This window comes from Papaver somniferum, chromosome 1, assembly GCF_003573695.1.
Source record: "Papaver somniferum cultivar HN1 chromosome 1, ASM357369v1, whole genome shotgun sequence".
Classification (NCBI taxonomy): Eukaryota; Viridiplantae; Streptophyta; class Magnoliopsida; order Ranunculales; family Papaveraceae; genus Papaver; species Papaver somniferum.
In genome coordinates, this window is record NC_039358.1 from 32,569,658 (window position 1) to 32,713,836 (window position 144,179).

General features: G+C 38.3%; 4 protein-coding genes and 1 long non-coding RNA gene across 9 annotated transcripts; 2 read left to right on the forward strand and 3 right to left on the reverse strand.

Moving 5' to 3' along the window:
• Positions 1 to 10,114: 10,114 nt before the first annotated feature.
• Positions 10,115 to 12,061, forward strand: LOC113327236 (cytochrome P450 78A7-like). The gene is made up of 2 exons (XM_026574674.1): positions 10,115 to 11,190; positions 11,288 to 12,061. Exons 1-2 carry the CDS (start codon positions 10,195 to 10,197, stop codon positions 11,903 to 11,905), a joined length of 1,614 nt encoding a protein of 537 aa, XP_026430459.1. The 5' UTR covers positions 10,115 to 10,194; the 3' UTR covers positions 11,906 to 12,061.
• Positions 12,062 to 34,311: 22,250 nt separating this feature from the next.
• Positions 34,312 to 72,935, reverse strand: LOC113279442. The gene is made up of 3 exons (XM_026528154.1): positions 72,784 to 72,935; positions 37,010 to 37,045; positions 34,312 to 35,353 (listed from the first exon to the last, which is right to left on the reverse strand). The coding sequence occupies exons 1-3, from the start codon at positions 72,933 to 72,935 to the stop codon at positions 34,312 to 34,314; spliced, it is 1,230 nt and encodes a 409-aa protein (XP_026383939.1).
• Positions 72,936 to 73,744: 809 nt separating this feature from the next.
• On the forward strand, positions 73,745 to 76,107 carry LOC113282548. Of its 5 annotated transcripts, none has more exons than XR_003327020.1 (5): positions 73,745 to 73,960; positions 74,145 to 74,388; positions 74,534 to 74,625; positions 74,837 to 75,052; positions 75,257 to 76,107. It is a non-coding gene; the product is annotated as an uncharacterized LOC113282548 (long non-coding RNA). The 5 variants fall into 5 exon arrangements; XR_003327017.1 differs by having other exon boundaries at positions 73,746 to 73,960; positions 75,169 to 76,107; XR_003327015.1 differs by having other exon boundaries at positions 73,746 to 73,960; positions 74,837 to 75,020; positions 75,137 to 76,107.
• A 31,910-nt stretch (positions 76,108 to 108,017) lies between these two features.
• On the reverse strand, positions 108,018 to 108,974 carry LOC113279572. The gene has a single exon (XM_026528275.1). The coding sequence runs from the start codon at positions 108,972 to 108,974 to the stop codon at positions 108,018 to 108,020; it is 957 nt and encodes a 318-aa protein (XP_026384060.1).
• Positions 108,975 to 135,671: 26,697 nt separating this feature from the next.
• On the reverse strand, positions 135,672 to 137,486 carry LOC113327252. The gene is made up of 7 exons (XM_026574675.1): positions 137,353 to 137,486; positions 137,197 to 137,283; positions 136,883 to 137,056; positions 136,629 to 136,793; positions 136,476 to 136,532; positions 136,246 to 136,392; positions 135,672 to 136,149 (listed from the first exon to the last, which is right to left on the reverse strand). Exons 1-7 carry the CDS (start codon positions 137,467 to 137,469, stop codon positions 135,775 to 135,777), a joined length of 1,122 nt encoding a protein of 373 aa, XP_026430460.1. The 5' UTR covers positions 137,470 to 137,486; the 3' UTR covers positions 135,672 to 135,774.
• Positions 137,487 to 144,179: the final 6,693 nt, after the last annotated feature.

The following is a 144,179-nucleotide window of genomic DNA, read 5'->3' on the forward strand; positions in this document are numbered from 1 at the left end:
ATAAATGGTGGAGCTATACATTCCGGAATCAGCTCACATTTTGTGGGTATGTGGATCTTTATAAGACGAACATATTTCCAAAATATTGGCTTCAAATACGTTACTATTTAATTTTAATTAAGAGAAATATCTCTCAACATGCGAAATAGTATGAAAATAAGAGTGTGAGGGAATCCTTCCTCGAAGATGATTGGTAATTTAAGTGCATAATGTTATCTTTTCATCCATAAGATGAGATCATACACATCATAAGTTGGATGGATGAGATCATGTGCAAGTTACATATAAAACCAGTATATTATTTTAAAACGAAGGGAGTGTACAGTATGTTGCTTGAGATGGATGGATGACAGATATCTATAATAGTAGCGGCGCCGTCTTCGGATCCCATGATTACCATCAAAAGGCAACTAGTAATGTGATTAGGTGTGAACACTTCACTTAGTTCTTCTAGTTTACTAGTATTAGTTTAAGGTTAAGCCAAAGTATAATATGAAAATCTCGGGATGATCCCAATTTTCCTCACATAACAACTAGGGATTTGAATTTATAACATTCTCCTAGGAGAAAGGAATTCCTTCCATTCTGGGTTTGACTATAAAACCAACTACTATTCACGCTACAATTATACGCTACCGCAAGTGTGAGCAAGACCAAGAAATATTCAACCATAAACTTAACAACTACCTAGTGGCTATAAGATATCACTAAATCACCACTAACGCAAGAAAGCTGATTAAGCTTTAATCAAATTTTGTTCCAAATAAAATTTTAACAGTAACTTATGGCATAATATAAGTTCACAAAGATGAATAACTTGGAATAAATTCGTGCAGTCTCACGTGAATATTTAGAAATTCTCGATTTCGATCACGCCGTTTAGTTGATTTTATCATTTTAATCCCCCGTGAAGTATGTTTGTCAAATATTCGTATCCCGCTGCCTTTTTTGCTTTCTAAATTTCAACTACAACGCTACTCTAATTTTTTTTTTTACCAATTGGATAATAAGTTTGTACTATGCGCTTATGCTTTTGTATCGTAAATTATGCAATTATAGAACCAATTCGGGATAATCTAAACAAGTACTATATGCAGTAATATGAACATAAGTAAAACTATTAAACTAAAAATTTAATGATTAGACTGGATAAGAACTTATTTGGTAAATCAAGAAAATGGATTAAGACAAATGTAAGACACTTAGCCACTTAAATAACTGATTAGTACTGTGATCAAGTTTAAATAATTCATCAAAGATTGAAAAAGTATATGTGAACTGACTCCAGTCCCAAATAGAGGACTCATATCTTCATCCCAGGATAAAAATTAGTACTTGAATTGAAATTGTACTAATAATAATCTGTCTTGTTAATTACGATAACGACCGCTAATTATATCGAAATGAACAAAAAAAAAAAAAAAATCTCTAATTCTTGGTCACTTTTCGCTTTCGTCTTGACTAAACTTATCTGGCGCATACATCAAAACGGCCACCTTTTGCTATTAAACACTTTAAGAATCGAAATCGGAGAGGTAATTCGGGAATGACTCCCCCATACTAGTCGGCTTACTGCAGGGGACTGCACACGAACACAACCCTATAGCCACATAAAAATATAGGTGGTGAGTCGTATGAGATAAATAAACGCTCGCAATTGATGCACTAAAATCCGTCTTTTTATGTTTCTAAAGTCCCCTCTTGACCCACGGCTTAATATATGCGGCCACGCCCACAACCCGCATGACACCACGGTTTTCCAAAATAATAGCCTACCTAAGCATAGGGATGCAAAAATCCATCGGAAAGTTGGTTCATGGGGTGTGGTGCAAAAGATGTACTTGAGTGGAGAAGAATCAGGGCAACTACATTTTACCGGTTTATCTCGGTTTCACCATGGTTTTAACTATTACCGCCATATAATTTGTAAACCTAGTTACTAGTAGAGTAGTAGTGTATCTACTTTCTACTGCCCTCTAGGATCAAAGTAACTACTATACAAATGTAAGGGTGTCGATGCAAACTAGAAAACAGTCTTGTTACACTCGCAGCATGAAATTTCGAGAGGGGTCGTGTGAATTCTTCCGGAAATATCATGGGACTATGAGCCTGGCTAGTTTGGGATATCAATTGTTTGGAGCCCATGACCAAGAAGATAAAATAGGATCATTTTTACATAAAGTCGAAAAAATTTCAACCAACTATTTTAAAAAAATGACTAATTTATCACTGATTAATTAATATTAATTCGGCCGATTAATAAGTATTTAGTCTTGTTAAATCAGCTGAGATTAATTTTTGCTGGTGAAACGAGAAACATTGATCGATTGGATCACTAAAATATGACTTTCCTTTTGAATTTTTTGTAAAACATCAGTCAAGAATCAGTGGATGTTCTTACCCACGTAGACCGGTTATGAGTTGTTTTCTTTTATTCGGGAAAGACACGAGGAATATGCATATACGGGTGTGCATATGAACCGACTTTTATAAAGTATCATTCTAGAATTGGTTGATATGAAGATTTTATCGTCCGATTGTAGCTCAAAAAACAAATAAAAAAAGAAATAAAAGTTTGTTTTTACCAGAATCGATTAACAACAATATGAACCTCCATGTAGACCCATTATTTGTTAATGTTACAAAACATCAAATACAATTAAATGCATACTCGAATTAAGAATGAGTAAGATATCATACTTATTCTACTTATTCTCGGATCGAGTACGAAATCATACTTAATATATGAACTCATTTTCAGTTCGGGTATAAAAACATACTCGTTTTCAATTTGGGTATAAAATAATAATATGCATAATCATTTCAATTCAGGTAAATAAAAAATTTGTATTAATTTCAGTTTAACTATACATCACCCGGCTTTATAATGAGTGTGAATCCGTAGTCATTCGATGATTGAGTATCTCATAAGAACGTCAACAATCGGCGGATGTTTATAATCACACCCACCAATTGTAGCTTATAAAATTAACATAAAAAATTGGTATTTTCTTTAATCAGATCCGATCTATATGAATGTCCACATTAGTTAATTTTGGATTTATATCCTTCAACCACGAAGAACATCAAGAACAATAGGCCGATGTGTATGTGAATATCATCCGATTGTTCAGAATCTGCTAATATGAACATACACGTCAACCGATTCTGGATAAATTTAGAAAAACAAAATATATGAAAAGTTTTAATATTAAATGTATGAATCAATGAAAAACCTAATTAAGATAAATTGGTTGATAAAAAAGTATCTGAGAATGTGGAATTTAATAGATTTGAGTTTTTGAGTTTCGATAGTGAGGATAACTTAGCACTTTTATCTTTGTTAGACACTTGTTATCTTTTTCATCTAAGTGGGTGAAAAAAACGACAGTCCCAAACTAGCCAGGATTATGAGGCCCACTTTAAATCTTTTTATTCTTGAATTTTGTTCTGGGTTTTTTTTATGGATAATTCCCGGTCAATCTAGAATTATCGGATTCAAAATCAGATAAACAATATTCGAAAGCGGTCAACCTTGTATGTATCTTTGTTATCCGGAAATATATGTATTTGAATACGAATTTGGATATCATAGTATCCGTCGAAAATATCTGTGCATATGGGATTTTATATTTAAATACATGTAATTTATATTTTGAACAGTGTTATTAACATTAAATTTCATATCTCTCATCTATTTTCAAAATCGAATTAGGATTTTCCTTTTTGTTGGAAAATACATACGCAAATATTATTTCCTTTTAATATCGTTTTGGATCAGCTGAAAGTTTTGGATATAAATTCATAAGAGGAAAATTGTATATGTTTGAATTTCGAATGTTGTAAGATACTATTGAGTTAGAATCTGAATAATGATATAGCTACATTTGAATACATCCGTCTACACTCTAATGCAATGGATAAACATGCATTCAGTTGTAGTCAATGAAAAATAACTGCTAAAAACAATGGTTACCGAAGAGCGGAGATACATATATTGTTATGCAGTGTAAAAATAAATCAAAATTGCGCCTACTAATTAGACATCACAGTCTTAAAACGTTGTTAGAGCAAGCACTATGTTGAGCATAATTGTTCAAACTTATATAGAGTCTAGCAATGAGAAACCACAATGAAATTTGTTAGATTGTAATAGTTATCTAAGGCATGACCGATGGGAACTACACACCTATAATGTTGGTAACCCATGGCTTAGCTCGTAGCACCGCGGAACCTAGTTTTCTCTAAATATTATTTTATTTTGTTATTTTTTTTGACCTGTTACATCTTAAGCCACACGCTCCCCATCAAATCTGAGTCCAACCATATAATTCAGTTTTGGTGTATGGAGATTCAGTTTTCGCCAAACTTATTAACACAAAGACCAATTCCTGCATCCGGTTAGCTAAGGATGATAACGGTTGCGATCTTTTCCTTTGTTGATTTTATAAAATGTTTGCACGCGCACCACTCGAGCATTTTTTTTATCCAACAAATGTAATGACTAGCGCTGGCGCTGGAATGACCAACGAGCGATATTTTGACCATCTAGCGATGGACACTTTATCGCTCGCTGGAAAGTCTGTCGTGTATTCCCATATGTTATAATTGACATATATGCATATACATTGGCACTTTGGCACACCCATAGTGGGTGTATATATGGCAAAATTTGATGTTTGGCTTGTGCATAGGAATATGCCTAAGGTTCTCCAGTTGGTTGTTGTCCGCTGCCAGATTGTCCAGTCCGTCCGCTGCCCGATTGCCTTCTTTGTATTTGTGGTTGACTGTGGATTGGGGGATCTGTCTCATGATTTGTTTGGTTTCATAGATCATTCCTGAGATGTACCAAGGAGGATTGGCGTCTGAGGTTAGGAATCGAAGAAGGTTTTCTGAGTTGGTTTCAAATCGAACCTTTGGCCAGCTTCGTTCTTTTGTCGTCCTGGCCGCCATGAGCATCTCCCAGGACTCATATGTGAGGGCGGTGGTAATTCCTAGTGGTTGTGCTACGGCTACCAAGGTGTTGGAAGAAGCGTCCTTGCAAATGAAACCTGCTCCAGCTAATCCGGGGTGTCCTCGCGATGCTCCGTCTGTGTTGATCTTGATCCAGTCTAGATTAGGTTTGACCCAGCATACTAAGATTGTTAATGTTCGTGTTCCAATTCTTGGGTTTGCTGGAGCTGGTATACCAGGTAGCACAGGAGGGAGGTGCTCCTGTGCCCAAGAGAACTCTTGTTGAAGACTGAGAGCCATGTTGCTAATACTATCAGGATTTGGTTGTTTTTGTCGATTAATATAATCATTCCTAGCTATCCATAAGGACCATAAAAGGAAATAGAAGATTGTTTTGACGGAGCGGTGAATTTTCAATTATAGAATTTTTGTGATTGTCATTTGGGGGTTTGGAAAGTTTGGAAAATTAAAGGTTGTGGTCGAATGATTAGGGGGTCTTGTAAGGAGAATGCTCAATGCGGCCACAACCACTTAACAATGGAGGAGTATGTGACCAACAGATTCCGAATCAGAGTTGCATTGCGGACAAATGTAAGTATCGATGAGGTGGATATTGTTTAAAATGGTGAAGGTCGGGAGGCCTTCGTTGATTGCTTTCCACAAGAAAAACTGTCATTTTGGAGGACATGAGAGTGTCAAGAGAAACTTAGTTGGTGGCAAGGAGGTTTGCAGGAAATGATCCGATGAACTGGCTAAGCAGTGATACCCGATGTGATGTATTTTCAAGATTTGGTGAAAGGCCAAATAATTCAGTCAGAGGAATTGTTTAGGTGGATATTTACAATTCGTTGGGTCAATCTGGTCAGCTACTGTCTGGGTCGGGTAACAGCTCGCTGGGTATTAGATATATGATATAATGTCCATCATAATCGTCTGGGTCACCTCGGCTCCCTTTTTTGATCACCTTGGAGTCTGCCATGATTCCAATAGAATTATTGTTCTCCATAGTTCTCACTTTTGGGAATAGTCCAAGCACAGTGGAAAATAGACACAGGTACTGTCATATTCCGAGAAGATTCTTTGAATTTTGAGTGTACACTGTACACATCATTGATTGATATATAGTGTACGCTGCCCACATTGGATACTACTAAAACTGAATGGGCACAGTTGCCTGTAATTAACCAAAATTAATTAAATCTTAGGATTAATAATTATAATTATAATCATGACGAAATTAACCAAATTGGAACCGTTACACTAAACTTCATCGGAGAAGAGAATTTTTTTTTTTGAAACTCCAGGGATAATAATAACCTGATCATACACATGCAAAGATGGTGGGTAACTGAAAAGCCCACTGTCAATAATTAACTTACCTATCCCAGTCTCGGCTGGAAAAAGAAGAAATATTTATGGGAATTTAGAGCATCCACAGTGGGCGAGTATAACCAAAAATTTAGGATGAGATCGTAACACAGTGGGACGGAGTAAAGATCAAATCCCAACCAAAGATCAAATTCCAGACCAAATATGGTCGCGACCAAATCCCAAATTCTAATATAGTCGGGCGTAAATTTAAAGTACGCTTGTTGCTGGGCGTAAATTTAAAGTACGCTTGTTAACGGGCGGAGATTTAAATTACGCCCGATGAAAATTCAAATTAAATAAAAAAGAAAAAGAATGAGGCGGACTTTTAAAGTCCGCCTGATGAAAGTTACCAAAAATGGGGCGGACTTTTAAAGTCCGCCTGATGAAATTTTAATGGGACGGACTTTTAAAGTCCGCCTGATGAAAGTTACAAAAAATGGGGCGGACTTTTAAAGTTCGCCTGATGAAATTTTACGAAAAAAAAATGGGGCGGACTTTACCGTTGCGTCACAACACGGACTAAACCCAAAATTTGGTCTTTTTTTTTATCTTTGATCTTTGGTTTTGATCGCACCACTGCAGTTGCTCTTAACAGCACTGACCAATCAACGGTTCATAAACGCCGCCGCAGTAAATTAAAGTTCCCTTTCCATACGGTGGTGGGATATGGATTGCATATTGTAACGTTCTGCAAAAAGTGTTTTAACTAGCTTTGACCACCACTTTCGCTTCCCATCTTCCCCTGACCACTACATTGATGACAGAAAACAAACAAAACCCGCAGGCCTAGAGCAGCTTTTTTGCACAATACAAAAAAGTGTAGCTTGTTCTAATCCAAACTAGGTAAATTACAAAGCAACCGAGGAAACTTCCCAGGCTTTATTTTAACAATTTCAGTCGTTTGTAGGTTTATTTGTGTAATTACCTAGCTAGTGTAATTTGGATTAAACTGCATCACATTAGTAACACCGACCAAGTAATTTTTTCTTCTTTGAATAATAGAATTGTTAGAGGGAGAGCAATAGCTTAAGAGGGAGAGCAGTCCTAAAAGAGTTCTCTCGAAAAATAATCACACTGCTCGTCCACAAAAAAGGAAAAACTTGGAGAAATTTATTTTCTAAAGGTTTAAAATAATCACACTGCTCGTCCACTAAAATTCTTTTCCAGAATTTTTTTTCCTAAATGTTTATTTAGCTATAAGATAGGTTGGTTTTTTAGCTGGAAATGGCAAAATGCTGCTTTTGGCAGTTTGATTTCTAGTTAACAAATTCACGACATTTTGGTGAACAACTAGTGTTGAATTGCGAGTTTCCGCTTATAAACGAAGCCTTTTTTAACCCTGAGTCTTGAAACGTGCATTTTATTTCCGAAACGCACTGAACACGATTTTTACGAATTTGTTAATAACGCATCGCAAGATTCAGGCTGTAATATTTATCTCTCCTGTAGAGTAAAATTACCATCTTATTCTTGTTATCAAATAACGTAGAAGACAGTAAGAAAACGAAAAGTAAATCTATTTCTGTTTCACTTAAGCCTTGCCGAACTCGCTACACATTTGTACTTAACCAACGTTAAAGCTCCAGATTTTCCTGCTTAGAGCAACCACAGTCATGAACGAGACTAAATGCTAAAAACCAGACTAAAAGCTAAAAATAATTGGCTTTAGTGGAGGTGAAGCACAACGGTGAAAGATTAAAATTTGGTCTGGCGGACGATATAACAACGCATGAAGTTAAACGGGTATATAAAGTGCGTATGGTAGTGAGGCGTGGGTATTATGTACGTACACATGGGGCACAAGTATTACTCTCGCCTGGCATGGGGCGAAAGTATTACTCTCGCCTGGCTTGGGGCGCACATATTACTCTCGCCTGGCATGACTCTTTCTATTTTCATTAAGTATTATATAATTGGGGCTTGAGACTATAACAACGCCTGGTGTGAAGCGCACATATCGCAACCGTTTTCCTGACGGTGTTTATAACCGCGCCCCATTCAGACGCTAATTATATTAACGTTCCACACTCAGACGCTCACTATACTAACTAGGGCTGCACAAGACCCGCCCACGATACCCAAACCCACCCGTACCCGTTAAATCCGTGGGTTTTTAATCCATACCCGCCCGTTGTGGGTGCGGGGTTGGTTATGAAAAAAAAAAACCCGCTGTCTGTGGGTGCGAGGTTGGTTTAAGCTAATACCCGCCCATACCCGCCCAAAAAACCCGCAGATTATATATCATTAGATAAAACTAATCATAGTCGTCCATTATGAAACCCTAATACTAGTAGATAGGATAACTGATAACCCTCATTCACTTTCTACACTCTTCTCTCTGTTCGGCCTCTTCTCTTCTTCCTCCTCAGTTCTTCTTCTTCACCTACGAACGACAATTACCAGAAATCTTCACCAGAAATCGACAACAACAACTTCGAATCTTCACCAGAAATCGACAACAATCGAAAAATCACTAGATTCAACACTTAATCTTCATCTGTGAACTTCCTAGATATGAATATTTTGGGGGTTTTGGTTTTTTTTTCTCACTTAATCAAGGAGAATAGAAGTTACTCTAAATACTTGAATATAAAGCGGGTTTAAACCCGTTTAAACCCATACCCGCCCAACCCGTAGCGGGCGGGTAACAAAACCCGCCCGTTGTTTGTGGGTGCGGGGTTGGTTATGAAAAAAAAAACCCGCAGTCTGTGGGTGCGAGGTTGGTTTTAGCTTATACCCGCCCATACCCGCCCATGTGCAGCCCTAATACTAACGTCTAATCCCAGACGCTCATCATACTCACGCCTAACTTCACACGCTCGTTATACCTACACCTCACTATGTTTGATTTGGTCTGGATTGACGACTACATTTAGTCTCAAACCCTAGTTTTCCAGACTAAATATAATTATAGTCATTTCCATTACGCTTCACTTTCGGACCAAATTTGGGTATAGTCCCCAAATTTGGTCGTGACCGTTGTTGCTGTAGGTATTTAAAAGATTTTTTTTTGCAATATACGAGATTAATATATATTTAACTAAAAAATATTCCCAAAATATGGGCATTATTATTTACATGCCTAATATTATGTGCCGCATTTATATATGCAAAATGCACTGAGTACACGGATTTACACATTTTTTCCGCATCCCCCATAATTAATTGGAAGTGTGACCATTTTGCATAGCCGGTTAGTGCGCCCGTTTTTGTCGACTCCCATTTTTGGTGCTCGCAGAATTGCTAACTAGGGTTTTGTAACTTTTTAGCCAAATATTTTCAAATCAGCAGTTGAAAATTGAAATCCAAATGTGGAATGGAATACAAGCAGCAGTAAAAATTTCTCTCTCTCTGTCAACTTGCCTTCGAAGTTGTTTGCATTAATAATAATACCCCTATATGCCTATAACACCTAATGATCACATCTTTCGATATAATAGAAATACGTTACTTGATTCAACCACAAGCCTTCTCCTCCTCTCCTCTTTAATTCATTCCCACTCACACCGCTCTCACCGCCTTTCACTCTCCCTCTCTCTCCCCTTCATAAAACCATGTCTCGCATCGAAAACTGCCTTTTCATCTCACTTCCGGCGTTTACTACTAAGTTTTAAATAACGTATCATCCACCCACGTGATCGTATACACACATGACTCCATCAGAATCCCTCTCTCTCTCTTCTCGTATTTATTTTATCATTTTTACACTCTTTCTTTTTTGTGCCTTTTTACCATCTTATTTAAACACCCCAACCCTCACTATCTCATCACAACTTCTCCTCTCCCTCTCTTTATCAAGCAACTTTCTCTGCTCTATCTCTCTCTCTCACAGAAGAACTTGAAAAGTTTTCCATATTCAAAAAAAACAAAATGGAAATGGGTATGATTTCAAAAGACTCGACTTGGTGGGTATTCACAATCCCAGCCTTTCTAGGAACTGAGAATCTCTTCGACAGTTTCATCATCTTCTCACTTATTCTCACTGTCATTTCTGTTTCTCTGCTCACTTGGTATTTCTCTGTTGGTGGTATCGCTTGGAAAAATGGTAGAAACCAGCTTGGTACTAAACCTATCCCTGGTCCTCGTGGGCTTCCTATCTTTGGAAGCTTGTTTACTCTGAGTCACAACTCTTTAGCTCATAGAACACTAGCTAAACTGTCTTCATCTTTCAAAGCTAATCAGTTGATGGCTTTCAGTCTTGGCTCTACACCTGTAGTTGTTGCTTCTGATCCAACAATTGCTCGTGAGATTTTAACTTCTGCAAGCTTTGCTGATCGTCCTGTCAAACAATCTGCTAGAAACCTTATGTTCACTAGAGCCATTGGTTTTGCTCCTAATGGTACCTACTGGAGACTTTTACGTCGTATTGCTTCATCTCATTTGTTTGCTCCTAAGAGAATCTCAGCTCATGAACAAGGTCGTCAGCAAGACTGTGAAGCAATGTTGAACTCTATTACTAACGAACAATCATCACTAGGGTTTGTTACTTTGAGAAAACATCTTCAAAATGCTGCTTTGAATAATATCATGGGAAGTGTGTTTGGCAAAAGGTATAATATCATGGATGAAGAGAATACAGAAAGCCAAGAGCTTAAAGAAATGGTTCAAGAAGGATTCGAGCTGTTGGGTGCTTTCAACTGGTCTGATTATCTTCCTTGGTTGAGCTACTTCTATGATCCCTTCCACATCAGTGAACGCTGCTCAGCTCTAGTCCCTCGTGTTCGCGCACTTGTTCGTGGAATTATTGATGAGCACAGAGCTAGAAACAATGACAAGTTGTCCGATAACGCTGATTTCGTTGATGTCTTGCTCTCCTTGGATGGTGATGAGAAGCTTAACGAAGATGACATGGTTGCTGTTCTTTGGGTACGTTAAATCACTTAACTCACATAGATTCTTTTCATGCTTTCATCTTTTTGGGATGCATTAGTTCTTATATTTTCATGGCTATTGCAATTTTCAGGAAATGATCTTCAGAGGAACTGATACAACAGCATTGCTAACTGAATGGGTCATGGCGGAGTTGGTATTGAACCCTGAAATCCAGTCAAAGTTACAGTCTGAGTTAGAAAGAGTCGTTGGTAACAACAGCGTTACGGATTCTGACGTTACAAAGCTTCCCTACCTCCAAGCTGTAGTCAAAGAAACGCTTAGGGTTCACCCACCTGGTCCACTTTTGTCATGGGCAAGGTTGTCCACCTCAGATGTGCATCTCAGCAATGGAATGCTAATCCCATGTAACACCACAGCTATGGTTAACATGTGGGCCATCACACATGACTCAACTGTCTGGGACCAGCCTCTGGTCTTCAAGCCAGAAAGATTTTTGCAAAGCGAAGGCGGTGCTCGTATTGATGTTAGAGGAAATGACTTGAGACTTGCACCATTTGGAGCTGGCCGTAGGGTTTGTCCTGGCAAAAACCTTGGCCTTGTTACTGTCAATCTCTGGGTTGCTAAGCTGGTGCAGAGTTTCAACTGGGTTCAGGATGAGAAAAATCCAGTTGATTTGACTGAGTTGCTGAAGCTTTCTTGTGAGATGAAAACACCACTTGCTGCAATTGCTGTTCCAAGAAGGCATTAGGTCTGGGTGATGTTGGGTTCTAGAGCTGTTCTTTTAATCTAGGGTATATGAAAGTGATGGAAAAGTCTCACTTGTGTCTTTTGGTCTTTTGAAGGTTTAGGACTTTGCTGTTTTTTTGTTCTTGTTTGGGAGGGGTTATATTATACTAATATAAACACTGTCTTTTAATGTTCTTTTTAATGGCTTTTGGTTAGAATGCTGCTGAGCTGGGTTAAAATTTCAAATTGTAGGATTTTGGATGGGTCATTCACAATGACCTTACTAATGACATGTCAGTCCAAATGTGTAAGGTACCAGAAGATATTTAATATACTAAAGTAGTACAACTTTTTATTTATTGTGTTTGCTCCTTTTCCTGTAAACTCTACAAACTTTATCATCTAATTGTGTTTGTGTTCTCATTGAACAAACCCTATCCGTTGATCTTGTAGTAACTAGGAATCATGTAAGCTTGATAAAAATATCGACTTTGGTCATAACTTGGAGATGAAGCGTTTTTTACTACACCCCCCAAAGCCCCACTTCTACAAGAATGTGTGTTTTTTAAACATTTTACTACGTTATGATCTGGTTGGCAATGCAACAATTATCAACAGCCACGTAACGTATAACTAACTTTTGACCGCAGTGTAAACATAGAAATTTGACTAATTTGCCACGTGGAAGCCACTTAGGTGATTTGACTAACTTCAAAATTGTGACCACTCTTTGTGATCACACTCATCAAACCTAGTGCGGGCGGTATCTTGAAACACGCAAGTGTGACCGACCCGACCCGACCACATAGATGGACTCTCCTCCAGTCAATGCAAGTACAAGTATACACCTGTAGTTTTTGCAACTTTGCCTGTAGTGAATAATAATGAGTACTATTTTGAGCTATCATTATTAGCTGGACGGAACTCAAACAGGAAACAAGTACAAAAGAAAAGATTCACAAATTCATATTTTTAGGGTTCAGGTACATCTCGCACCATAATACTACTTGCACATAGCTTTATTATGATGTGTACATCCCGTCAGTGTACAAAAGATCACGAAAAATCTCTTGCTCAAACACCTAGACAACAACTTAGCCAGAGAGAGCAGCAGCATGCGGTGAAAAATTTAAAGGAACCCTAGGTTTCCATAGGTGTTTTTGATACTTGAAAAGCGTGTCAGTAGGATGTAAACATTGCGAAACAGGTCTAGTCTTGTTTTCGTGCATAGACTACTTTATAGGAATGAACAAGACTAATGAAAGACGGGTCCTAATCAAGACGACCCAAATAGGGAAAAAATATCCCATGCCCTAAAAAGGACACTCCTCTGTTTGCATGCCACGTGAAATTGGGTAATTTTTTTGGTTTTTCTCTGTCTCTCCGCAATTAATCTCTGTGCTAGCCCTGTTATACACTTCGGCGCTGATATAAATAGTTTCAAACAAGTAACGTCTCCATCGGAGAGATGAATACACTTCTGACGCACATATTCATTACACCTAGGTCTAGCTAGTAGCTATATATATATATATATATGACACTGTTTTTGGACTGTTTTTAAAATGCCACTTGAAGCATCAAATGTTTTGATGTGATGCATCTTTTCACGTCATTTGCTAGTGAAATCTCAGCCACCGGATGCATGTGGACGTATCATAGTTACGGGTTCTACATTCACATGATAGTGTCTAGGATCAGGATCTCATGTCGTTTTAAAATGAAACTTGGCATGCATATCCACCTTTGTGAAGGGTTGGTTTTCTCTCTGGCCATATCCACCTGATGGTGTCTTAGCTAGGATCTCATTTTAAAACACTTTTCCATTGTGTCGGTGCATAGAAAACTTTGATCTTCTTCTTCCTTTGACTACTACTTGGTCTAAAAACTTTGATTAATGATCATAAGACAAAAAGGTATAGTCAAATGGCTAGCAGGAGGGAGTTGGTAAGAGTGCATTGGATTGTAGATTCACTCTTTAGAAGTCGTGAGCATGGGTGCATGGGAAAAACACAGAGAAAGTTTCTCCTATGTTTCGAATCCCCTTGTTTTCTAGCTGAGAGCAAGAAAACACAGAGAGCATGCATGGTCTGGTCAGGTTCTCCAGAAAACAAATGGGGTTAGTAGGGAAGAGTGCCACTTTTTTTTACTCTCTCTCCCACCTGTCACATTCTAAACCCCTATCTCCTCTCTACGACCCATTCCCTTCATGATCATGATACAAATATCAGAGAATCCAAAAACATTAATAGTTGACTACTACACCCAGCCAAGTAGTAGTTGTTGTTGATATTGAATTCGCAGTACACATGCAGGTACTATACATTGCACATCAATACTATACAATTGATCTTGATGTTATTTACAAGCTATAAGAGTTTTATTGAGTCAGTCACAGAGAGTACAGATTCAGAGAACAGCTATGGATAGATAATGACCATTTCAGAGACATTGTCATTGTAATTCAATATCTTGGAAGAAACTATTTTAACTTGTATCGTACGTGTTATATAAATACTGCCCACACTGATCACCCAATGGCCCATATTGGTTTGTCACAATTGAATCTGGATAGGCTGCACGCATATTTTGATATATGCCTTTACATTTACATGCTCCAGACACCTTTGAGCGGAAAGAATCCGATGAGATCACCGGAATAGATGCGGGTTATTGGAATAAAAATGAAGAGTTGAAAATGCATCAAAGGCGTGGAAGAACTGCGTTTTCTATCAGTTTTGTCGCACACATCAATGTCTCATATCTTTAGCGCTGTTGATATGGCACGCGGATTTTGCTATATTCCAAAATCGAACTCAATCAGGCTCGCATCTAATTCAACTTAGACTGGTATTCAAGTGCCTAGAAGGCTGCTATAGGCTATAGCTCTTGCAAAAAGGCAAATTAGTCGATGAGAGGCGTGGTGGAAGGTTGTAAAAGCGTTTGGTGACTAATTAAAATGCACGGCTTTTAAAATTGGACGGTAGAGAAATGAAGTTATGAGCAAGGTGTCTAAAACCAACAAAATACTCTCTGTTCATTCATCACCTGTGAGGAAAAACCAAATTCATATCTTCTGATTCTGATACTGCTTGCTTTTTAATCAGATCAATGCTTGATTTACGATCGATTAAATGATTTTTCATCAATGTCGGACTACGTGGGTCCCGGATTTAATTCTCATGTCTTTTTGGGGTAACAAAATTTGTTTGTCCATGCAAAAACGTGTTCTTGTACATACATACACTGCTAGGGTGCCCTTCCCCTGTTCAGAATTTCAGATTTCTGTCCGTTAATCAATTAGTTCGATTTTTAAGCCAATTTGAATCTTCTTGCACTTTACATCTTTCCTAGGAAGTTTCGAGTTGGCTGGCCTACAACTTTCTGACCGGTCTAGTTTTTTTGGGTCATGACCAATTTATATCTAAAAACAAATAAAGCTTTCACGTTGAATAGTGAGAAAATCATCCTTTTCTATTGGTCGAAATTAGGGATGATCATGGGACGGGTATGCCAATCCCAATCACTTCTCCGTTCGTAAAAAAAATACCCATATCCATCCCGTTACTTGAATATGAATCAAACAAAAATAATAACATAAGAATAATACATTTCAAGATTTTAGAAACCGAAATTCATCTTAAAATGGAGAGAAGAATCTTTAGATGATTTATTAGTTTTTCTATTTTTTCCTTTCTCATTTTATCTCCGTCCATGTTAACCATTTCATTACCTTTCATTATATGTATCGTTTTCCCTATTTTAACTTTTAGAGAATGTGTCTGATCACAACAAAGAAACGAAATTAATGAATATAAAAGAACGATCAAGAATATAATAAATGAAAAAAAGCCCCACTAAGTAGTGAAAGTATAAAAATTCGATACAAATTCTTGCATAAAAGTCTAAACCCTTGTAATATGAAAGCTATGGGGCGGGTATGGGGCGGGGATCTTGAATCCCGTCCCCATCCCATCCCCGTAGCTTAGGTTTCGGGTATTGCCCATACCCGACCCCATCCCCATTTGGATGGGTAAAACACTACGCAAACGGGGCGGGTACCCACGGGGATGGGTTTGGGCGGTGCATATGGCCATCCCTAGCCGAAATAAGTCTTTTTTTGAGTTTTGTGAAACAAGCGTTTTATTGAGGACATTTGGCAACGTATAATTGGTTTAAAAAGAAAAATAAAAAGATAAAAAAAAGGAAATAAAATTGAATTTGGAATTGTGAAGACATTTGGCAACGTATGATTGGTTTAAAAATTACAAACTCAAAAGAAAAACCTAACTTAATGTGTTTGAAATTTTGTGGAAGTCCAAATTCAATTTGGAAATCAAGTACCTACCATACGAGGACTCTTTTTTCTAAGTTAATATACAAAGGGGGAAAAAATCCACATGTTTCACACATATTTCTGCGAAAATAAAAGAAAAAATAAATAAAATATACACATATTCTCCACCTATTTAACGTATTTGCCCCGCCACACCAAATCAAATATACATCACCACTGGGCGGGGCAAATCCCCGCGCACACCAAATCAGAAATGCACCGTCACTGGGCGGGGGAGAATCCCGTGCACACCAAATAAAAAGTTAAAGGGGGAAAATCCACATATGTCACACATATTTTATGCGAAACTAAAAGGAAAAAATAAATAAACTATACACATATTCTCCATTTATTTACTGTTATTTACTGTATTTGCCTAGCCACACCAAATAAAAAAAATACATCGCCACGGGGCGGGACGAAGCCCCGCGCACACCAAATATGAAAGCATCGCCACGGGGCGGGACGAAGCACCACGCACACCAAATAAAAAAATGCATCGTCACATGACACCAAATAAAAAAATGCCTCCCCTCCCATATGTCAATGTCCAAAAGTGTACCCTACAGAAAGCTATTTACTAAAAATATCTAGTTTTTTAAAAATTCCGAAAAAGGTATAATGTGCACACATTATAGGTGTGGATTCATCATATTGGGTACACAATATCAAGTAATGGGTACACATTCAAACATTTTTGGTAATGCACAACATTTTTGGGAATAACTAATTAAAATTAGACACCTTTAAAAATTTCCTCCCCACGGGACGGGGCGAAACCCCGCGTTCACTAAATTAAAAGAAATAACGCACCGGGCACAAATCTAGTATTATTGAAACCTCGTTCCAATGTACTGTTTGGCTCCGAGAGAAACAAACACTGCAAAAATCCATTCGAATATATTTTTCTTTCAGGTTTCATGATTTTTGTATGAGACTCTTTTTTTTTTGAAAAAAATTCCATGCTATCTAAATACAAGTTTAGTATTTCTTGAATGTTTGGGGTGCCTCTCTAGCAACACTCGAAAGTAATACCCTCCTTACCACAACCTTTCAATCCCCTCTTTTTCGGTGTCTATACGGTTTTTGAGTGGTTCACATGGATGGTTTTTCCAGAACCACTCCTTGCAATAATTCAGAACAGTAAATTTTTGCAGCATGTCAAACTTGGCTTTCCTATAACTTTATGCAAGTACCCTAGACTGGTCAATTTGCAACCTGTAAGAGCAAGTCTTATGGTGGAAGAGTTCCATCTTCCATCTTCCATGCCACCTCAGCATTTGGAACCGTGGATGGAAGTGCAAGTGTAGTGGTGGAATAGTGAAAACGCTATTCTTGATAGCGCTAAAAAAACGCTATTAAGAATAGCGTTTTTTTCTCAGCCGTTAGATTTCAACAACTCATCCTAAATCTACGGACAAAAAAAAAACGCTATTCTTATCGGTTTTCAGATGGATTCCACGAACCCTTCCACGAAACGGTGGAACCTTGCTTGGATTTTCTATGAAAAACCCCAACTTAGAAGCCATTAGACTTGACATTCCATGGTTTTTCCACACTTGGAATCCATCATAAGACTTGATCTAAGAAGAAACTTGTGTCTCTTTGCCTACTCTGATTTTACTAACAAGCTTTTGGTTTGTCTAGAACATTATTTTACTAATTGATCACACATTTGAACTAATCCCAATATCTTTGTCCCGTGATTATTCACCTGTCATGTACAAAAAATCAACTAATCTCGAGATTACGGGAACATGGGTCTTTTCCTTGTGTTATATTTTAACATTTAAATGTCCCGCAAAGTAACAATATACTTGTTTAGCGTTGACAAACAATCCTTTGGAACTAATTAACAAACCTAATTAGGCCAAAGGACCGTCCTAGCTCCTAGGCATATGAGGTCGGTGACCGCGTCGGACTCGACCAAGTATGGTCCCCTGGTTTCCCTAGACAGACCGATATCTAACCTTTAAAAAATTTGGTTATGGGGGCAGACCAAAAGACACATAGTCAATGTGCATTTTAGTAGTTTAGGCCCTCTCATGGTATGTTTGTTGTTAAACTACCATGAAGATCTTTAGTAGCTTAAAATATTGCTAGCTTTACAAAAGTTTGGTATCAAAAAGAATTTCACTGACTGTGAAGAAATAAAAAAATGTGTTAAATATTATTAAGTCTTAGAAAAACAAAGTTAAGATTTCACAAAAAAGATCCAAAAGTCTGGAAGAAATCCAAAAAGTCTAGAGCTAGCCTTCAAGCATGTGCAGGAGTAGTGCTGGACTATTCATTTCGAAATAGGATAACTTAAAGCCCATAATGCATTTTTTTTGGAACAATTTTTTAGGGACCATGATTTTTTTGAGGGGACCATGATTTTATTAGGCTACCTTTCCTATAATAATAAGGGGTGTCCTAAAACGTTGAAATAACTAACCTACCCTTAACCTAATTTAATTTAAAATCAACCTAATAACCACATATATATATATATATATACATATATATAACCACCACCTCCTCCCATCACCACCGCCCACCATCGCCGATTAACACCACCACCACCTCCGATTATCACCACCACCAACCACCTCCTCCCACCACCATCGCTCACCACCGCCGATTACCACCACCACCATCTCTGATTATCACCACCACCAACCATCGATTACCACCACCACCAACCACCACCACCTCTATATATAGCTTAATTTAAATCATTAACAAAGATATTCTCACAAACCCATTACTTGTAATTTGTTTTGGTTGAAAAAATGAGAAGTAATCATCAAAATGAGTTGAAAATGGAAGTTGCAGAGAGGTTTAATGGAGGTTTTTTTTCAGAGAAAGGTTCGATTACGTCGCAAAAAACAAGTCTCAGCGAACTTTTTAGTTCGGTTACGTCGCAAAACGTTCGGTTTCGTCGCAAAAAGTTCGGTTATCACGAATTAATTTTTTCTTAACCGAACTCACAGTTCGGTTGATTCGCAAAAAATACTTTTTACCGAACTCCTTGTATTAGAACAACACAAGTCCATAAGTTCGGTTCCTTCGCAAAATAAGGATATCACCGAACTTTAGTTTACGAAAATAATGAAAAGTCCAAAAGTTCGTTTCGTTCGCAAAAATGTTAAGTTTTCTTTGTAACCGAACTATGGTCTAATTGTATATAGGCATTTGCAAGTTCAGTTCGGTTGGATCATAAAATTGTTAAGTTTTTACTTTAACCGAACTTTACTCTGATATTGAGTTCGGTTAGATATGTTGTTGGGTAAAAATTTGCGAACCAACCGAACTTCTTACACTTGGTATAATTTTTTTCTTACGTAAAGTTCGGTTAGATGGTTGGTATGAAGTTTGCGAACCAACCGAACTATGTACACTTAGTAAAATCTCATGTTCACGTAAAGTTCGGTTAGATATTGTTTGCGAACCAACCGAACTTCTAGACCCTAAAGTTCGGTAACATTGCGGGAAAACCGAACATTACTCTGTAAATTCTATAAACAAAGTTCGGTAACATGTCTGTTAACTGAACGACTAAAAACCTCCATTAACGAGCGAGTTCGGTAACCCGCGTGTTTGGAAAAAGTAACCGAACTACACTTTCAGATGTGTTCGGTTACATGTTCTTCACATAAGGTAACCGAACAAGGCCAAATCTACTTCAAAAATTTACATTTTTTTGAAAATTTGGAGCAATTCAACCAACATTATCTAAGTTTGAAGCATATCTGGGTACCCAAATACGCTTCCTCCGGTTTTGTTCGATTACATGATTCAGATGAATCATCAATTGAATCATTACTTGAATACTCAAGCTTAGTGAACTCAATTTTTTTTTTTTATTTTCCATGTTTTTCTTCTTCATCTTCTCTAACTTTACTCAATAATTCTACTTCTTTTTTAGAAAACCCATCTGATTTTTTAATCTCACTAATTATCTTTAACTTAATCATTTCACTAACTAATATTAACACTAACTAATCATTATCCAAAATTAATCAGGAGGGTAGTTTAGGTATTAATATAAATATCTAGATAAGGAGTGACCTAGATTTACTTCTAAATGTCTTACTAAAAATAGAATCATGGTCCCTCAAAAAAACCTTGGTCCCCAAAAAATCGTTCTTTTCTTGACATCGGACGAGACCTGTAAAAGAAAGCCCATTTATAATTAGATCCAAGTACATAAATTGGGACCACAAAATTCTTTTTAAAAGAAGACCATGATTTTACTTTTAATAAGACGTTTAGAAGTAATTTAAGTCATCCGTTATCCAAATATTTATATTAATACCAAAACTTTCCTTTGATTAATTTTGTGTAATGATTAATTAATGTGATGATTAGTTGAATGATTAAGTTAACACTGCTAAGTTTTTGACAATGATGAAGATAAACTGGAAATATGTTGAAGCTAAAAGTTATAATGTTACTCCACTGGAAATTCATTAGTTCCCAGATTATTTGAAAAGATCTTGCCAAAGGTTAATAGTAAAGACTGAAAAAACGGGGGTCTAACAACCACACCCAGTATTTAGCTTAGCAATATGTATGGACTAACTCCAATATACTTTCATGAGAATCAACTAGACAGTCAGACTCAATCTTAAGAAAAATATATCAAAAAGTTATATCTCAATTTCTCAATTTAATCTGCAACCAAACAAATAAGAATTTGCGAGCCCGATTGAATATAAGAAATAACTTGGACGGTATCAAAAACCATTATCTGAGTGTCAATCAAATTGATCAACAACCAAAGGTTAGATTCACAATTTGTTGAACTTACGCACAACCTGTGATAAACAAATATAATGCGGAAAAGAAATAACACAGTCCAGATTTGAACACCAAATGCGAAAAAACCGCAAATGATATTTCAACCAGAAGTTTTGTTGACGAGGAAACCGCAAATGCAGAAAAAACCCCGGACCTAGTCCAGATTTGAACACCACACTGTGTTAAGCCGCTACAGACACTAGCTTAATCCAAGTTAACTTCAGACTGGAATGTAGTTGAGCCCTAACCAATATCACACTAATCAAGGTACAGTGCGCTCCTTACGTCTCTGAATCCCAACAGGACTCTACACACTTGATTCCCTTAGCTGATATCACCCACAACTAAGAGTGGCTACGACCCAAAGTCGAAGACTTGATAAACCAATATGTCTCACACAGAAAAGTCTATTTTATAGATAAATATGTCTCCCACATATAAACCAATGAGTTTTGTTCCGAATTTTGATAAATCAAGGTGAACAGGAACCAATTGATATACCGGACTTATATTCCCGAAGAACAGCCTAGAATAATCAATCACCTCACAATAATCTTAATCGTATGGTAGCGAAACAAGATATTGTGGAATCACAAACGATGAGACGAAGATGTTTGTGACTATTTATTATCTTGCCTATCGGAGATTAAATCTCGAGCAAATCTTAGACAAGATAGTACTCAATCACGATAGAAAACATTAAGATCAGAACACGCAACTACAGAGAAAATAGTTGGGTCTGGCTTCACAATCCCAATGAAGTCTTCAAGTCGTTAACCTACAGGGTTTTGGAAAAACCTAAGGTTAAAGGAGAACCGACTCTAGTTGCAAAGTATCACACAAGAGGTGTGGGAATTAGGTTTCCCAGTTGCTAGAGTTCTCCTTTATATAGTATTGAAATCAGGGTTTTCAATCAATGTTACCTTGGTAACAAAGCATTCAATATTCACCGTTAGATGAAAAATGATTAGACTCAAGCTAATATCTTTCAACCGTTAGATCGAACTTAGCTTGTTACACACAAATGAAAAGTGACTTCATTTAGATTTGATTAACCGTACCTAAACGTGTACACCTTTGTTGGATCAACAATAGTTAACCGAAGTTATCCATATGAACACTTTCATATCAGCCTTATTCATCTTAACCATAACTAGTTCAAATGACTCAAATGAAACTAGTTCTAGAGTTGTTCAATGGTTTATACTTTCATAGAAATATACAAGACACAATTGAAGCAAAATCGATTTTGATTCATTCGAATCAAGTCATGAACATTATATCCACGGTTTGCAAAAGATTGCATACCTTATTATATAAATATATTAGTTCATGAACAAACCGATTTTAGAACATAACCCACTCAAGTATGCAAACGAGTACGCATACCTTAGTGGACGGACTAAGTTTGGGTTCGCCAGTATGCGAACGGGTACGCATACCACCAAACTCAGTAAAGTCCCGGAACTTGAACCTCACGCCAGTACGCGTACTTAGTTCACGGACCTCGATTAAACCAATCAGTACGCATACGAGTATGCATACCATGGTTCCCGGACTTGGATTACACATATGCAAGTACACATACTGTGCTTATATCCAATTGTTGTAAACTCTAATTTCAATCATTGAAACATTCTCGGAAGACGACAATAGCTGTCTCACGCAAACTATTAGCTTCAAAGCAATTTTCAAGTGATCGAATGATCAATACGAAACATTATGAGTCTACATCAAATGACTGTCTCACACAAATCATGTAAGATGTTACCAGGTGATTTTCACATGATCATCTTTGGACTTTCGTCAAGAATATAAGATGAACTTGGTTAAAGAGAAAACTTACCAACACATATTTCGAGAAATATGTAAGCGAGTTATACTCAGCTCGAGATATCAAATATGTATAATTGAAGTCTATATAGCTATACGACTTTTGTCTCAAATAGGAGATAGAGTAGATAGACTTTTGAGTGATAGATGAGTTCAAGTCTGCACATACCTTTTGTTGATGAAGTTCCACAAGCTCCCATTAGTAGTTATTCGTCTTCAATCAATGAACGACGTGAAGTCTAATGCCCAACTACACATTCTATCCTAATCCGAGACTTAGCTATAAGTAGACTAGAAATCAAGACTTATAGTTTTGGCAACTAAACTTGACAAAAAAGCTTGAGATAGCAACGCTTGCGAGTTCGACCGAGCAGTGCTCTAACAATATCCCCCTTTGTCAATTTTGGTGACAAAACTATCAATACACAGGGAATACAAAATAAATAAACTTTGTAGCTCTCAATCCAAATGCTTGATTTATTTGGTTCTTCAACATTACTCGAAATCTTCGTGACTTTCAAGTACTCCAGTGATTCTGAATGTGTTCAACTCAGCATCATAGTTGTTGAAGATCCGTAACTATAACAATGAGAAAACAGAATCCCTCAATCATTGTTATACAGTGTCATAGTATTATTACACATCATCAAAGTCTAATTATATCACAACTTTGACAACAATACTATGGTGATATGCATCACTCCCCCTTAGTCAATACTTCATCTCACATGAAAACCACTCCCCCTTACATAATGATCCGTAAACCATATGTATTTGTAGTGTGAACTACACATTAATTCTCCCCCTTTTTATCAATATAAATTGGCAAAGGTACGAAAACTAGTGGGATTCTAATGAAATTTCCATACAGATACTTCATGACCAAAAGAGAACATATCAACTTTTTTTCGATGATTTCACATAGCTGAAACTAGTGTATTCATCAAGGAGTTTATAAAGATACAAGTAAACTCCTATAATATTCCACATCCGCACTCCCCACAAAGATTTGGCAATTAATCACAAGTTCAAATAAGAACTTTCCCCCATAAAATGTCATTCCCGAAAGAACAACAAGAGCGACCTTACTTTCACAAGAAAAGAAGGATTTCTTTGGACATTAACAAATCACATGAACCATGAATTTGTATCCAAAATACTCAATTAAATTAACCACAAGAGAACCCATGATTAATTTAATCGGAAATTCTCAACATAAGAGAACTTATGGAGCCGCAGAGTACTTACACAAAGATGTGGATCAGGGAAAAACCAATACTATGGAATATTCAAAGATTCATTATATTTTTCATTATTTGCATATAGACATATAATAGACTTAATCTTTGTAGACAAAAGTTCATCCTATCCTCCATCAATATTTGCATAATGACATAATAGGATTAACTTTTGTTGTCAAAAGTTCATTATATATTTTATCAATATTTGCATAAAGACTTAACTTTTGAGCCAATATGGGACAATCATAGTTCACGGACGCAAACACACATATCTCATAACAAGTTGCAATATATAAAACCATAAAAATTAATACTGCAAAATCATCTTCCAAATAAACTTTAGAATTTAAATAAATAAATCTAAAAACATTGCAAGATGAAAATCGTTGGAAATAGCAATGTGTACTTACAATAATTGCTATTCCAAACCCAATTATCCTTCTTAAAACACAAGAATAAATTCTCATAAGAAATTTCCTAGACAAAATAAAGACAATCATGCAAAAATCAAAAGACTCCTAAACCAACAAAACCGATCACGAAGGGAAATCAAGGATCACATCCGGAACCCCCACGAGTCTTGAGACCTTCGAGCTTGTGATTAATAACATTCACTGCTTCTTCAGAGAAGATATACTCATTGAGAAGATCCTTAACATGTGTCTTCATGAGAACAAGGTCTGAATTAACCTTTTTCAACTCAGTTCTTAACACATCAAGAACCTTCATAGTATCAACGAGTTGCAGTTTTGCTTCCTCAAAGTATTTAAGAAAATCATGAACCACTTCAGCAGAGACCATATCCTCATTCTCAACACCCTTATGAGTATAGGCATAGTCGCATGAGGCAATAGGATTTTGATCAATATCTTCTACTAGTGTTCTTTTCTTCCTCTCCTTGGACTCGAAACCAATACCTTTATCAAGAAAACCTCTTGAAGTTGAGACCGACGCTTCTAACTATACAATGGGAAGAGTGTTGTTACAAGATGGTAAACCAGTAGAGTACCATTCAGAATTGTTTTCAGGTGCTATTAAGAACTATGCACCTTATGACAATGAATTTTATGCTTTATATCAATGTATCGAGCATTGGCGAGTGTATCTCTTAGGTAAAGAAGTAGTGGTACAATCAGATCACAAACCATTAGAGAATCTACATGCACAGACGAAACTACAACAAGCCCGACACATGAAGTGGATGTCTTACTTGATGACTTTCAATATTCTCATTAGGTACAATAAGGGAGTAACAAACAAATTCTCATATATTTTGTCTCTTCCACCAGTCCGAGCATTAATGGTGGCCATGAGAATTCAACCAATTGTTCCTCAAGAGTATGCAGAGTCATACGCATCTACCAAAGACTTCAAGAAGGTGTTTGAAGGTATAAAAAATGGTTTAAAAGGCGAGTACGAACTCCGGGATGGGTTGTTATACAAAGGTCAGTCACTTTGCATACCATAAGATGGAGATCGTTTACAATGGTTGAGAGAGACACACACTTCCCGAGTTGCTGGACACTTTGGGATGAATAAAACTACTTAACCTTCGACGTTGTGTATTTTGGCCAAAGATGCAAGATGATGTGGCTAAGTTAGTTAGAGGATGTAAGTTGTGTAGCACATCTAAACCTTCTAATATGAAATGTGGGTTATATATATATCTACCATTACCAGTACTATCAAGACCTTGGGATAATATTTCTATGGATTTTCTTGGTGGGTTACCAAGGACAAAGTCTGGTTATGATTATTTGTTAGTTGTAGTCGACCGATTCAGCAAGATGATCGCATTAATTCCATGTACAAAGACGTTAACGGGAGCCGGTACAAAAAATCTCTTCTTTGAGCATGTGTGGAAGCATTGTGGGTTACCTACTTCGATTATTTCTGATAGGTATAGTCGGTTCCTTTGTAATTTTTGGGATTCTTTATGGAAGATGATGGACACTAGGTTGAAGAAGAATACGACTTTTCATCTACAGACTGACTGACAGACAGAAGTGGTTAATAGGACTATGGTTCACATGTTAAGGGGTTATAATTCTAAGAATCCTAAAACTTAGGATGATAGTTTTCCATATCTACAGTTTGCTTTCAATAGAGCAGTTCACAGTTCTTCGGGAAAATCTCCTTTTGAGACATGTTATGGTTACTTACCACCTAGACCTTTGGATCTAGTATTTTCTAGTGATACCTCAATGGGGGGAAAAGAAGGTAATGAAAGATAAAAGGCACAAAAGTTTTTGGAGAAGATAACTCAGATTCATGCAACTGTTGAAGCACAATTAAAGAAGTCCCAAGCCAAATACAAAGCAAAACATGACAAGCATCTTGTGCCTTGTAATTTAGGTGTAGGGCACTTGGTATGGTTAAAATTAGGTAAGGAACGACTGAAGGAGGAAGGTAAGAAGTGGAAACCATTGAGGTATGAACCATTTCGTATTCTCGATCAGATTGGTGACAATTCCTTTCGTCTGGATTTACCACCTTATCTAGGAATGTACTCGATTATAAATGCCGAATACTTGAAGTTGTTTGAACCACCATTACTAGATGATGACGGCGATGACACTATGATATTGCCACGAGTAGAAGACTTATGGTTTGATGGAGATGAACCACTCAAGGAAGACTCCTTATTGGAGTGAAGAGTTATTAAAACACGACAAGGACAGAAAGAATCTTTTTTAATTGGAAGTAAAGATCAAGTTCCTAGCAAGGCCAAGTGGTTAAACAAGGAAAAAGGGACTCTCGAGTTCCCTAACCTTCATTTTTAACTTTCACAGGAGTGCAAGTTCTTCAAGGGGGAACCCATGATACATGTATATCCGTACTCCTTTAGAGAACATAGTTAACCTCAAACTAGGTTGAGGGAAGAATCCTATTCTAAGCAGGGATCCTTATTTAGGCAGAATTCCTAGTTAGGAAAGAGTTTTGTTTTAAGCAGTACTCTTAGTTTAGGAAATATATTCCTAATAGAAGTCTTTGATCGGCTGAGTACTGTTAGTGTTTTTACAGGTGGTAAGTAGAAGGTTCGATTCTTGGACTATTTACAAAGGTTTGGTTCAAGACAAATAAAAGAAAATATGTTAAATAAAAATAAACTAATTAAATTTTTGTTGGTAAAAGAGATGGAGAACTAGGGTTGGGATTCCACTATTTTGATTTTGCAAATTCACTAATTATAACTTCTACGCAATACTCCAAATTACTCAAGGCAGTTTCGAACTCAATCTCATGCTTTGGAGGATAAAACGTTACAAGCTCTAGTTTTATGACTTTGTCATTAATCTTAGGCCTAATTCTCCTTCGCCTATAAAAATAAATAGTATAAACTATTCAAAACAATTTAAATGAGGCATGCAAAGAAGAGAGAATTTTTAAGGAATTATTAGCACAAAAGGGGAGTAAATGTGATAAAGAAAATAATTATTTAAATAAACTCATCAAGAAAATAGCTTTCTCCCAACCCTAGAAAAGAAACTTCGCTACTCATGAATCGAAAAATGGAGAAAATTGGATTAAACATTGTATTCAAATAATCAAAAATTGCTTACAAATGTTCTGCAGTCGCTAAGGTCTTTAGCGACTGAATCCCAACAGTTAAGCTGCTTAAAGGAATAGTAGCTGAAGGTTTCTCGCAAATGAATGATAAACGATATATGACTTTTGTGGTTAAACTGCGACTTTCTTGAGCAGGTGTTTGTTCTTCGTGTTCTTGGGTTTGCAGCAGCAGAAAAGGTTTCACTAACTTTCACAATCTCGATTCTTAGCCTCTATTCTCTCCTCCGGGCTCTCTGTAACCCTTCTCTGATATCCCGACGCCTCTTTTATGCCCAACATGGTCATCAAATCCCTGTAATAACTTCGATAAATCTTTTTTCCTTCTCCAGAATATCTTTTCTCTTTACGGAAATTACTTTCCTTATATTTCCTCTCCACGCGTTTGCTTGTGTCAATAACGTTTCCAAAACCTTTTGAATTGTGCTTAACTTCTTCTTTCCACACAAAAACATCAGCTGCACTCGGGAAAGAGAAAAAAGACCCGTGAAATACCTTCTCCTATGTTTTGCTTTGACTCGATGATTCAACCCTATTTTTCTCGAATCTGAAACACCTATCAGTCCTGTTTTAGTCAAATAGGATATCCCAAACAGTATCTAGCGATTAAGTCTGGCCGAAACTACTCCAGAATCTAACAGAATTTTCCGGGAATAAACCCAAGAATGACATTCTCTGCAAATCCATGATTCCATCCAATTATGATCGAGAAAAAGGGCATTACCATCCCTGTTTAGCTTAAACGAACAACCCCAACAGATTTCAGCCATTGAGTCTCACTTAATCCTGCTCAAAACTCGAACCCTAATTTTGAACCTTTCTGCCACTTTTCCCCCGCCAAAAACAGTATTCTAAAGGTAGAAGAAGGTTGCCCCTTGACCAACTGCTGGGGTGGCGATAGTAACTGGGGTGCCCCTTAGTAATTTCCGGGGTGTATTTAGCAAATTCCTTGGGTGCTTTTAACAAGTTTTCTCAGGCGTTTTCAACACAATTATGGGGGTGCCCTTATCCAAAGTTCGGGTGCCTTTAACATTTTTCTGGATGCCTTTAGCAATTTTTCGAGTCGAATTCTCCAAAAATGTTTATTTCCCAAAAATACCTACACACATAAAACACCATAATAAGTACAAAAATGAGCACTTCAAATACCCCCAAACTTATTAATTGTTAGTCCTCGAGCAAATCTAATGTAGAAAATAAAATTCTAACTCACTGTCGCAGGCATCGCGGTTGCACTTAGCGTGTGCAACAAGCCTTTAAACCCCTAGGTGACCCTAGTGGCCGAGTTATAGTCTCGGGAGGGTTTACAAGAGGTGTACCCACAAAATCTTAACTCCTAATTGGTCACAAATATCCAAAGAGCTATGAGGACAAACATATTCTCAACCTATCGCCAAGTAACTAGAACGCCAACGAAATTAAAGGTATCCGCTCAAAATATGAACAAATAAAAGGGGAGACACATCCGCTATACTGCTAGATAAAGAGATATCCGCTACACAACTAGATAAACATTATGAGATGCATCCGCTTTACAGCTGGATAATGGTAGGAGAGAGATAAAGATGAGAGGTACATCTGCTACACAACTGGACAAATTATGTGTGATGAGTTGAACCAGTGTTAGAAAGATCTTTTGCCATATTGAAAGCGGACTAACAAAGCAACCAATATGCATCTCTCTTTGACTCTCTCATAGTGCTCAGTAGAAACAACGTCTTCTTCGGCTTCAACTGTTGATGATAAACTCTTGAACTTCGTAGAACCTTGACAATTAACTCTTCTCTTTGATTTCTTGCTTGAAATTTCCTTATAGATTTCTAATTCCCTGTGGTCTTATTGAACAAAACTAACAAAATTTAAATGTACATATATATTTTTTTTAGTTTTTTTTTTGGAGATTTTTTTTTGGAGATTTTTTTTAATGGAACACAGTAATAACAAGACTAATATTTTCATGGCCATGAGACAAGGACTTTAGCACTTGGATCTTCGCAACTTGTAATATCTTGGTATCATGAACTTCAACAACTTACATCGTTTGATTTTCTTTGCTCTTATAACTAAGTCTTCAACTTTGAATTTGAATTTTGCTTTTCTTTCTATTGTTGCTTATAAACCTTAAACATCTTCAACTTTCTTCATAGATTTTGATGTCGCTCCGCTTGTTGATGATGATAAGTTTCCACTGATAGAGAGTCGTAATCCAGTAACTAAGATTACATTGTGAGGTTACTTTGTCCATCTGGCATTTCCTTTTGACCGAATTGTCTTTCCATCATGGATGGTTAGGTCCATCACGATTACCCTCTAAAAAGTACATGTTCTCTCCTGATTGTAAATGATCTCAATGTATTTTTCTCTAATGTCTCACTAGAATGTTATCCCTAGCAATTCTAATTTCCATCTTTTCGGTGAGAAACAATATGTAACTTAGCTAATTGGATACTATGTGACACTAGAAGTTTCTCCCTTACCCCCAAACTTAAATCTGACATTGTCCTCAATGTTTCAAATTAAAATACAGTACCAAAAATATAAGTAACACGAGGAATTAGTAAAGAGAGAAGTCAGAAAGATAGTTCCTGGATGAAGCGTAGCAATCCTTCCATGGGGAACAAGAAAAAAAAAACAAACAAATGTACAACAATAGGAGGGTCCTCCAAAGGGACCTTAAAATCACCATGTACGGGTTGCCTCCCATTAAGCGCTAAGTTTAGTGTCTTCAGCCAGACTTTGTTATCCGTAAAAATTAATCCTGATAGACAGGATCTCTTAGCTCCGATTATTCTATTGCATGACTGAGTGACTCCAGGAATAGTTTCAACCGTTGACGGTTAACCTTGAAAGTTTCTCTGTTCTTAGGATTTTCAACTTCAACTGCACTATGAGGCAAAATTTTTTTGACAAAGTATGGTATGGTCCACCGAGACCTCAATTTACCAGGAAAAAGATGTAAACGAGAATTGTAATGGAGAACTTTTTGACCTGGTTCAAATGTCTTTCGAATAATCGATTTATCATGAAATATTTTTGTTTTCTCCTTGTAAATTTTTGCACTCTGGTAAGAATCATTACGAATTTCTTCTAACTCATTGAGTTGCAGTATACGTTGATCACCAGCAGTAGATAGGCCAAATTTTAGCTGTTTAATGGCCCAATAAGCTGGGTGTTCTTATTCTACATGAAAGTGGCAGGCTTTACCGAAGACAAGTCTGTACGGAGACATCCCTAATGGAGTCTTAAAAGCAGTCTGGTAAGCCCAAAAAGCTCCCACTAAGCGCAAAGACCAATCCTTTCGGGTAGGGTTTACGGTCTTCTCTAATATTTGTTTGATTTTCCTGTTAGACACTTCTACTTGTCCACAAGTTTGTGGGTGGTAAGGTGTAGAAAACTTGTGGGTAATGGAGTATTTCTTCATGAGAGTCTCGAAAGACCGGTTACAAAAATGGGAACCTCCATCAATAATGATTTCTCTAGGCATACCAAATCGAGAGAAAATATTATCTATAACAAACTTGATCACAACGTGGCGATCGTTTTTCTTGGTAGCGACTGCTTCAACCCACTTAGACACGTATTCAACTGCTAATAAGATGTAAAAGTTTCCATACGAATTGACAAAAGGACCTATAAAATCTATACCCCACACATCAAATATTTCTATTATTAGTATAGGATTAAGTGGCATCATATTACGTCGGGTCAACTTCCCTAACTTCTGACATCTCTCACAACTTTGAAAAAATAGGTGGGAATCCTTAAACAGAGTTGGCCAATAAAGATAAGATTGCAAAACCTTCACAGTTGTTTTCTTAGAACTAAAGTGACCCCCACAAGCTCCAGAATGACAAAAAGTCAAAACACTGGAGATTTCGTTGTCGGGAATAAACGACGGGTGATCTGGTCAGAGCAATATTTGAATACGTACGGATCATCCCAGAAAAAGTATTTTACCCCTGACAAGAATTTAGCTCTATCTTGTTTAGACCAATGGTCGGGCATTTGACCGGTTACCAAATAATTGAAAATGTCTGCAAATCAGGGTATCAAAGAGATGGAAAATAATTGTTCGTCGGGGAACGTGTCAAGGATCGGTTTCTCGTCATCTCTAGTCTCATCAAGGATACGGGATAAATGGTCAGCTACTACATTTTCAGACCCTTTCTTATCATGAATATCTAGAATAAATTCTTGGAACAATAATACCCATCTAGTCAGCCTAGGTTTTGAGTCCTTCTTTGAAAGGAGATATTTGAGGGCGGCATGATCAGAATAGACTATGACCTTAGACCCTAGGAGATATGATCTAATTTTCTCCAAAGCAAAAACAATGGCTAACATTTCTTTCTTAGTGGTAATTGTGACTACTAATTTTCCCATAGTCTACGTAATGTATACAGTTCAGAGAATCGAATACTAAGTAGTATTGATGCCTCTGTTGAGCTGATAATGCTTAGTTATAAAAGATATTCAAGATCACAATAACAACGAAGAACACAAATGTAATATAAATGGTGCTAAGTTATCATGAGACAAAAGAAATTACGTGGTTCGACTTTTGTCTACATCCACAGGGTAATGAGTGATTGTTTTTATTAAGTTTTGGTGGTTACAAAGATCTTAAATGCTTCCCAAAGTAATAGATGGAACTCAAGTTGAAGTAAATACTTAAGTTCTAAACATTAAAGAGGTATAAGCTTAAGACTAGATCTTTTCTTCTAGAAATTGAATGCTTTTGGTTTGTTGGTGAAGCTTGGTATTTATAGCCCCTTCTGCTCCAGGTATATCTTTGCTGTCTTTAGGTCCATGGTTCCCTGATATACCTTCCATACAAATGGTACCTTCGTTCACCGCGTGCTTTCTCCAGTTGGACTCTGCCACCTCAGCTGATCCACGTTCCTTTGAGAACTTCCCAGCCTCAGTACAGATTGTACCTTCGTTCACCGCTAACCTTTTCCAATCAGAACCTGCCACATCATCTCTCTCCACGTACTTTGATTATGCGTGTAGATAAGAGATTTGTGCATTTAATGCTGATTATATATGTCATCTACCTATGTCCTTTCGCCAGCTGCCTCTCTCTAGACTAGGCTTTTACTTTTCTATCTTGACCGTCGAGGTATCCCTTCTTGGGATAAGATAAAGTATATCTACGAAGGTATCTTCTGCTACTCAGGTTTCTCTGTACAGCGAGTGATATACAGTTATCTTGTATGCGTCCACTGAAACCGCGACACGTGCTCCACAGAATATTGGTATTCACAGTAGTGTAATTCAATTGGCCATCGTTTAGGGTACGACTAGCATAATAAATCACACTAGGTGCTTTATAACGTCATTGGCCAAGGACAACACCAATCGCATAATTGGACGCATCACACATGAGTTCAAATGGGAGGTTCCAATCGGGTGGTTGTGCATCAACATAGGTTTCATCAAATACAAAAGCAGTATCTTTAGAAAGTAGGTTCGATAGGGGTAAAACAATCTTACTAAAGTCTTTGATGAAACGACGATAAAATCCAGCATGGCCAAGGAAAGATCTAACATATGTTACATTCTTAGGTGGTCTTAATTTTGAAATTAGTTCAACCTTGGCTTTATCAACTTCTATTCCCTTAGAGGACACCACATGTCCTAACACTATTCCAGATTTAACCATAAAATGACACTTTTCCCAATTAAGGAATAAGTTCTTTTCTTTACAACGTTCTAAACTAGTGTAAGGTGGTGTAAACATTCATCTAAAGAGGATCCAAATACCGAAAAATCGTCCATGAAGACCTCGAGAAATCGCTCAACTATGTCGGAGAAGATACTTAGCATGCAACGTTGGAACGTTGTGGGTGTATTACACAACCCAAAAGGCATACGCCTGTAAGCAAAAGTACCAAATGGACATGTGAAGGTTGTCTTCTCTTGGTCTTCCGGGGCTATAGGGATTTCGTTATAACCAGAATAACCATCTAGGAAGCAATAATGGTTGTGGCCGGCTAATCTTTCTAACATTTGGTCGATGAATGGTAAAGGAAGGTGATATTTCCTAAAGGCTGAGTTCAGCTTACGGTAGTCTATACATACTCTCCACCCGGTGGTAACACGGGTAGGTATCAATTCATTGTTCTCATTCGCAACTACCGTAATCCCAGACTTCTTTGAGACAACCTGGATAGAGCTAACCCATTTACTATCAGATATGGGGTATATGATACCCGCATCTAACAATTTGAGCACCTCAGTGCGGACAACTTCCTTCATATTTGGATTCAAACGTCTCTGCATTTCTCTTGAGGTTTTGGCACCTTCTTCTAAGTAGATGTGGTGCATACAATCTGCAGAACTAATTCCTTTCAAGTCTACTATGGTCCATCCAATTGCAGTCTTGTGCCCTCGGGGAACACTAAATAGTCTACTTTCCTGATCGGGCTCTAAGTCAGAGGCAATTATGGCAGGAAGAGTATTCTCATTACCAAGAAATACATATTTAAGAGTATTTGGTAGCGGCTTTAATTCAAGGGTGGGTGCAACAGATGATGGGAGGGGTTCATCTATGGTCCGCGGAAGAGGTTCTGGTTTACGCTGCCATTTTCCATAATTCATTACTGGCGCAGAATCTAACAACGCATTAACTTCTTCAAAATGACTATGCTCATCATAGTAGGCTCAAAAGTGGGCCAAGCACGCCTCTAAAGGATCACTAACACTATTAGTGGTAAAGGTGTTCTCAACTAGAGAATCAATCATGCATACAGACTCATAGTGTTCAGGGTCCGGTGGGGCTTGTAACGCCTTAAAAACGTTCACTGAGATTTTCTGATTCCCAAAGAAAATTTCTACTAGGCCAGTTTGGCAATGTATGACTGCATTTGCAGTGGCTAGAAACGGACGACCCAGGATGATTGGGATATTGATATCTTTACTAGAGACTGGTTGAGTGTCCAAAATCACAAAGTCAACTGGATAGATAAAGTTTTCTACCTGAACCAAAACGTCTTCAATAATTCCACGTGGGATTTTGACTGACCTATCGGCTAACTGTAGTGTTATCCTAGTTGGTTTCATCTCACCTAGTCTAAGTTGTTCATATACCGAGAATGGCAAAAGATTCACACTAGCCCCAAGTTCTAAAAGAGCATTTTCAATCTTTTGGCTACCTGTGACACATGTGACAGTAGGACAACCAGGATCTTTAAATTTGACTGGGTACTTTTGTGAGATTATGGAACTTACTTGTTTGGTCAAAAATGCCTTCTTATGGACACTCGCGTCTCTCTTGACAGTGCACATCTCTTTTAGGAAGTTGGCCATATCCGGTACATGTTTTATTGCATCTAACAAGGGTAGGTTGATCTTAACTTGCTTAAAGATGTCTACGATTTCAGCATATATACTAGGCTTTTTCTTAGAGAGTCTCTGAGGAAATGGTGCAGGTGGTATGTACACTCTCTCAGGGATATCTTCCTCACTTGGACTTTTAGCACTCTCAGGCCCATTAGGATCTTTAGACGTAGTTTGGTCAACCTCGGTCTCTTTTTCAGCTGGATTACTATCCTTAGGTGGTCTTACCAAGTTCTCTAAAGTTTTACCACTCCTAAGGGTGATAACTGCTTTGATATGTTCATTATGGTTAGAACTACCTGATCCATTAACATGGTTGACTCCTTTCAGATTCAGAGTCGTTTGGCTAGGAAATGTCCCGTTCTCCCTATCATTTAATCGGTTCGAAAGTTGACTTATTTGAGTCTCTAAGTTGGCATAGCTCGGTCACTGTTCTGTTGGTTACGCTGACTCAACAAGACAAAATCATCAAATTTCTGGTTACTTTGGGACAAGAGTTTCATATATTCCTCTAAAGACATCATCTTAGGATCAACTATACTTGGTTCTTGAGGTTGATTCCTAGGAAAAAATGGTGGTGTATTGATAGATGGACCACCCTGATGGGCACCTTTAGACCACGAAAAATTAGGGTTATGTCTCCAACCAGGGTTATGGGTATCAAACTTGGGTCAACCCTCATATCTAGAGTTCATACCTCCATGTAAGACACTAACCTGATCATGGGTTGTTTCACTAGGGTAAAACAGGGGGCACTGAGGTCCAGTATGACTTTGGTCTCCACAAATGGTACATGGATAGGTTCTGGGCTCACTGTTACAACTCATAGCTTGGGTAGACCTTTGGTTCAACTCTAAGGCCTCTAGACGCCTAAGGATATCTGACCCAGTATCAACTCTATTGACCCTATGGATAGGGTTCCTAGTTATTTCGGGATCCCTCATTGAATCCCAATGACGAGTCTTTTCATATAACTCGATGAACTCGTCAAAACATTCATCTGGGTCTTGATGGGTAAATTATCCATCACTCATTGTTTCTACCTGCATTCGGGTTTGCCCCTCATACAAGATTTGGGCTATGCGTCCTTTCTCAAAGCCATGGTGCGGGAATTGGTATAACAATTCAGTAAACCTTTCTATGTAATCATGTAGGCTCTCACCTATTTTCTGCTTAAAGATTTGGGTAGACTGCCTAACAGCAGCAGTCTTGTGGTGTGGGTAGAACTTGATTGTTTTAGAGGGAATCAAATGGTACCACTCATTGACTCTCTCTTCTAGGAAAAAGGAAACAAATGCAACTTAACCACATCTTTACAGACATTCGGGTAACTCATTGTGTCACAGATCATTTCAAAGTCTCTTACGTGGGTATACGGGTTTTCATTCTCTATTTCCCTAAATTTTCGAAGCATGCTAAATTTCCCAGGTTTAATATCAAACTTAACGGTAGTGGCCGGTAAAACAACCCCAGGTTCACGTATCACTCTAGACGGGTTCAAACGGTCCCTAAGGGTTTTGGTTGGCGGGACTTCACCCTCACCATTTTCATTAACCATTTCGGTAAAAATAGAAGTACCACTGGAATCCGTGTAAGGGGTCAGACTCAAATTAAAAAGATCGTTTTCTACAAGTCTATCTCCTACCCGTTTCCAACGTCGCATACACAAGAAATAATACTAGTGAAGCAAGAAAATCGTGCATATGCAAATGCTGGGGTCCACCAATTTAGGTAAGCTTGGGTTACCTACAACAAAATATACCTACATTGAAAGATTGGTCACAGGTACTGGGCTGAGGTTTGTGGTGTTTCAGATGATAACACCCAGAGGGTTCACCATACTAAACCACGTGTTTTCCTGAAATCAGTGCCAGATGAATAATGCAATTGGTGTGTGCACGTGTGTATATTTTTTTTAAATAAAGAGAGAAATATATACAAAAGAAAATAAAATCTGAAAGAAATAAAGATTGTTTCTAAAAATCTAAAAATTAATGAAAAAGGTTTCGTTTTTGTTACTTACCTCTTTTGGTAGGCAATTCCACAATAAATGTAGAACCTGCACAACATAAACAAGAAAAATACCCAAGTAAAATCAAAGAAAATAAAATAAAATTTAATTAAACTAAACAAGACTAAAAAAATAAATAAAAATAAAAATCTAAAACCTAACCTAAAGGCAAGTCCGTGTCGGCAGCGCCAAAAACTGTTAGTGTTTTTACAGGTGGTAAGTAGAAGGTTCGATTCTCAGACTATTTTCAAAGGTTTGGTTCAATACAAATAAAAGAAAATATGCTAAATAAAAATAAACTGACTAAGTTTTTGTTGGTAAAAGAGATGGAGAACTAGGGTTGGGATTCCACTATTTTGATTTTGCAAATTCACTAATTATAACTTCTACACAAAACTCCAAATTACTCAAGGCAGTTTCAGACTCAATCTCATGCCTTGGAGGATAAAATGTTACAAGCTCTATTTTTATGACTTTGTCATTATTCTTAGGCCTAATTCTCCTTCGCCTATAAAAAATCAATAGTATAAACTATTCAAAACAATTTAAATGAGGCATGCAAAGAAGAGAGAATTTTTAAGGAATTATTAGCATAAAAGTGGAGTAAATGTGATAAAGAAAATAATTATTTAAATAAACTCATCAAGAAAATAGCTTCCTCCCAACCCTAGAAAAGAAGCTTAACTACTCATGAATCGAAAAATGGAGAAAATTGGATTAAACATTGTATTCAAATAATCAAAAATTGCTTATAAATGTTTTGCAGTCGCTAAGGTCTTTAGCGACTGAATCCCAACAGTTAAGCTGCTTAAAGGAACAGTGAAGGTTTCTCGCAAATGAATGATAAACAATATATAACTTTTGTGGTTAAACTGTGACAGCTTCTGCGACTTTCTCGAGCAGTTGTTGGTTCTTCGTGTTCTTGGGTTTGCAGCAGCAGAAAAGGTTTCAATAACTCTCACAATCTCGATTCTTAGTCTCTATTCTCTCTTCCAGGCTCTCCGTAACCCTTCTCTGATATCCCAACACCTCTTTTATACCTAACATGGTCATCAAATCCCTGTAATAACTTCGATAAATCTTCTTTCCTTCTCCGGAATATCTTTTCTCTTTACGGAAATTACTTTCCTTCTATTTCTTCTCCACACGTTTGCTTGTGTCAATAACGTTTCCAACACCTTCTGAATTGCGCTTAAACATCAGCTGCACTCGAGAAAGAGAAAGAAAGACCCGTGAAATACCTTCTCCTTTGTTTTGCTTTGACTCGATGATTCATCCCTATTTTCTCGAATCTGAAACACCTATCAGTCCTGTTTTAGTCAAACAGGATATCCCAAACAGATTCTAGCGATTAAGTCTGACCGAAACTTCTCGAAAAATCCAACAAAACTTTCCGGGAATAAACCCGAGAATGACATTCTCTGCAAATCCATGATTCCAGCCAGTTATGATCGAGAAAAAGGGCATTACCATCCTTGTTTAGCTTAAACGAACAACCCAACAGATTTCAGCCATTGATTCTCACTTAATCCTGCTCAAAACTCGAACCCTGATTTTGAACCTTTCTGCCATTTCCCCCCGCCAAAAACAGTATTCAAAAGGTAGAAGAAGGTTGCCCCTTGGCCAACTGCTGGGGTGGCGATAGTAACTGGGGTGCCCCTTAGTAATTTCCGGGGTGTATTTAGCAAATTCCTTGGGGGTGCTTTTAACAAGTTTTCTCGGACGTTTTCAACACATTTCTGGGGGTGCCCTTATCTAAAGTTCGGGTGCCTTTAACACTTTCTGGGTGCCTTTAGCAATTTTTTCGAGCCGAATTCTCCAAAAATGTTTCTTTCCCAAAAATACCTACACACACATAAAACACCATAATAAGTACAAAAATGAGCACTAACAATATAGAAAATTGTGGACAATTCAGACACATAAATTTGTCTATCAAGTACGACGAAAGGCTACAAATAGAGAGCTTTGGCTAATTGCTAAAGACACACAGATACAGAAAACCAAGGGAGAAGTTTGTGAGACAATCAATTATTGTAAAAGCAAGCTTAGCAAACAATTTAAGGTTTGATGCACTGTCTAGAGAAGATATATTTCTTCGAACTACTACTTTTTGTCCTGTTTTCTAAGTTTTTGTCTATTATTATTCTGAATTCCGCCTCTATAATAATAGTTACCAAGGTATAGAGATCATACGCATCAATTAGTACCCACTTTTGTATTTATTTTGGTATTTTATGTATTTGTAGGTGTTTTCGGTGAAATGAACTTTTGCGGCAAAATTGGCTCGAAAAGTGGTATTTGCACCCCCGGGAGAAATTACTAAAGGCATCTTAGAATAGTGTTAAAGGCACCCGGAAGAGTTGATAAAGGCACCCTGAAGAAGTACTAAAGGCAGCCAAATTTACTATTTCCACCCAAATTACTAAAGGCACCCCCAATTTACTATTTGCACCCCTCTACTATAGGCACCCCCAAATTGCTACAGGGAACCCATTTTCTTCATTTCAAAGAAACAAAAATGACGGGAAAATGAGTTTGAAAATGCAGAGATTCTCTGGATTGATTTCTAATGATATTTTACCGGAGATTTCCATGGGTTAGGGTCAGTAGTAGGCTGTTATGGTAAAACGGGGTAGAGGAGAATATATCGGGTGTTTGGTTTCATTCTTGGAAGTCAGAAAAAGAATATCTTCCATATTTAATCTGTTCCTATCTTTGAGAGAGTTTGATATGACGCAGGACGCGTAAATAAAAAGAAACAAAGAACAATAAGACGCAGGGAAAAAAAATAAAAAAGGAGATAAAAATCCCGAGACTTGAGAGGAAAGGAAGGGAATATTTCTCATTTTATTTGCCTGTTGTCTATAAAAAGAGATGGAGTCGACTCACAAAGGATATCGAGGGTTTGGGTGAAGTTCAGAGCGAAGAATATGAGTGCAGAGAATCATCTCTATTGCTGCCGAAGAAAAGAAGACGAAGAACATTAGGCATCTCGAGTCAGTCGCTAATCCATAGGCCTGTCGCAGGAACTACCATCTTTTAATAGTGCTTGTTACAAAATTTCGGCCACTGTCAGTGGTCTTATTAGTTTTGTTCCTTATAACAATCAGTTTGCAACGCTCATAAGCGCTGCAAGTGATCTTCTTCCATTATTTTTCTCATATTTCTTCAATAAAAACACCCTTTGAGTTATGGATTATTATTTTGAGCGTGTTTTGAGCATGAGGAGCTAATCCCCAACACTAGGATGACGGAGGAAGCCATATTGCATGTGGTAATTATATTTAATTCTTTTATGATTTTTTTGCATAATTATTAATCGTTTTATAATTTTTATTGAATGGTTGTGATTTCAATTGATAGGCCATGCTCAGCTTAAGTGTTTTCAAAAATCTATCTTGGCAAAGAATCAGAATCAATATTTTATTATTATTTGAGTTATAATTGTTTGGAATAAATATATGAATCACATGAATAAATTTTATGGTGTATTCCGGAGTCCTAGTCTCTCCTAATACTGTTATCATGTTCTACATATTTTCTATTTTAATTATAATTAGGTCTAAAATTGAATCTTCACAAGTCTGAGTTGAACGAATCTTTACTACCACTTTCTGCAACTTGTTAAAATTACATCACATGGGAGTTGGTGAACGATTTATTGGTCGGCCTGGCTTGTGGTAGTTGGAAATTGATAGTTGGTTCTTGCGTCCTTGCAAATGAGAAATCCTTCATGAATGTAGTGGGTTGAAACATCAAAATTTAATTTTGAAATTCCTATTTCAATCTACCAATGAAACTCATAACAAAGAAATCTTTAGTGAGCATTTTATGCTTGTTCAAGACAAGGGCCTTGAGTACTTCAAATTTCTCAAAGTACTTATCCGCAGTTGTTATCTAAGCCAATTTATTAAAAATACCCACAAAAGTTTTCATGGGCAGGGTTTCAAAACACAGAAAAATATCTGAAACATCTAACGGATAAACCAGTAGACTTGTATGTTGAGAGGGTTGGAGTTTTAGGAGATGAACCTGAAAAGAAGAGGGTATCAAGTACACCACCAACTTTTTTGTTTGAACCTATAAGACAAAATCTAATACTATCAACAAGTAAATCTTCAGAAAAATCCTTGTATATGATTTGTATATACGGTTTATCTTTCTTGCACAATCAGTATAGTATAGATCTAAGATCCGTGTACCTGATTGTATACATGAAATCTTGGACGATTTTAAAAATCAACATCCAAGATCAACCTAGTATGTAGCATAAATGTAACAGATCATAATTTCAACAAGAACATGTACTGTAATCGTGATCTCAAGATATGAATTCAACAAGAACAAGTGTTGTATGATATTAACCAATCCGAGCTCGAAAACTATCTAGTTTTAATCAATTATAAAAATCACGATTATAATGTGGAGGTAAAAAGTAAAGCAAGACACAGAAATTTTTGTTAATAAGAAAAACCACAGTGTGTAGAAAAACCCCGAGACCTAAACCAGTTTGAACACCTGTTAGAGCATTGCTCGGTCGAACTCGCATGCGTTACTATATCAATCATGTTTGTCAATGTTAGTGATCAAAACTATAAGTCTTGATTTCTAGCCTACATAGATAAAGGTCTCGGACTAGGATAGAAAGTGTAGTTGAGCTCAATAACTCCATGACAATCATCATACAAGACGAAGGACTACTCAAGTAACTGGTGGATCTTCATCGACTAAAAGGATGTCGAGACTTGAACTTATCTGTCACCCAAAAGTCTATCTATTATACCTCCTACTCTTGAGATAAAAGTCGTTTTTATATATAGACTTTCATTATGCACATTTGCTATTTCGAGCCGAGTTTATCTCGCCTATCTATTTCTCGAAATATGTGTTGGTAAGCTTTCGCTTTAGCCGAATTCATCTTTACCTAGTGACGAAAGTCATGTTATGTTTCAATCACTTTGAAAATTGCTCTGTCGAAAATGGTCTGTGAATAACGGCTATATCCGTCCTCTGAGAATGTTTCAATGATTGAAATGAGAGTTTAGATTACATAACCATTGGTAGGATATAAGAATTGTTATGGAAACACATATATGTATAAGTCCTTATTCCTTGAACCAAAGTTTGCGAACTTTGTTGATAAAGAGAAATGGAAGTGGCGTGAGCCAAGTCCGTGAACTAAGTCCGCGAACTGGCAGAAGATCTCGACCCGAGAATTTCTGCTGGAGTTTTTGAACTCCTTCCATGAGCTTAAGTCCGCGAACCCAGTCCGCGAACTTGAGCAGGTTATATCTAAAACCGGTTGTTCTTGAACTCATGTTTATTTGAACTAAGGAATGCTTTTGCAAACCGTGGCTATAAAGTTCATGAACCGATTCGAGTGAATCAAACCATTTTTCTTCGATTTTGTCTTGTGTAGTTACATAAGATCTAAGCAATTTAAAAACTCTCTAACTAGTTCATTTGAGTCATTTGAACTAGTTATGGTGAAGAAGAATATGGTTGATATGAAAGTAATCATATGTCTAACCATTTGGTTAACTATTGTTGAACCAACAAATGTTAATGTTTGGGAACAATTCGTAAACCCAAAATTGGACATTTCATTTATGTGTAACAAGCTAAGTTTTCGATCCAACGGTTGAGAAATATTAGCTTGAATCTAATCAGGTTTTCATCTGACGATGAATATTGAATTCTTTGTTACCAAGCTAACATTGATTGCAAACCCTGATTTGAAAACTATATAAGGGAGAACTCTAGCAACTGTGAAACCTAATCCCCACACCTTACGTGCGATACTAGTTTCATAGATAGAGTCGATTCTCCTTTAACCTTTTGTTTCTTCTTCTACACCAGGTTAACGACTTAAAGACTTCATTGGGATTGTGAAGCCAGACCGATACTACTTTTCTTGTAGTTGTGTGATCTGATCTTGCTGTTTATATTGTACGAGTACAATTGAAATAATTGGCTTGAGATTTTATATCTCCGATAGGCAAGATAGAAAAGTAATCACAAACACTTTGTCTCATCGTTTGTGATTCCAAAATATCTTTTTTCGCTGCGTCTATTAAGATTATTGTGAGGTGATCAATAATACTAGGCTATTCTTCGGGAATATAAGACCGTTTTATTGATTGGTTCCTGTTCACCTTGATTTATCAAAAGACGGAACAAAACTCGTAGGTATATTCTTGGGAGACGTATTTATCTATTACCGTAGACTTTTCTGTTTGACACAGATTTGTTTATTAAAGTCTTCGACTTTGGGTCGTAGCAACTCTTAGTTGTGGGTGAGATCAGCTAAGGGAATCAAGTACGTAGCTTCCTGCTGGGATCAGAGGCGTAGGAGCATAACTGTTCCTTGGATCAGTGTGAGATTGATTGGGGTTCGACTACAGTCCAGACTGAAGTTAATTTGGAGTAGGCTAGTGTCTGTAGCGGCTTAATACAGTGTGTGTTCAATCTGGACTAGGTCCCGGGGTTTTTCTTCATTCGCGGTTTCCTCGTTAACAAAATTCTGGTGTCTGTGTTATTTTTATTCCGCATTATATTTGTTTATATAATTGAAATATCAAAGGTTGTGCGTTGTTCAATCAGTTTGAATATCCGACCTTTTGGTTGTTTATTTAAATAGATTGACACTTGGGTATTGGTCTTTGGTACCATCCAAGTTATCTATCTTTGATAAAGACTCGCATATTTCTATTTGTTTGAGTAAAAATCAAATCGAGAGATTGAGATATAAACTCTTTGATATAGTTTTTATCAAGATTGAGTCTGACTGTCTTGTTGATTCCTTAGAAAGTATATTGGAGTTTGTCCCTACAGATTGCTAATCTAATTGTTAGGTGTGGTTTTTGTACCCCCCGCTTTTTCAATTTGTATCAGAGCAGGCAAACACGTTCAAATACCTTACAGGTCTGTGTTTGTAGCGATCTGATTATGGACGAATCTATCTCAAATAACGTACCAGTTCAGAAATTACCAGATGTTTATAAAAGCTTGGATTCACCTGAGAGAACTGTCACATCTAAGTCAATATCTAAACATTCTCTTGATGTAAAAAATGTTGGTTGGGAAACTCTCCTAGAAGAACAGTTGGATAAACTTTCTGATGAAGATGATTCAGATATTGATAGAGATCTTGATGAGGAAGTCTCAGAGTATGTTAAGTTTATGGATTCATGGAATATGAAAGAAGATTACAACTTCTCATGTCTCACCTCTTCTGACTCCTCTCTGTCGAGAAAACAAGAAGTTGAGAAGATGTTACGCAGGTGTTTATTTTTCGAATCGTTCTAACGAATCGATCCACAAGGATTCTGAGGAAAACCTACGTATGAAGTCACTTGAATGTGATAATCTTTATCAAAAATACTTTTTGTTGGAAGAGAAACTTGCAGAATATGAAGCAAGATATGACTCTCAACAAAAAATATTTTGATGACAAAGAACTTAGTCTTCTTGCCAAAAAAAAAATCCTTCGAGACTGACCTTGCAGTTTCTCTTGATAAAGTGAAATCACTGGAAGAGAGTCTGAGAAGATTCAATTCGATCTCTACAAAATTGTCTTCTATGATTGGAGAATGTAAAGAACATCATGATACACATGGTATGGTCTATAAAGGAATAGACGCTCCAAAATATGGTAAGATCAACTTTGTTAAGGCTATTGATAATTCTTCATGTGAAAAAACTTTCGCAGCTGGTAAGGCACCTAAAAAAAGGAGTCTACTTCTTCCAAATCTACTCACACGAGAATGGTAAAGAATAAATCCTTTAACTGTTATTTTTGCGGAAAGAAAGGACATTCTGAGCGAAGATGTCGGTTTCGTTTAAGGAATGAAAAACTTCACAACATGCTTGCATGGATGTCTAAAGAAGTTATCAAACCGCTCTCTCACATTGTTGGAGTAAAAGGCACTTTCGACAATCAAGAAAACTACTGTGATAAGTCTTTTCTTAATTGTGCTTTTGAAACGAAAAATGGTAGAAGGAAGAATGGTCGAAGAGTAACTGACTTCTTAAATAACTCTGAAAGGAGGAAAAGACATAGGAGAAAGAAAGAAAAGTCAAGTTTCTTGTCTCTCCCTGGAGAAGGCCGCAATTCCAAGAGTTCAGCTCCAGATTGCTTATATATCAATAATCGAATCTTAGAACTAAAGGTAAGCATAAACAGACTCAAACGAGGCATCAAAAAATCATGGAAAACGATTGACTCAGGTACTCCTAATTCCTCTCTTAATAAAACTCCTTCAACTATGTCATGTGATTTGTCTCTAAATCCTTCTGAAGGAGAAAAAGAAGAAGTCAAAATTGATGAGCAAAATGCTCATCCTAATACACCATGACTGCCCGATACATCATCCCTCTTTTAATTTAAGAAGGATGCTCATTGTTCTCAAGAAGTGTCTTGAGAAGTGCTGTCGAGGTTGTATTTTTGTTTTCTCTTCTTGTTTCTTTTTTTGATCTTTAAATTCCGTTGAGCTTCGCTCCAGTTTCTCTCTTGTAGATAATCATGATCTTTCGTCCTTGAGAATTTTTTTCTTGTTTGAGTGTACTTCTTCTAAATAGTTGGTTCTCAACTATTTATCATGACTTTCGAACTCCATTCTTATTTTGGTCACATCTTAAGGCCGTGACCACCAGTGCACGAACTCCTGGCCCACACGAACGTGTACAAGTTTCCTAGGGTTTTCCATGGAACGTATTTATATACTTGGGTGTAATCCCGTGTTACACAGTTCTGAAAGGTCAAAGGGTTTTACCAATTTGGTGTGCACAATGAATGGAGGAAACGAAAATGATGAAGTCAAAGAAGGGAAGACTATCGAGTTTCATGAGAATCTTGTTTTCATAACATGCCTTCATGCCATTGATCATGAAAACAAGCTACCAGTTCAAATATCATCACAACTGGTAGGAAATCTTCTTCAAGATTTGGAATTCGTACATGAACAACTCGGAATTGCAACAAGGAATCTTGAGTTTTTAAAAACGAACTGAAGAAAGCATCTGATGAGCTCGTCCATGTTCAATCTCTGATTGCCTACCTGATCTAGTGTTTTTCAGATCATGTTCTCTATAGGAGTTTCTTTGTCTAGTAAATCTTCTATTTTTCTTGTTTTTATTAGAAGAATAACTAGATTTTGGAATAGCCATTATTGTGATTACACATAGCTATGTCCAACGTTTTCATCTTCATGTTTTTAGATTTATTAGTTTAAATTCTAAACTTGTTTGGAAGATGATTTTTGCAGTATTAATCTTTATGGTTTTGTATATTGCAATATTGTTATGGGATTTGTGTGTTTACGTCTGTGAACTTGACCGTCCCATATCCTGTCAAAAGTAAAGTCTTTCGTAAGTCGATATGCATGTATTGATAAAATAATGAATGGACTTTTGAAAAATACAAAAGTTAAGCCTATACCGTCAATTATTGATGGAAGATAGGTTAAAATCTTTTGTTTGCAAGGATTATGTCTATTGTATGTCATTGTGCAAATAGTGATGGAAAATAGAATGAATCCTTGCGTATTCTGCAGTAATTGATCTTCCCTGATCCATATTTTATATATTACTGTGAGACTCCGTAAAGTGTCTTATGTTGAACATTAAACAACCAAGTTGATTATTTTTTATTAGCTATGTTGTTGTTCCGTAAGGTACTTTATTTCGAGCACTTTCAACTAAGTTAATCATCTTGTTTGGTTATTTAGTTGTTGCTCCTTAAGTTTTCTTATGTCGAGCATGACCAATTAAATTGATCACTTTTGTGATTAATTTGGTTGTGTATTTCAATTATATTAATTATGAGTTCTCTTGTGATTAATCTAATTTTATTTTTTAAGTCTCCATAAGTTCACTTATGTTTGAGCATTTGTCGATTAAATTAATCATGGGTTCCCTTGTGGTTAATTTAATTGAACTTTTTGGATTCAAATTCATACTTGTATGTGATTTGTTATGTCCGGAGAAATCCTTATTTTCTTTCGAAATTAAGGTCGCTCTTGTTGTTCTTTCGGGAATGACATTTTATGGGGGAGAGTTCTTTTGAACTTGCGCTTAATTGCCATATCTTTGTGGTGAGTGCGGCTGTGGAATATTATAGAGGTTATCTTGTATCATTATAAACTCCTTGATGAATGCATTTAGCTTCGGCTTTATGATTGCATCTAAAGAACAAGTTGATATTTTTACTTTCTTTTGGTCAAGAAATGTCTCTTTCGGAAATTTCATTAGAATCACGTTCTCGTACCTTTGCCAATTTTATTGACAAAAAGGGGGAGAATTAATATGTAGTTCACACTACAAATACATATGGTTTTCGGATCATTATGTAAGGGGGAGTGGTTTCCATGTGAGATGGAGTATTGACCAAGGGGGAGTGATACATATTACCATAGTATTGTTGTTGATGTTGTGATACAATTGGAATTTGACGATGTGTAATGATACTATGACACTATATAACAATGATTGAGAACTATTGTTTTCTTATTGTTATAACTATGGATTTTCAACAACGATGATGCTAAACTTACAACCTTTGGGATCATTGGAGTACTTGGAAGTGACGAAGATTTCGAGTAATGTTGAAGATTAGGCATGTGGAATAGGAGCTACAAAAGTTTATTTATTTATTTTTTGTATTCCATATGTATTAATAGTTTTGCCGCTAAAATTGACAAAGAGGGAGATTGTTAGAGCATTGCTCGGTCGAACTCGCATGCGTTGATATCTCAAGCATGTTGGTTAATGTTAGTGATCAAAACTATAAGTCTTGATTTCTAGCCTACATACCTAAAGGTCTCGGACTAGGATAGAAAGTGTAGTTGAGCTCAAGAACTCTATGGAAATCATCATACAAGACGAAGGACTACTCAAGGAACTGGTGGATCTTCATCGACTAAAAGGTATGTGGAGACTTGAACTTATCTGTCACTCAAAAATCTATCTATTATATATCCTACTCTTGAGACAAGTCTTTTTGATATATAGACTTTCATTATGCACATTTGCTATTTCGAGCCGAGTTTATCTCGCCTATCTATTTATCGAAATATGTGTTGGTAAGCTTTCACTTTAGCCGATTTCATCTTTACCTAGTGACGAAAATCATGTTATGTTTCAATCACTTTGAAAATTGCTCTGACGAAAAATGGTATGTGAATAACGGCTATATCCGTCCTCTGAGAATGTTTCAATGATTGAAATGAGAGTTTAGATTACATAACCATTGGTAGGATATAAGCATTGTTGTGGAAACACATTTATGTATAAGTCCTTATTCCTTGAACCAAAGTTTACGAACTTTGTTGATCAAGAGAAATGGAAGTGGCGTGAGCCAAGTCCGTGAACTGGCGGAAGATCTCGACCCGAGAATTTCTGCTGGAGTTTGTGAACTCCTTCCATGAGCTTAAGTCCGCGAACCCAGTCCACGAACTTGAGCAGGTTATATCTAAAACCGGTTGTTCTTGAACTCATATTTATTTAAACTAACGAATGATTTTACAAACTGTGGATATAAAGTTCATGATCCGATTAGAGTGCATCAAACCGTTTTTGCTTCGATTATGTCTTTTGTAGTTACATAAGATCTAAGCAATTGAACATCTCTCTAACTAGTTCATTTGAGTCATTTGAACTAGTTATGGTGAAGAAGAATATGGTTGATATGAAAGTAATCATATGGATAACCATTTGGTTAACTATTGTTGAACCAACAAATGTTAATGTTTGGGAACGGTTCGTAAATCCAAAATTGGACATTTTATTTGTGTGTAACAAGCTAAGTTTTCGATCCAACGGTTGAGAAATATTAACTTGAATCTAATCAGGTTTTCATCTAACGGTGAATATTGAATGCGTTGTTACCAAGCTAACATTGATTGCAACCCCTGATTTGAAAACTATATAAGGGAGAACTCTAGCAACTGGGAAACTTAATCCCCACACCTTATGTATGATACTAGTTGCATAGCTAGAGTCGATTCTCCTTTAACCTTTGGTTTCTTCTTTTAAACCAGGTTAACGACTTAAAGACTTCATTGGGATTGTGAAGCCAGACCGATACTACTTTTCTTGTAGTTGTGTGATCTGATCTTGCTGTTTCTATCGTACGAGTACAATTGAAATAATTGGCTTGAGATTTTATATCTCCGATAGGAAAGATAGAAAAGTAATCACAAACACTTCGTCTCATCATTTGTGATTCCACAATATCTTTTTCGCTGCGTCGATTAAGATTATTGTGAGGTGATCAATAATACTAGTCTGTTCTTCGGGAATATAAGAATGGTTTATTGATTGGTTCCTGTTCACCTTAATTTATCAAAAGACGGAACAAAAATCATAGGTATATTCGTGGGAGACGGATTTATCTATTATCATAGACTTTTCTGTATGATACAAATTTTTTTATTAAAGTCTTCGACTTTGGGTCGTAGCAACTCTTAGTTGTGGGTGAGATCAGCTAAGGGAATCAAGTACGTAGCATCCTGCTGGGATCAGAGGCGTAGGAGCATAGCTGTACCTTGGATCAGTGTGAGATTGATTAGGGTTCAACTACAGTCCAGACCGAAGTTAATTTGGAGTAGGCTAGTGTCTGTAGTGGCTTAATACAGTGTGTGTTCAATCTGGACTAGGTCCCGGGGTTTTTCTGTATTTGCGGTTTCCTCGTTAACAAAATTCTGGTGTCTGTGTTATTTCTATTCCGCATTATATTTGTTTATATAAGTGAAATATTACAGGTTGTGCGTTGTTCAATCATTAGAATATCCGACCTTTTGGTTGTTCATTTAAATTGATTGACACTTGGATATTGGTTTTTGGTACCATCCAAGTTATCTCTCTTTGATAAAGACTCGCAGATTTCTATTTGTTTGAGTAAATACCAAATCGAGAGATTGAGATATAAACTCTTTGATATACTTTTTATCTAGATTGAGTCTGACTGTCTAGTTGATTCTCTAAAAAGTATATTGGAGTTTGTCCATACAGATTGCTAATCGAATTGTTGGGTGTGGTTGTTGTACCCCGCTTTTTCAACACCACACTGTATTAAACGGTTACAAACACTATCCTACTATTAGACTTCAGACCGGACTGTAGTTGAGACTGAATTAACCCTCCAAGAATTTCAGCTGCAGTCGTGCTCCTGTAGGTCTATGAATCAAACGTGGTTCTACGCACTTGATTCCCTTAGCCAACGTCAATTACTTCCTAAGAGTTGCTTAATCCTCAATGAAGACTTTTTAATATTTAGCTTTCAAAAAACACCTTTTTCATTTCCATTTAAATGTGAATTAAGGTTTTTGAAATCTTGTGTTTGTTTCAGACAACTACAAGGTAAAAAGTAGATATCAAAACAAACTTGTGTAATTATGGTTTATACTCTTCAAAACTCATAAATATACCTAATTTATTCTACAACAAGAACAAATATAATAAATCTAGAGATATCTTATAAAACTTCTTAAGGAATTTATGATACACCTTGTATGAAGTTTTGTTTCTAATCTAGATTTCGACCAACTGGTGTCGGTATACGATCTTAGATTGAAATCTCTCAAATCTAGGGTTTATGATCAATAATCCTCGAATGATCTTATATCAGAAGAGAAAGACCTCAGAATAAACAAGGATTATTGAAATAACCTACAAACAAGTTGCATATTATCTAAGAAGTTTATCACCAACCTGTGGTTTACAATCCCCAACCAAAGTCTTTGCGTCTCACTCTTGTTCTTGAAGAAAAAAAGTAGTGGAAAACAACCTTATGCAACACACAATTTTTCCAATAGATAGATTGTGCATCTTACATGAATCCTTTGCTTATAATAAATAGCCAAAGCAAGGTAGCTTGAAACTTAAGCAAGTTCGTGAGTTATTTTCCCTTTTTCAAGACCCTCCTTATTTTGAGAGTCTTTCCTAAGTTATACTACATCCATCCTAGTTTACTTGCTAAAATAGGGTTTTGCAAAAACTTGAAAGAAATTCAAATTACTTCCACATACACCATCAATCTTCCAAATTACTTGTTTCATATACTAGTTTTCACATATTTTTTTTGGACAATCAACATATTTCAATTCATTCAAATCAAAATAGTGATTACATGTTCTCTTACAAGAATAACAAAAACATCAAAATACAAAATAATCAAGCCCCTAATACAAATAAGGACATCAATTACAAGTAGATCGCGAGGAGAAAGAACAATAAACTGCAAATATATCCAATTTCTTTTTATGTATAAGGGAGAGATGATGGTATATCCGGAAGTAATTTCCGACCACTTAACCACATTGTATTCTTCTTTGATAAGAGATGCTCCTAAAACAGAGTAATGTTTCCATAAATTTGTCGATCTACACAAACATGGATGCCGATTGAAAGCGATGAACCGTCGATGTTTTTGAATCGAGAATAACAAGCCACAAACCAGCCATTAAATTTTGAAGTTAGAAAACTTGAGTGGAAATATAGAAATTTTTTGGTACACTTTTGAAGAAAAACTCAATTTTGGCGAGTAAACTAGGACGAGGGAGTACAACTCTAGCATAAATAATTACTTAGAAGATTGTATTTTTTTAATTTTCTCTTAATAAATAAGATAAATTATAATTTAATTTAGGAAGGAGTATAAAACATCTCACACACTTTAATATGACAATAGATTGTTTGCGGAAGAATAACCATGTTTCTTATAAGAGCAAATTTTAAAAACGTGACTAAAATAAACATTTATTCACGTTTTTCCAGAATTCATGAACCGTCGCTGAAAGTTCGTGGACAGTTTCTTATTCACGAATTAACTGCCTTTAGATGCACATTTCTGCTTTAATAAATCATTCATAACTCCTTCGTTATAAATAAGAATTGAGTGATTCTTGGATCGTTGGATTCGTATTTTCATTCACTGCAACATGAAAACCTTTTCAACGATAAAGTTAATTCTTAATAAAGTCTTAGGCTCAAATATCCTCGAGTATATACGTGAATGCATAATTACCGTCATAGGAATTGTTTCATAGAGTGAGAACTTGTTTTCATAGATTAGGAAGGTATAAATAAACAAGAGTTCCAAATGAAATCAGTATCCACATACCTTTATTTATGAAGTCCTTGTTGATTTCTTCGTTGTCGTTCAGCCTACAATCTTCAAGGGTATTCGGTGATTTCCGATACCCAACTACAATGCTCTAATCCTAGTCCGAGAGTTGGATTTACTGGAGTATAAATCGAGATATAGTTTTGTACATCTAACATTGACAACAAAATTGAGATAACAAAACTCGTGAGTTCGACCGAGCGATGCTCTAACAGAACCTATTATGGCAGTAAGGAAGCTATTATCATAATGATTAATGGAGATAATGAATCACTGCCTCCCCTACCAATTGAGTTGGCTTCTGTTGATCACGTTGGTTATAATTATGGTCCAAATACGTCAACAGGTGGAATGTGCAGAGGTAAATCAAGTGACAAACGTTCTTCCTCAATCCAACTAGGTAACATTCTTGAACATCTTAAAAAACAAAGTATCCATTCGATTGTTGCAACCATGGGCCAACAAATAAACAAATTGCATAAAAAAATTAGATGTTTTGGAAATGTTATGGATAAGAGAAATGAAATGGATAAATCATGTTGGGAAGAAGGCACGAAGGCGCTGTAAGAAATTAATTTAGATACTCTTGTACTGGATTAGACGCTATCAACTGGTTACTATTGGTCACTTTTTATGGCATTGAGTTTTGGCAGCTGAAAACTATGGCTACAGATGAACTTGGGTGTTGCAACAAATAGTTTCCAGTGGTTTTCGTTTTGAGTCTATAGAGATAATTGTAAAGACAATCTAATACGGGTTGTAAAAATATCTATTAAGACAACTTATCAGCTTCATTTCTCTATTATTATGAATATTACGACAACAAAATTGCCATAAAATATTATTTTATACTAACACTTATGCTCCTAATAATTTTGTTTTGAATTTATATGGATTAAGATTTTGGTTATTTGGCAATTATAATATTTTATATTTGTCTTTGTATTTTCTTAATTATGTAAGTTGAGAAATTTTTTTCTTTTTGTTTTTCTGAGGAAAAATCAACCAAGCTACATACATGATTTAAAACAAGGTTTCTCATAATTCTAGGATTTTAAGAGTGATGTCAAAAAGTACGTGGAATTTAAGAATAAATCCCGAGATTTTCTACTTTGTTATGCATGAAATTTGTACGAATCTCAGACTATGAATCTCTCGGAAACGTAAATTCCCCAACCAAACACACCGTAAAGAAAGAATTGTGAAAAACTACAACACCATGTCATAATTAGGGTCTCCTAAATGGGATCCCTTCAAATAAACTTACACTAGGTAACACAGTCATTAATTAACATTTTCCACAAGGTCCACGCATCACAATTTCATTCGCAAACGATAAATCTCTCCACGATTTTTTCAGCAGGATAAGTATAAATCTGGGTTTGGTAATGTTTTTATTTTTCCAAAAACACTTTCAAAACCTATATATGTCAATAATTTTTGAAATTAGTGTTTGGTAAAAAAAAATTAAAGTGCTTTTTAGCCAAAACACTTCCCAAATTCCTCAACTTTTAAAAGCTGGGGTGGAGGAGCTTTTAGAGCATCTCCAATGCAAAGGGTCAAGGTCATCCTAGGTGGAGGACTTGTTATCAGTTTTTTTTTTGGTGGTTCATTTACTAAAAGACAAAAATAAATAAAGATAAAAAATTTAACCTAAAGTCCATCTCCAATCTTCAAGGTTTTACCTACGCCTTTTTATTTAAATTTAGAGACAAAGTGATGATATGGACCTAAGACCCAAGGTTATGAAGAAAGTCTTATTTAGACTTTCTCATTTACCCTACACCCACTTAGCCATGTCATCTTTTTCTATAACCTTCACCCTTGCATTGGAGAAGAAACTTTGGTGGAAAAGGTCTTAAATCCTAGGTGTCGTACTAATTTAAGACGAACGCGAAATTGGGGGATAAGAAAAACAATTGGGGGATATAAGAATAGGACAAAAACTGGATCCAGATATCAATTCGGGGTCACCCCTTATCTAAGTATTTTACGTATTACCTAACATACCCCTCACTAATCATGATTAGTGATTAAAAATAATTAGTAAAATCATAAGATTTTTGATAAATGATTAGTGTGTGTTTTTATTTGAAGTTGGGTGCGTGAGGTGAGAGTAGAAGGAGGAAAAAATATTTTGAGAGAAATTTTTTGGGGGAAAATGGAGGATGATTGTGAAGAGAGAATTGCTGCTGCTGAATCTTTAGCTCAACTACAACAAGGAGCATATCTTGGATCTTCAGCTAACGACAACAACTCTCAATTGCAACTCTTTGTTGAGCCAACACCCTTGAATGATGATTTTGACGAGTATGGAGAGTTTTTCGAAGAAGCTACACAAGAAAGTAAACTTGCACAACATGCAAGCATCCCCAATACACAAGTAAAGCTGTTAGGAGGTTGGAAAATCGATTTTTTCTTCAAACCCGCCATTTTTTCAACTGTAAAACCTCGGTGCCGGCATGGAAATGGTATGAATACCATGCCGATAGACTCATTACTGGCATAGTATTCATACTACGACCATGCCGGTAGAGCGATATCCCCCATTTTGAATATTGATCCGGCATAGTATTCTACCAAAAAACTATGCCGGTACGTAGTTAAATTTTTTACCTACCAAGGAATATACTACGAAATATTCAACCGGCATGGTTTTATTGATAGGTTACCATGCCGGAACTGCATGAAAAACATATAGGAAACATTTCCATCTAAAACCAAATACCGACATGGGAAATTAATAAACACCAACGCCGGAACTCCGTGCCGGCGTGGTACCATCAATATCGAGAATGCCGGCAGCGCAACCGGTGTTGTTAAGTTTCAAATTTACAATGCCGGTACCTAGCAAAAAACATACAGGAATAAATATTTTCCAAAGATGAATACCGGCATTACATATCAATTATTTTTAATGCCGGAAGCGTGTACCGGCTTGGGACAATAAATTACGAGAATGCCAGCACCTTTGCTTCCGGCGTTGGTGTCTAATGACTCTTTTATGCCGGAATATGTTTCAAATTTGGTTTTCAGTTTTGTTTAAGTTCGACTATGCCGGAACATTGGTCGAGCATGCCGGTACGGGTTTCCGGCATAGTGTTTTAATTTCGTTTGGAACTAATTTTCATTCGATCTTTAGGTGGTGACATATATTGATCCAACAAATGCAAAGCCGCTTCATCGGGATACGTCGGAATACTATAAAATACCTCCGGTATGTGACCAAAGAATACTTTTCACCTAGTATCTTGAACTTTACTAATGGATTGCTAGTACTGAACCTTCTAATGAACGTGAAATTGATCTTATATAGGGAATAATAGATCGAAATGAAGCAATCGCTTGGGCTAAAGATACGGCTCTTACGAACATGTGTGTGTTGGTGAGGAATACCGAAGGATCAAAGAGGCGTTTTGAGATAGCTTGCGAGAGAAGTGGGAAATACAAGGATAAGAATAGCCACAAGAGAAAGGATTATGTATATCCAAAGAAGACTAATAGGGTATACAAGACTCGTACGAGGAAGAATAATTGCCCGTTTAAGCTTGTATTCAGTTTAAATGACATGAAAAATTGGGATTGTGAGGTTTTGTGTGGCTGTCATAACCACCGAGATCCGAAAGATTTTGTTGGTCACTCCCTAGTTGCGAAGCTAAAACCTCATGAGTTTGAGGATGTAAAGAGATTGACCAAAGCAGTTATCAAACCGAGACAAATTCTCAGAGGCTTCAAGGAAAAGGATGAGTCTAACATGTCTTCTCTACGTACAATTTATAGAAGTGTAGAATGGTAAGGGAGGTCCGTTATGCAAGAATTTGAGAAGCTAGCTTGGGATTACAACTACACGAGTATCATCAAAAGAGGGCCGGACGAGAAGCCCCTTCAAATATTCATTTCGCATCCTTTGCTTTTACAATTAGCAAATACATGTTGTGGTGTTCTTTTGATGGATTGTACTTACAAGACAAACAAATACAATATGTTGTTGTTCAACATCGTGGGGCAAACCTCGGACAAGGTAACATTCACATTGGCTTGGTGTTTAATGGAAAACGAGAGGGACTATTGATAGACACATTTCGTGTCTAATTTGATCTCAATAATATATATTGTTGGCACTCAATTTTTTGTACTAATTTTGTTATTTTATGTATTTGTAGGTATTTTTTGGAAATAAATATTTTTGGAAAATTCGGCTCGAAAAGTTGATTTTGGCACCCGGAGGACAAGTGTTATTCGGACTCTCGCTTTTGGATAAGGGGTAACCTAATTACTAAGGGGCACCCCCAGGTCACCCCAAGGCAGCTGCTATTCGCACCCCAGTTCAGGATAGGGGGACACCCCTCTTCTTCATTTGAATATCGATTTTGGCGGGAAAAATGTTCACAACACAGGAGAATTTTCGATCGAAGAAGTGAAGTAGTGGCAGGCCGATTCAATGGATGAAACTCATTGGGTATCTTCTTATGGGCTAGAAAGGAAGGTTATGGGTCTTTAGATCGATCAAATTTGGCTAAATAACTCACAAGAAGAAATCAGGGCAGCACGAGCATAATAAGAACAGTTCACGGGATTACGTGATTTGGAGAAGATTTTTAGCGTGTTAAGTGCATGATTGATGTCCCGAGCAGTAGGAAGGAGTGTGTAGTTGTTAAACAAGGAAAGAAATACAGCTTATAACGCGTGGAGAATCATTTCAGAGAAGAAAATATTCGGAAGATATTTTCTTTAAACACCGAGTAATGAAGATTATATGGACTAATTGAGGGAGATTCAACGATCTGTAGGTGTATAAATATGTTCCCTTGGAGTACTAGAGAGGTTGTCGAGAGTTGGGGGTCGAGCAGAGCCTCTGAGGAGCAGAAACAATCGATATCCAGGAACGGGTTCTGCTGCTGCTGCTGCCATTAAAGAGCTTGAAGAACACGAATAACAGACTATCCAGGACAGTCTTATTTTCAGCAGCACCAACAGAAGTAGGCTTGTGTCGTTGTTTACAGCATCAAAATATTGTCGTTGTTTTCTGACGCTCATCGTGGGTCGTAGATACACTGTTTTTATCCTTTTTCAATCTTTTGAACACCTTGTGAGCTTGAATTATTATTTTGAGTGTGTGTTTGATATGAATAGCTAAACCCCAATACTGGGATGAAGGAAGAAGCCTTATTTCACACTTGGGTAATTATATTTAATTCTTTTCATGACTTTTGCATTAATTTTAATTGAAATTATGATTTAAATTAATTAGTTGTGATTTGATTTGATGGGTCATGCTTAGCTTAGATGATTTGATGTCCCATGCTTAACATTTACACCTAATATTTTGAGAATCAATCTTGGCAATAAATTAGAGTCGATATATTTAATATATTTTTCGAGCTATTATTGATAAAAGAATTATTATTTGAACCTTAAGAAATGAAATTGGAGGAATCCTAGTCCCAGTACCTCTCGCCCATTGTGACAAATATTGTGTATATATTTTTATTTTTAAATCTTTACAAGTCCGAGCAACGAACTTTTACTACCACTTTCAATATTACAACAAAATGGCGCCGCCGACGCGGACTTGTATATAGGTTTATTTTTATTATTTGTTCCTTTTTACTTTGTCTTTTTTCTTTGATTTACAGGTTCGAAGTGGAGCACTAAGGACTTGGAGAGGAAAAAGCTTAAAGCGAAAAGCGAAAAGAGAAGAAAAAAGGACAATTTTAGGATTTAATTTTTAATTTTTTTAGAGTGTGTGAGGAAAACTGTAATTTTTTTTTATTTATTTTGGACTTTGGACTTTAAACAATTGGACTTTATTTTTTTTAACCCTACGGAAGGGTATTATTAAACACAAAAAAAAAATAAAAAATTATATAAACTGTGTGCAGGGAAGGACGACGATTACTATATCGTCTCGGCCCCTCGGGTTCGCACACGACATAGGAGTCGTGGCCCGAGTCGAAGACAACGGTTCATCGCCCGTCTGGTACGGGAGGTAAGTCCAATCGAAACACCCGCGAATCTCCTGCAAGCGGGTTACTGTCTGCCTTAAGGTGATAATTGTTTGAGGACGAACCAGACTGTCTTTATTTTCCTAGTAAAGGGAAAGGCCTGGCCAATACAAGATAAGGGTTTGGATTTCATCACCGCTCCCTTCTTGCCCGCCTTAGGAAAACGAAACCTAAAGCGAACCCAAGCTTAAAATTTGGAAAAGAACGAGACTGATAGGGTAACGAGCTTAATAGGAAACTCGTTCGAAAAATATTGGTTGCTCTTTAAGCACACTCCAAAGTTCATGATGGTTTCTGTGAGTTGAATGCGTGACTGCGCCGCCTTGTGATAGCGGTGAGGCCTTGGGTATCAAAGATCCACTGAGCTTCCCTCGCCTCAATTCAACTTACTTTGACTCGGATTGATTCCAGAGGGGTTTGCTCAAATTGTAACGAATTCCTTTCCGAAGGAATAGAAGCTGGTCTAGAAAACAATCTAAGTGGAGCCATCATGCTTTTTGTTTGCTAGAAATCTTTAGGTTTGCGTTGATGGAGTCGAGTCGGCCTTGTTTGTGATTGTATAGAATCCCTCTGTAGTTTATATTTATTCAGTGATGAATTCTTTTGAGGAGACGCCACCTGCGATGACGTTGCGAGAATATATGTCTAGAAATTCTCGTTATCAAGAGACGTCTTCGGAAATGACTCTTGGTGAATATATGCGTGGGCAACAATATATGGATACTCCAACTTTTATTGAGGAATCACCTCTAACGATCTATGAGAAATATTATAAACATAGACCATGTAGTTGGGAACAAAGCTTGAGAATTCGTGAATATCAAAAATTATATTGTGATGATGATGAGGAGGAGGATGGTGATTATGATTATAATGATATTTCTAGTTCAAATCCAAATAATTTTAATAATTATTTACCTATTCAAAAGGACGAGGATTTGACTAGAAATACCCCCGTTTTAGACGATGATTACGAAACCGATGACGGTTTAGAGGAACCAGTTTATCTTGAGAGTACTGTTTTCGAGTCAAACGATTTAGAAAAAATAGTCTTAGAAGAACTCGTAGAGATTAGCAGGGATGAACCTGACTTAGAAAAATCAATCGCCCACTTTCAGGAATCTGATGACCTAGAAATTAGGGAGATTATGACCAGTCTACCTAGAGACGCCGAAAACTCTAAGTTTGGGGGTGATTATCATTCTCCATGTTCTTTAGATCTTAAAAATATCCCTCACTTGGGACTTGACATGAATTCCTCACCCATCTTACGAGACTATCTTCGTACTCGTTTTCCAGAACCTAATGATATCCAACAAGAGTCTCAACTGTTAGAAACCCATCCTCTGGTTGATGTGGTTAATCCAGGCAATAATACCAAGATTGATTTTGTTTTCCCACCAAATAGTTTGCTTCCAAATGTGGGAACATATAGATTTCAAATGTGTCGAATATTAAGTTGTGAGACTAAACCTAAATGCCTTAGGAAAATAGAATCGACACATTTTCTTAAGAATGACCACTACTCTCACTGTGGTCAATTATGTAAGTCAAACCTGATTGACTTAGAGGATCCTCAGTTATTTAGGTTATTATTATTTTGTGATTCTAAGTTCTTATTTGAGTTTTTCCAGACTCTAGGACCTAGTAATTTGGATCCAATCTATGAGGAAATGCATCAAGGATTTTTTTTTATTTAGACCCTTTCATAGAACCTGAACCACAATTAGATATAAATATCTTAATCAGGAAACAAGGTAAGGGAACGCTAGTCTTGTTCACTTTCTTGGTTTACTGCAATTTCCTTTGGTCAGATCTATTTGGTTTTAAAGACCCACAGTTATTCCGGCTACTGTTATACGATCCGAGTTGACTGATCCTTTCCTAAGTCTGGCTGAAGACTATAAACTTAGCACTTCTTGGGAGGTATCCCATGCTCATGCAACAAGGTAATATCTTCCCTTAACTCTTCCGCTTCAAATGGTAACAGTTTCTCCTTGTTCATGCTTATAGTTTCATCTTCAGAACATTGAGGACAATGTTAGATTTAAGTTTGGGGGTATGGGAGAAACTTTTTAGTTGCAATAAATAAACTCCAGAGCCTAGAAATTTACGCCTATTAAGGATAGCACTAACCAATCTAAGTGGATGGAAACATTTTTGTTTTAGGAGTTGAGGAACCAATCTGACTAGATGGAAACATCTATAGAGTCTATTCATAAAAGCACAGAGCTCAGGTGTTAGAAATAACATGATAGTTTCGCCATATCTCGTCGAGTCCTTTTCACTTTCTATTTTTAGTTTTCTTTTATTTCAAGTGATTTGGTGGGGCACACGATTCAAGTTGTTACCTTTGCTAGGGTGAAATAGAGTGACTGAGTTACCTTTCCAAAAAAAAAATAAAAAAAAATAAAAAAATAAAAAAAATATTTAGACCAGACCAGTAGACCAATCGGAATAAATACTAACACTTGGATAGCAATATGTGTGTGTTCTCCCTGTTTCCGTCGCCTAAGCAAGCGTGGAATGCAGGACCCGTGGGAACTATCGTGTAATCTGCTGACAAGAAGCATGCGCTTGGATCAAAAAGATCTATTCATGCCGTTAAGTTAAAAAAAAAATGGTTATTGTTCTGTGTAGTCAACTGCTGGTTCCCTTGTATTTGCCAGTTTGTTGATCTAGATTTAAGTTATTGGCCGTTGGTTCCCTTGTATATGCCAGTGTGTTAATATTAGTCAGACCGGTATCTCAGTCATTTAGGTTAGGTTCACCTTGGCAGAGGCCTTCAGACAGATATGGGAAACACCGTTCACTTTTCATCCATCTACAGTTTTCTTTTTCCATCTTCTTAATCTTTTCATGTGATTAGTCTGACTCCGAGTATGATGTCCATCGTGAAACTATCTTAGTAGAGCTCTGTCACTTATATGAATTTTAGTATGCTTGAGTGCAAACTCGTGTACAACAATTGGAATTTCGCATCAGGGTTCTTCCTCTTAGAGTCAACAATTGTATGCCAACCAAGGAGGTTCTTTAGTGCTTTCCAAGGTTCTGCGTAGATAGCTAGGGTCTGGAGTATTGGTTTTTGTGGGTACACCTCAGATAAACCCACCCGAGATTAACTCGGTCACTTTTCAAGAATAAATTTTGCTCGAGGACTAGCAAATAATAAGTTTGGGGGTATTTGATAGACACATTTTTGTGTCTAATTTGATCTCAATACTATATATTGTTGGCACTCGATTTTGTACTAATTTTGTTATTTTATGTATTTGTAGGTATTTTTTGGAAATAAATATTTTTGGAAAATTCGGCTCGAAAAGTTGATTTTGGCACCCGGAGGACAAGTGTTATTCGGACTCTCGCTTTTGGATAAGGGGTAACCTAATTACTAAGGGGCACCCCCAGGTCACCCCAAGGCAGCTGCTATTCGCACCCCAGTTCAGGATAGGGGGATACCCCTCTTCTTCATTTGAATATCGATTTTGGCGGGAAAAATGTTCACAACACAGGAGAATTTTCGATCGAAGAAATGAAGTAGTGGCAGGCCAATTCAATGGCTGAAACTCATTGGGTATCTTCTTATGGTCTAGAAAGGAAGGTTATGGGTCTTTAGATCAATCAAATTTGGCTAAATAACTCACAAGAAGAAATCAGGGCAGCACGAGCATAATAAGAACATTTCACGGGATTACGTGATTTGGAGAAGATTTTTAGCGTGTTAAGTGCATGATTGATGTCCCGAGCAGTAGGAAGGAGTGTGTAGTTGTTAAACAAGGAAAGAAATACATCTTATAACGCGTGGAGAATCATTTAAAAGAAGAAAATATTTGGAAGATATTTTCTTTAAACACCGAGTAATGAAGATTATATGGAGTAATTGAGGGAGATTCAACGATCTGTAGGTGTATAAATATGTTCCCTTGGAGTACTAGAGAGGTTGTCGAGAGTTGGGGGTCGAGCAGAGCGGGTTCTGCTGCTGCTGCTGCCATTAAAGAGCTTGAAGAACACGAAGAACAGACTATCCAGGACAGTCTTATTTTCAGCAGCACCAACAGAAGTAGGCTTGTGTCGTTGTTTACAACATCAAAATATTGTCGTTGTTTTCTGACGCTCATCGTGGGTCGTAGATACACTGTTTTTATCCTTTTTCAATCTTTTGAACACCTTGTGAGCTTGAATTATTATTTTGAGTGTGTGTTTGATATGAATAGCTAAACCCCAATACTGGGATGAAGGAAGAAGCCTTATTTCACACTTGGGTAATTATATTTAATTCTTTTCATGACTTTTGCATTAATTTTAATTGAAATTATGATTTAAATTAATTAGTTGTGATTTGATTTGATGGGTCATGCTTAGCTTAGATGATTTGATGTCCCATGCTTAACATTTACACCTAATATTTTGAGAATCAATCTTGGCAATAAATTAGAGTCGATATATTTAATATATTTTTCGAGCTATTATTGATAAAAGAATTATTATTTGAACCTTAAGAAATGAAATTGGCGGAATCCTAGTCCCAGTACCTCTCGCCCATTGTGACAAATATTGTGTATATATTTTTATTTTTAAATCTTTACAAGTCCGAGCAACGAACTTTTACTACCACTTTCAATATTACAACAACTATAATTATCATTGGGCATTACGACAATTTAAATTATTCTTCCGGGAAAATCAACTTCCGAGGGTCATCGTAACCGATCAAGATGACGCGTTAATGAAAGCAATATCAGACGTTTTCTCGGACGCATAAAATTTCCTATGTACGTATCATATACGTGAAAATCTCAAAAAAACTTGCCATGCCTTGTTTGAACCCACTAAGGAGGATATTAAGAAGAGAATGATTGTTCAACTAGAGGAAGATGTTCGAAAGAACAAACTATCCCCCGAAGAAGAAGAAGATGAGAGAGGCAAGATAAAGGAGCGAGTGGACAAAGAACATGCGGAAAATCATAAAAAGTGGTTAAGAGATTGGGAGAAAGTTTATTGGTCTCTTACCGAGGTTATGTATGAAAAGAGATTGGAGAAGTTTATTGTCGATTGGAACGAAGTTTATCCGACTGTCATCTGGTATTGTCGGACTTGATAGTTGGATAAGTTCAAGAAAAAATTTGTGCGGCATGGACAAACCGGTATAGAAACTTCGAGAGTGAAGCAACTAGTGCAGCGGAGTCCGCTCATGGGAGATTTAAAGATCTCATCCAGTCCGGCCAAGGCAATGTGGTTACGGTCACCGAGGCAATGAAGTAATACTTTAAGGCTGATATCAATAGGATCAAGGAGGATTTTGAGAAAAGCTCAATGGAAATGATGACTCAATTTCTTCGTTATGGTAAGTTGCTCCAAGGAATAGAATTCAACGTCTCTCATTGGGCAATAAAACATATGATGAGACAAATGGAATATGATAAAAAATACGAAAACCCGGGTGATGTGTGTATTTGTCCCGACATGTCTTCATTGGGGATTCCGTGTCGTCATATGCTTGTGAAGTATGAAAAAGTGATACCTATTGAGGTTATTGATCCGTTTTGGAAGCAACTATCTTTCGACCTTCCCCCTTCGGGAGATCCCGGGAAATCTCCATGGGATACGAACGAAGCAAATAAATTCTTTGAAGCTTACTCACGTGGCAACTCGGTAAGCCGGCAAGTCTTGTTGAGCCAACTAAGGCTAATTACTCGTCCATGGATCGCACAAAGTGAAGAGCCAAGAAAGGGAGATCCAATAGGTAGACCACAAACTAAAACGTTAAGGAGAAAACAAAGGGTAGAATTGAAAGAAATGACTCAACGTGAAGAAGAACTCGCGGCAAGTAAGAAACGAGATCTAACCGCATGTGAGATTTCGGAACAAAGGTTCGTGGAAGCGCAGGTTCCAAATAAAAGAGGTAGGCCGAGGAAGGAACCGCTATCAAGTCAACAACAAACGAAGGATTCAGTATCCACACCAAAATCCAACTCATCGGAGGTTCCAATGAAGAGGGGTAGGCTGCCAAAGGTATCAACATCAAGTTACAAAGAACAACAAGGTGAGCATTCCGAAGCCATACCCATAGTCGATCTAGCGGAGGTTCCAAGGAAAAGGGGTAGGCCGACAAAGGTATCAACATCAAGTGACAAAGAACAACAAGGTGAGCATTCTGAAGCCATACCCATAGTCGATCTAGCGGAGGTTCCAAGGAAAAGTGGTAGGCCTCCAAAGGTATCAACATCAAGTGACATAGAACAACAAGGTGAGCATTCCGAAGCCATACCCATAGTTGATCTAGAGGAGGTTCCAAGGAAAAGGGGTAGGCCTCCAAAGGTATCAACATCAAGTGACATAGAACAACAAGGTGAGCATTTCGAAGCCATACCCATAGTCGATCTAGCGGAGGTTCCAAGAAAAAGGGGTAGGCCTCCAAAGGTATCAATATCAAGTGACATAGAACAACAAGGTGACGAGGCAAAGGTGGTGACAAACCCAAGTGATAGCAAAGTTGATGTAGTTTTAGTTCCAAGGCGAAGGGGTAGGCCAAGGAAGTACGGACTCCCATAACATATCGAAGACAATGAAAGTGTAGAGATTGCAGAGGATGGTTTGGATATAATCAAGTTAGAAAAGGGTAATATGAAGATGTATAAGGATCCCAGAACAGGTAGGACAATTAGAAGTTATCATACCAAGATACAGTCTTACATAGACCAACTTCCTGAGGTTATGCGCGAGTATATTATATATACGGATGATGTAGATGGAGATGGAAATTGTGGCTATCATGCTGTGATAGAACAATTAGGAATCTTTGAAACGGCGGTTAGTAGAGGTATGACACCATGTCGATATGCTAGAACGAGGATGGACGAACAACTTGTGAACAAGAGAAGCTTTTATGAGCAATTGCTTGGTTTAGGCGAGGGGTTTGATAGATATGCATGCTCAAGTATTAGGGCCCGAGCAAGAGATGAACTTTCTTCCTTCTCAATATTGGATGAGAATGCCGCTTTGTGGCATCTAGTGTCGGATACATTTAGATGTGTTGTTCATTATTTTACCCCCACCGTAGAAGTAACATTTACCCCAAAGTGGCAAAAATGCGAAGGATCCCTTAAGAAGATAAGAGTTGTTTTGGCGTTCGTGAACGGTAATCATTTCGTTATTCCAAAACTCAAGGACTTTGTCGTCTTGCGACGAAATCGCAGGACGTCTTCGCACTTTCATGCGAAAACCCATTGATCTCGTCTTATCTTTTTCTTTTGTATTATCGCCTCTTCAGGATTGTTTCACAAATATGACAAGCCTTAATATCCTTACGAATAAAAAGCCTTATGAAATTTGCGTCTTAAGACACTTATCAGCTCCCTAATGGAGGGTGCCGCCCTTATCTCCTCCTGGTTGCCCCTTCAAGGAGGCGTACTTCTACCATACAAGGTTAGCTCCTCCCATCCAGTCTTAACAACAATCAGTTGTTTTCGTAGCCTCTTATCCCTTTTACCTATAGGGTTTATGGTTATGAGACTGCACCCTAAGTGGGGTTTTCTTCAGGCCGAGTGCAGTATAAGCCAAGACTTGTCAAAAATGGCAAGGACGCTTCAAATTCCCCCGACACTCTTGACTCAACCGTGTACCTCGGCGCCTTGATCAGATCTTCACTCCTTGGGAGAGTCCTTATTACCTTAGTCGCCCAACCCAAGTCATATGCTTAAGCTGAGAATCCAAGGTACCTCTCCCGGATGGGTTTTATTTACCCCAAATCTCCATGACTCAGGTTCCGGTGGCGGTGTAGCCTTTCCCTGAGCCATGCAAAAGGTACCCCCTTATATGACGTACTTTAGGTCTTACATTTGCCTCTTGCTAAATTGTATTCGCGAACTAGGGTGTACGCCATAAAGGTTCGCCTCTTTCTCTTTTGTCATTCTTCTCTGATTATTTTCTGTAAAATTCATTATCTCTGCGAAAGTCTCGCTAATCATTATATTGTATCTGAATTTTGCAATCTCAATTTTGTTGTTCAATCAAATGTATTTTTGAGAATTTTACTTATTGCGAGATTATCGCAACAACCTAATCATTCATACATTTCTTGTTTTTATTAATTTTGCCATCCTCTGCTTCTTTGTTATTTTCTTCTACTGTTTCCTTAGTTGTAGTATGTTCATCCTTTTTATTCTGAGCTAATATTAATTTCGCAACATCTATTCTCCTTTCTTTTCAATTGTATCCACCATCAACCTCTCACTTCTTTGTACGTCTTTGATTTTGTGTCGCCAGTTTTCTTTCTTGTTTGCTCTTCCTTCGCAAGATTCTATCTCAGTTTCGTAACATCTTTTTCATTCAACCCAATCTCCCTTTATGATTCCTACACCATTGGAGTGAGGGAATTTGATGCATTGGTAAAAAGTTGAAGCTACACCTAGAATCCCATGTAGCCAAGGTCGACCAATTAATGCAATGTAGGGTGATTATACATCAACGACACAAAATAATATTTTAGAAGATATTCCCTTCAATGGAATTTTCATAGTAACCTCCCCTTTAGGCTTGTTAGCAGTACCATTAAAACCATAAATCTTATATGTTGATGGTATAAGATCATCATCTCTTCCACCCATGGTTTTATAAGTATGATAAAATAAGATGTTCACAGAGCTTCCAGTATCGACTAGAATTCTATTGATTTCCCATGAATCTTCAACTTCATCATCCTCATCTTCTTTCGGTTTTGGATTAATTTCTAATTTTATTACCAATGGATTGTCATGCACCTCTTCTCCTTCGGGAATTTCTTATGCGGTAAAAGAAATGATCTGTTTCTGCCATTCCTCTAATCGCGATATTTTCTCAATATTCATAATTTCTATTCCATTATTATCTCTTGCGAACACTCTACTCAAAACATTATCATGAAAATCTTCAATTGTCTTATATGAATGTACGATAGAGTAACAGAATAGATCTTTTGCTTTTGCACCAACTTCTATGAAGAATGTTTCTTTCTTTTTCATCGTATTCACTTTGTGATGTTCTGGCGGTGGTGGTAATGGTTGAGGTTGCGGATGCCCTACCAGAAAGTCGTTTAGTTTTCCTTGATCTATCATTCTCAAAATAATTCTCTTTACATTTCTGCAATCGTTTGTGGTATGTCCATGAAAATGACGATAAGAACAAAATTCATGACTTCCGTGATTTGGAGGTGGTTCCGTTCCCATATTCCATGGTGTTGGTATATTTTCCATCAAGATTATAGCTTCCCATATCTTCTCCACACTTGCATTTAGAGGTGGCATCTTGATTTCTTCCCATACTACCTTGTGACCTCCTTGTCCTCTATTAAAGTTTGGTCTTTGACCTCCATAAGTTTCTTGCGGTTGATCGAGTCTTTGAATCTTGTTATTTCCTCCACGACTGTAGAAATTTATTTCTCTTTCATACTCTTCTTGATCTCGACTCCCCATAGCTACCAACTTCTGCTGATTGTTACCTGTCGCCTTTTCTTGTTGTACTTGCGAAGTATTCGCCACTGTGTTTATTAGCTTGGGTAATAAGCTTGCATTCGCTGTTTGTGAGCTGGTGTTCGCAACTGGATATGATTCCATTTCATTTTGTCTTTATTCTAAAGCAATGTATTCTTCTTGAAGTTCTCGCAATTCAGTCATTGTAATCGTATTCTTGACTCTGAAAATTTGGACATACAACAGGTTTGTTGCAAACATAGCATTGACAAATGATAATATGAGATATCTCTCATCTACATGGCCAGCCATTTCGCTACACATAGTTCTCCATCTTTTAGTCAAATGTTTAAAACTTTCGCCAATCCTTTGCTTTAATCCAAACACATCTTCTATACCAGGTCGTGAGGAATTGTTACTTATATATGCCCCCAAGAATGTAGTCTACAAATGATTGAAGGAGGTTATTGTATTCTTTGGTAAACCTTCAAACCATTTTAACGCTTATCCTGTTAAGCTGGATGGGAAATATTTGCACAATACCGCATCATGATTTTCCCATTGTAACATGCACCTCACATAAGCTTTAATGTGTTGAATTGCGCAAGTTGTTCAATCGAAAATGCTGGTTAATGCAGGCAAATTGTATTTCGGTGGTATTCCTCCAAATTGTACTTCTCTGGTAAATGGAGTTTTCGCAGCTTCTTCTATTGCTTCATCCAATTGTCTTCTACCTATTTCTCCTATGTTATTTGGCATTCCTCTCATTTCTTCTAATTCTTTCAAGATTTGTTGATTTACCCCTGAATCTTGACCCGTTGGTCTCTTTAATTTTGCTTTTCTTCTTCTGCGTTCACGTCTATCTTCTCTTGCAAAATTTTGTATCTCTTCTTCATTATCCTCATCTCTCCTTCTTCTGCGATTCTCTTCCTCATCCCTATCTTGAATTCGCAAATGATGACGTCGTTCATTTTCCCCTCCATAATTTTGTTCATTTCTTATCAATTCAATCGCTTTCTTTTAGCCATTATCTTTACTCTATCATACTCTTCATTGAGATTATCGTTATTCCGGTTGTGTATACGCCTTCTTTCCCGATTGTCATGATTGTTTTGGCGAATTGTCTCCTGAAACTCTTGTTCTTCCATTTCCGCTCTCAATCTTTCACGTTCGCAGATTAAACGTGCTTGTTCAGCATTATGTCTTTCAATTTCTTCTTCAATTGTCTGTTGATTTCTTTGAGTTTCTCTCACATGTAAAATTATTCTTTCTTCCTCTTGATTTCCTTCGCCATCTTGGTTATTTTGTCTCTGATTTTGCCCGTTCTCTTGATTTCCTCCAATTTGCCCATCATCAAAAGTTTCATTTTTTGGAATGTAACGATCATCAGTTCTTTCTCTATTTTCGCGATATTCTTCATTAAGATTTGACATTTCTTCTTGAATATTGTTTCCCGCATTGATCGTGGTGAATTTTGCCTCATTTCTCTTCTAGTCGATCTGGAATATGATTTTGTAATACTTCTCGATCTTCTATTCTGCAATCTGATATTCTCCATCTTTAATTCGTGATTTTTCCTTGTTAAATTCGCACGTTCTTATGCCTCAGCTCTTCTTTCTTCATGTATTCTTCGTCTCAATGTTTCTAACGCTCCAATTTCCTCATCTCCATGAATTATTCCTTCATTTGCTTCTTGATTTCTCTCTTCCTATCTATAATTTCTATTTTGTTGCTCTTCTTCTATTTCTTCTGCTGAATTTGATTGCCAAATGTGTACGCTCACTCTTTCATAATCTGTATTCCTCTCTTGAACTAGTGTTTGTTGAATTGGCGATTGAATTACATTTTCTCTATTATTTCTCATTCTAGTAGATTCTACCATTTCACTTCTTTCTCTTCCAGCAATTCTTTAACTTCTTCTAGTAGTAGTCGGTTGTTCGGATGTATTTCTTCTTCTAGCCATTTCTTCATTGCTAACAATATTTCAAGAAATTATGAAAAATTCTTAATCAATTACTTTAAATTTTCACAAATCTCAATATCAACTTTAGCCTTTTCTAGAATAATCTTCAACTCCTCCCTGTTTCTAGCGCCATTATGTAGTTGCAGGAAATCCTACACTACACCCCTCATATGATTTCATTGTTGATCAATTCATTTTTAGGTTTACACTCTTAATTTTATTGATAAATTTTTGGATGTTCTTACAAGAAAGATAAAGAAATCAAGAATGATCTATGCTCTCAACTTTCTCTCTCCTATTTACTTGTTTCTTACTCAAAAAAGATCTCTCTCCTTTACAACTCGAATGACTATTTATAAGGAAATACATAGTGGATGACAACTAACCTGTCCTTTATTTCCGGATATGATTTGTGACATTCTTGCAACCTTACAAATGTTAATTTCGCAAGCTCTCTAATTTTCGCAAGACTGTCACATCTTTCTCATGACTTTAGATGACGTCACTTATTTTATCATTTCTGAAACTGTTTTGCGACGCTACTGTGCTGTACCATTGATAATTTCGCTGAGACATAATTGTTGAGAGATTCTGATCCTACAAACGTTACACATACACATTAAACACATAAAATGAAAGATCTCAAGCTAATTGAAACTAACATCATTTCTTGGTACGAGATTCAACAAACAACGCAACTTCGAAATGCCTAAAAGGCTCTTTTCTCCATTTGGTATATGTGGCTTGAGCTTGATACCTATTATCTCGGTATCTTGCGAGAAACTCGTTGTATTTGCAACACAATTTTATGAGGGCAATTGTACGATGCGCTACAAACTCATCCCCGTAATCCATTTTGCGTTTCTTGCACTTACCATCCACGAACTTCGGCATATAAGGACCATCCGCAACAAGTCCCCAAAAAAGGTGTGAAGGGCGGTGATCTTCCGGGAAATCTGATACTATGTAGTAATTTTTAATCCATTGGGTTTCTTCCTCCACATCCTCTTCAATCTTCGCTTGTTTTACACGTTTGTATATTCTCTTTGTTTCTTCGCGATACATTGCTTCTTTTGTTGCCTCTCCTTATTCACTTTTCCTTCTAAGTATCTCTTCTTCCATTGGGCAATTGACTTGGTGGTTTGCTCATTCCTTTTAAGTTTTTCTAGTATCATGGGAATTGAGTTGGTGGTGGATGATGATTGATTCCCTGTCAGAGTGGATTTTTTTCATATAAAAATTCTCTGAAATCGGTAGTTCGTGATTTCTTTGCCATGAGAGAAATGTGTTGGAGCTCACCTTTTTTTTTTTTGAGGTATCAACTGCAATAGGTGTATCCACTTTAAATATATGAGGATACAACGACTCTTTTTCACTTTATAGTTCCGGCATTGTCAGTAACTTAGATCCCATGCCAGAAATGGTCTTTACTGGTTTATGGTAAAAAAAAAAATAGTCGTTATGCATTGAATGCTCTATTCGGGAAGTGTACGTTAGATTTTCGACAATGCCGGAATCAATTTCCGGCACACTAATGTATATAACTAAAAATCCGGAACATTGTTTATTGCACTCAGAATTTTGATACTGAATTCCGGCATACAATAATATAGGGTATATATAAGATCTACGCCGGTACCAGATACCGGCATGGAATTATGTAAACATAGTATGCCGGAAATGTAATTTATTTCAAATGTAATCCTTGTCGACGGAACAACGAATGCACTTAGCATGTGAATCAAGCCTTTGAACCCCTAGGCGACCCTAGTGGACGAGTTATAATCTCGTGAGGGTTTACATAGAGATCTACCCACAAAACCTACACTAAAATTTCTAAAGTCATCAATCTTCGTCCGAGGACGATACACTCTCAATCATCTCCGGGGCATACTCCGGGATTTTGGATTCCATGAATTGGTAGCTTGCATCGAATGCGAATGCTTCCCCCTTTTCCTCCAAGTAGCGCGCTTTGACGACTTCATGCTACAAAAACATAACACAAACTTACTTGGTTAGTGGTGTTTAGTAGGAAGATCAAACAATATGATCACGTAAAATAAACCACAACAATACTTACAAATTGATTTAGGATGATGTCGTGTTTTCGATTCCGGAGATTCACCCCAAATTCTACCACGTTCAAGGTCAGGTATCATGTCATTAATATGAGGAAGGTGAGAACCTTTAACTTTCACTTTGCCTTTGTCCTTCTTTCCATTGCCTTGTGTCGGTTGTTGACTTGTCCCACCAACTTCGCTTTGGCTTGCTAATTGACTTGGAGGAACCACATTATCTTCATCCTCACTTTCCTCTTCATCTTGCTCATTTTGATCATCGTGCTCACGGATTACAACTCGACTACGGTCACCACCACTCTCCCAAATTATCCCTCTTTTCTCAGCCCCCAAACGCTTTTTGCGACCTTCATCTTTCCCTCGAGGAGGGAGAGATTGAGAAGTATCAAGACCGTCCTTCCTTCTTCTCTTAGTGACCGCATATTTAGTTTTTCTTTTGTTAGCTTCCTTGGCTTTTGACCTATATCATAAGCACACGAAATGAATGTGAGACAACTCACTTTCAGTTTTTGTACCGGCATTGACTTACTTAAACTAACCACGCCGGTTAAATGTTCCGGCAGTGAACATTGACTATCGAGAATGCCGGTAGTCATATGTAATTCTCCTGGATATCAAAAGACTACTACCGGCACTCTCGAAATAAATCAATTTCATGCCGTAACTTTGTACCGGCAAACAAATCAACCTAAAAGCTATGCCGGTATAGGTGAAAAATTCTTACGTTTTCCTGTATGTTTTAAGTCCACTACCGGCATGCTCGAATTATTAAAAAAGAATGTCGGTGCCCAAAACCGGCATATAATGCAACCCAAAATCTATGCCGGTACTGGTGACAAATTCATAAACTCTCCTATATGTTTTAAGTCCACTACCGGCATACACGAATTATTATTAAAGACTGCAGGAACTAAAAACCGGCATAGACTTCGACCCAAATTCTATGCCGGTAGGGGAAATTCAGTTTCAGGTGAATCTGGGGTTGGAAACGACATTGCATTCATCCAAGATTGAATGCCGGAACACAAAACCGACACTGTATTCATACATATTTCAGTGCCGGTACTCACTGAAACTCAACTGTTTCAGTTAGGGTTCGCGATTCTAACCTAAACCCATTGTTATAAATCGATTTAAACACTCACAAAGTAGTTTAAAATCACTTACCTTCTCACAGAAGCCATGATTGCGAGAGGTTGGTTGTCCGAATCCGCTGCTTCTTCTTCTTGCTCTTGAGAAATTTTAGCAATTCTTTGTTCGTGTTTTTGTTGACCTATCGATTTTGACGATTGGGCATTAGTTTTCTTTCGTGGAGTCATTGTATATGATTTGGGTAGGTTAATCGGCGAAGAAATTTTTGAATCGACGAAGAATGGATGAAGAACGATGAAGATTTTTTTTTTCAAAAACCTAACCCTCAGTGCTGGAACTGATTTGAGAATGGGGGATAAATGGTTTGGTTTTTGATTTTAAGTTCTAGTACAAAGGATATAATGGTCTTTTCATAATGTTTTTTAATTAGTCAAAGGATATTTTAATATTTTCATACCCAAAAATCACCCCTTAGCACAACCATGGGTTGGGGGAAGTAATCAATATCCCCCAATTACTTTTTTTATCCCCCAATTGCGCGTCTTTTAAGACCTTTACCCCTTACATTGAAGATGATCTTAAAAGCTATAAAAACATAAGATTTGGTCCCACCTATATTTAATGTTTGATTTATCTTTTTTATCCCTACTTTATTTTATAAATGACAAATGTTAGCCTCAAATTTATATACAATCAATTTTTCATTTCTTAAATTTATTTTTTGAATATTATTATATTTTATTTTCAAAGTATTTTATATATCATTTCTTTTAATTTTTCAATAATTAAAATAAAAATAAATATTAAATAATCACTTTATTTTAGTTTGATTTTTTGTTTGAATATCTATCTTACAAAAACAAATGGTTTTTGTCTAATCTGACGGTGGTGAATGATCGTTTTGAGTGATCGTCGGCTCACATTCCCTGGAAGTGCAAAACACAAATCGTGGCTGAGAACGCTCCCTACTTTTACGTCCGAATCCAACGTCCCAAATCTCTACTTGCCTTGATCCCCTTTCGGTTACAAAACCCATTATCACCGATTTCTTATCGCACTTAATCCCGTCTTCTCCTCCATTAACAATGCCATTATTTGCGCCATTCAACCTCTTTGATTCATACCATGATAATCATGCGTTACGTTAGAAGAGTTATCCTTTGGAATTTTCCCTACATAAACCTCAACAAAAGTTATCATCTTCCCAGGTTTCTCCATTTCTTTGTTCCGCATACTCTATCAAGGCTATTAGGTCAGTACCATCTTTAATTTAATTTTTTTCTTTCTAATTTGTCGAAATGGTTTCTTCAATTGGATATTTGATTCTTCCATATCTCAAAAAAGAAGAAGAAGTATTTTTCATTCTGGTTGTGTTTGATTCATGGTTAGGTTCTTCTTTCCTCAATTTTTAATTTGATTTTCTTTCTTCATTATAGGGTTTCCCCTTACCATCGACAACTCCAGGTAGAATGTGCAGAAGATTTGGATTTGTAAGTAATTATGAAGATAAATTTGATTTTTCCTTGAATCAGTGTTGATCTTTTCATTACAGCGAGTTTACCAAGATTCAATTCTGCCTTTATATGAGGGATAGGGAAGGGATGCCCTCTCCCATAGTGCTTGGCCTCAATGATTGTTTTTTACTCTGTGAATGGTAATTAAGGTATTTCGACACACCAGGTAGAGACTGATCCAATTAGTCAAGACTCCATCCCATGATTGTTTTTTACTCCATTTTTGTGAATAATTGTTAAGGTCTCACTATATTTCTGTTATTTTTTGTGTATGTAAGTTTCTGATTATTTAGTACTTTACACTTTCACAGAACCATTGTGATGCACTGCACCCTCTCCTCAACCAACGTCAACAGAGTGTACACCAACATTGACTTACCTGAAATATTCAAATGTAAGAAAGGTCAGTAGGAATTACCATCAACATCGATTGATTGCTGAACTCAATACTTATGACAATAGAGGCATTGACCATTTACTTCTAAATAGAATCCGATTACTCTGTTATTCTCTGTTATTATTGCAACCATTCAAATTGTGCACACTTAATTTCACCCTTTGATACCATTGACTAAATCTGATTTGCTTGATCAATCTCCTGTCTCTGTGTACAGGCTGCTAATGTCGCTGTATGTAAAGCCCGACCTGCACATTGACAAAGTCACGACCAATTAACCAACTAACCATGCCCAGTTACTCTTTACCGAAATTACTTATTGAGAATGGTTGGTATTCTCTTGCTTTCTATGGTTGCAACAAGGAAGCTGTTTGAGGATGCTGACCATTGATGCATAAAATGTGAGGCCAAGGTCGACCTTCCCATAGATCCGGTTTGTGATCTTTGCTTAACACCGTGATATTTAACAATCTATTTTTTTTTTTTTTTGGTTGGTGCCTACCCATTTCCCACTCAGGTAACTTATCCACGTTGAAGTTGATGATGCAGACTGCCGTTTTTTATCACTCTTAAAATCTGCTGGAATCATTGAAGGCAGCCGTGCTTTCAGGGTTCTCACCAATTCTTCACCATGCAGTGGATTTCCAAGGTTCTCAACAACTGCAAGGATTTTTGTTAGTTACTTCCAAACCAAGAGAATATGATATTTTCACGACTGAAGTTCTCATTCGCAAACTGTGACTACTACAATCATATTCACAAAGGGCACAGTCAGTTGTATCAGACATGTACACATTTGACAAACTTTACACATGTTTTATGAAGCTACTGGAGGAGGTGGGGTGATGGATATAGAGGATGAGGAGGTGAGGTGGTGGTGGTGTTGGATGAGGAGGTGAGGTGGTGGTGGTGTTGGATGAGGAGGTGAGGTGGTGGTGCTTGACAACAACATGTGCAATTGACATGCACATAATTTTATGTGCAAGCAACTTTAGTAAAACAATGCTTAAAATAGGGACACATTATACTGTTTTGTAACTTGCGTATGTATTGCTCACATCCGAGAACTTGATTTAGGAAATCACACGTTGCTACTTTTCTGACTGCCTGTTCGAGGTAATAAACAAAGATGATTGTGCAGTTAGTTACCTGGTAAGCAGTTATCGTTCTGATTAATGGGCTTATACCCTAAGAGGATGTCATTGGTTTTGTACTATATTGATGTATCAACTGCATTAGACCAGGAAGAATCACTGATTAAGCATAAGTTAGACATCAAGCATAAGTTAGACATCACGATCATGGTGTATATACACATTCATTCCCAATTCCCAGACCTGTATAAAGTGGGGTTTCATTGGGAAATCCGTATGGTAGGATTTAATTTAATGATGTATAAAAGAAAACTTTTATCACAGACTCACATACGTTTCCACAATCTTTGTATGGTTACAATTTGATGATGTAAATCTGATCTGCACAAGTAGTGCATATGAATTTATGACTAGCGAAAATTTCCAAACACCAGAAACTGGGACGACGACCAAAAATACCTTGGAAGTACATATCTCCCTCCTAGGTTGACCGCAGATGGAATAAAAGGCTACCATAATCGAATCACATTTTGGGTTCGACACCTGTTCCCGTTCCTGGATTGGACATAATGCATATGAGCAACCGCAGGACCTCTTTACATGGAAACATGAAGTTTTCGGGGTTGGCGTAAGTGATTTGGCACTCTTAACCTTTCAAGGATTTCAACTACAATTGCAATAGGTCGAGAAACAACAACGAATAGTTCGGTGGTATGGCCATCAGGCCCATCACAGTAAAAACTAATGAGTAAGGACTATATTCCTTGATACAAATCTATAGTTGCTGAGATATCGTCATAATTCACACTGAGGAGATTACTAGACATCAAATAGACCCTTCCAAATTAGATGCGTGGAACAAATTTCTTGGGACAAATAAGTTACTCATTTATACATCACATGATATGCATAGTAAACTAATGATGAATTAGAAGTTGAGATTTATGTAAATTCAAATTATAGCACTCATAAAATCCATGCTATGTTTATCTTGAACCAGATACATGGAGTGAAATATTTGGAACCACTGTGTTATCAGAAAAGAAAGAAAAAAAAAGTGTAAACGTATCAAATGAAAATTTATGCCAAAAAACAAGCAATGATATGATACTAAGCAATAAACAAACAAAATTTCGGGCCGTTACGGCACGGGTCATATACTAGTATATATATATATATATATATATATATATACATATATTAGGTATCATCCCGGCCTATGGCCGGGGATCAACCTTGCCGTGGGATGATGAAATCGATGGTCGGATATATCCGAATAGACAAACACCACTTCTTTTTATAATATATATTTAATAGTGACAATTAGTAACAATCATAATAATAGTGACAATTAGTAAATTTGATATTATATATATATATATATATATATATTTATATTTATATTCAATAGTACAAAATTAATTTATTACTTAAACCAATAAAATTGAATATAACTATTTTCAGAGAAATGTCTGTTTTTATCATTTGCTACAAAAACAATGGTTGAATCTGATATTTTACCAACACACTTTGATTTCTTTTTTAATCAGCTTTAACTTTAATTATTTTTTTTACCAAACGTCTAACTAATTTTTTCTCACAGCACAATGTTAGAGCACTGCTCGGTCGAACTCGCATGCGTTGCTATCTCAAGCATGTTTGTCAATGTTAGTGATCAAAACTATAAGTCTTGATTTCTAGTCTACTATTAGCTAAGTCTCGGACTAGGATAGAAAGTGTAGTTGAGCTCAAGACTCCATGGCGATCATCATACAAAGACGAAGAACTACTCAAGGAACTTGTGGAACTTCATCGACTAAAAGGTATGTGGAGACTTGAACTTATCTATCACTCAAAAGTCTATCTACTATATCTCATATCTTGAGACAAAAGTCGTGTTGCTATATAGACTTTGATTATACACATTTGCTATTTCGAGCCGAGTTTATCTCGCTTATCTGTTTCTCGAAATATGTGTTGGTAAGCTTTCGCTTTGGCCAAGTTCATCTTTACTAGTGACGAAAGTCATATTAAGTTTCAATTACTTGAAAATTGCTTTGACGAAAAATGATTTGTGAATAACAACTATATAACGTCCTCTAAGAATGTTTCAACAATTGAAATGAGAGTTTATAATATATAACCTTGAAAGAATATAAACATTTTGTGGTAACACATACGTGTGTAAGTCCTTATTCCTTGAACCAAAGTATGCGTACTTTGTTGCTCAAGAAAATCGGAACTAAAGTCCGCGTACCAGTACGTGCACTGTCGGAAGTTCACGTCCCGTGAATTTCTGTCGGAGTTTGTGAACTGAATACAAACTTATTCAAGGTACTTAAGTCCGCGTACCAGTATGCGTACTTAAGTTGGTTATTTTCTAAAAACGGTTATTCGTCAACTTCAACTTATATAAACTAAGGAATGCATAATTGCAAACCGTGGCTATAAAGTTCATGAATTGATTCGAGTGAATCAAATCGTTTTTGCTTCGATTGTGTCTTGTATACTTCTATAAGATCTAAGCAATTGAACAACTCTCTAACTAGTTCATTTGAGTCATTTGAACTAGTTGTGGTAAAGAAGAATATGGTTGATATGAAAGTGCTCATATGGATAACCATTTGGTTAACTACTGTTGAACCAACTAAGTGTACATGTTTGGGTACGGTTACACAAACCTAAATAAACGTGCATTTCATTTGTGTGTAACAAGCTAAGTTCGATCTAACGATTGGAAGATATTAGCTTGAATCTAATCAGGTCTTCATCTAATGGTGAATATTGAATGCTTTGTTACTAAGCTAACATTGATTGCAAACCCTGATTTGAAAGTCTATATAAAGGAGAACTCTAGCAACTGGGAAACCTAATCCCCACACCTTATGTGTGATACTAGTTGTATTAGCTAGAGTCGATTCTCCTTTAACCTTAGGTTTCTTCTCGAGACCCTGTAGATTAACGACTTGAGGACTTCATTGGGATTGTGAAGCCAGACCCAACTATTTTCTTTGTAGTTGCGTGATCTGATCTTGCTGTTTCTGTCGTATTTGAGTACAATCGTAAGATTGGCTTGAGATTGATTTCTCCGATAGGCAAGATATAAAAGAAGTCACAAACACCTTCGTCTCATCGTTTGTGAGTCCGCAATATCTTCTTTCGCTAGTCGATTAAGATTATTGTGAGGTGACTGATAATTCTAGGCTTTTCTTCGGGAATATAAGTCCGGGTTATCAATTGGTTCCTGTTCACCTTGATTTATCAAAAGAAGGAACAAAAACTCGTAGGTATTTCTGTGGGAGACAAATTTGTTTATTAAAGTCTTCGACTTTAGGTCGTAGAAACTATTAGTTGTGGGTGAGATCAGCTAAGGGAATCAAGTGCGTAGTATCCTGCTGGGATCAGAGACGTAAGGAGCGCAACTGTACCTTGGATCAGTGTGAGATTGATTGAGGTTCAAGTACAGTCCATACCGAAGTTAGTTTGTAGTAGGCTAGTGTCTATAGCGGCTTAATACAATGTGTGTTCAATCTGGACTAGGTCCCGGGTTTTTCTGCATTTGCGGTTTCCTCTCTAACAAAACTTTTGGTGTCTGTGTTATTTCTTTTCTGCATTATATTTTGTCATATAATTGAAATATCACAGGTTGTGCGTTGAATCGATCAATTGGGAAATCCAACCTTTGGTTGTTGATTGAAATTGATTGATCCTTGAACATTGCTCTTTGGTACCGTTCAAGTGTTTTCTCTTGTATTCTATTAGACTCGCATATTTCTATTTGCTTGAGTAAGTATGGAATCGAGAAAGTGAGATATAACTCTTTGATATACTTTTATTAAGATTGAGTCTGACTGTCTAGTTGATTCTCTTAAAAGTATATTGGAGTTAGTCCATACAGATTTCTAAGCGAAATATTGGGTGTGGTTGTTAGACCCATGCTTTTTCAATTTGTATCAGAGCAAGCAAACACGTTTAAAGACCTTATAAGTCTGTGTTTATAACCATCTGACTCTATGGATAAAAATCCTATCTCTATAAACGTACCACCAGTCTTCGATGGCTCAAACTACTTATGGTGGAAAATTGTTATGCGTGCTTTTCTTCAAGCTCGTGATTTTCAAACATGGGTACGTGTTGTTAATGGCTATGATCCTCCGGTTAATACAGAAGGCGGTGTATCTATACCTAAGGATATTGGTAGATATAGTCCAGAAGAAATCCTTGCTGCAAAGAAAAATTCTGATGGCTTAAATGCTATCATACATGCCATTACCCCAGATCTTCAGCACCCACTAAGTCTAAAGAAGCCTGGGATATCTTAGAAACCGCATTTGAAGGAAATACCAGTGGGAAAGAAGCTAGGCTTCAAAACCTAAATTATGATTGGGAAAACCTTCGTATGGCAGATGAAGAATCATTTGATGAATTTAATCACAAATTATTTGAAATTGTTAATGCATCTTTTGCATTGGGTAAGAGCATTCCTGAAAAGGATATTGTGATGAAAATTCTCAGATCACTGCCACCTAGATACGATTCTAAGAAGCATGCCATCGTTGAAGGGAATAATCTCGCAACGCTGTCCAGAAATACTCTGGTTGGGAAGCTGAAGATCTTTGATCATGAGTACACGTCCAAGTCTTGTAAGGATGTTTCTTTCAAAGCACTAAAGAACACTAAATTATTTGATAAAAGTAAAAGTCTTTATCTCCGAAGATGATCTTTCTTAGGCTGATTCATCAGATGAAGATCTTGACAAGTCGGTCTCGTTGATCCAAAGACAGTTTAGGGATCTTCTTTTGAAGAGAAGTAAACGGTTCTCCAGAGATAAATCCAAGTCATCAGATAAACCTCATAATCGTGTTCCTCCTAAAAATAGGGATAATGATGAAACTGATGGCGAGGATATGCCTCAGTGCTTTAAGTGTAAAGGTTTTGGTCATTTTGCACATGAGTGTCCAAATCGAAAGAAATACATTGGGAACAAAGGTCTTGCTACAACTCTTGATGAAATGTCTGACAACTATGATTCTAATGAAGACGAAAAATCAAGTGTTGCACTTCTTTGTGAAAATATTGATTTTGATAATTGCAGCAATACATACATCAATCTCGATATTCTTTCAGAAGAAAACTCAACCAATCTGGAAGATAAAATTGAAATTTCTATTGGAAACTCTGTGTATGACATTTCAGGTACCACTATGTGTCTAGCAGCTTGCACATCTCAGATGCCTGAATTATATCCAAGTTTGACGTGCTCATATTGTTCAATCAAAGGTCATGAAATATCAAAGTGTTACAAGTATAAACACAAATTGAGACATGTCAACAAACTTCAACGAAGACCAAATCAATTAGCAAACAAGCTCAAACTTGCTCAAAAGACCACTGAGGTATGTAAGATTTTATCTTCGTCTAAGAAGTTAGTTTCCAAGGATAAAACAAGACCATTAGAGAAGAAAGTATGGTCCAATTGTTTTGATAGACAGAGGTATATGGATTCCTCTCAAAAGGAACATGGTGGACAGATTGTTGTTCACCGCAACTCAACTTGATATATTGTGTTGATTTGTGTATCTTGTCTCACATGCCTGATCAAAAGAGACAAGGTTGTGCACCTCTCATGCTTTAGAAAAGTTTGTTTTCTTCTTTTCTTAGTTTTGTTTTTTGATGTAAAATTGGAATTCCATGTCTATCAATAAAGGGGGGGTTATTCGATAATTCTACTATTTCTAGGGTTCAGAGTTGTGCGTGCACGAACCAGTTAAAGGTTGCGTAACCCTATATTTATTTTTCCTTCTCTAAAACACTTCCTAAGACTACTTGTTGAGTTTAAATTATGATTTTCTCTCACAAACCCATATTCTTATGGATACTCCAAGCATCATGTCTTCTTATGGAGAAGATGTTAATATTATTGTTAAGCCACCAATCATGAAGGAAAAAGAGAAATCTCCGTTGTTTCCAAATTTGAAAAGGAAAAGAAGGAATGCGAGGAAGCCAAGGTATGTTCCTTTAAATTCTCAGAAGTTTTCTGATGTTCTTGAAGAGTTGAAGGAGACACGAAAGTAGATTCAACAGATAAAGGCTTTTGTGTTTTGGACTCATGAGATTCAGAAGACCCTGGTTCGACATCAGTCAAGAAGGTTTATTGATATTAACTCCTACCTTCATGAACCTTATGTCCCAATGGTTGTTGAAGACAAGGAGTTCGGGGACGATAAATTCTTCAAAGGTCTTAACATCTAATAAATCTTCTTATGAGAATTTTTTTCTTGTGTTTTTAGGAAGAATAACTAGAGTTTGGAATAGCCATTATTGTGATTACACATAGCTATGTCCAACATTTTTATTTTCATTTTTTTAGGTTTATTTGGTTAAATTCTAAAATTGTTTGAAAGATGATTTTTGCAGTATTAATCTTTATGGTTTTATATATTGCAATGTGTTATGGAGATTATTGTGAGGTGATTGATAATTCTAGGTTGTTCTTCGGGAATATAAGTCCGGGTTATCATTTGGTTCATGTTCACCTTGATTTATCAAAAGACGGAACAAAAACTCGTAGGTATTTCTGTGAGAGACAGATTTATCTATTACCGTAGACTTCTCTGTGTGATACAGATTTGTTTATTAAAGTCTTAGACTTTGGGTCGTAGCAACTCTTAGTTGTGGGTGAGATCAGCTAAGGGAATCAAATGCGTAGTATCCTGCTGGGATCAGAGACGTAAGGAGCGAAACTGTACCTTGGATCAGTGTGAGATTGATTGGGGTTCAACTACAGTCCAGATCGAAGTTAGTTTGTAGTAGGCTAGTGTCTGTAGCGGCTTAATACAATGTGTGTTCAATCTGGACTAGGTCCCGGGTTTTTCTGCATTTGCGGTTTCCTCGTTAACAAAACTTCTGGTGTCTGTGTTATTTCTTTTCCGCATTATATTTTGTTATATAATTGGAATATCACAGGTTGTGCGTTGAATCGATCAATTGGGAAATCCAACCTTTGTTTGTTGATTGAAATTGATTGATCCTTGAACATTGGTCTTTGGTACCGTTCAAGTGATTTCTCTTGTATTCAATTAGACTCGCAGATTTCTATTTGCTTGAGTAAGTATTGAATCGAGAAAGTGAGATAATAACTTTTTGATATACTTTTATTAAGATTCAGTCTGACAGTCTAGTTGATTCTCTTAAAAGTATATCGGAGTTTGTCCATACAGATTGCTAAGCGAAATATTGAGTGTGGTTGTTAGACCCCCGCTTTTTCACACAACACATCAACGCACAGCAAAAAAGTGCTTTTACAAAAACTGCAGCATTACCAAACTAAGCCTAAGACTACGGCCTCCACTGTTTTCCGTTCAGGAATTTTTTAAAAGTCATTCTTCTGGGATATTTTGGAATGCGAATAACGAGAAGCCCATTATTCAATGTATTGACATCTGATGGAATCTGAAATAAAAAGTCCATTATAATTAGGTCGTCGTTAACCCCATCATAAGTAGTACTACTCCTATATACAAAACCTAAACTAATCTTATCATCGAACAGATTAATAAAATGGCAATCCTTGATTTAGATTTAATCATCAAAGCTATGTGTGTCTATATCTTTTTCAAGCAGACTCACAGGAAGAAAAACAGAAAAGGAAATCAACAAAGTTATTATTTACCCGAAGATGTTTGTGAACACACAAACCACGAAGGGATCCGAATGCTCACAATCAATCATCATCATCTAAAGAGATTTGTGATGATGATATCCTAGTGTTGATTCATTGGCTCAAAACCTTCGGGTTTATCATGGCCTCATCTAACAACTCCGTGCGAGGCATTTGCGCACGGGATATAAGTACAAGCAAAGAAAACAAAACGTATATAAGTAAAGATCCATGGGGCTAAATAAATATAAAGTGCTGAAATGTAAATAAGACCAAGGTTTACGTGGTTCAGCACTAAGGCCTACGTCCACGGGGTTTGTTGTTTTACTATATTCTTCACGGTTACACGAATAGTCGAATGACTTTTGGGTTTACATGTTTCCCTCTTCTAAATGATTAACTTACACTTGCAATCTCTCTCTCCTTCCCTTCCTGATTTTTCCGATCCCCCTTCCTCTTGGTGGAGACGGGGTATTTATAAGGTTAGAATGTGGGACCCATCTCTGAAGACCGTTGGAGCCTTATCTTCTTGTGTCCTTGCGTCTATCACGCAGAGGTCTGCGTTTGCCCCTTGATCCCGCAGAGGCATCCTCGCTCGTTCCACAGGTTGATCGACACGTACACTGCTCAGAGTGTTTAATGTGGGTAGTTGAGGGGTCTGCTCGTGTCAGACAAGTGTCTTCTGCCCATGTCACGTCCGTGTCAGCTAACTTTCTCTCCACCGTTGATCTTAGCTTCTCTTTTGGGGATGAGATAAAGTAACTCCTCGGGGTTTATTTGGTGTTTCGTAGCGCATCATGTTTTGATGTTTTGGCCTGCATGCTTTCCACGTATCTTTTTATATACACGTGTCTGATAGTGAGATATATGTGTACACAATTTGCCCCTTTTCTTCGGGCTTGAATGTCTAATGGGTGCCTTGAAGAAAAACCATCGTCGCATATTCTTCTCACTCCTAATAACTTCTCCTAGATACTTGGGCACGTCTTTTATTCGTGCATTAACTGCTTATGTAACGGGCACGTTTCCCATTCCTCCATTAATTTCCTTCTCTTTCTTTCGGGTATATTAAGGAGAGAAAGAAAATTAATTTCATTCTTCCTAAACATTCTCTCAGTTTTCATTCTTTATTTTTCAGCCCTTAAATTCTCTGTCTGTCTTCATTGAACCTGTGACCTTAAATTCTCTGTCAGTCTTCATTGAACCTGTGATCTTAAATTCTCTGTCAGTCTTCATTGAACTTGTGATCTTAAATTCTCTCCACCTTAGCATTAATCACGCCCGCTTCCACTGTTTGTTTCTTCTGCTGCTGTTTTTGCCGGTAAGTTTTTCTTTTCTTTGTTTCCACTGTTTTGCGCTGTGTTGATTTGTAAATTCTCTGCTACTGTTGTTCCTTGTTTGTGATGAAGAACTTCTTCTGATGCTTGCATACTAGTTTGCCCCTGTTCTTCATCTTAAATCAAGGAAGCCACTGTTTTGCTTGTATTCGAGTTTTTGAAGGTATGAATTTTGAGCATGTATACTAATTTTAGGGTTTCTGCGTTATCGTGTGTGTATTGCTATTGATGTGGTTTTTTGATCTTTGGTAATGTTTTTGAATGTGTGTAACTTGTTCTTGATTTTAATCTTTTCGCAGCCATGTCTGACCGTCCGTGGCTTACTTATCAGACTCCTGGTTCTGGCCTATCGAGATCTCCTCCGCGTAGAGAGTCTCAAGATGATGTTCGTCGGAGTCGAGTTTCTTCTGGAGCGAAGGCCTCGTCTTTTAGGGAAGAGATTCCTCCGACAAATCCTTCTGGTTCCCGAAGAGTCTCCGATCGCGCAGCGTCTCGTCCTCGTGATGATATTAGGAGTACGCAGGCTCCGCCTCGTGCTGTTGCTTTTGACGTTCCTCCTCTACGTTCGTTAGTACCCGAGCATCATCTGCGGTCCCCTCCAACTGTTAAAGGGAAGAATACGAAGGGTGTAGTTCCGAGGGCTGAATCTTCAAAGAATCCTCCTGTGAAGAGAAAAGCTTCCGAAGCGTTCATTAGTTCATCCGGCCCCGCCGAGGAGGATGAGGCTGCCCCCTTGATACGCAGTGTCTCGGTTAGTAAGAAAAAAGTAACCTTCAAGCATATTGATCTCGAAATATTCAAGGAAAAGCATGATCTTCAAGCCTTCGGGGTTCGTTTCTATGCCCCTGAGGATGATATTACTTATGAGCTTATCTCAAAGTATGAGTTCGATGAATTTCATTTGTTAACGACGGTTGGAGCGTTCGAAGCTGGTCTTATGCTGCCGTTGTACGAATCAGGTGATTCCTTCTACTATGACGTGCTTGCTAGTCGTGAAGGCTCTTCCACCAATACTCACAGCCGTTCCGTATCCCAACTATCGGGGAATTATCTCTGCGCCCTGAAGGAGTGCTATCTACGGAGTAAGGGGGAGACGTCGATGACTTGCTACGTCCCCAATCCCGCGGAGAAGGAATGGTATACTCCTGAGAATTTCAATAACTCCTTCGGTGATTACGTCAATAGTAGGAACCGCAAGCCGTGGAGTGTCAGCCTTCGGAATCTCGCTGCTCCTCGGGGCGAGATTCGTCTGTTAAATGAGGTCAGCGATGCCAAGATGAAGTATGTTCCTGGCACGGAGGGGTCTAGTCATCGGAAACTCTTCCCAGCGCGCGAGAGGATCAAGCGCGATCATGACTACGAGTGGCACGCCACCGTTATCGAAATAGTTGGTCCGTGGGCTTACGGTTGGATTCCTGGTCCCCGTGGTTGGCGGCCTACCGAGAGTAGCAAGACACGCGAGTCACCTCCTGCTCGTTATGGAGATTTCTGTCCCTGGCGTTTAAACTTTGCGGGTACGAATTTTCCTTATGCCCTTGACGTCGTAGAGGGAGACGAGGAGGAAGGTTCTGGTGCTATACTTCCACCGAAGAATACCTCAACTGCTCAGGTACGCGGATTCTAGCTGCGCTTCTCCTCTTTTAGAAATTCATCTGTCGGGAAAAATAATTCTTTTTGTGGTGTTGGTTTTCAAGTGTTGAAGAAGAAAAAGATTAAGCCGAAGCAGTCTTCTACCATTGTGATGGGCGAGGCTGAGGCCCATGAAGAAGTTACTAGTCCAGTGAACGAAGAGTTTGCTGAGGATGAGGAGATTACAGATGGGGAGGAACGTACTGGTACTTCCCCTATCAATGTCGAAGAAGAGGTCTTCGTTGGTCATGTTGGTGATGAAGGAAGGAACAAAGCCGTGGTGGCTGATGACGTTGTTATTGGGGACATTTCTGTCCCTGCTGGTGATGTCGCGGATACCCTTCCCGCCTCTCAAGAATTTTCTTTTGATCGGATGTACTCCACGGGGGAGTTCTTTGACGATGCCCTCGATTTTCCCGAGGACTTCTCTTTACTTTCCCCCAATGATAATTGGGATGTTCTTGGTGGTGATGGTAATGGAGACGCTACTGTTGAAGATGGTGGCGCGGAGGAGCATGCTGCGCATGTAGGCGCGGAGGAGCATGCCGACATTTGTGCTGAGGGGGCCGTGTCAGAGAAGGGGAAATCGGTCATTGATGCGCCTGCTGATAATCTTCCACAGTCGCCGACGTCTGAGGGTGAGGACGCCATCATGGATTGGTTCAAGGAAAAAAATCTTCTATTTGTCTCTCATCCCGCCCCTGTTGTTGCTGGGGAAAAGGAATCTACTGCGTATACCCGTCGCATGATGGAGATGTCTTCTAAAGCGCGGGTGTCTGAAGCCTTCGGAAAAAATTTGATTGTTCCCGAAGCTACCCTTGTGCCGGAGCCTCCTACTTCCGTTGCAGATATGATGGCCATCGCCGATGGGTATCAATATGGCTTTCCTCAGCAGCGTGTCTTGGAGGTAAATTTTCGTACATACTTCTACGTGACGATCCAATTCTTCAGTGAAATAATGTTTTTCGTCTTGATGTGTAGATGATGAGGAGTGAGCATTGTAACCACGTGATGTATCAGTTCTTCAAAGAGAAATCTCTGAAGATCGAGGCTAAGCTTCGTCACAGAGAAAAGGAATTATCTGCGGCTGAGGTGGAAATAGAAGAACTGAAGAAAAGCCTCAAGGAGAAAGAGAAGCTGGGTGAAGCAGAGGCCGGTCTTCGTTCCGAGCTTGTTGCTGTTCGCGCTGAGTTAGAGCAAACTCGCAGCCAAATTTCAACTTTCACAGGTTTGGTTCTTTTTCCCTCGCAGTATGTCGTCATTCCTCTATTTCTTAGTTGTTCTGTCTGAGTCTCCCCACCCTATCTCCAGTGGGTGGCGTCCCCGAGCTGATATGGCTTCGAAACGAAAGAGCTCGGCAAAAATCTAGTATTAGAGATCTGGTTGAGAAAATTAAGAATGAAGCCAAGAAATGGGATGCTCGGGCTGAGGTATGGCGCGCGAGGCATGTTCAGATGGTCGACATGCAAAATCTGCACAACCATGATCGTGCTTTATTTAATGGCACACTGCTGTGGACACGTGATAGTCTGCGGGAAGCCCGTGAGCGTACTTCCTTGCTGGAGTCTAGCATTCAGCTGCTGGAAGAAGAATTACAGAAGGCTCGATCCATTCCTCTTTCAGGGGTTAAGGATAATATGCTCTATCTTGTCAGAGAAAGAGATGATGCCCGTGCCGAAGTCTGCGCTCTCAGCAATGCTCTTGACGCATCCCGTGCCGACGTAGCTCGTCAGGCTGAGTCTGAGAGGAATCTTGAAGTGTGTATGTACATACTTAGCAAAGGGGTCTCAGAGATAAATAAAGAGGTCGACCACCTTCGTCACACGGACTCGATGAAGCAGGTAGAATTAGATGCCTGTCAATTTACTCTCACCAACCTTCAACTAGACTATAAGAAATTATCTGCGGAATATGACCATCTTGATGAAGCGCGAGATGCGGTTGTTAATGAGTATGAAGAGGCTTCGGCTTGTGTCGAAGGTATAATCCTATTTTATCGAGTGTGACCGTGTTTTTTTCTGCGCTAACTCCGTGGTGTTGTCTTTTTCAGAGCTCGAGGGACACCTTCGCGTCACAAATGAAAAACTTGAAAAGGCTCAATCTTCCTTAGCGCAGCAGGAAGAACAGACCAATCATTTCAAGAATTTAGCGGCAACCCGCGAGGAGGCCGTTGGTGCTGCTTCTAGAGAAGTGAATCGGCTATATTTGTTATTATCCCAAGCCCAACAGCGGACAACAGTTATTAAGCACAAGGCTCGTTGTCAATTGGCTGAGGAGACGAACAAGATGCTGGAGAAGATAGAACTTGACCTAAAGAACGAGCATGGTCTCGTGAAGAACTATCCTCGTCGTCCAGTTCCTTCTGCCTTGCCTGGCTCCTCGGGACCCTCTTCTGGTGGTAGCGTCCCTTCAAGTCTTCGGAATAATCCTGCCGATGAGGCAGCAATCTAGGCAGAGACCGCAGCATTTTGTAGGGTCCGCGGCATCATTATCCTTCCCTTTTTGTAATCATGTAACAAGAATATTTTTTGCTGATATCCTGTAAAAGGAATATTTTTTGATGTGTATCCTTGAATTGGCCTTTCACCTTTTGTAATCATCCTTTATGAAATGGATCCTTTTCTTGATATACCTGCAATGTTGTTTGTTTTTATTTTAAGCATTTGTGAAAAAACAAAACAAAAGTTTTTAAGTGTTTGGGTGCGATACTGAAGGAAGGTACCTTCGTGATCGTCTTGAGACCTGTCACCCCGCTAGCGAATCCTGGGCCAGAGGATTCCCAGACGGTGGGGGTCGGGGCAACGTTCTAGGATATGGGATTAAAATATTTACACACCCATTCCGTCGACCCGTTGCCTTAAGATTGGTTGGGTACCTCTTTCTGCTGGGTGCCTTCCCCCTGGTCTTACACTTATGGACACTGATGGGGGAGCCCTGAGAGATTGTAGATTAACTATTTTCCCCAATATTGTCGATAGATTCCGCTGACTTGATAATTTGAAAGCTTGTTTGATTGATAAGTTGAGGCCTGTAATTCCTCTTCCAGAGATAGAAACATGTGGAGCGGTCAGGCTCCCTTCTTCTTCTGGTACACTCCAAGCAGATTCAAGTCTGCGTTGCTCCTATGGGAAGTATGGTTTGAGCCACTTAGCATTCCAAGGATGCCGGAGGACCTCGCCTTTTAGATTACGAAGGTAGTAGGAACCGTTACCCGCAACGTCGTGTATTATAAAAGGTCCTCCCCACGTAGGTGCTAATTTTCCCCATTTCTTTTCTTGCTGATACCGTGGGATTGTTCTCAACACATACTGCCCCTCTACAAAATTCCGCAGCTTTACCTTTTTGTTGTACTCCCTTGCTAGTCTTCGTTGATAATTTTCCATCTTTTTTAATGCTACTTCCCTTCTTCCTTCCAAGTCGTCCAACCTTTCTAACATCATATCCGTTGTGAGGTTTTTCTCCCAAGCTTCGGTCTTCGTGGTTGGCATGAGGATTTCCGTAGGTATGACTGCTTCAGCTCCATAAGTTAGAAGAAACGGGGATTCCCCGGTGGCGGATCTTTGTGTTGTCCTTTATGCCCATAACACATTGTGCAGTTGTTCGCACCATCTTCCCTTATGCCCGTCTAATTGTTTTTTGAGTATAAGGGCGAGGGTCTTGTTGGTAGCTTCCGCTTGTCCGTTGCTTTGAGGGTATATGGGGGTGGACTTGTTCTTTCTTATTTTGAAAGTATCGAAGAGCATGTCTATATTTTTCCCCTGTAATTGCTTGCCATTATCAGATACAATTTCAGCGGGTATACCAAATCTGCAAATGATGTTCTGGAATATGAAAGTAAACACATCCGCGTCTCTGATCCTGGCCAAGGCCTTAGCCTCCACCCATTTACTGAAGTAGTCCGTGGCTACTATCAAAAATCGTCTTTTCCCTGATCCTTCGATGAAAGGCCCGACGATGTCTACGCCCCATTTTGCAAATGGCCACGGGCTATCGACGGAGTTTAACATTGTCGCCGGCGCGTGGATCTTTTTTGCGAAGCGCTGACATTCTTCACATCGTCGGGACATCCTCGCGGCATCCTGTATCATTGTCGACCAGTAATATCCTTGCGTTTTTGCTTTGTCAGCTAGTGATCTCATGCCGCTATGATTCCCTGCGTCACCATAATGGATATCATTTAGAATTCGATGCCCCTCTTTACAGGACAAGCAACATAGTAATGGACCAAGGAAGGATTTCTTATACAGGACCCCATCCAGAAAATCATATCTTCCCACTTTGGAGAGTATCTTCCTAGCTTGTTTCTGATCTGCAGGTAAGCTTCCTTTTTCGAGAAAGGCATGGATTGTCACTCTCCAGTCATCTTCGTTGCTGAAGTCTTCGTCTTGATTTTCTCTTGACAGGATATCCTCTTCGTCAAAGTCATTATGGATGTCTTCTCCTACCTGGTCTTCGATATTTTCTTCCACTGTATCTTGATTGGTAGCGAAGGAGAATTGAGATGCAATCGAAGGCTCGTATACCCTTGCTATTTTAATAGCTTCGACATTTTTATCCCTCAGCATGGATGATATATATGCTAGGGCATCCGCGTGCCTGAGGTCCCTTCTGCATAAGTGCCGGAACTTAATGTTCGGGATTTGTGATGCCAATGTTTGGACCAAGGCCATGTAAGCTGAGAGGGTGTCATCGTACAAATTATACTCGAGCCCTATTTGCCGTATGACAAGCTGCGAATCACTTGTCAGCCTTACATCGGTTACCCCCATCTCTATTATTATAAGGAGGGCGTGTACGACAGCTTCGTATTCAACAATGTCGTTGGTATGCTCTTTGAATTCCAACCTAAGTGCCTGTATAATCCTTTCTCCAGTTGGGGTGATAATGACAATGCCTATTCCTGCTCCTTCCTTATTTTTAGATCCGTCGACGAAGACTTCCCATTGTCTTTGACTCGCAGGTTCGAGGATATCCATTGGATCCTTGTTTTCTTCCTCGGCTTCTGGTATTCCCTTAATCTCTTCGTCGTTGTCAAGGGGGAGGTCTGCTAAGAAATCCGCCAAAACTTGGGACTTCCGAGAATGTTGAATTTCATGAATGATGTTGAATTGGTCCAGATGGGTGTTCCATTTGGCTATTCGGCCCACTTTTCCCGTGCTTTTGAGGACTGCTTCTAATGGTGCTTTGCATGGGACCCTGACGAGGTGAGTTAGGAAGTAGGTTCTCAGTTTTTGGGTAGCCCATACCAATGCGAGGATGAGTTGTTCAATCTTAGTATAATTTCTTTCCGCAGAATTGAGGGTCTTGCTGACGTAATAGATAGGTTGTTCTATCTTTGTATTGGTTTTTACTAATACCGCGCTGACTGCGTCCTCTGTTGCTGCTATGTACAGTGCCAAAACCTCGTCAGGGCCTGGCTTCTGCAGGATCGGGATTGAGGCTAGGTGTTCTTTGATTTTTTGGAATGCTTCCTCGCATTCAGCGCTCCATTCGAACCTGCTCCCTTTTTTGAGAATATTGAAGAAATGTTTGCATTTGTCCGAAGACCGTGCAATAAATCTGCCCAACGCTGCTATAGACCCATTGAGCTTCTGCACTTCCTTTAGATTCTTTGGGGACGACATCTCTACTATGGCTTGAATCTTTGCTGGGTCTACCTCGATGCCCCTTTTTGTTATCAGATACCCGAGGAACTTCCCCTAGGTGACACCGAAAGTACATTTCTCCGGATTCACTTTCATGTGATGCTGTCTCATTGCTTCGAAGATATTCCTCAGGTCCTGGTGGTGATTTTTACGCAGCTTGCTTTTGACGAGCATGTCGTCAACGTAGACTTCTAGGGTTCCTCCAATCCATGGCTTGAAGATAGCATCGACCATCCTTTGGTATGTTGCCCCTGCGTTTCTAAGTCCGAAAGGCATTCTCGTATAGCAATAAAGGCCATGTGGGGTGTAGAACGCTGTGTGTGGCTGATCTTCTTCTGCCAGGGCTACTTGGTTGTAGCCAGAATGTCCATCCATGAATGACAGTTCTTCATATCCTTCTACTGCTTCTACCAGCTGGTCTATGCTCGGCAGGGGATAGCTGTCCTTTGGACATGCCTTGTTGAGATTAGTAAAGTCGATGCATATTCTAACCCCTCCATTTTTCTTAGGAACAATGACCATGTTGGAGATCCAGGTAGGATACTTGACTTCCTTGATAAATCCTGCGTCTAGTAGTTTCCGAAGTTCTGTTTCTACTGCCTCATGATACTCTGGAGCTACTTTTCGTATTTTCTGCCTGAACGGGGGCGTGCCCGGTTTGATGCGTAGTTCATGTTGGATTACTTTTGGATCAATCCCCGGCATATCTCCTAGCTTCCAGGAGAACACATCCGCATATTCCTTAAGTAATTTGGTTAAGGAATGTTCCCTTCCTTCGTCCATTATGGTCCCGATTTTGATCATCTTCGGGTTTTCTTCCGTTCCTATGTTGATTTCCTTTACGGGCTCTACTGGTGTGAACACAGGCTTCGGGTTTCCGAGGACTGGGACGTTCTTTAGTTGCTATTTAGCGTGTTTCTGTTCTTCGCTGGTTGTTGAAGTACTTGTTTCTGTGCTTAGGACATTATCATCTTTCGTCAAGCCCTTCCCTGTAGTTTCCTTGAGGAACAGGTCTATGGCCTTCTCTTTCGCGGTTTCTTGATTTTTTACTCTTCGGATTTTTCGCTGCTCTTCTTGCTCGTTGTTGATATGATCCTGAGTGGCCTGGCACTCTCGCGTAGTGATCCGATCTCCCTTGATTTCCATTACTCCCTCAGGTGTTGGAAATCTGAGATATTGGTGGTATGTTGCCGCAAATCCTTTGAGCTTATGTATCCATTTTCGTCCAATAATAGCGTTGTAGGGGGAAGGGGTGTCCACCACACTGAATCGGGTTTCCAGTTTCATGGGCCCTGCGTTAACTTGCAACACGATGTCTCCCAAGGGCTTCGTGGCTGCTCCATTGAATCCGTAGATGGTGTGATAAGAGGTCATTAACTGTTCATCATGGAGCTTCATCCGTTTGAATGCATCGTAAAATAGGACGTTTACGGAGCTTCCCCCGTATATGAGGATCTTTTTGAGGTTACATCCAGCTACTGGTAGTGTTAGGACCAAGGGATCGTTATGGTCTTCCATATCTTCTTCGATATCCTCGGCATCGAAGATGATAGGAGATTCCATCCACTCTTCGTGTTCGTCCACCACTATCCCATCGACCTTATATAATTCGCAGCGGTCTTCGAATTGCTTCCGTAACCTCTTTCCTATCTGCGCTATAAGTGAGGGTCCTGTGGCTTCAGAACACGAGATGGTGTTGATTGTTCGGTTTCCTTCCGGAAGTTGGACTGGTTTGGTTCGCTTGGATCTGTCCTCGGTAACATCCTTTCGTACGTAATGTTTGAGCTCTCCCGCATCAATTAATTTTTGGATCATTATTTTAAGGTTCTTGCATTTTTCGGTCTGGTGTCCGTTGAAACAGTGATATTCACAGTAATCTTTAGACTTCTCGGATTTCGGGGGCTGCTTTCCCTTAGACCATGGACACTCCAAGTTTTCCCTCCCTTTGATCTCTCGTAGGATACGAGCATAGCTAGCGTTGAGTTTCGTGTAAACTTGATCTTCGAATTTTCGGTCACCTGCTCTTCGTTCATCCCTTTGTTCCTTCCTATCTTCGTGAGGTCTCTCCCCTGAGCAACTCCTTTTGGCCCCATTGGTTTGTTCCGCTGAATTGGTGCGGTGAGACCTCTGCGGATATGCCCTCGGGTTTTCCCGTTGAATTTCTTCAAGTCGAGCGTGCTTTTCGATAATTATTCGAAGATCTCTCTCTGTCTTAGGCACGCTCCCATGAATTTCAACAAATAAGGGACTCATTCGGTCTAAGCCCCATTTGTAGCAATTGATGCTTACCACTGGGTCCACGCTCCCTATGGCTTGGCAGATCTTGTGCCATCTGTTAGTGTACTCCCTCGTGGTTTCCTTGTAGCCAATCGCTAGTGAAAAGAGATTATCCATTCCGGTGTTTACAGTCTTGTTGTACATGTACGTTCTTAAGAATTTCTCTGCGAGTTGGTCGTATGAGTGGATGGAGTTTGGTGGCATATTATCGAACCATGATAACGCCGATCCCTTCAGGCTTGACGGGAAGTATCTGCAGAGTACGGCGTCGTTCTGACCCCATCTAGCTAAGACACGGTTGTAGTACCGAATATGTGCAGCAGGGTCGCTGGATCCATCATAGCATTCGAACGTTGGGACAAGGTATTTCAGTGGAATAGGGGTGTTGGCCAAGCGATGAGTTAAGGGCGTGGAGTTAGCTTCTCTCATGACCTCTTCTAACCTCCCCCCGCCTTGTTTATTTTTTAATTGCCTGATCTCGGCCATCATCTCATCTCGTAGTTCTTCCATTGCGCGGTGGTGCCCTAAATTCTTCTGCTCGTTACCGTCTGACTCTCCATCGTCATAATCCGGGTCAGATGCGCTACTTCCCCTTGTCGCGTCTTCATTAGCCGCTATGACGACTCTACAGTCTCGGTTTGGCTCTGGTGCTTTGGAGTTTGCTTCATCAAGTTGTTGGCTGGTCTTCGTGCTTAGAGCAATCCGCTCCTTTAAATCTTGATTTTCTCTGGCCAACAGGGCTACAGAATTTGCGTAAACCTGCTGTCTCTTCTTCAGTTCCTCAAGCTCATCCATCAGTCGGTGTGATTGGTTGGACCCCTGATTGGGAGTCCCAGTGCGTGCTACTACAGCCATGGTGCCGCCCTCCTCCATGGTCTGCACTAAAGGTGGCAGGGGTTCAGCTTCGGTTGCTGGCATTTCCAAATTGGGGTGAGTGCTCCTCTGCGGTGCTAGAGCCGCCGGTATGGTTTGATTTTGATCATTTGTTGGTGGCATTCCAAAAGTTAGAAGGTGCACGGGTTGGAATGTTCTGGATTCATCCACCCTTTCTCTTGGTTGATTAAGTTGATTCATGGCGCAAGTATTGCTAGCCTCTGCAGCCTTCGGGACTACCGCAGCCGCACCGTACTTTGTCGCTGCTGCTCTGAGAGCCCCGCTGCAACTGAATTAGCGTTCATAGGTGAAGTGATTTCCGCAGTATCTTGCCTTTGACTGGTCATTTTAGCTTTATCTCCTTTCTGCTTGCTTCGGGTGATGACCAGGGTTGTCCTGGGTGTTTCTTTTGACAAAGCTTTGGATTTTCCTGCTTCCTGCATCTTTTCCATCACGTGTCCTTTTGTTGACTATGAAATCTCGCCGAAACTCGCCTTCTTTACTCACAATACGTTCTTTCTGCATAAGGCATTTCAAACAAAAAACGGGAATATCCGCGTGAAGCGGGTTAGTTGGCGAAATACATTCTTCCAGGAGAGGATTAATACACGCAAGTTACAATATACGGGTTAAAGTTTTATTAAAGGAGATCCTTAGTATAAAAACTACGAAAAAACCCCCAGAGAGACGGGTTCGCACGGGATCTAAAGAAAATCGTAAATCCGCGGATTAGAACAATAAATCTTATCGAAGATAAAAGGTGGGTTTTTGAATACAATACAATTAACAAATGATCTATACGGTCCGAGCTGATAAATCAGAGCAATCATATGCCAATTTAAAATGAAATCACAGGACAAGATAAATCTTTTACCGGGACGAAGTCCCTGTTTCTAGCGCCAAATTGTGAACACACAAACCACGAAGGGATCCGAATGCTCACAATAAATCATCATCATCTAAAGAGATTTGTGATGATGATATCCTAGTGTTGATTCATTGGCTCAAAACCTTCGGGTTTATCATGGCCTCATCTAACAACTCCGTGCGAGGCGTTTGCGCACGGGATATAAGTACAAGCAAAGAAAACAAAACGTATATAAGTAAAGATCCATGGGGCTAAATAAATATAAAGTGCTGAAATGTAAATAAGACCAAGGTTTACGTGGTTCAGCACTAAGGCCTACGTCCACGGGGTTTGTTGTTTTACTATATTCTTCACGGTTACACGAATAGTCGAATGACTTTTGGGTTTACATGTTTCTCTCTTCTAAATGATTAACTTACACTTGCAATCTCTCTCTCCTTCCCTTCCTGATTTTTCCGAGCCCCCTTCCTCTTGGTGGAGACGGGGTATTTATAAGGTTAGAATGTGGGACCCATCTCTGAAGACCGTTGGAACCTTATCTTCTTGTGTCCTTGCGTCTATCACGCAGAGGTCTGCGTTTGCCCCTTGATCCCGCAGAGGCATCCTCGCTCGTTCCACAGGTTGATCGACACGTACACTGCTCAGAGTGTTTAATGTGGGTAGTTGAGGGGTCTGCTCGTGTCAGACAAGTGTCTTCTGCCCCTGTCACGTCTGTGTCAGCTAACTTTCTCTCCACCGTTGATCTTAGCTTCTCTTTTGGGGATGAGATAAAGTAACTCCTCGGGGTTTATTTGGTGTTTCGTAGCGCATCATGTTTTGATGTTTTGGCCTGCATGCTTTCCACGTATCTTTTTATATACACGTGTCTGATAGTGAGATATATGTGTACACAATGTTATGTCCCATATCTTTCTCCGTCTTCCTTTCAAGTCGATATGCAAGTTCAGGTGTGTATGAAAGTCTTGGTTATCGCATTTCTCAAACCCATCTTTCATTAATTTTTTTCTCAACAAATATGTTATGACAAGTTACGGTGGCAGTAGTACCCCATGGACACTCGTTAGGCTAAATTCTTTTAAAGGTCATGAATACAAATTCAATGGTTCATAAGCGCTCTATCACTTCAACTTCATCTACTCAACATCACCATGAACTGATATCTAGTCAAGATAGGGTTCCTTTTGAATTCGTTTTAGATTCGGACATGCTCAAACAAGAAGAAAGGGACATTTTCCCTTTAGCTTCAAGTAATGGTTTAGTTCTTTGTTCATCTAATCCATACTTTCCTAGAGATTATTTCATCTGCAATCCATTCACTAGAAAATGTGTCTCACTCCCTCTATCTCGACCAGATTCTGGATACGTGGGTCTTACTGGTTTTGTTTTTGAGACTTCTACTAGAATTTATAAGGTAATTCACATCCCATTTAGTTGCAATTTTAGTGATCTCCATATCTTCTCATCTCTTACGCGTGAATGGAGTACTCGTAGAATTGTATCTCACGGAGCCAAGATGCATATACACTATGACATGAACATAATTAACTATAAAAGAATATGGTATTGGATAGATGGTGAAGGAGATAAAATGATAGCTTATTATGACGACAACCACATCAATGGTGGTGTTGGTGAATTTAGGTTATATGACTTGCCTAAGGGAAGAAGTGGTGTCGATCAATTTAGGTCATATGGCTTGTCTACGCTTTGTACTTACCGAGAATGTCTTGGGGAGTCCAAAGGGCTTTTATGCTATGGTAGAATCAAGAAACTGAGAAATGTAAGCACTATTAGCGTCTGGGTGTTTCAAGATGGCTACAACACTAATGAAGCCATCAGTGACGAGTCTCCTTGGAAGTTGGTGTGTCAAGATATTAAATTAGTGAATTACATATATGCATCATCGCAGCTAAGAGAAATAAAGTACTATAGATTGGTAGCTTTCAGTCCAGTGGATCCCAATGTTGTGATCGTTGAAGGCCATGGCAGCGGTAATGAACATGAAGTGGCATACAATATTAAAACTAGAAATTCAGAAGTACTTCGTTCTTCTCATCATGATGTGTCCAATTGTTACCAAAAACATCACCGCCCAATTGTGGTTGTGAACACATAAATTGCGACGGCATTCACATGTTCACAAATAATATCCGCATTTGTAAATAAAAGCGTTATAAGGAATAATCAGATGTGTAATGGTACAAATACAATGACTCAACGACTCACAGTCTTCGAACTTGTCATTGTCTAGTCGGAAGGGATGGAATCAACCCTGCTAGGTAATCACGATGAGTATATCATAAAGCTTAATAACAATAACAGAAAGTAAAAGTAATGAAATGTAAATAAGACAGTGATTTACGTGGTTCAGCACTAAGGCCTACATCCACGAGGTTGGTGTTTCACTATGTATTGAGGAGTTACAAAGATAGTCGAATGACTTTAAGTGTACAACGATGCCTAAAGGGGATTTGTGATTCATACTTACTCTTTCTATTTCTTTTTCCTATATCCTTCTCTAGTTGCTAAGAATTGGTCGACCCCTTCTCTCTTAGTGGGGAGGGGTATTTACAGGGGTTACAAGTGGGGTCCACTGCTAAAGTCGACTGTCGCCTTATCTTCTTGTTCTTTGTGCTGATCCCGCTGGTGTCTTCGTCTTCACCCGATGTCCCCAGCGATTATACTTGGTGATGATGAGTCACCTCTTTCTTCTCCACAGGTTGGTTGACACGTACCTTATGTCTAGAGTGTTTAATGCGGGTGGTTGGGTCGTCTGCACGCGCCGGACAGCTGTTTGTGGCTTCCATCACATCCGTGTCAGTTAGAATATCCCTAGCCATCGATCTTAGATCCTTCTCGAGATGGAATAAAGTGAATATTTGGGTGTTCTTCAATTCTCCGCGGCGGCTCGTTCTTCCAGTGCTCCATGATTCCTAGCCATCGGATCAGTTCGATGATGAACATATGCTGATGATAGATGCTACTTGGATGTTAATACTTGGTATCACGTCTTTGATGTTCCCAGCTGCGTGTTCTCCACGTGTAATTCCTCGGACACGTGGCGAGTGATGAATTATGTGTATACAATTTGCCCCTTTTCTCCAAGGTTTGGGGAAAACTGTCTTCACAGTTAACCCCACTCTCTTCATTAACTCCTCCTTATCTTTAGGGCACGAATCCTATTCTCCGCATTAACTTCCCCTTGAAACACGAGGCAGTTATATCGTTTGAGTTATAAATAAGAGATATGAGGCTATTGAAATAAATTTCATTCCCTCTTCATTCTCTTGTCAGTCCGAAAATTCTCCCTTCTTGTTTTCTTGCTCTTAACTTCTGCTAGTGTTACTTAGGATAAAATTTCTTAGGATCTTCAGAGGTTGATTGCTGTCGTTGTTCGTCATCTTCTCATTGATCTTCTTTGCTCTACTCATAAAGCTTTTGATACAGGTATGAAATTATTTTTATTTTTGATCTTAATTTATTGTTAAGCTTCTGCTGCTGTGTTCTTGGTTTTGTGATGAAGAACAAATATACGAAAGTATATATACTTGCCCCTGTTCTTATCACAAAACTTATGGATTCCCATTAGATGATTTAAACTTGTCTTCAACGTCATTAAACACATCAGGTTTTTTTTTTTTTTTTGCAAGTTCTAGGGTTTCTGGACGATATTTATGACGAACTCATAAGAGTTTTAACAAATTCTCATTTTATGATCTTTACCTTCTTCTCTGTTAGAATCCTTATCTTGTTTCTATGCCCTTCTTAGATATGGCTGATCGTCAGCGGGCTCCCTATCAAACACCGCCTCCGAGCCCATATAGGTCTCCCCCACATAGAAGTCCTGATATATCTCCGCCGAAGGGTGGTTCGTCTCGGCCTTCGCAATTAGATCCTCGTGCTCAGAGGACTTCATCTTATTCTGGTCCAAGAGCTTCATCTGTCAAAAAAGGGGATCAAACAAAGGGTCCTCAGGGTTCTAGGTATGTTGTTAATCGCCCTGCTTCTTCTCAACATGCTATGCCAACAAGTACGCAGACCCCTTCGCCTCATCTTGCCGATCCGCTGAACGCCCAACCTCTTCGTTATATTTCCCCTCCTACGATGCCCCTATAGAAGCCTATAGCTCCACCTCCTCCCGTTCCTATGAAAGGAAAATCTACTAAGGGTGCCGCACCGAAAGATGATTTATCAAAGAATCTTCCTACTAAAAGGAAAGCCTCAGATATGAGTCCCCCGAAGAGACCTTCGTCGGATCTTGCTGATGATTCAGACACTGCCCAGTTATACGAAGCGTCATAGTTGGTAAAAATAAAGTTACTTTCAAGCACGTAGATCTTGCAGAGTTCAAGGCGAAACATGAACTTGAAGCTTTTGATGTTAGGTTTTATGCTCCCTATGACGATCTTACTTATGATCTGATTTCGATCTATCAATACGATGAATTCCATTTGTTAACTACGGTGGGCTGGCCTCATGTCGCCTTTATACAAGTCGGGAGACTCTTTCTACTACGATGTCTTGGCTGGTCGTGAGGGTTCCACTCCTCACACTCATTTCCGCTCGGTAGTGCAGCTGACTGGAAACTGTCTTCGTGCACTTAAGGAGTGCTACCTTCGGCGTAAAGGAGAAATGATGATGACCTGCTACGTTCCTGATCCTGCTGAGAGAGACTTGTATACTCCTGAGAATTTTAATAATTCTTTCGGAGATTATGTTAATGGTAGGAATCGTAAGCCATGGAGCGTTGGCCTACGAACCATTGCTGCTCCTCGTGGTGAGATTCGTCTCTTGAGTGAAGTAAGTGATTCAAAGCTGAAGTATGTTCCTGGCACCGAAGGGACTTCTCAGCGAAAGATTTTTCCTGCTCGTTAGCGGATAAAGCGTGATCATGACTATGAGTGGCATGCCACTGTTATTAATATTGTTGGTCCTTGGGCTTATGGCTGGATTCCTGGTCCGCATGGATGGCGTCCCACCGCTGATAGTCAAGCTTGTGAGAGTGCCTCGGCTCGTTTATGGTAATTTCTGCCCTTGGCGGTTGAATTTTGAAGGCATGAATTTTGATTATGCTTTCGATGCCGCTGATGTGGATGAAGAAGAAAGTTCTGATGTTACTCTTCCTTCGAAGAGTGATGCTGCTGCCAAGGTATGGCTTCTTGTTACACCGTATATTTTCCCATTTTCTTCTTGGTTTGAATTTTTAATCAAAGTAAGGAGGAAATATTCTTCGTAATAATTCCATGTCATATTTCTAGGTAACCAAGAAGAAGAAAATTGGACCTCTTTAATCTTCTACTGTTGTGGCTGATGAAACAGAGATTCCTGACGAGGTTAACAACCCTGTGAACGAAGAGTTCATCGAGGAAGAAGAACTCACTGATGATGAAGAACGTACTGATACTTCACCTCCTAATCACGAGGATGGTAGGAATATTGGTGATGGTGTTGCTGAAGAGGAGCTTTCCCCTGGCGATGGTGGGAATGTGGAAAGAGAAACTGCCTCTGGAGGTAGTGGATTTGTAGGGACAGAAGCTTCCCCCAGTGGTGGCGTCGGGTTTACTGAACCAATGAACGAATACGTTGGTCCTCCGTCATCTATTCTTGTCGCATGTCAAGAGTTCTCCTTTGACAAGATCTATTCCGCGGTTGAGCCAATTGATATGAACGCTGCCATGGGGCTTGCTTCAGAGTTTTCCCAACTTTCCCCAAACGATGATTGGGATGTTCTTGGTGAGACCGCTGGTGAGAAAAATGTTGAAGGGGAAGAGAGTTCTGATGGAGAGGATGCACATGCCCTTGCTGGTAAAAAAACACAGGCTGGGAGAAAACCCGAAGCTAAGAAATATTCCGACGCTGGGAAGAATGTTGTTTCCACTAAGGATTCTGTAAGGCTATGACGCCATCCTTGACTGGTTGAAGAAAAAGAACTTGATGTTCGTGCCCAACCCTGCTCAAATAATTCCCGGTGATAAGAATTCCGATGCTTTCACTCGTCGGATGATGCAACGGTCTTCTGAAGGGAGAGTCGCAGAAGTGTGGGACAAGGATTTGAGGGCCACTTCTACTAGCCTTCTAGTTGATTCCCCATCTGCTGTTGTTGATATCATGGCCATAGCTGATGGGTATCAGTATGGTTTTCCTCAGTAGCGGATGCTTGAGGTAAGTTATCATAATTCCTTATAAATTGCATGGTGTTTTGTCGTGATTACTTATAGTCATCATCTATCTATTTGAACGCAGATGATGAGAAGCGAACATTGTAACCATACTCTGTATATCAGTTTTTTAAGGCGAAATCCCTCAATTTGGAAGCCAAGCTTCGTCATAGGGAAGAAGAATTGTCCACTGTCGAGGCTGTTATCTCTGCTAAAGATAAAGAGATACTTGAACTAAAGAGCCGGTTGAAAGGAAAAGAACAGCTTGAAGCCGAAGAGGAAAAGCTTCATGTTTACCTTGCTACGGTTCGTAGTGAGTTGGAGAAGTCCCGTAACGATGCTTCGTCTTCTAAAGGTTTGTATTCTCATTTTACTTTCCCCTTCATCTCCCTTTCGTCTTCTTAGCGCGCTGTCTGAGTCTCCCTTCCCTATCTTCAGCGGGTGATGTCAGAGAGTTAACATGGCTTCGAAGTGAGAGGACTCGTCAAACCTTTCGAATTCGGGAACTAGTAACGAAGATTAAAGGTGAAGCCGAGAAGTGGAATGCCCGAGCTGATGAACATAACGAATTGGTTGCACGGCATCGAGAATTGCGGGAACAGATGGTCGATATGCAGAATAAATTTAACTCTGATCGCCGCCTATTTAACGGTGCTTTGCTGTGGACTCGGGAAAATCTTCGTGAGGCCCATGAGGATATTTCTCGCTTGGAAGATAAAATAACCGTCTTGGAAGAAGAGTTGCATCAAGCTCGATCCTCCCCCGATCCTGAAGTCCAGAACTATATACAACGACTTGTTCGGGAGAGGGACGATGCCAGAGCTGAGGCTTTTGCCCTTAGTAATGCTTTGACCGCTTCCCGGGCCGATGTTGTTCGTTTAGTTGAGTCCGAGACAAGTCCTGAAATGAATATGTACATGCTTAATAAGGGGATAGAAGAGATAAACAATGAAGTCAATCACCTTCGTCACTTGGATTCCATGAAGCAGGTAGAGTTAGATGAGTGTAAATTTGCTCTCACGACCCTTCGATTGGGTTATAAGAAAATATCAGACGAGTATGATTTTCTTGACGAACCCGGGACGTTGTAGTTAACGAATATGAAATATCCTCGGCTAATGTCGAAGGTATACATTTATTTGGTCGTGTGTAATTCTGTATTTCTATCCTTCTAACCCCTTGTGCTATCCTTTTTCTTTACAGAGCTCGAGGGACAGCTTCTCGCTGCAAATGAAAAACTTGAAAAAGCTCAATCTTCCTTAGTTCAACAGGAGAGAGCCAGACTACTTCTTACAATGGCTAGCAGGGTCTCGGGATGAAGCGGCAAAGGAGGCGTCCAAATAAGTAACTCGACTGTCATCTCTGTTGTCGCAGGCTGACCTGAAGAGCACCATTATTTCTTATAAGGCACGTTGTCAGCTGACCGAAGAGATTAACAAAACTCTCACCCGGATCGAGAATGACCTCCATACAGAACATGGCATCATCAAGAATTACCCTCGTCGTCGTATGCCTGAGCCATTAACTCACTCTTCGGGTGGAAGCGTACCTTTATCGCAGAAACAAAATCCATCTGACCACGTTGAATCATCTAAAGGAAAATAGATTCCTTTGTTTGTTATAGAAAGTTGATCTTTGTTGATTACTTGGCTTCGGGCCATTTTTAGATATGTCTTGTGTTTCTTGTGTACATTTCCCGATCTTGTAATCAGCTTTTATGGAATAGATCATCGTTTGTTTGATTATGTACAGTTTAAATTTTACCTGCATTGTTAGTTCAGTTTGCTCTTTTAGATAATGAGTTAAATTTAGTAAGAAGTGAACTAAGTGTAATGAAAAGAAGTGTTTGATAACAATGCTGAAGGTATGTACCTTCGTGATCTTTTTTGGACCTGTCACCCCGCTGGCTAATCCTTGGCCAGAGGATTCCCAAACGGTGGGGGTCGTGGCAGCGTCCCCAGATATGTGGTGCGTTATTAATATATTCACATGCACCCATTCCGCCAAACCGCTGCCTTGTAATTGGTTGGGTATCTCTTTATGCTGGATGCCTTCTCCATGGTCCTACACTTATAGACGCTGACAGGGGAGTCCGGAGAGATTGTATATGACTACTTTCCCAAATAGTTTTTGCAAAAGTTTGTTCGTTTTATTGATAGGTCGAGGTCTGCTACGCCTCGTCCAGAGATAGAAACACGTCGAGAAGGTACATTGTCTTCTTCTGCTTCTGGTACTATTCATGCAGGTGCAGAACTGCGATGCCTTACATATAGTTTGGCTTGAGGTATTTAGCGTTCCATGGGTGTCTGAGGACTTCTCCTTTCAGATTACGCAGGTAATAAGATCCATTCCCGACAATGTCATGTATTATAAATGGTCCCCCCATGATGGTGCTAACTTACCCCACTTTTTCTCTCGCTGGTATTGTGGTATGGTTCTTAGCACATACTGTCCTTCTACGAAGTTCCTAAGTTTAACTTTCTTGTTGTATTCTCTGGATAGTCTTCGTTGGTAGTTTTCCATATTTTGTAGCACTGCCTCCCTTCTTTCCTCTGGATCATCGAGTCTTTCCAGCATCATATCTGCTGTGAGGTTCTTCTCCCAGGATTCAGTCTTTGTAGTTGGCATGAGGATTTCTGTCGGGATGACTGCTTCAGCTCCGTACGTGAGGAGAAATGGTGATTCACCTGTGGAGGACCTTCGTGTTGTTCGGTATGCCCATAGCACATTGTGTAATTGTTCGCACCATCGTCCCTTATGTTCGTCCAATTGATTTTTGAGAATAAGACCGAGGGTCTTGTTTGTAGCCTCGGCCTGACCGTTACTCTGGGGGCAGATGGGGGTTGATTTGTTCTTTCTAATTTTGAAAGTATCGAAGAGCATATCTATGTTTTTCCCTTATAATTGCTTGCCATTGTCCGAGACAATTTCTGCGGGAATGCCAAACTTGCAAATGATGTTCTGAAAGATGAATGTGAATACATCTACGTCTCGAATTCTAGCTAGGGCCTTGGCCTCGACCCACTTGCTGAAGTAGTCTGCGGCTACAATCAAGAACCGCCTTTTTCCCGACCCTTCGATTAGGGGGCCTACGATGTCTACTCCCCATTTTGAAAATAGCCAAGGGCTATCTACAGGATTTAGCTTTGTCGCGGGAGCGTGAATCTTCTTAGAAAACCACTGTCATTCTTCGCATGTCCTGGACATCCTAGCAGTGTCTCTGATCATTTGCGGCCAATAGTATCCCTGCATTTTTGCTTTATCCGCCAGTGACCTCATTCCACTGTAGTTTCCAGTGTCCCCATAATGGATATCCTTCAAAATGCGATGCCCCTCCTCTCCGGATAGACATCATAGCAGTTATCCGAGAAAAGATTTCTTGTACAGTACTCCATCACGAAGGTCGTATCTCCCTTCCCTTGATTGTATTTTTCTGGCTTGCTTCAACTCTGCTGGTAGCTTACCTTCTTCAAGACATAAGGGAATCTCGGTTCTCCAGTCCTCTTCATTGCTGAAGTCCTCGTCTTCGTTTTCCCTCGTCATGATGTCGTCTTCGATGAAGTCCTTAGCAATGTCCTCCCCCACATCGTCGTCACCAAAGTCCTCCCCTACATCGTCTTCACGATTTGTAGCAAATGACTGTCGTGGGGTGATCTAAGGTTCATACACTCTTGTTATTTTTATGGATTTAACACTCACATCTTTCATCATGGATGATATGTATGCCAAGGGGTCGGCGTTCCTGAGATCTTTTCTGCATAGGTGTCAGAATTTGATGCTTGGTATATGTGAGGCTAAGGTTTGGACCAAAGCCATATATGCGGAGAGGGTGTCATGGTAGACATTGTACTCTAGCCCTATCTGTCGTATGACTAGTTGTGAATCACTTGTCAGGCGCACATCGGTTATTTTCATTTCTATTATTAGACGCAAAGCATGTACTACAACTTCGTATTCTACGATGTTGTTGGTATGCCTCTTGAATTCCAACCTCAGTGCATGCACAATCCTCTCCCTGGAGGGGGTAGTGATTACGATGCCTATGCCCGCACCTTCTCTATTTCTTGATCCTTCTACGAAGACCTCCCACCGTATTTGGTTTGAGGGCTCGAGAATGTCGATTGGGTCTTTTCCTTCGTTTGCTTCTGGTATGCCCCTTACTTCCTCGTCGTTGTACAGGGGTAGATGTGCAAGGAAGTCCATCAAGACTTGTGATTTTTGTGAGTGTTGGATTTCATGGATAATGTTGAACTGGTCCAGGTGAGTGTTCCACTTTTCTATCCTTCCTACTTTCCCAGCGCTCTTGAGAACAACCTCCAATGGTGCTTTGCACGGAACACGGATATAGTGAGTCAAAAAGTAAGTCCTCAACTTTTGGGTAGCCCACACTAACGCCAAGATGAGCTGCTCGATCTTCGTATAATTTCTTTCTGCCGCGTTGAGTTTCTTGCTGACGTAGTAAATTGGATGCTCTATCTTCGTGTTCGTCTTGACCAACATTGCGCTGACCGCATCCTCTGTCGCTGCTATCTAAAGGGCCAAAACCTCATCGGGATCGGGTTTTTGTAGGATTGGGATCGCTGCAAGATATTCTTTGATATTCTGGAAAGCTTCTTCGCATTCTTCCGTCCATTCAAACTTTCTCCCCTTTTTGAGGATGTTGAAGAAATGTTTGCATTTGTCCGATGACCTGGCGATGAACCTGCCCAAAGCCGCTAAGGACCCGTTGATATTTTGGACTTCATTCAGGTTCTTTGGGGATGGCATCTCCACGATGGCTTGTATCTTGGCTGGATCTACTTCGATGCCCCTCTTCGTTACTAGGTATCCGAGGAACTTCCCTGAGGTAACGCCGAATGTACAATTTTCTGGGTTTACTTTCGTGTTGTGTTTCCTCATTGCTTCAAAGATATCCCTCAGGTCCTTATGGTGGTCTTTGCGCAACTTACTTTTGACAAGCATATCATCAACATAAACTTCTAGGGTGTTCCCGATCCAAGGATTGAAGATAGCATCAAACATCCTATGATATGTTGCCCATGCATTTCTAAGTCCGAAGGGAATCCTTGTATAACAATAGAGTCCGTGCGGGGTGTAGAATGCCGTGTGTTGTTGATCTTCTTCAACAAGGGCTACTTGGTTGTAGCCAGAATATCCATCCATAAATGACAGTTCTTCGTATCCTTCGACGACTTCCACCAGTTGATCGATTCTTGGGAGAGGGTAACTATCCTTCGGACATGCCTTATTGAGGTTGGTGAAGTCGATACATATCCTTACTCCCCCATTGTTATTTCGTACTATGACCATGTTCGATATCCATGTAGTTTATTTGACCTCCTTGATGAATCCATCCTCTAACAATTTGCGGAGCTCTTTCTCAATTGCTTGGTGGTACTCTGGCGCTACCTTTCGTACTTTTTGCCTGAAGGGGGGCGTGCCCGGCTTTATACGAAGCTCGTGATGAATTATCTTCGGATAAATCCCTGGCATATCCCCTAACTTCCATGCAAAGACATCTGCGTACTCCATGAGTAGTTTGATTAGAGAAGTCTCTCTTTCTTCATTCATTAAATTCCCTATCTTGATCATCTTCGGATTTTCTTCGGTCCCTATGTTGATCTCCTTCACGGGTTCTACAGGTGTGAACATAGGTTTTGGTTCCCCTAGGAGAGGGACATACTTTAATTGCTATTTGGTAGGCTCTTCAGCTTCCTTAGTTGTCGAAGTACTTGCCTCGGTGTTTAGAACGATGCTCTCCTTCGTCAAGCTCCTTCCAGAAACTTCTTCGAGATAAAGATCAATTGCCTTCTCCTTCGCATCCTATTTTTTTCAGGCTCTTCGAGATTTCCGCTGCTCATCTTGTTCGTTGTTGAGCTGGTTTTGCATAGCTTGGCATTCTCGAGCGGTAACCTGATCTCCCTTTATTTCCATTACCCCTTCGGGTAAGGTACTGATGATAAGTTGATTCCACTACTTTGAGCTTGTGCACCCATCTTCGGACAATGATGGCGTTATAGGGGGAAGGAGCGTCCACTACACTGAATCGAGTATCCACTTTCATTGGTCCTGCATCCACTTGCAAAACAATGTCTCCTAACGGCTTTGTAGGTTCCCCATTGAATCCGTAGATGGTATAATACGAAGACATCAATTGTTCATCGTTAAGCTCCATTCGTTTGAATGTGTCGTATAATAGAACATTAACTGAACTCCCTCCATCAATGAGGATCTTCTTGATATTGCACCCTGCCACTGGTAAGGTAAGGACCAAGGGGTCGTTGTGATCCTCCATATCTTCGTCAATGTCTTCTGCATCGAAGGTCATAGGCGCGTTCATCCATTGTTCGTGTTCGTCCACTTCTACCCCATCGATTTTGTATAATTCACAGTAGTCTTTGAATTGTTTCCTTAATCTTTTCCCTATTTGTGCTGTTAGCGAGGGTCCTGTAGCTTCGGAACATGAGATGGTGTTGAGTGTTAGGTTTCCCTCTGGTAGTTGAACTTGCTTGCTTCCCTTGGTCTTATCTTTGTTATCTGCCTTCTGTATGTACTGCTTGAGGTCACCTGCGTCAATCAACTTTTGGATCATTATCTTGAGATTCTTGCACTTCTCGGTCTGGTGGCCGTTGGAACAGTGATATTCGCAGTAATCTCTTGATTTTTCGGATCTAGGGGGTTGCTTCCCTTTGGACCATGGCCACTCAAGGTTTTCCCTGCCTTTGATCTCCCTCAGGATGCGGGTGTAGTTTTTGTTCAGCTTCGTGAAGACTTGATCTTCGAATTTCCGATCGTCACGTCGTCGGTCATCCATTCGTCCTCTTTTATAATCATTAGGACGTTCAGCTGAACCACCCCTATTTGATCCGCTAGTTTGTTCTACGGAGTTAGTTCGACGAGATCTTTGAGCTTGGGCCCTAGGGTTTTCCCGCTGGATCTCTTCTACCCTAGCGTGCTTTTTAACGATTACTCGAAGGTCTCCTTATGTCTTAGGGACACTTCCATGGATCTCCACAAATAACGGGCTCATTCTATCCAGTCCTCACTTGTAACAGTTGATGCTAACCACTGGATCTACATTTCCTATGGCTTGACAAATATTGTGCCATCTGTCGGTATACTCCCTGATTGTCTCTTTGTAAGCGGTTGCCAGAAAAGCTTATCCATTCCTGCGTTGACAGCCTTGTTGTACATGTAAGTTTCTAAGAACTTCTCAGTGAGCTGGCCATAGGATTTGATGGAGTTGGGCGGTAGGTTGTCGAACCAAGATAGTGATGATCCCTTTAGACTTGAAGGAAAATACCTGTAGAGGACTGCATCGTCCTGCTCCCATTGGGCTAAGATACGATTGTAATAACGAAGGTGTGTTGTAGGATCGCTGGACCCATCGTAACATTTTGAATGCTGGAACAGGACACTTCTGAGGGATAAGTGCTTTGGCCAAGCGTTGGGTCAGTGGTGTGGTGTTTGCTTCCCTCATTACCTCTTCTAGTCTTCCCCCTCCTTTCCTGGCTTTTAGTTTCTTGATCTCCGCCATCATTTCGGCACGAAGGTCCTCCATTGCACGATGGTGATCATCGTTAGTTGGGTTTTGATTTGGCCATTGATCTTCGCTGTCGAAATAGTCCGAGTCTTCTGGGACGTAATATGGATCGCTGGATCTGTTTCCTCTGGTTATCTTCGGTTTAATGGTTCGGGATTTGCTGCATTTGTCACGACCATCTTTGGTCATGATTCGGCTCAGGTGCTTTAGAGTTGGCTTCGTGCAAGGCTTCGTTGTGCTGGTGAGTTGCTCCCAAGCTTTGGGCGATCTTATCTATGAGTTCTTGGTTTTCTCGGGCCAGCAATGCCACTGCTTCTGCGTACACCTTTTGATTCTTCTTTATCTCCTCCAGCTCTGCCATCAGCAAGGGGGAATGATTTGATCCTTGGTTTGGGGTGCTGGGTCGTCCCTAACCCCCAAGGGCCATGGTATGATCTTCATAAACCATTTGGATTAGGGATATAGGAGGTTTGGTGCTCACTATCTGTAACTCCAATTGTGGGGGTAAGGGCCGGTTTCTTGTCAACAAGGGCTGGGTTGTTGGCAGAGTTTGATTCTGCTCATTTGTTGGCGGCATCCCGAAGTCTGGCTGTGGTATTGATGAATCCGCAACTCCAAACTGTTTCTCAAGGGAGCGGGAAGCTGCCGCGACTTTCACTGCCTCGGTTTTAGCTGCTTCTGCTCTTGTTGCCGCTGCTCTCGCTGCATCGGCTTTTGCTGCCTCTGCTCTTGCTGCATCGGTTTTTTCTGCTGCTGCTTTGAGAGCCTCCGCTACTACATCATTGGTATTTGATGGGGAGGTGATTTCCGCAGTGTCTGGATTTTGGTTTGTCGTTTTCGTTTTGTCCCCTTTTTGTTTGCTGCGTGTCATGACTGGTGTTGTCCTGGGTGTTTCTTTGGATGATGCTTTAGCCTTTGCTGCATCCTTCGTGTTTTCCAACTTTGATTTCCTTGCCTGCACAGGTAAAACATCATCGAGAATCCGATATCCATGGGGATCCTGTTAGTAAAACTAATCAAGCGTGTAGACCAAAAGCGTAACTTGATCGAAGATTTCCAAGAAATCGAGAATTACGATGAAGATCTGGAGAGATCCAATACTTTGAAAACATAGATCTACTCATGGATCCGAGAAATTCTTTAAAAACATATATCTGCTCACGGATCCGAGAAATTCTTTGAAAACATAGATCTGCTCACGGAGAGTGGTCGGTTTTTAAAAATCATTATAGTGGAAATCTTCTGAGAAGAACGAGGTCTTTAAGTTTCAAACACGGAAGATGTGAAACCTCCTAAAGAAAAACACAGATCCGCATGATTCGTTTTAGAAAAACATAGAAAACTCTAGAAGATGCGGAGACCTGTGGGTTTTGTGTCTTGAAAGCATACACAGATGACAATCTTTGAACCATATGTAAAAAAAAATTAGTTCTGGAGAGTTGGTTTTGAAGATCAACTTAAATCCGAATACTATCATCCAAGGGATAGCATGGGGAGCTAAAATAAAATAAAATAAAATCACAGGATAAAATAAATCTTTTACCGGGACAGAGTCCCTGTTTCTAGCGCCAGATTGTGAACACATAAATTACGACGGCATTATGATTAAGCCTTAAACAGAAACGCCATTATACATTATACTCACCAATCAACCTAAGTATTGCTGTGAATTTGAAAGGTGCCTAATTCTTCTTATTTAACAGAAGATATTTTATTAAAGATATTTGTTCGTCTTCCTTTAGATTCGATATGCAAGTTCAGGTGCAGGGAAGGGCCTAGCAATTAGCAAGAAGCTAACCGAGGCTCTTGCCCGTCCTTGGTAGGTTTGTATATAAATTTTGGCAGGTTTCTACTGCTAGCTCAGTAGGGAAGATAAGGCTCCATCTCGGATATATAGTAACAACTTTGAACTCTTCATTGAACTCGTCAAGTCTGGCTGAGTCAGATATATAGTAACAACTTTGAGCTCTTCATTGAACTCGTCAAGTCTTGCTGAATCAGATATATAGTAACAACTTTGAGCTCTTCATTGAACTCGTCAAGTCTTGCTGAATCAGTTGGAGAGGTGGTTTTCGGTGAGGTTTCTTATGTCTTCTCATTCAACCGCGCTTGACTATTGTAGGGCCAAAATATCGCACAACACATATTCTTAATATGCGAGATTCATTCATTTCCTTAGCGCGCGAGAAGACGTAGCATGTGCGAGAAGATCCAGTATGAGTGTGCGAGAATAACACACGCTAGATCCGAAAATAAGGGCTTTATAATTAACTGTCCTCAACTATGTAAACACCTATAAAGAGAAAGGCAAGAGAGAGAAAGGGAGGATACACATTTTTGTAAAGAGAGGACACATTTGTAGAGAGATGAATCTTATCTTTTGTATTCATCTTCTTCCTCCATCACCTAAAACTAGATCTAGAGCTCTACCAAAAACCCATTAAGGGAGATTCTAAATGTAATACTCATGTAATTCCTACAATCATAGTGAAAAATCATGGATGTAGATCACATTGATCGAATCATGTAAAAAATCTTTGTGTCCATTTATAATTTTAGCACTTTGATCTTCATTTTCATATCCAACAAGTTTAGATCTATAAAATTATTAAGGGGTGTTACTTGTGGGATTTTCCACTATTACATTTTGACGCTAGAAACACTACGTGCTCTTCTTGTTGAAATGAAGAATAGTCAAACAAATTAGCTACTGTTGAAAATGTTTCTGATGAACATTTTAAGAAGGCAAGTATCACCGGCAGACTAAAGAGGGAGAGGAATCAATACGGATAAAAGTGAAAATAGAAAACAAGAAACGTCATCTAGAGTACAGAGATATATAAAGAAGTGTTGAAGCTACAACAAAAAAAAAAAAAAAAGAAGCCGAAAAATGTTGAGGTTGAAACAAAACGGAGTCTCCATCAACCATGAATCTTAAAAGGACAAATTCCTTCTTCTTTTCTTATTTCTTTCTTTCTTTAAGATTTGGATCTGATAATTTATAGTAAAAATTTTCAAAAAAACTTCATGGAAAACTATACTCTGTTCTTCAATGAAATTTCAATTTTCTCTCAAAACCTAGTTAAATGAGTTTTGTTTACAGATTTGCAACATATAAAACTTATTTTACAAACCCATTGAATTGATTTCGAAAATAAGGAGTCTAGAAACTTCAGATTAATTTGGGAATATCCATATCAATCATCCAAAGCTTGATGGGAAGAAATCATAATTAACATAACTTTTCTTCTGATTGTTGGTGTTATAGCAAGAATTAAACAGATCCATGAAAACTTAAGGGGAAATCGATGAAAGCTGGTTATCCTATTCATGGCTGTCACGAAAGGGCGAAGAAATCAATCATAATGGCTGCTATACATCACGGCGAAGGAAGAAAAGATGACAAACGAGATCTGAAAACGTTCGAAAATTATTTTTCCACTTATACGGTATTATTTTGCAGATTTTGAATCAACTAGGCGAAGACCAAAGATCAGTTCCCGTCACCCAATCCAGTTCGCAACAATTAAGTTCGACGCAATCAGCTCCATCCACATCTCAACTCAGTTCGAGTTCATATAAAAGAGTCAATGCCTGCGAAGTTAATAGTTCCTGCGAAGAGGAATGAGGGGAGAACTCAATGGAGCGGCTCAACAGGGGATAATCAACCACTTCTGCGAAGAAGAAAGCAGCAACTCTCATCACACAACAACGCGAAAGAGAAGAACAGCTAGGTCATCGTGTAAGGCAGGAAAAGCTAAGGACGAGAAGTAGAACAAAGGCCACGGTGCGAAGAAAACATTCAAAACTAAAGAAATGTGTAGGAGCGATCAAGTCCGCAACAACCCCAACACCTAAACCCAGCGCGATAAGGACTCACCCAGTTAAGGCAAAAGCGAAAAGAGGAACAAACGTGAAGTACCAAGATACAGAGAGAGGAAACATACTAGAGGCGAAAAGTCAGCAGGTGAAGCAAAGTAAACGTACAAGGAACGGACAAGAACCGAACATGAAGTAGGTGCGAAGAAATAAACTTCAAAGGCGCACAAAGCAAAAAACCTTCAAAGATGCAAAGGGCAAAAATAAAGAGAAGTTGAAAGCTGGAGATTTGTTCCAACAGGGAATACCAACAACAACAACCAACGACGCATACTCAAGGAAAAGATGACGAAAAGAGGCGAAAAGCTTATGACCGTGTTGTTCTGTGGTATACAGCTAGGTTATCAAAGAACCAAAGAACGAAAGGAAGAATAAGAGTTACAATGCGAAGACTTCATCATCAAAACAGGTGCAACAAGGAGACAAAGGCCAAAGATGAAGTAAGGGCATCCGAAGTATAGCCATCAAGGTTCCGTGAAGAGGTCACTTGGGGCCAAAAAGAAGACAGCAATCAAACTTACTTAGTCATCAACACCAGCTAAAGAATTCCTCACCAAGCACGAAGTAAACGCATGAATAATCCAAGGGACAATCACAAAAGACTTACAGCAAGGAACAATCACAAGAAAGCAAGCCCAGCAGAGCATACTCGTATGTTCGAACATATATGTGCGAAGGAATGAAGCACCAGCCATTGGCAACACCTTACCAAAGAGAATAAAGGAGAAAAAAACAACCACGCGAATAAGACGCAGTAGCGGCTCTTATTTCATCATCACGTAGATTTCTACCATGAACAGATAAGGGAGGTAGAGTTTTTGCGAAGAAAACAACAACTGAAGAAGAAATAACAAATAAAGCAATAACCCAAGCGAAGACGAGGAAACAAAGACAACTTATCAGTGAGAAACACCAGCAGGGCGAAGGAGGAAGAAAAGATGAACACAAAAATTATATGAAGAGCGACAAAAACAAGAATAACAATGCGAATCTTACCGCACCAACTCAAACAGGAACGTGGACAGTTGGTCAAGAGAGAAGATAACGAGTACAGTATCACGACTTCGAATCCCTCATCAAGCATATTTTTGAACAACAAAGGGACGAAGTTAGCAATAAAATTAAATTCGCACAGCAGTATACATGATCGATCCCCACCGCACCCATAATTTTTTGCTGCGCGATATATTTCGCACAAGCCCAACCAAATTAGAGAAATGCAATTCGCACGCACATGAAGTATATCACCAAAGCTAAAGCTATGACAACCCAATAACAAGAGTATAGTTCGCACATGACAACCCAATAACAAGAGTATAGTTCGCAAAGAGAAAGGCTAAGTAAGACATTGTCATAACAAGAAAAGGGTGATATCAAAGCATCAAGAGAAATTCAAAACCACAAACTCACATCAAGAGCAAAGAAAAGAGAAGAAGAAGAAATAATGAAAAGATACAAGTTGAAGAAAGAGGCAACAATAAGACCTCATGAATAAGACCTCAATAGGAGGCAACCAAATTTAAAACCTCTAACTAGGGAGGCTAGGTAACCAGTTGTGGCATGCACCTTAGTTCGCATTTGTGCAAGAGGCAATATACATAAGCCCTAACGCGCGTCATGATTAGGAAAAACCTAGTAATGCATGGCTTGGGCGAAAGCCATACCATTCATGGGACCCAAGTCATGGAAGGTGGGGGCAAAATAAATGCCTATCTGGTAGAGACTCCTTAGTAGAAAGACTAAGGTACTAAGTTCTCTATTAAGGAGTGTAGAAACTCGATCAGGGCGCCGGGGTACATGGTTGAGTCAAGAGTGTCGGGGTCGTCTGGAGCGTACCTCGAAGCTCTTGACAAGTCCTGGCTATGATACACTCGGTCCTCAAGCAACCCCACTTAGGGTGCGGTCTTGTAACCATAAGCAATATCGGTTGAGGGATAAGAGGCTGCGAAAACAACTGGTTGTTGTATCACTGGATGGGAGGAGCCCATACCAACCCGGTAGGGGTACGCTTCCTTGAAGGGACAATCAGGGGGGAGATAAGGACGACACCCTCCATTAGGGAGCTGAATTGTGTCAAAGACGGCAATGTCATGGGGCTTTTACTCAAGGGAGTATCTGTGCCTGTCGCATTGTCGCATAAAAAAATATTCTGCAGAGGAAATAATACGAAAGATGATAAGATAGGGTCAATGGGTCAATGTGCGAAAGCACAAAGACATCCTGTGACTCTATCGCATGACCATAATATTATCCTGAGGCAAAGATAAGTCCTATTAACAGGGTGAGGCTGATTAAGACCTCTACTTAGGGGGGGCACAATAAGACCTCCATAAGAAACACAAAGACCTGTATATTATGATTATGTTATTATTATGCGATACTAATAATGCAGGTTTAAACAAGGGAGGAAATAATACAATGCGATCGAATGATTTAAAGATGGAAAAGAACAAAGGGGAGAAAGATGAAGCACAAGCAAATGAACGTGCGCGAAACAATATGTACGCGAAGAGGAACACATATACTAAAGACAAAGACAAAGCAATAAAGATTGAAAGCAATTTGAAGTTACATCAACATTAGCACGGCACAATAAGCTAAGTAACACAAACATTATCTATATGTTCCATTTAATCAACAATAGATAAGCATTCTCATCGTATAAGCATCACATTCGCATAACACAAACATTCTCATCACATAAGCATTTCATGGCATAAGCATCGCAGACACATTTTATGACATAATCATCACATAATTGCTATAATCGCACAAGTGTTTTCCAAAATTTTATGGAATAATGACGCATGATAAAGCACAAAGGAATCAATACCACGCAGGAAATTGAGGCAGGATAAACAAGATGGCATCGCCAAAGGAGTATGTAATTATTTCGCTATGTCCTTTCGCATCAACAACTTAGAGATATTATACCATTGCATGAGAAGAAAAGATGAGGCAGAGGCAAGACAAGAACAAAGAGCATCATCAATAATTCAAAGAGAGAAGTATTTCGCATCTACAACAACATCATCATCAATCTTCACTAAAGCTCATCAACCCGAAAGCAACAATGCTCAAGCACAAGTTCGCAATCAACATCACCAATCAAAGCATCTCCATCTTCATCAACAATTCTTCCCTCATAGCTAAATAACAAAGGCGATTATGGAATACAAAGAAAATATTTGATGCTCTTTAGTTTCTCGGTCAGAATTATCTCCAAAGAAGACGTTCAGTCAGGAATAACAAGAATCCTCAACAACAATGGAGCACGCGAAATAGAAGCTATCCCAAAGAATCCACACACAATAGTTCATTAACCTCCAACATCAACAATCCTCGAAGCATCGTCTTTACAAAACCAAACACACTCAAGCTCAAAAAAATCTCCAAAGCACCAAACCCATTAAAGCTTCAAGACGTTCAACATCAACAACCAACCCTTAACCTCAAACACCATGATTCTCACGAAAGCTCAATACCATCTCAATTACTCCAACACCAAGTACACAAAGGCAAAATAAAAAAAAACAACGAATCTCCCCATCAAGAGCTTGTGATCGACAATGGAAAAGTTTCAGAACTTCACAAAAGAATAAAGGCAAATACGTATTTTTCAAGGTTAGTATTCTTTCGCTTTTTCCTTTAACAACAAAGATCAAAGGCTATACCAACATCACACATCTCGCTCCAACAACTACAACAAGGAGGATGTTTTATAGAAGATCGCTCTTCAAGCAATATTCAAAAAAAAAGAGGCAAAATGTAGAGCCAAAATATCGCACAACACATTTTCTTAGTGTGCGAGATTCATTCATTTCCTTAGCGCGCGAGAAGACGTAGCACGGGCGTGAGAATACATAACACGTGCGAGAAGATCCAATATGAGTGTGCGAGAATAACGCACGCTAGATCCGAAAATAAGGGCTTTATAATTAGATGTCCTCCACTACGTAAACACCTATATAAAATGAAAGGAAGGAGAGAGAAATGGAGGATACACATTTTTGTAAAGAGAGGATACATTTGTAGAGAGAGGAATCTTATCTTTTGTATTCATCTTCTTCCTCCATCACTTAAAACTAGATCTAGAGCTCTACCAAAAACCTATCAATGGAGATTCTAAATGTAATACTCATGAATTCCTAAAATCATAGTGAAAAACCATGGATGTAGATCACATTGATCGAACCATGTAAAAAATCCTTGTGTTCATTTATAATTTTAGCACTTTGAGATCTTCATTTTCATATCCAACAAGTTTAGATCTATATAATTATTAAGGGGTGTTAGTTGTGGGATTTTGCACTACTACAACTATACTTCTATTGATGACTATAGTTTTTTGCACTTGACTAGGAAACGCTGGTTGTGGCTACGTACATGATAAAATATAAATGTCTGCCAATACCCTCCTCAATTTGGAGCGGGAGGAGAGTCAGGCTTGATGCCCAACTTACTAACAAGTCGCCAAAATTGATCAAATCCTAGTGGCTTGGTAAAGATATCAACAAAACTGAGAAGTAGAGGAATATGAGTATGTTTTATGAGTCAAGAAAGGAGATTTTCACAAACAAAATAATAGTCAATTTCGATGTGCTTTATGAATTCTTAAAAGACTAGATTTTCAGAGATGTGGATAGATGATTTATTATAAAAATAAAGTGGTGTAGTAAATCCAGTATTTCAAAAATATAAATTTGATTTGTTCGTGTATGAGAACGATGGGCTGATGATGAGCAGCCCTTGCCTAAACCAAGATGATGGTCGTTCAAAAACTGCTTCAGTCGCAAATGGAAAGTAGGATTGGTCTAGGGAGGGAAGCCGAAAGAAATGGGATTAGAGTTTCTCAGTTGCAGACGAAGAGATTTTAATACAGAGAAATTCTTGTTGTTCGGGATGTTCTAGCTATTCCGTGTTCTATGGTGGTGTTCAAAATTACCAACCGCGTCTATTTATAGATCTGCAAAACCCTAATCTTTAGCCAGTGGGATAACAATAAAGAGAGAGGATCATCATCTTCCTATAAATCCTAGGAATAGATAAGATTTTTGTTATAGGGAAAGCTGTTTTATTTAGGGGGAAAACATGTTAAGGGGAAAGCTGCTACTATTAGATGTGTATAGGGGGAAATAATAATTGAATTTGACTTTGATATATTATTTTGTATTGCCAAATTCCCTCTAACAAACCCATACCATGATCAATGTAACAGTCGACAAAAGATTTTTCACCAAAAAAAGAAAAAAACACAGGTATTCTTATGGGTCTTCTTCTTTAAAGTCTTGTCATGTTCTTTCATGGCTTAAATTTTATTTTATGTTATCGACGAATCGTCTGATGTTCTAGCTCTTTTCCAGTGCATTCTAATATTTTAATCAGTTTCGAGGCACGCCACTTACTTTCTGCAACCACATTCCCATATACTGGCTACTATTGCAGTTCGATCCTTAATCGTCCCTACCCATGTAAAACGTGAACAACAATCATTTTTTTTCTTAAAATCAAAGACGTTTCTTTGACCTTGTGCGAATTAGATCACCAACTCATTATTAATCTCACGTTAATCAGTGGCGACTGATGCGAAGCCTTAGATTATACAAATCCACAAAACAGTCACTAGTTTGTTTTTGTTTGAATTCAAACTAAGAATTTTACTTTTGCCAATAAGAAAACTGTACAACTTCTTCCCCAGATAATTGGACTCGGTCCAACTATAAATACACCTAAAGTCTACAAACCATTAGAAATTTCGGCTACAATCTTTATCTTCTCCATTTGTTTGTTTTGCCAATGTCCTGTGTACGTTCGTCTTGACAGTGAAAAGTTTTCACACCAAAAAACTATTACCAGTTTAGCTTATATAGTTTTTATTTGATTTTCCTCTTCCTGGTTGATGTATGATAGCTCCAGCCAGTATCTTCTTCAGTTATGCTAGTTTTTCTGAAAAGGTAAAACGAAGATTAGGTTAAGACCGTTCAATAACAAAATTAGGTTAAGTGGAGGACCAAATGGTAAATTTCAGTATTTTGTTAATGGAAAAGACAATGTTTTACTCCTCCCCTTTAATGACCCAAAGTCAAAAGAAATATACCGGAGTCAATTTTTTTTTAGCTTTCCCCCTAAACAAACCAGCTTTCCCTCTAACAAAAATCATAGATAAGGATAAACAACCTATCTAGTGTATCCTAATATGACTCCTCGTGACCGACTATTCTCTTTACGTGTAGGTACGCTAATACCCACACGTTGTCGTAGTCCTCCACACGTTTCCGTAGTCCCCCCCCTCTTCGTGAGGCGACCATCCTTTGTTTGTGATGTGTCGTGTTAGTATTTTTACGAATTTTCACAACTTTTCATGTGGAAGACTTGTGGAGTCATGTGAAGAGCTTCATGAGACTTGTTGTAGCCATGTGTATCATGTGGAGATCACAAGCTTGATTGAGGCCTATAGGGACCTAATCGTGAATGTTGAGGCGAGCCATTTGACCCCGGCTGGGTGAGACATTTGACCTCGGCTTAGGGGAGCCATTTGACCATGGATGGGGCAAGCCGTTTGACCTCAGCAGAGGTGAGAAATTTGACCCTAGCTAGGGAGAGTCGTTTGACCCCTGGATGCGGCGAGCCATTTTATCATGGATGGGGAAAACCGTTTGACAGGTCAATGTTCTTCGTGTTCCTGAGGTGCAACAACATAATACAATTGACTGCAACTTGATTTTTCTCTTTGTTCTTACGTTGATAGCTTTTCTAAACTCTCTCTAAAGTGGTCTACTTTTCTGGGACTCGAGCAACCTTTTTATACGCCTCCATAACTCTAGAAACTCGATTAAATCTCTCTTTTTCATTACATGTAAGTCATGAAAATAATTTATTTCCTTATCTAATTTACGCGTTTCCGAGGTATCTGAATCATTCCAAACTCTCTGTTAGATTTATAAGAATCTTTTGATAATTTGAACCCTTGAATATCCCTCAATTTCCAAAAATAAGCCAACAGAAACCCGTGAAATTCTCCTCCTATGTTTTCTCCAAAACCTGATTATCCAGCCCAATCAACCATACCATCCCTGTTTATCCAAACAGGTTCATTCGAACCAAATCCACCGATTGAATCTCTCTGAAACATCTCCAAAATCCGATCCCTAATTCTTCCCGTAAAAACACATTTTCCCGCCAAAATCTGAATTTTGATATGTTGAAGAAGATGGTCTCCCCCTATCCACTGCTATGGTCCCTTTAGCACATGTCTTGGAGGTGAAAATAATGATTTTTGGGTGTATCTTATAAATCTTCTAGGTGCCTTTAACACAATTTTGGAGTGCCTTTGAAAATTTTCTTCAAGGGTGCAATTATCACTTCTTAAGCCAATTTCTGCACAAAAGTTTGTTTCTCCAAAACCTACAAAGACATAAAGTACCATAATAAGTAGAAAAATGAGCACTATGTCTTGAAATTCTATAATAGTAATTTTTGAAATTCAAAGTTCCTTGGGGTATACCCACAAAGTGGTTTTTACAAACTTAACTGTGATGAAGCATCTAACAATATGTGAATGGCTGAAATTGGTGGCATAATCTGTGGAGATCAAAGGGGTTGTCAAGCGTGTTTTGCTAACCATATCTTCAAGAACAATAACAACATGGTTGAGGTTTGGGCGATTAGGAATTGTATGTTATTAGATAATGAAATTGGAGTTAAAAAAGTTGGAGGTGGAGAGCGACTGAACATATGCAATTCAGTTATGTAATGAGGAAATCCAGGTTCCATGGAGTTTTCTCACTCTCATTAAAGATATCAATAATCTCAAAATGAAAAGATATCAATAATCTCAAAATGAAGTTTGAAGTTATCTCTTTTCAACAGAGATACAAGGAGGAAAATTCTGTTGCGGATTACCTTTCTAAAAGAGGGGCTTCCAAAGAAATGGAGGGGATTTGGATTTCACAGCCACCTGATGTGATCAGACATCTAGTTAGTGATGATTTAGCTGGTTGTTAGAGCATTGCTCGGTCAAACTCGCATGCGTTGCTATCTCAAGCATGTTTATCAATGTTAGTGATCAAAACTATAAGTCTTGATTTCTAGCCTATATAGCTAAAGGTCTCGGACTAGGATAGAAAGTGTAGTTAAGCTCAAGACTCCATGGAAATCATCATACAAACGAAGTACTACTCAAGGAACTGGTGGATCTTCATCGACTAAAAGGTATGTGGAGACTTGAACTTATCTGTCACTCAAAAGTCTATCTACTCTATCTCCTATTCTTGAGACAAAAGTCGTTTTGATATATAGACTTTCATTATACACATTTGCTATTTCGAGCCGAGTTTAACTCGCCTATTTATCTCTCGAAATATGTGTTGGTAAGCTTTCTCTTTAGACAAATTCATCTTTACCTAGTGACAAATGTCATGTTATGTTTCAATCACTTTGGAAATTGCTCTGACGAAAAATGGCCTGTGAATAACGACTATATAACGTCCTCTGAAAATGTTTCAATGATTGAAATGAGAGTTTAGATTACATAACCATTGGTAGGATATAAGTATTGTTGTGGAAGCACGCATATGTATAAGTACTTATTCCTTGAACCAAAGTTTGCGAACTTTGTTGATCAAGAGAAACGGAATGTGGCGTGAACTCAGTCCGCGAACTGGCGGAAGTTCTTGACCCGAGAATTTATGCTGGAGTTTGTGAACTCCTTCTGTGAGATTAAGTCCGCGAACCCAGTCCGCGAACTTGAGCAGGTTATATCTAAAATCGGTTGTTCTTGAACTCATGTTTATATAAACTAAGGAATGCTTTTGCAAACCGTGGCTATAAAGTTCATGAACTGATTCGAGCGAATCAAACCGTTTTTGCTTCGATTGTGTCTTGTGTAGTTACATAAGATCTAAGCAATTGAACAACTCTCTAACTAGTTCATTTGAGTCATTTGAACTAGTTATGGTGAAGAAGAATATGATGGATATGAAAGTGATCACATGGCTAACCATTTGGTTAACTATTGTTGAACCAACAAATGTTAATGTTTGGGAACGGTTACATAAACCCAATTGGACATTTCATTTGTGTGTAATAAGCTAAGTTTTCGATCCAACGGTTGAGAAATATTAGATTGAATCTAATCAGGTTTTCATCTAACAGTGAATATTGAATGCTTTGTTACCAAACTAACATTGATTGCAAACCCTGATTTGAAAGACTATATAAAGGAGAACTCTAGCAACTGGGAAACCTAATCCCCACACCTTATGCGTGATACTAGTTGCATAGCTAGAGTCGATTCTCCTTTAACCTTTGGTTTCTTCTTCTAAACCAGGTTAACGACTTAAAGACTTCATTAGGATTGTGAAGCCACACCGATACTACTTTTCTTGTAGTTATGTGATCTGATCTTGCATCTTCTATCGTTACGAGTACAATTGTAATAATTGGCTTGAGATTTATATCTCCGATAGGCAAGATAGAAAAGTAATCACAAACACTTCATCTCATCGTTTGTGATTCCACAATATCTTTTTTCGCTGCGTCGATTAGGATTATTGTGAGGTGATTTATAATACTAGGATGTTCTTCGGGAATATAAGTCTGGTTTATCAATTGGTTCATGTTCACCTTGATTTATCAAAAGACGGAACAAAACTCGTAGGTATATTCGTGGGAGACGGATTTATCTATTACCGTAGATTTTTCTGTGTGATACATATTTGTTTATTAAAGTCTTCGCCTTTGGGTCGTAACAACTCTTAGTTGTGGGTGAGATCAGCTAAGGGAATCAAGTACGTAGTATCCTGCTGGGATCAGAGGCGTAGAAGCATCACTGTACCTTGGATCAGTGTGAGATTGATCGAGATTCAACTACAATCCAGACCGAAGTTAGTTTGGAGTAGGCTAGTGTCTGTAGCGGCTTAATACAATGTGTGCTCAATCTGGACTAGGTCCCTAGGTTTTTCTTCATTTGCGGTTTCCTCTTTAACAAAATTCTGGTGTCTGTGGTATTTCTATTCCGCATTATATTTGTTTATATAATTGAAATATCACAGATTGTGCGTTATTCAATCAATTAGAATATCCTACCTTTTGGTTGTTGATTTAAATTGATTGATACTTGGATATTGGTCTTTGGTACCATCCAAGTTATCTCTCTTTGATAAAGACTCGCAAATTTCTATTTGCTTGAGTAAAGATCAAATCGAGAGATTGAGATATAAACTCTTTGATATACTTTTATCTAGATTAAGTCTGACTGTCTAGTTGATTCTCTAGAAAGTATATTGGAGTTTTTCCATACAGTTTGCTAAGCGAAATATTGGGTGTGGTTGTTGTACCTACTTTTTCACTGGTAGATATGAAACCAGAGGTGTGAGAGTAGATTGCTAGTTTTTTTTGGTCTGTGACCAGATTAGCAAAAAATAAAAAAAAAATAAAAAAAGTAAAAAAAATGAGCACTAACAAGGGGTGTGCAACAAACGAACGATTGAGGATTAGGGGTCACCCGCGTCCAATCCGTCAAAATTGCGGATTTGGAAAATCCAACCGTGTCCGGCCCAGCCACCCGCGGATTAGCGGGTGATACAGTCCGGATGCGGATTAACCGCAGATTTCGTTGGGAAAAAAATAAATAAATAAAACAAACAAACAAAAATACAAGTTCAGAAACTAGAATTTTAACACAGGATAGTTAACCATTAACACAAAAGAGTATTGTGTTTTTTTTTTACGGAAACAAAAAAGAACCAATTCTTGCAACAACGGAAGGTAAACTATCAAATGCAACAAGTCTGTGCCAAGTCAATGGAACTTCTGCTGCAAAAAAAAAAGTCCTTGGATTTGAGGACTAGTTCATTCAATCCATAATAGATATGTTTTGAATTTCCTTCAAGATTTCTTCCGCATTTGTAAAATGAGAAGGAGTCATAGACTAGGTGATCAACAAAACAAGAGAAATGAATCATGAGTTATATATAGCAGCGTAGAAGTATCCTTAATTTTCACTAATTTTTATTACAAGGAATGATGCCGAATGGAACAAAAAGGCAAGAAGTATGGGGGAATGAATAATATATAAGCAATTCTGTCTTATCATGGCAAGATTAACATGCGTTGTTTACTTAGCAGCGAATCCTTCAGCATTCTCAGCCAAAGTCTCACAGCCTGCTCTGATTCTTGCCTTTTATCCGTGTCATTTACTACAACCTCAATTATCTGTAATGTTTTTCCAAGCTTCTGTAGTTCGTCTTTCAAACACCCACCATCTGAAGTTACTTTAACAATTATAGCACCTTACTTTTGCAAAATCGCCTTGGTATCACTAACATAACTCCCCTCCAAGGCCATGATTAACTAGTGGTTGATGGACCAATGTCAGTATACTAGTTTCAGATTTTGCAGATCTGCTAGATTGTTCATTGGGTGATGTAGGGCTGTGCGTTGATATAACCATCCAAAGAAGTGCTAGATTGTTCATTGGGTGATGTAGGGCTGTGCGTTGTATAGACTAGATTACTTACCAAAGCTTAAATAAAACACAAAAGCAAGATATTTATTCTAAAAAGAATATACTGCTATGTACTATCCATTTCTGTAGCTAATAGAAATACAATATGAAAACATGCCCCATTATGTTTCCAGCTAAAAAACAAACTCAAAACCAATAATTAATGATCTAAGAACGCACATGACAGAACCTCAGTGAAGATGTAGCATCACAGCCCATGCAAGGGATTGTTACTGCCACATGATCGGTAATGACATCAATATCAACATATATTATTTACATCTACAAGAGGATAACCAAATTTGGTATTGGGAATGAAACTAATGATGTATGCACAATAAGAAGAAGGAAATGCAATGATGGAGGTGTGGCATAAAACAACTACCATTCAGAACCAGAATAAACACAACAATGTATATACAAGTAACTAATCCAATTTATTCTAATTATTTCAAACTAACCAAAACAGCATAAACACAACATGAGGTTGCCGATCAAATCCCTAATTGATTTCAGCAGGTTGACAATCAATGAATATCTCTCTCTCAAATCCCAAATTTCATATAAAATTGATGACAAAAAAAATAAATAGTAAACCCATTCTTGAATAAGACCAATTACTCATTCCAGAATCAAAATGATATAAATAAGTGCATTTTTACCTAAGAAAGGGTATTGTAATTCAAATTGACCCCATACAAAGCAAAACCCTAAGTTCGAATTGACGATATATTGAGCAGAAAAGAGTACCTCTTCTTTCTTCCTTCTTCTTCTCTCCTTCTTATTCGTCTCCTCTTCTGTCTCAGCGCCTCCTTTTTTTCTTTGTTGTTTTTGTTTGTATATAGTTTAAGAAGAATCTCAAAGCTGAGTTACTTACCGAGAATGAGAGGAACTAACGAATTTGGAAAACGTAATGAAAATTCTAGGGTTTGAATTTGATCGATGGAATCATGGAAGAGAGACAGGAGTTGGTTTTTGAATCATCGATGATGAAAATTCTGTAATTACTAATTAGGTTTCTGAGTTTCTCTCAGGATAAAGAAGTTTATATATAAAACTAAAACTTTCAATATTATTCTTAGTAATTTTATTAAATTCCCTTACCACCCTGCGGTGTGGGTGTATCCGCAGATTTACAAAACCAACCGCAACCATACCGCTAAACCTTACGGATTTGAGAACTCACCTGTGTTCGGCCCATAGACTGTTGCGAATTAGTTTTCACCCGCAGTTTTGCGAACGGCTGCGGATTTTATGCACAGCCCTAACTAACAAGTAGAAATTGACGTTTAGTCCCAAAGTTAGTGGGCTTTGGACGCTCTAGTCCTATGTTTCCAAGCCTAGTACTCATTAATCCAAATTATCCCTGTGTAAACAGTTTGGTCCAAAATTTAGACGAGTTAGTCCAAATATGCACCGATTCAGAATATTCGCAGTATCAAAATTACCCTTTCAGAGTTGAAATTCTTTGAATTGTTTCGATTTTAGATCTCAATGTTCAGGAGAGATTCAGAGACAAGGAGAGGGAGCGATAGAGAGAGACCGAGAGAGATTTTGGAGGAGATTTCTTGGATTAATTCGTTTTACCAATTGTACACGTTGATTTTCTTCATGATTTCTCGTTTTAAAAAATTGGCGAGAGATAGAGGCGATTTGGGGTTTTTTTTCTTCATGATTTCTCTTTTTACAGAGAATGATTCCGAGTTCTTCAATTTCCTACATCTTATTTTCTTCTGCTACTGCTAGTAACTTACTAATTTTCATCAGCTAATTCGAATTTTTCATATCTCATCAAATAGGCGATAGAAAAACACCATTAAAACAGATCTGGTAAGTTCTCTTATTATTTTGATTTCTTTGGATTTCTTTTGTAAATTCTTCAGTTATTTGTTCACCTTAAGATGATTAATCAAGATATATGAATAGTTGAATTTCATTTTGTTGCAATTATTAAAGGATGTCGTCGACTCAACATGTGAAAATCAACATGAGGGAACTTGATAAAGTTAATTTAGTGAAGATACGGTGAAAATTTATATGAATCTTATTTTCGTTGCTGTATTTTTCTAAACATTAATGTTTATTTCATCGATTTGATTTTCCTTGATTTACTGTATGGATTTTGAATTTACAACATATGGACTTCATAGATTTTACTTACTAGACTAGTGCACAAGAAGGTACACCGCAACATCAGTGCACAAGAAGGTATACCACACCTTCAGAAATTTGTTGTACCTATATACAATTCTCTTTTCCTTCATTTTAGATGTATTTGAAAATTTGAATCACCACAGTGAGTTCAATTTCTTCAATTAATTTACCAGTTTGGAAACAATATGTAGGTTCTTTGATCTTCTTTTTGTATACTGATTTGTAACTAGTTTCTTTTATCTTCTTTTTGTATACCGTAAAAAGGTTGAGATGCTTGGACGTAAAGGGATCTGGACAATACCAAATAAGTTCACATGGTCATAATACAAACTCTTCTAGAGCATTATGCATATTTGATAATAAGACTGCAGTCAAGAACAATGGAAAAATTTCATTCTCTGTTAATTTTTTTGTTATAGTGGAACAAATGTTTTTGGCCATGCTTTTTTTTATTTATTACCTTCCCCATTTCCCTAATTACAGAATCGACTATATATATGTGATAGTTGTTTTATGTCGGACACAATAAACAACAGTACTCAGAAAGAGGGATGGTTAGGAATTTGGAATTCTAGTTGGATAAAGCTTAAAAAAATAATGGGAGTATTGAACTACCAATGTTGATAGTATTCTATACATTGTCACTACAAATGTGGTTTCTCTTTTTTTATCCATGCCTCTTCCGCCTTTAGCAACCGTGAATTCTTCTACTAAGTTTAAGAATTCCTTTGGATTGTTCCTACATTTTTAGGCACTTTAAATTTTAAAATGAATTACATAGTCGATGCTAATATTTTTAGTCTGTACATAGTAATACACATGTTGATTCTTAATGTGTACATAATTGTACGCATGTTATTCAATGTGTACATAGTTGTACACTTGTTGATTTTTTATGTGTATATAGTTGTACACCAGTTGATTGTTAATGTGTACGTAATTGTACACCATGTATGTTTCTTGCAAGCTTTTGTTGTTGTGTATGAGCTATGAAAACAAATTATACCCGAACTGTATATCACTAATCGTAGAAATCTTTGTTTGTTGCTTGATGTTGTTGATGCTTCATTCACAGGTACGATGCAATGATCCTTGAGGCACTTTCTAACATTACAGATCCCAATGGAGAAGAAATTGGTTTTATCGACTACTCTGTTGAGGTCAGATAGACATCTATTTCCATGTCACTTCTTTCATTTTTACATTTCTATTTGTTTTTTTTGTCTTTGAAATCTGTGTGTATCTTAAGTTCTCAACCTTTTTCTTTATCCCAATTGCAGGTGTAGTGAAGGTCAAAGATGATAAAGATGAGTTCCCAATTTAAGTTGCTATGCTTGCAGCCCAAGATGATGCAACATAGTGCAAGGTATTTGTTCTAGTTATATTCTTTGGTTCCCTTGATGATTCCTGCCTTAATATTGGTCCTAACTGATAACATGATTGTGTGCTTTAGGATTTCTTAGTTGAATTTGATAATTATAACCTTCGTTTAATGAAATAACATATTGATTCTTAATGTGTACATAATTATGCACATGTAGGTATCTAATGTGTATATAGTTGTACACTTGTTGATTGTTATATGAATGATTGGTGTTGTCCATGTTTTACAGGGGTGTACATATTAGTGCACCTGTGTAAATCTTATGAAAAAGTATGTTTCCCTTGTTTTACAACGGTGTAATATTTGGTGCACCTGTGGGAAGTAACTTCCATGAAAAAATAGGTTTGTGTATGGTTGTGAATGATTAGCTTTATGCATGTTTTGAAGCGGTATACGTATTGGTGCACTTCTGTGATTCCCATGTAAAAGTAGGTTTGTGTGTGATTATGAATTATCGTTTTTCTACATGTTTTGCATGGTTGTACACATTGTTGCACCTGTATAATCCCCATGAAAAAGTGTGCCCAAGTGTGAACATGAATGATCGATTTTATGCATGTTTTGCAGTTGTGTACACATTGGTGCACCAGTGTATTTTCAATGAAAAAGTAGGTTTGTTTGTGGATATGAAGGACTGGTTTTAGGAATGTTTCACATGGATGAATATATTGATGCACCAATATACTTCTCATGAAAAAGTAGGTCTGGGTGTGAGTATGATTGATTTGTTTTGCATAGAGCTGGCAAACAAGCCAAAACCCACGGATTTACCCGGCCCGGACCGTAAAAAACCCGCACCCGGCTCGGCTGGTGGCTAAACAAGCCGGGTTAGGGTTGTAGAAATGCTGGATTGTGGAAAAACGGTCTAACCCGTCCCGGACCGCAAAACCGCGGGTACAACCCATAACCCGTCTACAGTAATAAGTTATGCTTAAATTCCACCGTCAGATTATCTAGAATTAATCAGATTCGTTCGTTTAGGATATAAAATACAAAAACCCTAGAGAATGTTTCATTTCTTCTTCCTCTTCTCTTTCTTCTCCACTGTCTCCTCTTTTTCACTGCGCCTCCTCACCACCTCCATCTTTATTTCACAGGGTGTTGCTAGTGCTCCCTAGAGGTTGAAGATAATTAGATCGAGTTTTTGAAGTTGAGAGTTATTTAAATTTGATTTTGAAATCAGTTGAAGGTGGATCTGTGAGATAGAGATGGAATCAGATGGTAATAAAGTGAACCTGAGAAGAAAGTGAGGTTCACTATTAACGGTTTGAATTATGGGAATACAGGGTTTTGATTACTAATTGGATTTATGTTGAATCGGCAGAGAAGGGAAATGAAGGAGTTAGGGTTTGTTGCTGTTACATCCTGCATAATCACTTTCTATAGAATAAACCATTAAATATCTTGAATCTCTTCTTCAATCTCTCACTAATGTTCTCCCTAATAATAAATTCGTTCATGGGTTTTGAATAGGGAAAGTTTTGAAGGACACCATGAAATTGAAATCACAAATGGGTCTAAGCTTATGCATGGATTGTCAGGGTGTATCAAGGGGTAAGTAAATTCAGAAAAGATTGTAATTCTATCATTATAATAGATTTTCAAAGAGACTGATAGACGCATTTATGTGTCTAATATATCTCAATTGTATATAGTGTTAGCACCAATTTTTGTACTTATTTGGTTATTTTATATATTTGTAGGTGTTTTCAGAAGAATAAGGATTTGCGGCGAAATTGGCTGAAAATGCGGCGTTTGAACCTCCGTTGATAGAGTGCCGGAAGCGCCCCAGAAGTGTACCGGAAGTACCCCATAAATACCCCGGAGGAACCCCGAAAAAAGTGCGGAAAATGCCCCAGAGGACACTTGCTATATGGATCCTTGATTTTGGATAAGGGGTAACCTAATTACTAAGGGGTGACCCATTTCCAAGCAGCTGCTAAAGGGACACCAGGTCTGGTTAAGGGGACACCACATTCAAAGTTCAAATAATGGAATTTGGCGGGAAAACTAAGTTCACGTCTGATAATTCTCTGTTGGATTTCCAGGCAGTTTTGAGGGAGATTAAATCCCTGAAATCAATTGGGCTAGGCCTGTTAAGAATAAACAGATCGTATGCAAGTGATTTTATCGATCAACTTGGGCTGGAATGGCTGGGAGAAGCGATCAAAGTCCAAACAGAATACGTGTTCTCTGTGAAGTTTTCAAATATATTTTTAGAGATTCTGGGAGAGTTTTACGTTGAAGTAAAGTGTATCTAGTCTTGTTTAAGGATTAGGAGAAGTTTGGAGCGTAAGAAATTGACAGAAGACGCGTACAAAGCAACAGAAAAGAGATTTCTCTCTCAACTGCACGTGAAGAAAAAGGGAGATAAACTCGGATTTAATCGAGTTATTTGGACCCTATTGGTATATAAAGGCTGGTGGGAAGTGAGAGAAGGTTTTATCAAGAAGTTTGGGGAAGTTTAAAGACCACAGAGACGCAGCAGAGAGGCTGGAAGACGAAGAACAGGAAGCTGCAGGAAAGCTTCCTGCTGCTGCTCGAGGAGGAAGAAGAAGACGAAGAACGGACCCTCCAGGACCGTCGTTCTTCAACAGTGCTAGCAGCAGTAGACCTGCGTCGTTATTCAACAGCAGAATACCAGCGTCGCTTATCAACAGCAGCACCGAGGTATCGTTCTTTTCTGGACGCTTAAAGAGGGTCGTAGTTTCACTGTATTATATTTTTCACTCTTTTAATCATATTTTGAGCATCAAGTATGTATTTTGAGAACATGATTATCATGAGTAGCTAAACCCCAATACTGGGATGATGGAGGAAGTTGTTTTTCAGCCATGTGGTTATTTAAATAATTCTTAATTCACTTTTTGCACCGATTTTAATTGATTTATGATTTCAATTAATTACTTGTGATTTTGTTTGATGGAACATGCTTAGTCCTAGGGATTCTTGATGTGCCATGCTTATAATATACAAGTAATATTTTATGGAATCTAATTTGGCAAAGATAGAGTTAATACTTGTTTTATTTTGAGCTATAATCGCCTAGGATTATTTTCTGAGCCACTTGAATATGAAACACATTGGAATCCTGAGTCCTGGTTCCTCTTGATCTTGTGACAAATTGTGTATATATTTTTGTTTTAAAAATATTTACAAGTCCGAGTAACGAATCCGTATTTACCGCAATCGAATTATTACAACAGAGACCCACACCCAATTTATAATTTTTGTATTTTTTGGTTACTTGATGGACCAATTACGAAACAAGTAGTATTTAGTGGTTCTGGATTGAGGAAACCTAGTGGTAATGCTCAAGAATTAATGGATAGTAAGGTTGAGGAAGCAAGCTTTAGGTAAGATTTTGTAATGCTGAGAAACTTTAGGTTGTGTGTAATTTGATTTTCATTTTAGTTGTTTGATTTGGTTACATAAAATTGATGTTGTTGAATGGGGATATGAATGTACTAGTAGTATAAAATGTCTCCGCAAGTTAACTGTGTTGGATTTGCTAATTGAGAAGTGTATACTTCCTCCACTATCATAACATATTTGTCCCGTTTGTTGTACACTTTGATTTAATTAACCTAGAGTTGTTTTGCATCCATGCTTTGTCACTGTAAAAGCAGATTTACACTAGCCTTGTTTCTTTATCTCTTGTTTGCAGACTTGCAGTACATTTGCAAGATGGAAAAAAAAGTTCTTTCTCTATCATCCCTGATTCCTTGTTCAATCAATTGCAGAGACCAAAACCCCAATTTCAGTTTCCAAAACATATGACAATGTCGTTGGTGAGTAATGGTGGATTGTTGCCTGCTAATCGAGGAGGTAGGAGCACAAGCAGAAGCAACACCAGCTAAAAAGTGGGGATTCAATCATCCAAGAAGAAGATGGAGTTTCAGAAATTGAACAAAAAAGATGGGTTTTGATTTGTGTTGAATGGATCTGTCTTTGATTTTTATGTTGAAATTGAATGCATCTTTGTATGGTTTTTGTGTTGATTAGAGATTTGAAGATGGTCAAAGCTTAAATAGGACCACAAATTAACTTAATTAAGTTTTAATTTCAACATTAATTAAACAAGCCGGGTTAACCTGTAAACCCGCAAGCTTTACCCGTTACGGACGCGGGTTGAAGAAATGACCACCCGTGAAGAATATCGACCCACGGGTTTTGGCCTGTGTTAACCCGAACTCGTGTAACCCGCAACAAGCCAGCCCCGGCCCGCCCGTTTGCCATCTCTAGTTGTGCATGTTAGTAATCCCTTTTTCAGTAAACTGCAATGAATCACTGTACTGGGATGTTTCGAATCCATATTAAGTTTGTGTAGTAATGCCCACATGGATTGTGTCTCTGACCATAAACTAACTTTTTATTTTGACCGTTTTTTTGCTTTGTTTTCTTATGTGGATGTTGGTGAAAGGATAATTACTTTCTTTTCAGGCTGCGATTTCTTATGTTCATTGTTTTTTCCTCGATGCAGTCCGGCTATTATGGATGTTATCCAACTGGAGCTTGGCATGGCTGATATGTTATCCAACTGGAGCTTGGCATGGCGGACTAGGGTGGCAGTCTGGCTATCATGGATTTTGGATTTTTTTGGATCTTTGCAGCGGTATACATAATTGTACACACAAATGTAAATTATTTTTTTTTAAATGATAATTATATAGTCATATGGTACTCTTTTTGTAGCTCTCGGAAAATGTTTTCCAAATATATAAAGTTTGTCGATTTTGGACTAGCGGGTTAAAAGATAAATTGTTTTACTTACTTTTTATTTTATTTAAAATTGTTGACGTGTCGCGTCCATGTTGAATGTGTCGGTTACAAAACAGTTTCCACTCGCTCACGTGTTCTTTATCAAACACTTGTGGAGGTCAGCAGCGTCTTTATAAAATTGCTGGACTAATCTGTTCCTATTTGAAACGGGGTGGACTAACTCGTTCTTTTTCGAGAGGGTTTGGACTGAACCGTTTTTTTCCCAACTAACAATATAGAGAATCAGGCCCGGTCCTGCGTTTTTGGAGTCCCAAAGCCCAAGATAATTTGATGGCCTCTTGTTAAGCAGAAAGCTTACAAATAACAAAATCTCACTTTTTTTTTTGGTCCCTAACAAATCTACTCTTTCACTAGAGGCCGCTTGCAAGTCTGTTCTTTTTCGCATTCCACCCTGTATGGCATAAGTTTGACATGTCATCCCGTTTCTATCATTTGAAATCTTAAAGTATTTCCCGTTTCGTGGCCTCCTTTTTTTTTTGTGGGCTCAAGCGCCGCTTAAATCGCTTATATGGCAGGGCCGGCCCTGTAGAGAATTGAGATCAAATCAGACGCAAAAGTGTATTTATCACAACCTACTTTACTTAGGTACATATTACTTCCCAGTTGCTAAACTTGTTCTAATTCTTTTACCTATTCAAGTTGATAAGACTATGTAGAAGTTAGAAAGACCATCACAAATGTTTTTAGGAGCTATTCTTCTGGACTATTTAGAAAGATCCTAACAAAAAGCCCATTAAGTAATTGGTAATTCGACTTCTGATTGGACCTTAAATGAAAAGCACATTGTAATTATTAAACCTAAAGGTCCTAAATTACTCTTTCCCTAAAGCAGATTAATAACGCCGATTTATATTCATTATTCACCTATATCAAATCTGCGTACTGCGAAGATGCCTAATTTTTGTTATTTCCCAGAAGATGTTTTGCTGGAGATTTTTGTTCGTCTTCCTTTCAAGTCGACATGCAAGTTCAGGTGTGTCTCAAAATCATATTTATCCCTTTTCTCAAACCAATCTTTCATTAATTTGATTTTTAACAAATTTATTATGGCAAGATATGGTGGTAGCAGTACCCTATGGACACTCGTTACCAGATATTGGTTTAAGAGTGCCGAGTACAAATTTGATGGTGCCATTCATAAGATGTCATTCATTTCAACTTCATCCACTCAACTTCATCACGAAATCATATCTAGTAAAGATGGGTTTTCTTTCAACTTCGTTGTGGATTCAAGCATGCTCAATAAACAAGAAGAAAGGTGCATGTTCCCATTAGCTTCAAGTAATGGTTTACTTCCTTGTTCTTTTTATCCATACTCCCCAGGAGATTATTTCATATGCAATCCATTCACTAGACAATGTGTCCCTCTACCTCCAGTTTATGGATGTGCGGGCCTTACTGGTTTTGTTTTTGAATCTTCCACCGGAACTTATAAGGTAATTCACATCCCATATTATTACAGCAAGTCTGGCAATTTTAATCTCCATATTTTCTTATCTGATACTCGTGAATGGAGTACTCGTGAAGTTACATGCTCCCACCAAACTGAAACGCGTATACACTCTTGCGTGCAAATAGTTAACCATAGTGGAACGTGGTATTGGATAGATGGTGGAGGAAATAACATTATAGCTTATAACGATAACCACAACAATGGTAGTGAATGTAGGTTACTTAACTTGCCCGAGGGGAGAAGTAGGGTTGGTTTTTGGCAACAATGCCTTGGGGAATCAAAAGGGCTTCTTTGCTATGGCCAAATTGAGAATGCACGGCAAGTAAGCACTATCAGTGTTTGGGTGTTCCAAGATGGCTGCTACACTAATGGTTCGACTTGGCTGTTGGTGTGCAAAGATATTGATATAGGGGATTTCATATGTGTATCATCACGGCCAAGGTATAATTTTGTAGCTTTCAGTCCAGTGGATCAAGATGTTGTGATCTTTGAATGCCGCAGTGGTGCTCATGCACATGAAGTTGCATACAATATCAAAACTAGAAAACTCGAAGCGCTTCATTCTTCTCATCCTGCATTGGTTGCATCGGGTTGTTACTACAAAAGCGATCGTCGAATTATGGTACCTCTATGGCCAACAATCATTCCAACTACTAGGAATTAGACTTTAACTACCTAGCCTCTACGTATTAATATATTTTGATTTATTTTTCTCACTTACTATCAAATATAAAGGATTTGGTTTGACTTGCTATTGTTATTGTTATTTAAAATGGGATACTGAATTATCAATAGCGGTTGAGTCTACAATCAATCTAAAGCAAATTTATTAAAGAAAGACTACACTTTGTCACAGTTAAAAAGTTCCTCAATGGGATCCCTCTCAAAGCAACTTACAGTAGACACACTTTAATTAGCATTTGCCACCAGGTCCTCCAAACTGGAGGGTATGACCCCTTTCCACCTGAAGCCCGAAATACCACACGTCATAATGTCGCTGGCACCCAATAATCCTCTCCATGAGTTTTTCGTCAGGATCCACAAATGTAAGCGATTCATCATCATAATATTTCATGTGTTTAAACCAAGCAGCATGATGATAATTTTTATCCGGAAAATATCCACTTCCCATCTGAGGACCATGTCCATCTCCATTATCTCTCGAATGTCCACCCCAATATATACGTTCTGCACCGGTTTTACCAAATAGTGGGAAAAGTTCTGCTGGCCAATATCCAATAGCTATGTTGCCGTGTCTTAATAACCACCATTTCTTTCCTTCAACATCCTGCAATAAGGCCAACGCTGTGTCACATTATAATTCTTGCAGCCATGCCAAAGGACCAAAATGTGTCAAGTTTAGCAATCTCTAAGATCAGTTTACCAGAAACACGTTAATTTCATTTTTCCATTGAACGCCGTCATACACCGAGGTTTTTGAGATACGATTATCAAGAGGATACCGTGGGTGTACTTGAACAAAACCGGGGCACATCATATTATAGCAACCAGTCCTTTGTCCGTTGTCAGCCTGTCAAAAATATATTAACCTCAATTATGAAACTTCAAACTAGTTACAATATGTAAAAGAAAATTGTAGTTTGGGATCCTTACGGTCCAGTATGCAAAATATCGAATTCCCGTTTCATTGCCATAGAGTATCCGGTTTGCCTGCGTATACAAAAATTTGATAAAATGGTTTTAAAAATGATAAAAGCTAGCAAATTAGAACGACTGGTCAGTTTTGAATGGATTAGATTTGCTTACCGTCCACCCATACCGTATTTCGGTGTATTGATTATCAGTACCAGATCTTAAAGAAATTACAGCTGAACTAGATTGATTATCTATTACGTGTGGTTCCCAAAGATTTATCCTCGCAGAGGCCCCGGGAAATGTTTCACCACTTTTGCTATACTCAATACCTGCCCACTGATACGAATATTCATAGATACAAAAGATTATATAAAACCGAAGTTTCGAATCCCACCATGTACTTATAGATAGATGTAAAAACATACATATTCATCAGAATCATTGGATATGGATTCCGGTGATGATAAGTATTTGGCTCTAATTAAGTCTTCTTTACTTGTCCTCCGGATTGGTACTGTTCCTTTTGGGCAACTTTCCATAGGAGCATCAACATTTTGTGCCTCACTTGTCGAGTATTTCAGCTCCTTGCTTGGTTTCATCTGAAAACAATTAGTTTCCAGAAACGCCCGAAATAATCAGAAAGGTGTGCATAATATATTTATCTTTTCTTCTTTTTTATCTCGAAAAAGAAAGGGAAAATATTATTAAAATGATCATATTTTTAAGCAAACAGGCTAACCTGGATCGTATGGTTTTTTAGCAAAGGATGATTGAATGCAGGTTGTTTATAAATGTCGATACAATCATAAATATCGCCCCATTCTGTCTGTTAGCATAATCAAATTAAGCCGTATGAAAAAAAATTGGTCGAGAAAAATTTAAGTGAAAAACTTACATGAATTGTTTTTACTGGAGGTTTGTTAAGAATCTTGAGATGCCTTTCTAACTCCGTGTCTTCTTCTTCGGATATGATTAGTCTTCCTTCAACCTCATTGTTTCCCAAACTTAACATAAAAACTATAACAATGAATAATGTGATTATCTTGATAAAGATACCATTACAATCCATTTTGTATTATGTTCAAGCAAATGTAAGCATAATTTGAAGTTATATGGAGTGACAGAAATCTATATATGCAAACTCATGATTACAACATCATTACTGCATTGCTTATTGTGCAACAAAATGATTCAGCAATATTTTCGGGTCATTAATGACGTTTGCTTTCAAGGTAATTGAACATAAATATTATGGCGTCATTATCTGGAAGAAAATTATTTGAAAATAAAAGCATAAGATTTTCCAAAAAGAAACAAATTTATTTCGAATCGAACATTCATAAGTAGCTATCCCTTAACTTATGGGTGGGCCTTCCTGGAAAGAGAATAACTTAAAGCCGTCTTGAAATCTGATTGCACCTTGTTAAGGAAACAACTATTCTCACTCAATCAAAGTCGTAACTATAGTTGTATCCTTCAAATCTACAACTGCCAAATTATGTCGACATTTTGAGTTCTGTCAATTACGTATTTTTGGTATACAAAATTTGTAATATCTTCTGTAATAATAGCCATATGTGGATCTATATAATGAAGAAGAATCCACTGTATTAACTGTGGAACATTTCACCAAATTCTCTTATTCTGTCTTGGTATCGAGTCAGAAGATCCAAAACTCACGCTTCTCTTCTTTCACCATGCCTGAAACTTCAACCCTTCACCAAATTCACATCAATCATTTGATCAATGTCAAGATTAATGACAACAACTATATCTTGTGGGTGACACAGTTTAAACCCCTTCTCAAAGGGTACAAACTACAAGGTTTTGTTGATGGTACTCTGGAAAAACCAGCAAAAACCATACCCAGTACTAAAGAAGGTGCAAAATCAACTCCTAATCCTGCTTATGCAAAATATGAGGAACAAGATCAAATACTCTTAGGATGGATCCTTTCCTCCTTATCTGAAGGTGTATTAGGTCGCGTTTCAGGTCTCTCAACATCACAAGAAGTAAGGGAAGCTCTTCAAAAGGGATATGCACCAAAAACCAAAGATCATCAAATGAATATGAAAAGACAACTACACAGTCTTCGCAAAGGTAACAACTCAATGCAAGATTATTTCTCGAAAACTAAGCTACTTTTTGATGCACTTGTAGCATCTGGAAAACCTCTCTTTGAAGAGGATATGCAGCAGTCAATTCTAGCGGGACTAGAACAGGCTTATGACTCTATTGTCACAGCCCTAAGCACTATCGACAAGATCGACATGGATACTTTTCAAGCTCATCTGCTTTCATATGATCTCCGTCTTGAACAACAGTTAGCCATTTTTCAGGCCATTTCAGAAGCAAGACCAAAGGAGATACTCAAACAACCGTCCACAAAATCAATCCAACCATCATCCTAGAAACATGTATCAAGGTGAAGGTCCTTGTGAGATCTGCAAATGCAAGAATCATGATGGTCTATTCTATTGGTTTCGTAACAAAGTGGACAACACCAAACAACCAGCTACGTACTTGGCTCTACCTGGTGGTCCTGCTGATAACAACTGGGTGACTGATACAGGTGCAACTTGAAAAAGCGGGGGTCTAACAACCTCACACAATATTTCGATTAGCAATATGTATGGACTAACTCCAATATACTTTTATGATAATCAACTAGACAGTTAGACTCAATCATAGAAAAGTATATCAAAGAGTTCTTATATCTCTATCTCTTGATTTAAATCTTACTCAAGCAATCTGCGAGTCTCGATTAAATACAAGAGAGATAAACTTGGACGGTACCAAAGACTAATGTCCAAGGATCAATCAATTTCCAATCAACAACCAAGGTTGGATTTCACTATTGATCGACACAACGCACAACCTGTGATATTTCAGTTATATAACAAAATATAATGCGGAATAAAAATAACACACACACCAGAAGTTTTGATAATTAGGAAACCGCAAATGCAGAAAAACCACGGGACCTAGTCCAGATTGAACACCACACTGTATTAAGCCGCTACAGACACTAGCCTACTACAAACTAACTTCGGTCTGGACTGTAGTTGAACCCTAATCAATCTCAAACTGATTCAAGGTACAGTTGCGCTCCTTACGTCTCTGAGCCCAGCAGGATACTATGCACTTGATTCCCATAGCTGATCTCACCCACAACCAAGAGTTGCTAGAACCCAAAGTCGAAGACTTTAATAAACAAATCTGTATCACACAGAAAAGTCTACAAAGATAGATAAATCTGTCTCCCATAGATAAACCTAAAAGTTTTGTTCTGTCTTTTGATAAAAATCAAGGTGAACAAGAACCAATTGATAAACCGGACTTATATTCCCGAAGAACAACCTAGTATTATCAATCACCTCTCAATAATCTAAATCGTATGGTAGCGAAACTAGATATTGCGGAATCACAAACGATGAGACGAAGATGTTTGTGATTTCTTTTTATCTTGCCCTATCGGAGATATAATCTCAAGTCAATTATTCCAATTAGATCGTACGATAGAAAATGGCAAGATCAGATCATATAACTACAAGAGAGGTAGTTTCTTCTGGCTTCACAATGCCAATGAAGTCTTTCAGTCGTTAATCGACAAGGTCTCGAGAAGAAACCTACGATTAAAGGAGAATCGACTCTAGCAAACCAACTAGTATCACACATGAGGTTTGTGGATTAGTTTTATACAGTTTCTAGACGTCTCCTTATATAGTTTTCAAATCAGGGTTTGCAATCTAGGTTACCTTGGTAACAAAGCATTAAATATTCACCGTTAGATGAAAAACCTGATTTACCCAAGCTAATATCTTTAAACCGTTAGATCGAAACTTAGCTTGCCACACACAAATGAAATGTATTTATTTAGGTTCGAGTAACCGTACCTAAACGTGTACATTAGTTGGTTCACAAATGGTTGACCAATGGTTAGCCATATGAGTGCTTTTATATCAACCGTATTCATCTTTCTCATAACTAGTTCGAATGACTCATAAGAACTAGTTCAAGAGTTGTTCAATTGCTTAGGTCTTTATATATAGACACAATTGAAACAAAATCGGTTTGACTCGTTTGAATCAATTCATGAACAATATATCCACGGTTTGCAAAGATTGCATTCCTTATAATTTATTGTTTTAAGTTCACGAACTACCGATTTGAGAAATAACCAGCTTGGGTACGCGTACAGGTATGCGTACCTAGGCTACCGGATTTTGAGTTGGTTTTAGTTTCCAAACTCAGCAGACTTTTTTGGGTGAAAAAGTTCCGCCAGTACATGTACCTGAGGTGACTGGTTTTTGAATTCGTAAACTTCAAACCCAGCAGAATTTCACGGACGTGAACTTCCGCCAGTATGCATACGGGTACGCATACCCAGCCTGTCTCCTTAACCAATACCGCATGCACACATATGCACGCACTTGGTTTCCGGCACATGGATTTATACACAAATGTGCGAAAACACTAAATGCTTACATCCATAGGTGGTTAAATATTCTCAACTCTACATTTCAATCATTGAAACATTCTTCTATAATGTTATAATAGTCGTTAGACATAAAGAACCGACTATTGTCATCAAAGCTGTTTTCAAGATTGAAACGTCATCATGACTTTCGTCACGGGTAAACATGAAGATGGTTAAAGCAAAATATTATCAACACGTATTTCGAGAAAAAGAAAGGAGAGTAAACTCGGCTCGAAATAACAAATGTGTATGTATGAAAACTATCATACTTATACGACTGTTGTCTCAACAGTAGGAGATAGAGTAGATAGAATTTTGAGTGACAAGATGAGTTCAAGTATCCACATACCTTTTAGTCGGATGAAGTTCCTTTGGTTCCTTGAGTAGTTCTTCGTCTTTGCAAGATAATCGCCATGGAGTCTGGAGCTCAACTATTCCTAGCTATCCTAGACCGATACTTAGTCATAAGTATACTAGAAATCAAGACATATAGTTTTGATCACTAATATTGAAAAACATGCTTGATATAGCAACGCATGCGAGTTTGACCGAGCAATGCTCTAACAATCTTTCCCTTTGTCAATTTTAGTGACAAAACTATCAATACATATGGATTACAAAATAAATAAAACTTTGTAGCTTCTCGTCCACATGCTTGATCTCCTTGGCGCTTCAACGTTACTTGAAAACTTCGTCTTTTCCAAGTACTCCCATGATCCCAAAGGTTGTAAGTTCAACATCATAGTTGTTGAAGTTCCGTAGCCATAACAATGAGAAAACAAAAGCTCTCAATCATTGTTGTACAGTGTCATAGTATTATTACACAGCATCAAAGTTCTCGTATCACAACTTCGATAACAATACTATGGTGATATGTATCACTCCCCCTTAGTCAATACTTCGTCTCAACACGAAAACAACTCCCCCTTACATAATGATCTGACAACCATATGTATTAATTCTCCCCCTTTTGGTCAATAAAATTGGCAAAGGTACGAAAACGGGATCCTAATGAAAATTTTCATGGAGACACTTCAAGACCAAAGAAAAGTAACATACCAACTTGTTTAGATGCAATCATAAATGCATTCATCACATAGTTTATAAAGATACAAGAGAACTCCTCAAATATTCCACAGCCGCACTCCCCACAAAGATATGGAAATTAAGCAAGTTCAAAAGAACTCTCCCCATTTGATGTCATTCCCAAGAGAACAACAAGAGCGACCTTACTTTTACAAGAAAAGAAGGATTTTATTGGACACCAAAAACCATAACGAAATGATTTTCTACATCCCAAAAACTCAATTAAACTAATCACAATAGAATCCATGATTAATTTAATCGGAATACAAAACCAAAATAACCACGAACGAATCTATGATTAATCTAGTTGAAAATGCTCGACATAAGAGAACTTATGGAGCTATGACTAAGTTCATCATAAAAGAATGATTAACTCAATCTTCTTATGCTCAACACAAGAAAAACTTATGGAGCATTGCAGTATACACATAAAATATGGATCATGGAATGATCAATACTGCGACATATACAAGGATTCATTCTATTTTCCATCACTATTTGCACAATGACATGCAATAGACATAATCCTTGCGAACAAAATTTTTTAACCTATCTTCCATCAATAATTGACATAATAGGCTTAACTTTTGTTTGTCAAAAGTACATTCCTTCTTTTATCAACACATGCATATCGACATATAAAGGAGATAACTTTCGACAATATATGGGACAATAATAGTTCCAGATGCAAACACACATATCGCATAACATATTGTAATATATAAAACCATAAAGATTAATACTGCAACCATCATCTTCCAAACCAATTTTTAGAATTTAAATAAATAAACCTAAAAAATAAAGATTACAAACCAATGGACATAGCTATGTGTACTCACAATAATGGTTATTCCAAACTCTAGTTATTCTTCTAAACAAAACAAGAAAATAGAAGACTTACGAGACATTGATATCTTTGAGAAATTATGCATCGTTCCCGAACTCCTTGTCGTCAACAGCCATTGGAACATAAGGTTCGTGGAGGAAGGAGTCAATACCAACAAGCCGTCATGGTTGGAGATGTCGAACCAGGGCCTTCTGAATTTCCAAAAATCTTAGCACACAAGCCTTTATTTGTTGAATCTCCTTTCTTGTCTCTTTCAACTCATCAAGAATATCAGAGAATTTCTGAGAGTTAGAAGGAATTGCCCTTGGCTTCCTCACATTCCTTCTTTTTCTTTTCAAGGATGGAGACACAGGAGATTTTTCTTTTTCCTTGGTGATTGATGGCTTAACAATCATATTGATATCTTTACCATCTAAATACATGGTGCTTGGAGTTTCCATGGTATGGTTTTGTGAGAGGACTTCACAATTAAACTTCAACAAGCAGTCTTAAGATATAAAGAGTATCAGAGACGGAAAAAGGAATGTAGGGATTTGAAACCTTTAACCAGGTTCGTATACATCCAACTCACAACCCTATAGAGAGCGACATTGTCGATAATAACCCTTTTCTTTTGGCAAATTGGTCCCTTCAAATACCAACAATGAGATGAAGAAATTCCAAAGCCAAACAACTCAAAGCTAAAAAACAAAACAAAATAAAATATTTTCTATTTTAATTTTAAAGCCAGAGGTGTGCAGAATCTTGTCTCTTTTGAACAGGCACATGAGACAAGATGCACAAAAAACAACACAATCAGGTTTTGTTGTGGTGAACAACGATTTGTCCACCATGACCCTTTTGTACGGAATCAATGGAACTCTGCCTTTCCGTATGTTTAGAACAGTTTTTCCTCTCTAATGGTCTATATCTTTCTTCGGAAACCAGCCTTTTAGAAGAGGAAAAGATCTTACATACCTTAGCTGTTTTCTCCACGAGTTTAAGCTTATTGGCTAAACGACCTGCTCTTCGTTGAAGCTTGTTGACATATCTCATCTTGTGTTTGTACTTGAAACAGTTTGAAAAATCATGTCCCTTGAGAGAAGATAGGAGCATGTCAACGCAAAGAATGGTTCAGGAGCCTTTGAAATGCAATATTCTAGGCACATAGTAGATCCTGAAACATTAAGTAAAGGTTTTTCAAAAGACGGGTCAGATTCTTCCATCTTGATTGGGATCTCTTCTAAAAGATTATCAAGATTGATGTATGTATTGCTACAATATCAAAATCAATATTTTCAGACAGAAAAGCAACACTTCATTTCTTGTC

What these genes read in the sequence shown, in the direction of transcription:
- LOC113327236 (XM_026574674.1), top strand. Translation starts at nt 10,195, where the DNA reads ATGGAAATGGGTATGATTTCAAAAGACTCGACTTGGTGGGTATTCACA. An exon ending in ACATGGTTGCTGTTCTTTGG is followed by an intron (nt 11,191 to 11,287) that starts GTACGTTAAATC and finishes TGCAATTTTCAG; the next exon opens with GAAATGATCTTCAGAGGAAC.
- LOC113279572 (XM_026528275.1), bottom strand. Translation starts at nt 108,974, where the DNA reads ATGGATGACCGACGACGTGACGATCGGAAATTCGAAGATCAAGTCTTC.
- LOC113327252 (XM_026574675.1), bottom strand. Translation starts at nt 137,469, where the DNA reads ATGTTAAGTTTGGGAAACAATGAGGTTGAAGGAAGACTAATCATATCC. An exon ending in CTCCAGTAAAAACAATTCAT is followed by an intron (nt 137,284 to 137,352) that starts GTAAGTTTTTCA and finishes TTATGCTAACAG; the next exon opens with ACAGAATGGGGCGATATTTA. An exon ending in TAAAAAACCATACGATCCAG is followed by an intron (nt 137,057 to 137,196) that starts GTTAGCCTGTTT and finishes AATTGTTTTCAG; the next exon opens with ATGAAACCAAGCAAGGAGCT.
- LOC113279442 (XM_026528154.1), bottom strand. Translation starts at nt 72,935, where the DNA reads ATGACTCCACGAAAGAAAACTAATGCCCAATCGTCAAAATCGATAGGT. An exon ending in ATCATGGCTTCTGTGAGAAG is followed by an intron (nt 37,046 to 72,783) that starts GTAAGTGATTTT and finishes TATGTTGTGCAG; the next exon opens with GTTCTACATTTATTGTGGAA. An exon ending in GGAATTGCCTACCAAAAGAG is followed by an intron (nt 35,354 to 37,009) that starts GTAAGTAACAAA and finishes ATTAAATGATAG; the next exon opens with GGAGAACGGGACATTTCCTA.